At 37.4% G+C, this 132,805-nt stretch overlaps 1 protein-coding gene, 1 non-coding gene and 1 pseudogene across 2 annotated transcripts; 1 reads left to right on the forward strand and 2 right to left on the reverse strand.

Moving 5' to 3' along the window:
* Nucleotides 1-40,731: 40,731 nt before the first annotated feature.
* On the forward strand, nt 40,732-113,612 carry UBE2K (ubiquitin conjugating enzyme E2 K). Its single transcript, XM_061191332.1, has 7 exons — nt 40,732-41,011; nt 77,056-77,149; nt 81,323-81,381; nt 90,535-90,617; nt 108,797-108,896; nt 111,865-111,993; nt 112,324-113,612. The coding sequence occupies exons 1-7, from the start codon at nt 40,949-40,951 to the stop codon at nt 112,396-112,398; spliced, it is 603 nt and encodes a 200-aa protein (XP_061047315.1). The 5' UTR covers nt 40,732-40,948; the 3' UTR covers nt 112,399-113,612.
* On the reverse strand, nt 50,838-52,125 carry LOC133092102 (polyglutamylase complex subunit TTLL1-like; annotated as a pseudogene).
* On the reverse strand, nt 84,463-84,588 carry LOC133092832 (U6atac minor spliceosomal RNA). Its single transcript, XR_009701185.1, has one exon. It is a non-coding gene; the product is annotated as a U6atac minor spliceosomal RNA (small nuclear RNA).
* Nucleotides 113,613-132,805: the final 19,193 nt, after the last annotated feature.

A 132,805-nucleotide genomic window follows, 5' to 3' on the forward strand; every position in this document is an offset into this window, starting at 1 on the left:
TAGTCTGTTTGCGCTGCTATAACAAAGTGCCATAGACTGGATGCTTTATGAACAACAGTTCTGGAGGCTGGCAGTTGGAGATCACAGTGCTGGCATGGTCAGATTCTGGTGAGGACCCTCCTCCAGGTTGCAAACTGCACCTGCTTATATCCTTTCAAGGCAGAGAGCAGAGAGCAGCAAGCTCCCTTGTGACTCTTGTAAGGGCACTAATTCCATTCATGAGAACTCTGCCCTCATAACCTCATTTAATCCTAATTACCTCCCCAAGACTTCACCTCCTAATACCATCACATTGGAAGTAGGGTTTAACATATTAATTTGGGGGGTTACACAAAATTCATTCCATAACAAATGCCAAATTCGTAGTCTCTAGACTAGGTGTGTAATTAAGGGCTCCAGAGGCTGATAATGTAAAACAACACACTGTTCCTATTAATTTGAACCTAATGCAAGAATTCCAAAGAGATTGGTGGGATAGATTATCCCTTCCCCCACTTTGCCACATTGGGGCTAACTGTACCAATGTTTTGTTGCTGGTGGACAGGATAGCTCCATTTTCTCTACTTACCCAATCTGACCCCCTACAATTAGGTATGGACTGAAAGGGAAATCCAGCCATGTCTCATCTTGCTACAAGTCAAATGGACTAGCCCAGTGGTTGAACCACAGGGATCTATTTCAGGGAGGAAAGGTTTGGATTTAAATTAATGATTAATGAAAGAGAGGTGAAATTATTGCTGAGAGGAAAGGAGCCAATAAATGTGTTTTACAAAAGGGAAAATCCAGCAATTCTGATGAGGCTTAAAACAAAAGAATAATATTCTGTCTTAGCTTGGACTTCAATGCCTGTTGGGGAGAAAGACCCTGAAGAAACCTTTTCCCTTTAGAAGAGCCAAGAAGTGAGCTGAATGAAAAACAAACATCCAGAAGTAGTCTACATTCTCAAAATGAATGAAAAAAGGAGATCTCTAACTATGACTACATAGAAAAATACTAATGTGGCTATGTCTTTTGATTTTTGTTTCATAGGACATTATTCTTTTGGAGAAGAATTAGCCTAAGGAAGATGTTAACTTAATTAATGGTAGATTGATCATGGTTCTTAATCATTCAGCAGATGTATACCTTAAAGTTCAGATAGCTATAGATCAGGGAGGCAAAAGAATTATAAAATCATTATAAAAGTATGAGAAAAGTTATGCTGTTCTTACTGAGTGGTTTAGTTTCTGTTTAAATCTGTACCAACTCCTCACTGATTATTGCAAATGTTTAGAATCTGTGTGTGCATTCTGATTGTAAGGCAAGTTAATTTCTGTCAAACTAAGGATAATTGTTTTGTCGTACAAAGGTCTTGACCACAGCTTAGGGTGGTGAACCTTACTGTGACAGTTAATTCCAACAGGTCAGGAATCAGCCTGAACTGTTTTGCTAAAGTTCCTGCATGGCACTGACCCTGGTCAAGGCATGAAACATATTCATTAACAGTGTTGTTTTGTAACCATTGGTCAGAGGAGTTTCGGGGTAGTTGCGGTCAACATTGATTATTAATATCAGTGAGATCAGTGTTTTACACCTGGTCTCAGCTCTGCTGTTGAGACTGGTTATTTGGCAGGAATTTGTCTATGTGACCAGCAAACACAAAAAACTCCACCTAAGACTCCATTTGGGGCTTTCTGCTTTCAAGGTATTCTGTGTTCACATCAGTGGTTCCCAACCGCTGCATCTGACCTCAACTCTTACAGAGGGTGAACAAAGCAGCCCGACCTGGCCTCTCTGGACCCCTTACAGTGAGTCAGCCTTTGCAGGGACGCAATCCTTACTTTAATGCCATTGATATATTCTTTTCCTGTAATAAACTGTAAATTTATTATTTTATCTTTTAAAAAATATCTATTTATTTATTTATTTGGGTGTGCCCGGTCTTCATTGCGGCATGCAGGATCTTTGTTGTGGCATGTGGATCTAGTTCCCTCACCAGGGATCAAACCCGGGCTCCCTGCATTGGGAGCACGGAATCTTAACCACTGGACCGACCAGGGAAGTCCTTAAACTGTAAATTTACAAGCATTGTCATTTTGAGTCCTTTGAATCTTCTTTAGCAATAAAACTCTATTTAACTACTACTGTTAGTGCACGTGTAGATATTACACATTAAATAAAGTATTCTAAGACAATAAGCCCATACAGGTTAGGTTATTATCAGGGGCTCTGTTTAAAAGATAAGAAAGGATAACAAAAGGATATAATATTACCTAATTAGGAGAAAAAATAATAGGCAGAATATTTGAACTCTAGACCCGCAACTACTTAAGAAGTCAACACTGGCTGCTCCAATTCCAGTCAGAACCGTCTTCAACACATAGAAGTTTATTTGAAATTAAAATACTTGGCTAAACTTTCAACTGCTATGATATCACAGTGTGGCTGGCCAAGAGTATGGTCAGATTCCAACAAATGATTTTATGATATTTAAAACATATAATCCTACAGTCTCCCCTAACTCCGAGCTAAGGGCACCATGGTTTATGTCTAAAATGAGACTCTGATTGGAATTCCCTGGCGGTCCAGTGGTTAGGACTCTGTGCTTTCACTGCTGAGGGCCCAGGTTCAATCCCTGGTCAGGGAACTAAGATCCCACAAGCTGCACGGTGTGGCCAAAAATAAATAAATAAATAAATAAATAAACAAATTAATTAATTTAATTAAATGAGACTCTGGGGAAGTTTAAGGAGAGGTATTCATGAATAAATTGGTATGTCTGATGAAATACTTTGTAGCATCCAACATGAATTGAAATGGGAAGAAGTTGGAAATAGATACCTCCCACAGAACTTTCAGTTCTTGAATGTAAGTTATCTAGGGCTAGGGCAAAAGTTTTGAGACAGCATAAGATCAGTTAGATCCAAATGACAAGAATGAAAAAGAGATTATATTGGCAATAGTTTGAAAGTACAGGATAAGAACAAAGAAGTCTTACTCTAAAACTATAAAAACCAAGATATTTGTATTTGAACCAGGAACAAAATCTAGGATGCAGTTTTCTGAGCAGACGATCTATATGGGTGGAGGCCTGCTTTCTCTACTGGAAGACTGACCTGACTTACAAACATAATTTGGGTCCAGATATCATTTTCAACAATTAAATCATAGATACTGAGTAATATAGGGCCAAAGACAAGACACTGTGGTTACTTAATGACTGAATAAACATGACACAGAAACAGAACACAGAGTCCTTGGCTTTGATAAATAGTTCTCCACCCAAATACTGGAAATCACATAAGCAGCAACTGCCATTAAATTATGGATGACTATGTCCATGAATTACTTGCAAACAGAGTAGATAGATCATCAGGGACAGTCTAAAATAAAACCTAACAGTCACTAGCCAGCAATAGCTGAGCATTTTTGATGTCCGGCTTTCATGCTGTGTGTAATTCTCACAATAATGCAATAGATAACATTATTACCTTTTTACAGATGAGGAAATTGAGAAATTTAAAACTGGAATTTAAAACTTCCACTCCAACTTTCTGACTTCAGAACCAGAGCTTTTAATCTCTGTTCTCTAAAACTCTTGTCTCTACATTGTTTCAGGCCATTGTTTCATGACCTGTGCTGAGTGGCTAGGGGCAACAATGGAGAAAGAACTTCTGAAAATAAAGCAGCTTACTAGACTTTAGTTACCCAAAAGTGATTACTTCAAATGCAGAATTCATCATAAAGAATTTATTCTACCTCTTTTTTTATATAAGTTGTGCATAATTTATATGTCACAGCACCAATTAAATTTCCACTTTTATAAAATAGTTTCTTCATCGTCATCATCATCATCATGCAGTGTTAATTGTAAACTGTGCATGGCATAGATGCTAGAATCTTAAAGAATCGATCAGTCAATAAATCAAAAGTTTCATTAATTCCCAGTGTGACTCCTGATGCTTCCTAGTGTGCTGGGGATTTTATCAGGTGCCCATTCCCTTCAATAAAGCAAAACAATCCCTGCCTACACAAATTTTGAGAAGGCATTGCATGATAAAATTAGATAATGCAAAATAAAAGTTTTTAAAACAGAGGCTGAACTGTCTGATAAAGAGGTGCTTCTTTGCCCTTATCTTACTTATATGCAAAATGTACACATTTAAACTCATATTCTGAGAGGAGAAAAGCAACAAAAGAACCACTAAATTCACATTACATAAGGGAGACTTTTTTCCAAATGCAAACTTTTACATTTTAAACAATTTTGTCATATTTTTAGTAAATGTTTCAAACAATGTTTCTGAAGACAACAGTATACTCAGGAGATGCTTCCTAGTGGTTTTACTAGCACAAAAGTAACTTTTAGTTTCAAAGAAATTTTTTTAAATATGTCACCAATGTTTGAGTTTAATTAAGATCCAGAGTTCTTCAAATGTTCCTCCTTTTGGTTACACTTTTCCCTATACATTCATAAAATGTGCTTTCTTAGCCAGATTTCCCACCATGAAAAAAAAAATCAATCAACAGATAATTACTGAGCATTCGCCATATATATGAGACTTTGAAGGACATTGTGAGAGAGAAAAGGAAATAAATGACATGGCATTTGCCTATGAAGAACTACTGAGTTGGAGAGGTAAGAAAAAACAAATGAAAAATAAACTCTTTTGCCTCTCTCATGGCTACAGAGAAGCTGTTACTACCCTGGTTCTACAAATACCTGCCTCTCTGGCCACGCCTCACTTTTTTTTGCTGGCTGCCATCACTAAGCATTGACCCTTTAATGTAACTGCTCCCCAACGTTCTCTTGTTCTTCTTACCGTACAGTGTCACCCTACATGATCTCAAATTCTGTCAAGTCTTCAAATTAACATCGGTGCAAATGATTCCCAAATCTACAACTCTTTGTGCTCTGGAATCACATTGCCAATTGCCTGCTGGACTCATTCCAATGGACTTTATCTCCTCTATATCCATTACACCCTAGTTCCAGAGGCAGGTTTCATTGGTTTAAGAATGATTCTGTGGTCTAAGAATCCTATCCAACCACCTTGCCAGTAATTGGTTTACATGAGCACAAAGCATTCTTCTGGCCTCAGGGACTGATTAATGCTGGGCATGAGATTCAATCTTGGCTTTGACAAATGAGGGAAGACCAATTCAGGGGGAGAGATGGCCCTTTTTTCTCCAGTATAGTCATGTGCAGGTGTGAGGCCAGAATAGTTCTTAAAAACCAGCCTAAGGAAGAAGCTGACATAGGGAAGAGAGCAGAGCCCAGAGAATCACTGGGAAATGGAACTGGAGACACTTTAGGTCAACCCTAAAGCCAATCCCACCTCTGGATTTCCAATTTGTGAGCCAAATACTGTCTTTATCATTTCAGCCATTTTGAATAGGGGTTTTTGTTGTTTGTGGCCCAAAATGTGTTAATTGATGTATTCATGTAAATTGGCTCCTTACTGTAAATAGGCTTACTTACACAAAATTTCAAGATATCTAGAACTGAGTTCATCAAAGATTCTCCCAGACCTGATCCTCATTCTGTATTTCCAATGTTAGTTAATGGACTTACCATGGTCCTAATCACTTAAGCCAGAAATCCAAGTCATTTTGGATGCCTCCCTCTTTCACAATCACATTGTTCTGTTGTTTCTGCCTCCACAATATATCTCACCTTGATTCCTCTTTTCCTCCCCAATTCCCATTCCCCACTTCCATCACCTCTCATCTACAACACTGCAAAACCTCCTAACTGGAATCTCTCTAATCTTTCCTCTTCCTTAGATTCATTCAGCATGTTTCTGCCAGCAATCTTCCAAAACATAGATTCATGACACAATCTTGTAGAAACTCCAATGGATTTCCATTACCTATAAAAGCATTTCCTAAAATGTGTTCCATAGAACAATAGCCCCAGGAAATTATTATTTTCAAAAAAGGTGTTATGATCAAATAAATTTAGGAATTTCATCTGCGGTAGCCAAATTCCAGGCTAGTCCCCAATGATCCTTGTCTCTTGGTATTTACTCCCTTCTGTAGTGCTTTCCCACAATGCATCAGGGTTGGTCTATGTGACCATGGCAGAAGTGATGGTATGTCACTTCAAGGTTAGGTCATAAAGGCTCACTTCTGTGTTGGTCTTTCTTGGATCACTCATACCATGAGAAGAGGTCCACTTGGCAAAGATTTGAGGTCTCTAGTCAACAGCCACAGTCCACCTGCTGGGCTTATACCCTATCTCTACTGGAGTGCTTAAAAAGAATATGGTAGAAGAGCCCATTCCTCCTCACTACCCTGTCCCTTCAGCCTCCACATATAAATACAACACACTCTGCTGGGATAGGAATTAATTATTTATATAGAAAATCATACTATAGAAGAGGCAAGAGTTAACATATCAACTAACTTCAACTTTCCCTTGTATTCCAAAAGGGAAAGCACCCAAAGATTTCATTAAGAGGGAGTCCTCTTTGGGCCCTCCCCTCCATTCCTAACAGGAAATTCCAGGCTCTGCCCCTTCCCCTACCCCAAGTACCCCCTCTTTAAGACACTCAGTCCTACAAACCCCACCCTATTCCTGGGGGGGGGGGAACCTGCTCTTGTTCCTTCCATAGGAAGAGATTCATCCCCTGGACCCTTCTCCCTTAATCTTCCCTAGTCTAGCCCTATGGTCTCAAAGAGGGACTACAAGAGCAGAAGAAAGGCAGCACAAATCACTATAAGAAGGCTGACTATATTGTACATCAATACTAATTTGCTCTTGCTGGACAAGAACTTTCTGAACTTCAACTAGGTGGGCATCAACACTGCCAGTCCCTTGGTCATATATGAGGTGAGAATATCTCCCAAGGACTTGCATTAATGAGTTTTCTTGAAGGCATCAAAGTCTAAATTCATACTGAAGAAAGAGTGTGTCCTCTGTCATCAAGACCCCCAGTTGAGCTAATAACTTCCCAATTTTTTTTTCCTACTCCTCCAAGGAACTTGAGGGCACCACAAATTTACTTACTGGCTATTAAAGTCTCCTCTCTCCCTCTAACTCAGAGATTGGCACAGTCTCAATTATGTTCTTTGGACTCAGACACTCTTCCTGATAAGAGGTGAGAAAGAGATTGTTAATTAATACGTTCCAATATAAGAGCATGGTTCAATGAAAGCAAGAACAAAAAAGATCAGAGGAAAACCAAACAAAACAAAACAAAACAGTTGATAGCCTGAATGCCTAACTCCAGGAGAATGTTTTCATGTTCATTCATTCAACTACCATTTATTGAGTGCCTGATATATACTAGGCTTTGTGGGTACAAAGACAAGTTGAGGTGTATAAGATGTAAGACATGATTCTCTGAGAGCTCATAGTTTAATAGAGTATTTATTGCTAAGAGATTGTTTGGCCAGGTGTTTTAACCTCCAATCTAAATGTGTTAAATGAGGCACTTCGATTTCCTTGTTCTCAAAGCACAGTTAGTAAAATTTCCTGAGTCTCAAACATGATCGCCTTGGCCCTTAAATGTACAATATTTGATTTGACAAATGTGACTTTCAGTTCCTGTTTACTTTTCTAAGTTGATTTCAAAGATAGATTAGTGGAAGCCAACCTCAAGATCACTCTTTAAAACTAGGTCAGATCCTCAGCAGCCAGGCAGCTCTGTGCTGCCTCCTCCTGGATTCCTTTAATTGTCAAGAATTAAAAGGTGGGGATTTCCCTGGTGGTCCAGTGGGTAAGACTGCGATCCCAATGCAGGGAGCCGGGTTGGGGAACTAGATCCCGCATGCATGCTGCAACTAAGAAGTCTGCATGCCACAACTAAGGATCCCGCATGCCGCAACGAAGACCCAGTGCAGCCAAAATAAATAAATAAATATTTTTAAAAAAACAATTAAAAGGTGAAGAAGGCATCTTTTCAGAGGAAGAAAGAAAAATAAAACCACCACCACCACCACCAACAAATGAACCTCAAGCTATTGTGAAGCCTTAAGTCCCAAGAGTTAAATTTTTTAAAAAGCCTCTAACCAAATAGTCCAGTTCTCCATTATTCACAATCCCCTCAATTTTTTTGTAAGTCTCAACCAAGTGTGCAGACACAATTTTTTTAGGGAGGGATAAGTAGGACATTTGTCTACTTTCCTTCCTACGAACCAGTACTATCAAAACAGCACTTGCATTTCCACGGTTAATTCCAAACCCCTCAGTCACTCTTGTCTTCATTATAGATTCTGATGCATTCCCAGTATCCTCCCTGCAAGGTGCAGTTGAGAGAAATAGGATGGGTGAGAAGATTGGAAAGGGAAGCCAGCGCAGACCTAGAGAGCCACTGATTAATTATAAATTAGGGTTTTTAAATATAACATGACAAAGAGTTATGACATGGAAAACAGTTCCCATATATTATATTGTATAAAAGAAACTTGCTTTGACCTCATTTTCTTCTCATTATCCATCTTCCCCTTTATCATCTTTTGCAGCTTTTTTGTTTCTGTCTTCTTTTTATTGGATTTACATTTTTTCTTTGTGTCCTTTATATCACTAGTCCTCCTTTTCCCTTTTCTTTACACTGCTTAGTACATTGTAGAAATGTATATTTTAAAGTTTCTCATACTGCACTTTTTGTTCTTGAAAAGGAACTGGGCAAGAGGAGGAGTTCAGGACACAAGAAATTTGTGGTAGAACATTTTCTGCCTCAGTAGAGAAATAGTGCCTTCTAGTGTTTGCAATATTTTGTGTTTGCACCATTTCAACACATCTGAAAAGTAAAAGTATTAACTTATAATACTTTATAATGCTTTTACTTTTTATAATTTTCCTACCATATTTAAAAATATATAGATGGCATTATTATCCCTATTTCAGCGATTTAAAAGCCAGAATCATAAAACATTTATTTAATGTTGAATTGATGATAGCACTTACACCAAACATATGAAAGGATTAGAAAAATGTATTCTATTTAATGGATTCCCCATCCAGCTGCCACCAGTCACCAACCAGTGACGAGACAGATCATGAAAATATGATTCATGATATTGCCAATTCCACTAAACAGAATGCCATAGATAGAGCATTGCAAAAGCTGGGTGCTTGAGGGCACCACGAATAGGAAAGGTTACAAAAGAGGTGCTCAAACTTTCTATCCCTCAAGGTAACCCTCTTAGGAATGAGTTGATTGACATGTATTCTTCGGTTCTGCTGCTCCTAAGTCACCTCTACTTCTCCTGGAACTAGCCATGTTCTTCTGGAGAAGAGCAGTGCTCTCAGAGAGGCAGATATATTCTTAAGAGGTTTATCAGATGTGAGACGTTAACTGTTGCCCAGTATTTCCCAACTTCTTGTGGATTTGCATAAGCATTCCTTGAAATGGATACTTACTTGTTGACTGTTATGAAAACATGAGGAGTAGGTATGTGCACGTGTATACCTCTGGTATGGTATTAGTGTTCTGCTGAGAAACAGAACCGTTAGGATGTGTGTGTGTGTATGATTATTTATAATTATAAAGAGACTTATTACAAGGCATTGGCTCATGTAATCATGGGAGCTGACAAGTCCCAAGATCCGGAGGGTGGGTGAGCAGTTAAACTGGAAGTCCAGGGGAGCTGGTGTACTTCAAGTCCACGTCCAAAGGCCTGAGAACCGGGAGAGTCAATGTTTCAGTTCCAGTCCAAAGGCTGGCAGGCTAGAGACCCAGGAAGAGTTGATGTTTCAGTTTGAGTCTGTAGACAGGAAAAATTCTCACTTACTTGAGGGAAGGTCACTCTTTTTGCTCTATTCAGGCCTTCAACTGATTAAATAAGGCCCACTCTCTAAATTAGGGGGAAATCTGCTTTATTTAGTCTACTGATTCGTATGTTAATCTCATCCAGAAACACCCTCACATACCCAACTAGAATAATGTTTGACCTAATATCTGGGCACCCCGTGGCCCAGTCAAATAGATACATAAAATTAACCATCATAGGTATTATCAATATATATAAATTAAAATATGGGGACTTCCCTGGTGGTCCAGTGGGTGGGACTCCACGGTCCCAATGAGGGGGGCCCGGGTTCGATCCCTGGTGGGGGAACTGGATCCCACATGCATGCCGCAACTAGAAGTTCACATGCCGCAACTGAGAAGCCCGCATGCTGCGGCTGAGGGATCCCGCAGGTTGCAACGAAAATCCCGCATGCTGCAGTGAAGACCCAGAGCAGCCTAAATAAATAAATAAATATTTTAAAAATAAGAATAATTAAAAAAAAATTTTTTTAATATGTTTAATTCTTTGTCCTGCATACTCTTTAAAATGTTTCCAGCACCACTGTTTTATAACAAGTGTGTCATTTCAATATTTGAGTCTTACAAATTTCTTTATTCAAAGCAGTATACTGTACAATCTCTACGAGTTATAGACAGTGACCTTGCTTTGCAAATAACTAGAAGGAATTTGAAGATAAAATTTATTGAACACCAACTGTCTATTTAGGATTAGCTATGTACTTATACATTTAATTCTCACAATAATCAATTGCAATAGGTAAGATTACTATCATTTTGAAAATGAAGAAACTGAGACTCTGAGAAGTTAAATAACTTGACCCAAAATTTGCACAATTAGGGAGTGGTGGAGCCAGTATATGACTCTAGAAGCCCATGCTCTTTCTACTCCAACTTGTTATAATTAATAAGCTATACGACTGGAGGCAAACTAACTTTTCCAGGCCTCAGTTTTCTCATTTGCAAAATGAGTATGAACTAGATAATTTCTTAGGTCTCAATTGCTAGGCAGAGATTTCAAATTATCTACCCAATGTCAATTAACCTATTCTTTCTTACCAATAGAATGGGGATAAACTCATTTGGCATTCATACTTCCTTTTGCTTTTCACCTTTACCCTTATTCCTATCTAGAATGCATGCATGATGTTAGAGAGAAGCATTATGTCCCAATTCCATGGTGCAGTGTTTGTTTTCTACTGTTCTCCTAGTTAATGACCTTTTCAACTCAATCCCAGAATGCAATGTTGACCTTCAAAATAGAGTGTGTCCACCCCGGGGTAGAAGCAAGACAATTATAAGTGTAAAAAAGAAATATACATATATTTAAAGCTGTAGATTTTTCCTGAATATAGGGAAAACTTTTTCATTGAAGTAAATTGAAAAAAACTGAAAAGTAAAAAAATAAAAAATAAGAAGCTTGTCATTCCATAACTAAGAGAAAGAGAAAATCATTTTTGAAATGTTGCTGTATTTGACTTCCCCTTCTGGTCATAGTGAAGAATATCACATAGTGCAATGAAGATCCCGAGTGCTGCAACTAAGACCAGGCGCAGCCAAATAAATAACTAAATAAAATATTTTTTTAAAAGTTAACATACATAAAGCACTTAGAATAGTTATTGTTACACAGTAAGCACTATAAATGTGCTACCATTATTTTTTTTAATTAATTAATTTATTTATTTATTTTTGGCCGTGCCACACAGCTTGTGGGATCTTTGTTCCCCGACCAGGGATGGAACCCAGGCCCTCGGCAGTGAGAGCTTGGAGTCCTGACCACTGGACTGCCAGGGAATTCCCTATGCTAGCATTATTAAGCAACATCTACAAACACATTATTAGTCAAGCATCTTTAGGCCACACCACTAAAAACTACATTGGCCATTGCCATTTCTTTAGTTCTACTACTTAACTTTAGGCAAGTTTCTTAAACCACTCTGAATTTCAGTTTCTATAAAAGTAAGGATTAAAGGAGATAGCATACTTGAAATAGATTAGCACAGAACCTGACGCATAGTAGACATTCAACAAAGCTCAGTTCCTGTTGCCTCTCCCTTTTTCCCTAAATTATCACTCCAGGCTGACTTTCCCATCTACATCAGCTAACCAGTTTCAAACCTTACTTCCCTCAGAACCAAATTCTCTTTGTGTGGACATCAGTGTTCCTGAAGTCCAGCTTCTCTGTTATTCTCATGATTTCATGAACCATTCTTCACATTCGGAGAGCCTATATACTTCCATTTTACCTAAAATAATTTGAGTTGGGTTTATATCACTTATAACCACTAATATATCCCTCATATCTAAAGTGGCAGTTAGTTAATCTCCTAAGGTAAATTAGTTTAAATTACTTAAACTAGTTGAATTAAATAATTGAAATTGAACTTCATGGCCAGAGTTCTTTCAGAAATAATTTAGTCCAGGGGCTTCCCTGGTGGCACAGTGGTTAAGAATCTACCTGCCAATGCAGGGGACACGGGTTCAAGTCCTGGTCCGGGAAGATCCCACATGCTGCGGAGCAACTAAGCCCGTGCGCCACAACTACTGAGCCTGCGCTCTAGAGCCCGTGAGCCATGACTACGGAGCCTGCGTGCCACAACTACTGAAGCCCGCATACCTAGAGCCTGTGCTCTGCAACAAGAGAAGCCACCACAATAAGAAGCTCGCTCAAGGAAGAGTAGCCCACGCTTGCCGCAGCTAGAGAAAGCCCACGCACAGCAACGAAGACCCAACGCAGCCATAAATAAATAAATAAATACATTTATTTAAAAAAAAAGAAGAAGAAATAATTTAGTCCAAACTTTCCTCCCTATTTCTCTTGAATTTCAAGATTAAGGAGCTCCCAGAAAGGTTCACCAACTTGCCAAAGTCACACAGGTAATGATTGCTCGGAGCCAAGACTAGAAGCTGGAATCTTGAGGCTATGACACCACTACCCTATGCCACAGGAAGTGGGAACGTAACTCAAAACCAGACACCTCTCTTTGCATTCTATTTGTAGGTCTGTAGTTGCTGTTTAACTTTCATACAATACTGAATGCTCATTTTGATCTTGTAGTCAAGAAGACTTTCCTGGGTTTTTTTGTTTTTTTGTTTTTTCACTTGATATACAAGTAAATCCAAGCCTCACCATTCTGTTTTTAAGCAGCAGGGTTTTTTTTAAACACACAACTCAGTTTTACATTAACCCGTATTAAATTACCTTTTGGATCAGCCTTTTTAGATCTTCTGGATTCTTCATTCTGTCATTTAGCTTATCACCTATTAAACACCTCCCATTTTGTACTATCTGAAAACTTGATAATGAGCTTCCAGTATGCTCATTCATATTAAGTGATTCATGAAGATGTTTAACAGGATGGGGCTATGGAGGGCTTTGACAAACTGCTGGAAACTTCTATTTCACCCTTGTAGAAATCATTTGAACTTCCAACAAACTGTGCCATCATCCAGCCCTCTTTATTTGTGAAGATTTGTCAAATGCCTCAAAAAACAAGGTTCACACCATTTTCTTGATCTACCACAGTGGTGAGAGTAGTGATGAAAAATAATAGTGATGAATACTTACTGAGTGACCAGTCTAAGCCTTTTTCATATATTATTTTAAATATAGTCCTCTCAAAAACTCTGTGAAGTAGGCATTATTATTTTAATGTTTGCTATGGCAGAATAATTCAGGCTCCCTAGGGCATACATGGATGTAGTTTGGTTTTGGCTAACCACATATCTTTCTAAGTATCGTTGTTTTACTGACTGGTGGGAAAGCAGAAGTGTAAGTGGAGAAGCTGTGGAGTATCTTTGTTGTTGTTGTTCTTTTGAGGGAGTTAGAAGTGAAGGAGATGATATAGATTCCCTAGGGGAGGAACTTTAGGGAAAGGGTCAGGTTAGATAAGGGGATTTTTATGAAGTTTTTAATGTGTCATATATAATATAATCCCCATTATTTATCAATGCCTTCAAAGTTTGGATTGTTGTTGTTGTTTTGTGGTAAGACCATGTGTGTGAGATGGGTCTCCAAGAAGGCCCTGGATGAGAGCAGAGTTAGCCCAAAGAAGCTCCATTACATTTGGGTTACATGACAGGCTCAGAGAAGTTGTGTCCAAGCCTCACTTTTGGTAAGTGGTGGAGCTGGGTTTGGAAATTCAGCCTCATTCCACTCCAAGGCCCACTTTCTTCCCTTGTACGACCATGCAGGGGTCAGACCAGGGAGAGTAGGAAACCTATCAGCAACATCCACCTATTTCTTAGTGAATTCAAGCTGGGCCTTGTTTTTACCACTTTTCTAAAGAGTCACAAACCGTTTGCTTAATTATCCGTTCCAGAATTTTGCCAAGGAAAAAATGTGTTCACAGGCTTACAGTTTCTTTTTTTAAAAAATGAGGTGAATTCCCTGGCGGTCCAGTGGTTAGGACTCTGCATTCTCACTGTAGAGGGCCCAGGTTCAATCCCTGGTCGGGGAACTAAGATCCCACAAGCTGCATGGCGCAGCCAAAAAAAAAAAATTCCCTCTTTCCCACGTAGGTCCTACCCTTTCTAATTTGAGGATAGTTCTCAGTGATGGAAAATGAAAGCAAAGTAGGAGCTGATGAATTCTGCTTTTTCCTCTGTCATCTGTTAACATTACAACTTCTGTTCCTTGTTCTTCTTGCTCAGAACATCAGTTTTCCTAACACTGCCTTTATGTATTACTGCTGTTAAACACTATTATTACAAGTTAGTATTTTGGGATTAATTTATTAAAATACATCATAGGCAGCTTAGTACAAAACCTTGTTTTTAAAAATATTTTACCTATTCCAAAGCATTTTTATAGCTGTTCTTTTATGAAATAATAACTACAAAGTATTCTATTGATAACATTTCCTCTAAAATGTAGAGTATCAGACAGTAATTCAACAACTTTATTGTTAAAATGGAGGCCTTTTTTTCCCAGCTTTATTGAGATATAATTGACCTAGAACACTGTATAAGTTTAAGGTGTACAAGCCTGATGATTTGATACATTTATATATTGCAAAATGATAACCGCCATAGTGTTAGCTACCACCTCCATCCTGTGCCATAATTACCATTTCTTTTTTCTGGTGAGAACACTTAAGATCAACTCTCTTAGCAACTTTCAAGTACATAATATGGTATTATTAGCTATAATCACCATGCTGTATATTAGATCCCCAGAACTTGTTAATCTTACAACTGGAAGTCTGTACCCTTTGACCAATATCTCCCCATTTCCCATATCCCTCCATCCCTGGTAACCACCACTCTTCTCTCTGTTTCTCTGCATTCGGCTTTTTTAGATTTAAATGGAAGCCCGTTTAAATGGTAGAAATAGAAATTGAGTTCCATCTCTCAGAAAGTAAAAAATGATAATGCAGGAAAAATAAGAAATACTATTGTATATTAATAATAGAAATTTTGTTTAGACCATTTTCCCTCCTTGCAAGTTATTCATTCTCTCTGGAGAGGTAAGCTAGCCTTGCAATTTAATACTTGATTTGAATATCCACAGGTTTTCTATTTAAAAAAAGATATTTACATAATTTTGTATTTCCCCAAATAGCTAGCAAGAAACCCTCTTCAAAGTAAGTGGTTAGAGTCTACGTTCAGTTGCTTCATTTATGTGATTTTGAAACTCAAAAGAGGTGACTCAGAGCTGACTCTTTGGGTGGGCATCTTAGGATTCGGCCACTGCAAAGTTTATGTTCAGCATTTTATGTCTTCTCTGCTCTTCCTAAATTCTCTTAATGTGACAGGATTTTCAGTTCACTTCAATGAACTGTTCTAGAACAGCTGCCACACATATTGCCTGTCCTTTGCATCGGATTATAACTGTGAGTCAGTCTCTGTCTTTAAGGCACTCAAAGCCTCGTTGGGAAGATAGCCTTGTCAATACAAAATACAACAGTGTGTGATGTGTGAAACAAGTGAAGCATGTGCAAGGAAGTGAAATAGTGCAAAAGAGGATATTCTCATTGTGAGGTTCAGGAAAGTGTCACAGAACACCAGTGAATGTTGCAGTCACAGATGTGAAAGAGTGAATACGTATGCAGCAGGAAGTCAAGGTGGAAAGGACGTTCCAGACAGCAGACAGGCCATGTAAAGAACATGATGTGTGTAGAAACAAAGATGACCAATGTTCTAGTGCAATGTGTAAATGGAGTGTGAGGTCCAGATTGTGATGCCATATATGCCACGTACACGAATTTGAACCTTGCCCTGGATGAGAGGGTTTTGAGTTGGGAAATGACTGGTCAGAGAAAGATCTCTGAAAATCATCTTGGCAGCAAGATGAAGGATGACTTGCAGAGAGCTTGACTCAAGGCAGGATCACCATTTAGGAGATTATTAGTCTAGGTCCTGACCGAAGTATTGGTACTAGATTTCTGGTTTGTGATTTGGATAGCTGTTTGAGACTTCCAAACTAATACCCCTGCTTCAACTCTTCCCACTCTACTGTCTCACATAGCAGTCTGAGTAATTTTTCCCTCTATTTTCTAAATTTCAGTTGAAAGACTAGTACCATTTATACTGACATAGCTTTCCTCTGGATGCACCATGTGCTAACTTTTTGCCACATTTGTGTCTCTCCTCCCCCTCCTCCTCCTCTCTCCCTCTGGCCCTCTGCATTGGATTTGTGTTGTCAATTTAGCTAAGCTGGAACTACATTTCCCAGAATTCACCTCTGTGCATAGTGTTACGAACTGTAGAGTCTCAGATTTTGCCCACTTAAAAGTTTGCCACATTTCATGGATCTAGCAGAAGACATGAGACTCCCAGGTTACAGATAGAGGATTTTATTACTCACAGCATAGCAGGCTGCATAAGCTCCTTGTTCATACAGCTCATTTTGTCCCCGCCCCCCACCAAAACAGAAAATAAAAAACAAAAACCCTCCCAATCTTTTATAATGGGCTGCAAGCAAATCTGCCCAACCTTTGCCTTGGTGAGTGACAGTATCATATTATTGTCTGATTATACTGCAGAGGAAACAAATCTGCCCTCTGCCCCAGAGGAAGACACTATCTCTTTCTTCCAAGGCTGTTCACTATACAAATATCTTTTAAAAGATGTTCTTCCCATTGTATGCAGGATCTAGTTCCCCGACCAGGGATCAAACCCGGGCCCCCTGCACTGGGAGTGTGGAGTCTTAACCGCTGGACCACCAGGGAAGTCCCTGTATGTTAACTTTTTAATAGCTTTTAATTCTGAAATAATTGTAGATTCACAGGAAGTTGCATTACAGAGAAGTCCCACATACGCTTCATCCAGTTTTTCCCAATGGTTACCTCATATAATTATTGAACAACAACAACAAAACCAGGAATTTGCCATCAGTACAATGTGTGTGTATAGTTATATGTCATCTTCTCACACATGGAGAAAATGTATTGGTGTTGACATTTTACCTTACCTCCCTTTATGTACCTTTATTCTCCCCCGTTTATAATATAATTGCCTTAATGATTCTTCTACATACATTGAGAATGACATTAGACAGTGTTATAATTTTTGCTTCAACTGCCCAACATAACTTTGAAAACCCAAGACAAGGAAAGTCTACTGTATTTACCTATATTTTTGCTCTTTCAGTGTTCTTTTTTCCTTCTTTTTTAAAAATAAATTTATTTACTTTATTTATTTATTTTTGGCTGCGTTGGGTCTTCGTTGCTGCGCATAGGCTTTCTCTAGTTGCGGCGAGTGGGGGCTACTCTTCGTTGTGACGCGCAGACTTCTCATTGCAGTGGCTTCTCCTGTTGCAGAGCACCGGCTCTAGGGCGCGAGGGCTTCAGCAGTTGTGGCGCGCGGACTCAGTAGTTGTGGCTTGCGGGCACTAGAGTGCAGGCTCAGTAGCTGTGGCACACGGGCTTAGTTGCTCTGTGGCTTGTGGGATCTTCCCGGACCAGGGCTCGAACCCGTGTCCCCTGCATTGGCAGGTGGATTCTTAACAACTGCGCCACCAGGGAAGCCCTTTTTTCCTTCTTGATGTTCCAAGATTTTTTCTTTTATCATTTTCTTTCTGTTTAGAAGAGAACTTCCCTTGACCATTGTCTTAGGGTAGGTCTAATTTGGTGTATTTGGTGTCATATTCTATTGGTTTTCCTTCATCTGAGGTTGTCTCAATTGATCCTTCATTTCTGAAGGATATTGTCTCTGGATACAGAATTCTGGGTTGACAGTTCTTCTCTTTCAGCACTTCAAAAGTTTTGTGAGCCTTCTTTTTGGCCTCTGTGGTTTCTGATGAGAAATCTGCTATTATTCCAATTGTTCTCCTCTATAGGTAATGTTTCATTTCCCTCTGACTGCTTTCAAGATTTTTCTTTGTCTTCAGTTTTCAGAAGATTGATTATGATGTGCCTTGATATAATTTCTTCAAGTATCCTGTTTGGAGTTCAGTCATATAGTCATAAACTGCATGTTTATGTTTTTTTGCCAGATTTGAAAGATTTTCAGCCATTATTTCTTCAAATGCTTTTTTAGCCCTATTCTCTTCCTCCTCTCCTTCAGGGCTCTGATGGTATGAATGTTAGATTTTTTTCTAATAGTCTCACAGGTCCTCAAGATTCTGTTAATTTTTTTAAAAATCCATTTTCTCTGTTGTTCAGGCTAGGTAATTTCTATTCTTTCTAATTTCCATTCTTCTGTTGAGCCCATCCATCAAGATTTTTATTTGGGTTATTGTACTTTTTAGTTCTAAATTTCCATTTGGGTCTCCTTTATATCCTATTTCTTTTCTAAGACTTTCTATTTCTTTGCTGAAACTTTCTATTTTTTCATTTTTTTCAAGTATGCTTATAATTGCAATTGATGGCCGCTTTAAAATCCTTGTTAAATAATTCTAACATCTGTGTCACCTTGGTGTTGGCATTTGTTAATTGTCTTTTTCTCATTCGCTTTGAGATTTTCTTGGTTTTTGGTATGATGAGTGATTTTTTTATTGAAACCTAGGCATTTGGGATGTTCTAATAAGACTCTAGATCTTATTTAGAGCTTGTGTTTTAGCAAGCCTCCTCTGACACTGCTCTGGTGGGTAAAGGGGCCAGGAGTTGCTACCTCATCACTGCCAGGTGTGAGAAGAAGTCTTGGCTCTCCTCTGTGATACCCTCGGTGGAGGAAGGGGCATTTCATGACTGCTGAGTGGGGGTGGGAGTTCTGGCTCCCTCTGTGGCCTCTGCCAACTCCGTGGAGGTGCATATGGCATTGTTACCACTGAGAGGTGGTGAAAGTCCTGGCTCTCTACTAGGCTTACTCTGACATCACTGGGCAAGGAGGAGGAGGGGTGCCTTGGGTGCAGATGAAAGTCCAGGCTCCCCATATAGTCTCCACTGACAGCTGGGGTGGGGAGGATCTGGTGCTCTTTACCACCAAGCAGAGATGAAAGTCATGGCTCTCCATTTGGCTTTCTCTGTTACTACCCTGGCAGGGAGTTTGGGATGACTCATTACAGCCTGGAAAGCCTGGAAGTCTTGGCTCCCCACTGGGTCTTTATGGGAGATTGTGTGGGTGGAGTCTCAGTTCTTTTCTGTGATGTTTGCCTAAGTAAAGCAGTTATTGTTTAAAGGTTTTCTGTCTTGCTAGACTGTCCCTTTCCTGGTCCTTTGGCTGGAGAGAGCAGGTTTCTCTTGGGGCTTTTTTTTTTTTTTTCTGTCTGCAACCATTGGTGTTTCCAGGCTGCTGGCTTCTCCAGTATCCAGACTGGAATATATTTGGTGAAAAGAAAACCCTAGGAACTCACCACTATATTCTTCCTTGGGTCCTGACATCTTTAGCTGGTCTGCTTTCCCTCTACATTTCTTAGAGTCTCCTTATATTTTGTTTTATATAGAATATCCAGGGATTTTAGTTGCATTTAGTGGAAGGAATAGGGAAAAGTACATCTGCTCCATTTCTCCCAGGAAGGAGAAGTCTGTACTAGATTTTAAATCTTCATAACAATCCTATAAGGTAACAATTATAGCCATTTCAGATGAGGGAGCTGAAATACAGAAAGGTTAAGTCATTTTGTCCAAGATCACACAGCTAGTAAGTGGGGAGATGAGATTCAAACTGAGGTAATTTTGTTTCAGAGCCAATGACCACGTGGGCTTATGACAGCCATTCATTTATTCATCACTTCATTCACAGAGGATATTTTAGGCCAGTGAAACTATTCTGTATGATACTGTAATGGTGGCTTCAGTTCAGTGTGAAAACATATAGACCATGACTACAAATATATTTATATCCATGAGAAGGAGGAAGTTGTATGAAATCCATTTGCCAGAACTTGAATGGTCCATTGGGCAGTTTAAAATGTCTGGGAGCAGTACAAACAGACTTTACTGGGTTGTACTTCGGATAAATGGGACAAGTGAGTCAGGCACTTTTTGTGGCCCTGTTAGTGTTTTCCCATCAATGGTGATTCAAGAAGCCTGTCATTTTGTCAGTAGACCAATGGTTTAATTCATGTACAGTGGTGAGGAGTGGAAATTTTAGAGTCTCTGATAGGACTGGGTTGTTATTTAGTCCAAACCAGAGCTTTTTCTTTTTTATCCAACCAACAATTGTTGAATTTCCAATCTTGTTTTTCCTTTTCTGAGGCCAATTGCTGGCCTTTTCTAGCCAGTTTTTCGAAGTTATCATTTGGGGTAATATCCCTATGGACAATGTCAGAGGTTTGGCTGCTGTTGGTCCCTTTAAAGGCAGCATTCCTTGTGGAAATATCAGCAAGGTGATTTCCCTTAGCTTCCAAAGAGTCAAGTTTAGAATTCCCTGAAATGTTAGTAATTAATAGCTAAAGGGGCAAGTAAATGTATTGCATCTAATAATTTCTGAACTTAGGGGCCATTTTTATTTTTGTAAGGAAGGAAGCCACATTGCTTCCACAGCATTCCAAAATCATGAGTTACTCTGAAAACATATCTACTATAAGTATACATACAGGCAGTTTTATCCTTGGCTAAAATACAAGCCCATGTAAGAGCATATAATTCAGCATGTTGGGCTGAAGTAGCCTTAGGTAAAAATGCTGCCTCAGCAACATCAATGGAGTTGGCAATAGTATACCCAGCACAACATTTGCCATCATTTGACCTTTTAAATAAGAACCATCAGTGAACTATGAAAAGTCAGCATTACCTACAAGAGTTTCTTGTAGATCATTATGAGGAGTCAGGAGGTGATCCATCAGCATTAAGCAGTTGTGAAGGACTTCATCAGTGACAAAGGGGAAAATAGTAGCAGGGTTAAGGTCACTACATTGTAAAAGAGCTTTGTGAGGAGCAGTTAACAAAAGGACCTCATAGGAGGTAATGTGGTTGATGAGAAATGTTGAGTGTGATAAGAATTCAGGAGAATTTCTATTTCATAAGGTATAAAAATGGTTAAAAGGGATCCCACAATGATTTTCTTGGTCTTAATCAAAAGGGCGGTGGCTGTAATTGTTCTAAGGCAATGCGGGAGGTATCCATGTGTTCCCTATGGCTGGCTATAATACTCTACGGGTTGATGGTGGTCCCTGTATTTTTGGGTGAGTACCCCAAGGGCATTACTTTCTTTTTCTTTTTTTTTTTTTATAAAGTAATTTAATATTTTATTTATTTATTTATTTATTTTTGGCTGGGTTGGGTCTTTGTTGCTGCACACAGGCTTTCTCTAGTTGTGGCGAGCAGGACTACTATTCATTGCAATGCGTGGGCTTCTCATTACAGTGGCTTCTCTTGTTGTGGAGCATGGGCTCTAGGAGTGCAGGCTTCAGTAGTTGCAGCATGCAGGCTCAGTAGTTGTGGCTCACGGGCTTAGTTGCTCCCAGGCATGTGGGATCTTCCCGGTCCAGAGCTCGAACCTGTGTCCCCTGCATTGGCAGGCGGATTCTTAACCACTGTGCCACCAGGGAAGTCCCTACTTTTCATATACAAAAAGGAAAAGGGAAATCTGATCATTGGGATGCCCAGGGCAGGTGGGTTCATCAAAGTCTCCTTTAAGGCCTGTGGTCCCATTCTTCCCATAAAATTGGATCAAGGTTGTTATTGTTTAGTAAAATAGAGGTTTTGCCATAAGAGAAAAATTTGGAATCCAATTTCAGCAATAACCAAATAGCTCAAGAAAACCTTGCAGCTGGCATTTAGTTTTGGGTTTGGGGACACTTAGAACACCATGAAATCTATCTGGATCTAGGTGGAGCCCTTGTTTTGATTTCAGATGCCCTCAGTATCAAACCTGGGTTTGGGCAAACTGTAATTTTTCTTTGGCTATCTTATGTCCCTTTAAAGCTAAAAATTTTTTGTTTTTTTTAAGGCTAAAAATTTTAGTAAATGAATGCTGCCTTCCTGTGAGGAGGCTTGAGAAGGAGAGCAAATTATCCACATACTGCAATAAAGTAGGGCCTCTAGGGAACTTTATATCATCCAAATTAGCCTTCATGATTTTTGAGACATAAGTATTCTCAGTAAAACCCTGAGTCATCACTGTCCAAGTGAATTATTTTTCTTCCCAAGCAAAGGCAAAAAGATATTGGCTAGCTTCATCAACTGAAATACTAAAGTCTGGAGGAGCCAGACCAAAGGCTTTTTAAAGCCAGTTTCCAGCTGAAAAACCTGGCACAGTTTCCATGAAGCAGCCCCTGTTTCCAAAGGAATGGGCTGAAGGCATTGTCAGCCACCTTTGATTCAAACAGTCTGATCTAAAAATCAGAATGAAGTGCCAAACAAGTACTCAAATACAGAACCAGGAGTTAACCTGGAAGAAAAAACCTTAAAAACCTGGAGATCTTCAAAATGCAAAAACGGTGTGAGCTTGGATCCAGGAGAAAGATGTACCTCCAAGCTTCAGGGTCGGTGAGAAAAGCAGTGAGTGACAATGGGCTCAATTTGTAGGAACTGCACCTGTTTGCTCACCAGCCCCAGAGTCTTCTGGGGTCTTCTCTGGTCCCTATATGGGCCACCAAAATGTTGACCTAAAACAAGTATTCTGCCAGATATCTCTTCAGCAAAGATGGGTTTATTTGGGATCAGCAGAGGATTGCAATTTGGGATCTGCAACCATATGCAGTCCCCCTCATGGCAAGGGAAGGAGAACACTTTTATAGGGTGCAGAAGGATTTGGGAGGGTTGTAGTAAACAGAGAGTCCATAGCTTTTCACTGGCTGAGTCCTTGCCAGGAAAAAAAAGGAGTCTTTCTCCTTCCTGTTGGGTTCTGTTATCATTGCAGGGCATGAGAGTTCCCTATTCTGATCTCCCAGTTCTATTTAGTTGAGATTTACACTAATTAATTTTTTACATGTACTGAATTCAATATTTCTAAAAAATTTTCAGTTGATATTTTTTCTTTCTTTTGTAAACAGTCAGAGCATCTACAAATAATTATAATCTTGTCCCTTGTTTTCTGATCACTGTAATTTGAGCATTGAAGTTAAGGGTGTAGGCTCTGGAGTCAAAGACCTATGGGAATCCTGTCTTTTTCATTTCCTAGTATTTAACTTTGTGTTGGGCAAGTTACTTAATTTGCCATGTTTCAGTTTCCTCAACTGCAAAATGAGGTTATTGTAAGATTAAAAGTTAATTTACATTTTAATAACATAATCACATGTGTAAAGTACCTGAAGCATGCCTAACACTAACTAAGCACTCAAAATATTCCTTTTATTCCTTGGAATTTTAAACTGTTTAGAACTTCCAGATCACTATTAAATAGTACCCTCACAGTCATGAGTTCCAGCTCAGTGTTATAACCCAGAGACAGGGAAAAAGGAATGACCCTGCTTTAAGTCCTTTTGAAGAAAACTCCTTCTCGTATCTCAGATCCCCCACAGATTTCCCCTCATTGCTCACTGGCCAGAATTATGGCACATGCTCATGCCTAATCTAATTAAGATGACCATGACTATTAGGTCAATCAAGGGTCGCCTTTTAGGTCTTAGGAGGGACCTAGACTCCCTTGAGCACATGGCTGCGTGGAGGATGAACACTTGAATAAAAAGGGACTTGGCTAAGAAGGAGGATGGGGCAGGTGAGGGAAACAAATTTGGATAGGCAATTAACAGTGTCCGCTTTATAAATCAGCTCAGAATGTAAACATTTGAACTCCTTGTCTTCTTCCTATACCTGCAACTCTTCCTCTCCCTGCACCTCTTCCTCTCCTCCTTATTTCTGTTAATGATACCAAAGGAAATCTGTGAATTTTCTTTGCTTCCTTCCTTCCTCTTGCCTTTATTTTCAAATAGTTGGCTGGAAATATATTACCTACACATCATAAGCTTTTCTTCATTCACATTATTACCACTTTCTTTCAGATACCCATTACTTTTCTCCTAGAGCAGAAATATTCTCAGTATTTTCCTGCATCAGAATCACCAGGAGGATTTATTAAAACACAGATTGCTGGACCCTAACCTAGAGTTTCTGATTCTAGCTCGGAGGTGGGAACCAAGAATTTGCATTTCTAACAAGTTCCTAGGTGATACTGACACTGTTGGACAGAATTTGGAAACTACTGTTCTAGAATATTTTAACAGCTACCCAAGCAGGCTTCCCTCTTCCAGTCCCTCTCCATTCCAGTCCAGCCTACTGAGAGCTGCCAGTATCAATCTTCCTAAAACACAGTTTTAGTATATCATTACCTTAATCAAAAACTTTCAATAATTACTCACTGCCTCAGATATTAAAAATTCACACTCTTTTGCATTGTTTCTGATAGGATTCTATAAACCTAAAAGAAACAGGTCATCTGGCCCAGACTATAGTTATTTCTGGATTACAGATTGCTATCTTTTCTTTCTTTTTTATTAACTGCTTTATTGAGATGTATATGATCTCATATGATAAAATTCGTATTTTTTCCTAGAGAGACGGGGTTGGTGAGGCTTTTTATTTGTGTTTATTTTTAAAATAACATCTTTATTGGGATACAATTTGCATACCACACGATTCAACCATTTACAGCGTTGTACAATCACCATCATAATCAGTTTCAGAATATTCTCATCACCCCCAAAACAAACGCCATGCCCATTAGCAGTCATTTTCCATTCCTCCCTTCTGTTCCTCCACTACCCTCCAGACCTAGGTAACCAGTAATTTACTTTCTGTTTGTATGGATTTCCCTATTCTTGACATTTCATAAAAATGGAATAACACAATATGTGGTCCACTGTGACTGGTTTCTTCCACTTAGCGTAATGTTATTAAGGTTTATCCATGTTACACCATGTGTCAGTACTTTCTTTCTTTTAATTGCTGAATACTATTTCATTGTGTGTATATATATATCCGCATATTGTTTATCCATCAGCTGATGGACATTTGCATTGTTTCTATTTTTATTGGTTGATACGAAAAATGCTGCTATGAACATTTGTGTACATACTGGTAACTTCATATTTAAAATCCATTCCTAAAACCACAACCTCTGAACTCTCAAGATATGTAATTTCTGTGCCACTTATTTTAAAATTAGCATGTGCTATCCTGTGTTTGTAGTTGTCTTTTAATGAGATATTCTATCTTCCCCAACAAATTGATAGTTTCAGGATCAGAGTCCATATCTTATTTCTCTATGTACCCCTTGCGTCACAGTTACTTGAGCATCCATAAATACTGATAATTATAGTGGCATTTCTTCAAATATATGGCTTTGCCTGGGAAGAAAGATAAGAATAACCTTCTGTGGTTAAAAGCTTGAGATGATTTTTGACAAGTCCAAGATCCTTCAACAGGGAAAGGACAGTCTCTTCAACAAATGATACAGGGAAAACTGGATATCCACATGCAAAAGAATGTAGTGGGACCCTTACCTTACACCATATGCAAAAATTAACTCAAAATGGATCAAAGACAGTTTAACAGCTAAAACTATAAAACAGCTAATACTATAAAAGCCTTGGAAGGAAACATAGGGGAAAATCTTATGACAATGCATTTGACAATGATTTTTTAGACATGACACCAAAAGCATGGGTGACAAAAAAAAAATTGGACTTCATCAAAATGTAAAACTTTTTGCATCAAAGGACACTATAAGTTAGTGAAAAGTTGACCCACAAAATAGGAGAAAATATTTGCAAATCATATATCTGAATAAGGGATTAATATCCAGAATACATATATATATATAAAAACCTCCAAAAACTCAACAACAACAAAACAAACAATCTGATTCAAAAATAAACAATGGACATACATAGATACTTCTCCAAAGAAGATATACAAATGTCAATAAGCACATGAAAAGATGCTTAACATCACTAATCACTAGGGAAATGCATATCAAAACCACAATGTGATACCACCTCACACCCATTAGGATAGCTATTATCAAAAAAACAGAAAGTAGTGAGTGTTGACAAAGATGTAGAAAAATCCAAACCCCTGTGAACTGCTGGTGGGAATGTGAAATGGCGCAGCCACTGTGGATAATGGTATGGTGGTTCCTCAAAAAATTAAATAGAATTACCAAACAATCCACCAATTTTACTTCCGGGTATATATTCAAAAGATCTGAAGCAGGGTCTCAAAGAGAGAATTGGCACACCCATGTTCATAGCAGCATTATTCACAGTAGCTAAAAGATGAAAAAAACCCAGTTGTCCTTTGATGGATGATGAACGAATAAACAAAATGTGGCATATATGTACAACGGAATCTTAAATTTTTCAGTCTTAAAAAGGAAGGAAAGCCTTATACATGCTACAGAGTGGATGAACTTTGAAAACATTGTTAAGTGAAATAAGACAGACACAAAAGGACAAATATTGTCTGATTCTACTTACATGAGATACCTAGAATAGTCAAGTTCATAGATACAGAAAGTAGGATAACGGTTACCTGGGGCTGAAAGAAGGGAGGAATGGAGAGTTATTTTTCAATGGATGTACAGTTTCAATTTGGGATGATGAAAAAGTTCCAGAGATGTATGGTGGTGATGGTTACACAACGTGAATGTATTTAATGCCACTGAACAGTACACTTAAAAATGGGTAAGAGTAGGCCTTCCCTGGTGGTGCAGTGGTTAGGAATCCGCTTGCCAATGCAGGGGACATGGGTTTGATCCCTGGCACAGGAAGATCCCACATGCCGTGGAGCAACTAAGCCCGTGCACCACAACTACTGAGCCTGTGCTCTAGAGCCCACGAGCCACAACTACTGAGCCCGCGTGCCACAACTACTGAAACCCGCATGCCTAGAGCCTGTGCTCTGCAACAAGAGAAGCCATGGCAATGAGAAGCCTGTGCACCACAACGAAGAGTAGCCCCCTGCTTGCCACAACTAGAGAAAGCCCGCGCACAGCAATGAAGACCCAACATAGCCAAAAATAAAAACAAATAAATATTTTTAAAAACTGGGTAAAAGTAAATTTTATGTTTGTATATTTTACCAAAATTTCAAAAAATAAAAAAGCCTGAATGAGGGGTTGCAAGGAAGCCTAGTGAGAAGCTGTATAGAAATCCTTGGTACTTAATTTTATAAAATGACAGAAATCTGGGACTTCCCTGGTGGCGCAGTGGTTAAGAATCCATCTGCCAATGCAGGGGACACGGGTTCGAGCCCTGGTCTGGGAAGATCCCACATGCCGCGGAGCAACTAAGCCCGTGTGCCACAACTACTGAGCCTGCGCTCTAGAGCCTGCAAGCCACAACTACTGAAGCCTGTGTGCCTAGAGCCTATGCTCCACAACAAGAGAAGCCACTGCAATGAGAAAACCGTGCACTGCAATGAAGAGTAGCCCCCGCTCGCTGCAACTAGAGAAAGCCCACGTGCAGGAACGAAGACCCAATGCAGCCAAAAATAAATAAATAAATAAATTTATTAAAAAAATAAAATAAAATGACAAAAATCTAAAAATCTAATTATCCAGTGTGAAGAATAAGGCTTTGTGTTTTTAAAAAATAATTCTATTTAGCAGTAAGTGTGCTCAGTCTACATACTAGTCTACACATATTTGAAGCTCTAATTGTTGTAGTAGCTAAGTGCTTTCCTGTACTTTTCATTTGGGAAATATAAGAATGTAGCTTCCTTAATCAAGTATACAAAACTGTGGCATACTGGGACTTCCCTGGTGGTCCAGTGGTAAAGAATCCACCTTCCAATGCAGGGTACGTGGGTTTGATCCCTGGTTGGGGAACTAAGATCCCACATGCCGCAGGGCAACTAAGCCCACAAGCCACAACTACTGAGCTCGCGTGCCTCAACAAGAGAGCCCACATGCCGCAAACTACAGAGCCCATGCGCTCTGGAGCCCACGAGCCACAACTAGAGAAGAGAAAACCCGCACACCACAACTAGAGAAGAGAAAACCTGCACACCACAACTAGAGAGAAGCCTGGCGCCGCAACGAAGAGCCCGTTCGCTGCAAGGAAAGATCCCACGTGCCTCAACGAAGACCCGATGCAGCCAAAAAATAAAAATAAAAAAATAAATATTAAAAAATGTAAAAACTTATTAAAACAAATGAACAAAAAAGAAACAAAACTGTGGAATACTAAGTTACCAAATGCTACTTTAAACTATCTTTTCTTTAACCTCCTTCCTAATGTTAACTTGATAAAATTTTATGCTAATATGTTAGAGAAGTATAAGAACTCATACTATTGTTAACACATCAAAATCATTTTTTAAAATTAATTAATCATATTAAGACTTTACTTATTTTTATTTTTTGGCTGTGCCGTGTAGCATGCATGATCTTAGTACCCCAACCAGGGGTCCAACCTACACCCCCTGCAGTGGATGCGCAGAGTCTTAACCACTGGACTGCCAGGGAAGTCCCCATCAAAATCACTTTAAAAAGAATAAAATGTAGTTGCATCAAATTCTGAGCATAGAATCCTGCAGCCTGTAGAACAAAAACCACATTCACAGAAAGATAGACAAGACGAAAAGGCAGAGAGCTATGTACTAGATGAAGGAACAAGATAAAGCCCCAGAAAAACAACTAAATGAAGTGGAGATAGGCAACCTTCCAGAAAAAGAATTCAGAATAATGATAGTGAAGATCATCCAGGACCTCGGAAGAAGAATGGAGGCAAAGATTGAGAAGATGCAAGAAATGTTTAACAAAGACCTAGAAGAATTAAAGAACAAACAAACAGAGATGAACAATACAAAAACTGAAATGAAAACTACACTAGAAGGAATCAATAGCAGAATAACTGAGGCAGAAGAACGGATAAGTGACCTGGAAGACAGAATGGTGGAATTCACTGCTGTGGAACAGACTAAAGAAAAAAGAATGAAAAGAAATGAAGACAGCCTAAGAGACTTCTGGGACAACATTAAATGCAACAACATTCGCATTATAGGGGTCCCAGAAGGAGAAGAGAGAGAAAAAGGACCAGATAAAATATTTGGAAAGATTATAGTCGAAAACTTCCCTAACATGGGAAAGGAAATAGTCACCCAAGTCCAGGAAGCGCAGAGAGTCCCATACAGGATAAACCCAAGGAGAAACACGCCAAGAAACATAGTAATCAAACTGGCAAAAATTAATGGCAAAGAAAAATTACTGAAAGCAGCAAGGGAAAAACAACAAATAACATACAAGGGAACTCCCATAAGGTTAACAGCTGATTTCTCAGCAGAAACTCTACAAGCCAGAAGGGATTGGCATGATATACTTAAAGTAATGAAAGGGAAGAACCTACAACCAAGATTACTCTACCCGGCAAGATTCTCATTCATATTCAACAGAGAAATCAAAAGCTTTACAGACAAGCAAAAGCTAAGAGAATTCAGCACCACCAAACCAGCTCTACAACAAATGCTAAAGGAAACTCTCTGAGTGGGAAACACAAGAGAAAAGGACCTACAAAACAAACCCAAAACAATTAAGAAAATGGTCATAGGAACATACATATCGATAATTACCTTAAACGTGAATGGATTAAATGCGCCAACCAAAAGACACAGGCTTGCTGAATGGATACAAAAACAACCCATATATATGCTGTCTACAAGAGACCCACTTCAGACCTAGGGACACATAGAGACTGAAAGTGAGGGGATGGAAAAAGATATTCCATGCCAATGGAAATCAAAAGAAAGCTGGAGTAGCAATACTCATATTAGATGAAATAGACTTTAAAATAAAGAATGTTACAAGAGACAAGGAAGGACACTACATAATGATCAAGGGATCAATCCAAGAAGAAGATATAACAATTGTAAATATATATGCACCCAACATAGGAGCACCTCAATACAAGGCAACTGCTAACAGCTATAAAAGAGGAAATTGACAGTAACACAATAATAGTGGGGGACTTTAACACCTCACTTACACCAATGGACAGATCATCCAAAATGAAAATAAATAAGGAAACAGAAGCTTTAAATGACACAATAGACCAGATAGATTTAATTGATATTTATAGGACATTCCATCCAAAAACAGCAGATTACACTTTCTTCTCAAGTGCACACGGAACATTCTCCAGGATAGATCACATCTTGGGTCACAAATCAAGCCTCAGTAAATTTAAGAAAATTGAAATCATATCCAGCATCTTTTCCAACCACAACGCTATGAGATTAGAAATGAATTACAGGGAAAAAAACGTAAAAAAACACAAACACATGGAGGCTAAACAATACGTTACTAAATAACCAAGAGATCACTGAAGAAATCAGAGGAAATCAGAAAATACCTAGAGATAAATGACAGTGAAAACACGACGATCCAAAACCTATGGGATGCAGCAAAAGCAGTTCTAAGAGGGAAGTTTATAGCTATACAAGCCTACCTCAAGAAACAAGAAAAATCTCAAATAAACAATCTAACCTTACACCTAAAGGAACTAGAGGAAGAGGAACAAACAAAACCCAAAGTTAGTAGAAGGAAAGAAATCATAAAGATCAGAGCAGAAATAAATGAAATAGAAACAAAGAAAACATTAGCAAAGATCAATAAAACTAAAAGCTGGTTCTTTAAGAAGATAAACAAAATTGCTAAACCTTTAGCCAGACTCATCAAGAAAAAGAGGGAGAGGACACAAATCAATAAAATTAGAAATGACAAAGGAGAAGTTACAACAGACACAGCAGAAATACAAAGCATCCTAAGAGACTACTACAAGCAACTCTTTGCCAATAAAATGACAACCTGGAAGAAATGGACAAATTCTTAGAAAGGTATCATCTTCCAAGACTGAACCAGGAAGAAATAGAAAATATGAACAGACCAATCACAAGTAATGAAATTGAAATTGTGATTAAAAATCTTCCAACAAACAAAAGTCCAGGACCAGATGGCTTCACAGGTGAATTCTATCAAACATTTAGAGAAAAGCCAACACCCATCCTTCTCAAAGTCTTCCCAAAAATTGTGGAGGAAGGAACACTCCCAAACTCATTCTATGAGGCCACCATCACCCTGACACCAAAACCAGGCAAAGATACTACAAAAAAAGAAAATTACAGACCAATATTACTGATGAATATAGATGCAAAAATCCTCAACAAAATACTAGCAAACAGAATCCAACAACCCATTAAAAGGATCATACACCATGATCAAGTGGGATTTATCCCAGGGATGCAAGGATTCTTCAATACACGCAAATCAATCAATGTGATACACCATGTTAACAAACTGAAGAATAAAAACCATATGATCATCTCAATAGATGCAGAAAAAGCTTTTGACAAAATTCAACACCCATTTATGATAAAAACTCTCCAGAAAGTGGGCATAGAGGGAACCTACCTCAACATAATAAAGGCCATATATGACAGACCGACAGCAAACATCATTCTCAATGGTGAAAAACTGAAAGCATTTCCTCTAAGATCAGGAACGAGACAAGGATGTTCACTCTCACCACTATTATTCAACATAGTTTTGGAAGTCCTAGCCACGGCAATCAGAGAAGAAAAAGAACTAAAAGGAATACAAATTGGAAAAGAAGAAGTAAAACTGTCACTGTTTGCAGATGACATGATACTATACATAGAGAATCCTAAAGATGCCACCTGAAAACTACTAGAGCTAATCAATGAATTTGGTAAAGTTGCAGGATACAAAATTAATGCACAGAAATCTCTTGCATTCTTATACACTAATGATGAAAAATCTGAAAGAGAAATTAAGGAGACACTCCCATTTACCACTGCAACAAAAAGAATAAAATACCTAGGAATAAACCTACCTAGGGAAACAAAAGACCTGTATGCAGAAAACTATGACACTGATGAAAGAAATTAAAGATGATACCAACAGATGGAGAGATATACCATGTTCTTGGATTGGAAGAATCAACATTGTGAAAATGCCTATACTACCCAAAGCGATCTATAGATTCAATGCAATCCCTATCAAATTACCAATGGCATTTTGTACAGAACTACAACAAAAAATCTTAAAATTTGTATGGTGATACAAAAGACCCCGAATAGCCCAAGGAGTCTTGAGGGAAAAAAATGGAGTGGGAGGAATCAGACTCCGTGACTTCAGACTATACTACAAAGCTACAGTAATCAAGACAATATGGTACTGGCACAAAAACAGAAACATAGATCAATGGAACAAGATAGAAAGCCCAGAGATAAACCCAGGCACCTATGGTCAACTAATCTATGACAAAGGAGGCCAGGATATACAATGGAGAAAAGACAGTCTCTTCAATAAGTGGTGCTGGGAAAACTGGACAGCTACATGTAAAAGAATGAAATTAGAACACTCCATAACACCATACACAAAAATAAACTCAAAATGGATTCGAGACCTAAATGTAAGACTGGACACTATAAAACTCTTAGAGGAAAACATAGGAAGAACACTCTATGACATAAATCACAGCAAGATCTTTTCTGATCCACCTCCTAGAGTAATGGAAATAAAAACAAAAATAAACAAATGGGACCTAATGAAACTTCAAAGCTTTTGCACAGCAAAGGAAACCATAAACAAGACGAAAAGACAACCCTCAGAATGGGAGAAAATATCTGCAAACGAATCAACGGACAAAGGATTAATCTCCAAAATATATAAACAGCTCATGCAGCTCAATATTAAAGAAACAAACAACCCAATCCAAAAATGGGCAGAAGACCTAAATAGACATTTCTCCAAAGAAGACCTACCGATGGCCAAGAAGCACATGAAAAGATGCTCAACATCACTAATTATTAGAGAAATGCAAATCAAAACTACAATGAGGTATCACCTCACACCAGTTAGAATGGGCATCATCAGAAAATCTACAAACAACAAATGCTGGAGAGGGTGTGGAGAAAAGGGAACCCTCTTGCACTGTTGGTGGGAATGTAAATTGATACAGCCACTGTGGAGAACAGTATGGAGGTTCCTTAAAAAACTAAAAATAGGATTACCATATGATCCAGCAATCCCACTACTGGGCATATACACTAAGACAACCATAATTCAAAAAGACGCATGCACCCCAATGTTCATTGCAGCACTATTTACAATAGCCAGGTCATGGAAGCAATCTAAATGCCCATCGACAGACGAATGGATAAAGAAGACATGGTACATACAAACAATGGAATATTACTCAGCCATAAAAAGGAACAAAATTGGGTCATTTGTTGAGACGTGGACGGATCTAGAGACTGTCATACAGAGTGAAGTAAGTCAGAAAGAGAAAAACAAATATCGTATATTAATGCATGTACGTGGAACCTAGAAAAATGGTACAGATGAACCAGTTTGCAGGGCAGAAGTTGAGACACAGATGTAGAGAACAAACGTATGGACACCAAGGGGGGAAAGCCGCTGGGGGGTGGGGATGGTGGTGTGATGAATTGGGCGATTGGGATTGACATGTATACACTGATGTGTATAAAATTGATGACTAATAAGAACCTGCTGTATAAAAAAAAATAAAATAAAATTTAAAAATTAAAAAAAAATTCTGAGCACAGTGCTTTTGCTGAGATATTTATATGATAAATATGTCTCCTGCTGCTTTCAATTATGATTTCCATTATGTTTCTGTAGGGTCTCCTGAGAGTGTCTAAGTCATGGTGCTTGCTAACTTCAGAGGATATGGGGGAATTCTTTTGCATATGCTTCCCTAAGCCTCTAGGGAAAGGGATAAAGCTGGATTGTTCACCCTGGAAAGGAGTCACTCCCTAGGATCGTACAGCTGAAATGTCCAGCTATAAAGAGGTGGAAGTCGGTGTGAATCTCCACTACAGGGAGCACCAATAAAGGGAAAGATATTTATCTATTGTTCTTAGGGCAAAACCTCAGTTGGCCCTTCAGAGTTTCACCTTAGTGGGGAAAGCTATAACTTTGAGCTCCTCTAAGTAATCCTGATGTAGAGGCTGTAGAGCAGGAGAGATCAATAGGCAATTTTTCTCAATAATAACAACATCCAGGAGAGTAAGAAATTATGGTTTTACCTTGGTGTATCAGACAGGATCCCCGCTGGAAGCCGGTGGATATTGAGAAGAGTTTGTTAAGAGACTGTTTACAGAAGTTAAAGGAAGCTGGCAAAGGCTAACAAGAGCAGGGAGCTCTTGGCACCTCCAGGCTTGAAAGGATAGGGGAGCATGATTACTGGAATCTTGAAAGAGCTATAGCAGTAGCTATAGCTGCAGTTGAAGGAAAGAGCTATCAGAAATGCGGGTTTGGTAGGGAAAGGTAGCATTGTTAACCCTTGGCTTCATCTCCTGCCAGAGCCTTCCATTGGCCATGCTCAAGTGGAATCCAGACGGTAAGAAAGCTTTCTACATGTAACAACTACTTAGTAGCCCATACTTCCAGCATCTAGGCGCACAAAGTAGAAAACATTGGAGAGTGGATTTGGAGGAGCAAACAAAGAATATCTGGCCAATTGAATGTGGCTTATATGATTTGTGAAAATCTGTATTCTAAATGAAAGATAAATGATTGACATAAGTGGGACTTCTCTGGTGGTCCAGTGGTTAAGACTCCATGCTCTCAATGCAGGGGGCCCGGGTTTGATCCCTGGTCAGGGAACTAGATCCCGCATGTGGCAACGAAGAACCAGAGTGCCGCAACTAAGACCTAGCGCAACCAAATAAATAAATATTTTAAAAAAATAATTGACATAATTGAGGGGCTGAGTAGGTAGAAGCTAGTTGTGGATTTTAATTAGCAGGAAGTCCCATGTTGACTAGTTCATGGCCTTTGAGACAACCAGAAGAAGAGGATTTTGAAGAGTAGCTTCTGGAGGATTGGGAGCTTTGCATTGGGGCTCCAGTGATTCTAGGCTCTAAAAGAGAGCGCTCTGGTTTAGAGGACAGAAAGGAATTCATGAACTCAAGCAAAAACAAATGGGATGATCAGCAGAGGGCAGTCTACCAGAAAGGTGGCTGGTGTATTGACTGTGGAGTGTGAAGGTCCTATAGCCATGTCCCAGTTGTAGCTGCATATTCCTTGGACAGAGTGGAATTATGAGGTCCTTTCCTAAAAAATCTCCCACCTAAAGAACCTCTGTGCCTGACAGGAACAATAAGTAACTTAAGGCAAGGAAGCATATTCTGTGCTACTGAAACAAGCTTTCTACTCCATGCGGCAGATATTCTGAAAGCCACAATGGTGGTGTTTCTGATCTATTCTCTATATTTGGGATAATACAGTGTGCATTACAATCAATATGCAGTTCGACTGCGGATCTAAATGCTGCTTTCTACTCTTGCTGCTAGAGCTCCTCACCCCAGCTGGGGTGGGTAACAAGGAGAGGAGCTAACAAGATGGGAAGCGTAAGGACTCAGTGAAAGAGGAGAAAAAATGCAAAATGACCTTAGAGTTATGACTGAGTGTTTCAAAAAGACAGTTAAATGACAGACTTGGATAGAATAGGCATTGGTAAGAGACGGAGGAAAAAAGTCTCAAAAATCTGGCAAAACACAAGGTCAGGAAAGGGCTGTAGGAAAAAAAAAATATTGCTCTGCATTTAGAACAGGAAATTTGAATTTGTAGAGCAGTAATAGTAACTTGCAGGAGCTACAAAAAGGAAGACTTGCACAGTTCCAGTGTAGGCGAGTATTATCAGGAGTCAGCAAAGCACAATTATCCCTTGTCACGTTTCTTTTTATGCGCTTCAACACATCAAAACACATCGTTCTGTTAGAGACATCAGAAGAGTTACCAGATGAACTTTCCTCCATCCATCTAAAGCCAATTTCACAACGTTCACATAAATAATGTTTACATATATTATATATTCTGAAATTGGGAAACTTTTTAATTTATTTATTTTTTTATTTATTTATGGCTGTGTTGGGTCTTCGTCTCTGCGCGAGGGCCCTCTCCAGTTGTGGCAAGCGGGGGCCACTCTTCATCGCGGTGCGCGGGCCTCTCACTGTCGCGGCCTCTCTTGTTGCGGAGCACAGGCTCCAGACGCGCAGGCTCAGTAATTGTGGCTCACGGGCCCAGCCGCTCCGCGGCATGTGGGATCTTCCCAGACCAGGGCTCGAACCCGTGTCCCCTGCATTGGCAGGCAGACTCTCAACCACTGCGTCACCAGGGAAGCCCCGGGAAACTTTTTAGATCTAAATCTCATGCTTAAGCAGCACAGTATACTCAGATGTTCTCCTTTACACTCTTCAAAAATATTGAGGATTCCAAAAAGCATTGTTTACGTGGGTTAAACAACATTGTGTTCGAAATTAAAACTGAGAAGTTATTGAAACATTTATTAATAACTATAATAAACTATAATAAAATCCATACATGCTTATATAAATAGTATAACTTCAGTGAAAAATAACTATATTTCCCAAACAAAATCTCTTTAATGCCTGGCTTAATAGAACACAGCTGGATTTTCATCTATGTCTTTGCATTCAATATGTTGCACATGTTGTTTTGGTTGAAGTACATGAAGAAAATCCAGCCTCACGCAGATACGTAGTTGGAAAGGGAAAGAATATTTTAATAACTTTTTTCATATAACTAAATCTAGACAAATGGTAGTTTCTCAAAGGTTAGGTGCAATATGGAATCTGAAATGTTATGAATTTTTTGTATTCTGTTACATTAAAATCCATTGGTCTGTCTTGATCCTTGAATGGATGTTTTACCCATGCATGATTTTGTGACATCATGCATTGGTCATTTGGAAACTATTGCCTCACTAATTTATGCAGATCTTCCAAATGTTGACATACTTCATTGCATAATTTCTAGCAATCACATTTGTTAATATCACCCAATTTAATCAGAAAGGTCTTTAAGCATATTGGGAAGCCGTCAAGTCACAGTGGCAGATATGTTTTCTGAAACTCTAATTTTCTAATGCCTTAAGAGTTAGGAAAAGAAAATATTAGAACCTATTTGCCTTTGTATCATTTAAAAAATATCTGTGTGGTTTATAATGTACATATATTATATGTGTAGAACTTCCTGTATATAATTTGTTAAAAAATAAGATGCATATTAAAAAGTTTTCTTATGGGTTAAAAAAAAAACCCTCTAATTTTCAGTTGAAAGCTTGAATTTTATCATTTCAACAAATTCTGCCACTTGTTTTCCTTGACATGATAGGCTTACCTTGTTCATTTTTGATAAAATGCCTGCCAAATACCCAACTCTTAATAAACATAGTTTGTCTCAATCATTATTTTAAGTAAAAATGGTGTTCCATGAAAAAAGCGGCTAAGTTCAGCTTGCAACGCAACCATTTGCGCAAGTGCTTTACCATGAACTTTGGTATGCAGAAGTCCTTTATGTACCTTTCCCATGTATCATACAGAATATTAAGACATGTACTTTAAAGTTGAAGTTTAATAAAAATTAATAATTTCTAGGGCATCCCTGGTGGTGTAGTGGTTAAGAATCCGCCTGCCAATGCAGGGGACACGGGTTCGAGCCCTGGACTGGGAAGATCCCACATGCCGCGGAGCAACTATGCCGGTGCGCCAAGACTACTGAGCCTGTGCTCTAGAGCCTGAGCCTATGCGCCACAACTAATGAAGGCTGGGTGCCTAGAGCCCGTGCTCCGAGAAGCCACTGCAGTGAGAAGCCCACGCACCGCAATGAAGGGTAGCCCCCGCTCGCCACAACTAGAGAAAGCCCGCGCGCAGCAATGAAGACCCAAAGCAGCCAAAAATAAATAAAAATAAAATAAATAAATTTTAAAAAATTCTATTGCTTCACTGAAGACATTCTAAAGTGAAACTGGCATTTTCAAATAGTGAGTGTATGGCATTAGTAAAATTATTACTAGTACAGTAATTTTTTGCATACTACTGCTTCTACATCATCAGTGCATATGTCCACACAGTAAAAAGGCAAATAATATCTTAGTTTTATTATGATAATAGTTTGGGCATTGCACATTGACTCCTGAAGACATCTCAGGGGCCCCCCAGGTGCCTTCAGACTATACTTTGAGATGAATTTTTCCTTATCCTTGCTAGAATGCAAATCCTTTTACGATTCGAGGGGTTTTTTGGTCTTGTTCACTAGTATGCCTCCAGGGCTTAGATTATGCCTGGCACATAGTAGGCATTCAATAATTATGTTTAATTAATTATGTAATGAAGTAAGCAATCAGAACTAGATCATAATAGTGAAGAGCTTATAATCTGCATTACTGGAAACTCATTTTTAAAAAATTAGTTTTGAACAGGTAAAATTTACAATAGGATACATGATGAAAAGTCTCCCACTTTGCCTTCCCCAAGGAACTTAAGTTGCTTTCTCAGAGATAACCACTGCTGTCAGTTTCTTTTTTTTTCTTTTTAATGTTCTGTACATTTTTATTTTATTTATTTATTTATTTTCATTGGGGTACAGTTGTTTTACAATGATGCTGTCAGTTTCTGATGTATTTTTCCAGTGATATTTTATGGATTCACAAGCATATACACAAGCATATTCCTTTCTTCTATCACATACTTTGTGGTATACTACACACAATCTGGATTGAATAGTGATTTTTTTTTAAATAAAATTTTTCTTTTGGAATAATTTTGTATTTACAGAAAAGTTTTAGAGAATCTTGTATACTCTACTCACTTCTACTACTGTTAGCATCTTACATAATCATAGTACCATGTCAAAACTAGGAAATTAACATCTCTACAATACTACTAACTAAATTACAGAATTTATTCAGATTTCACTAATTATGTCCGTTTGGTTCTAGGGTCCAATCTAGGATACCACATTGCTTTTAGCATAATGCTCTTTTCCCCTTAGAATGTATTTTGAGGATCGTCTCAGGTCAGTTTATATGCAGTTGCCTCATTCTCTGGAAGGACTGTAAAAATGGACTGAAAGTGGAATTTCAGGACCAATGATTACGTGCATTTAAAAATTACCAAACCTCTCTTCCCCAAAGAAATTAGCATACCCTTCTAATTAGTCTCCCTGTGATTTGAGTGTTGTAAATTTCTTTGAAGTTCCAAGATTAATATTGGGGACTGGATGAAGGTGATAAATGTAAAGTATTCAGAAAAATTTTGCACACTTCGAAATAACTATTTTTAATGTACTGGCACAAATTCACATAGCATTGCATGATTTATACATTATACCAATAATTTATTGGGCCATGACCCACATGTATAGTCGGTTCCTGTTAGGACCACTAGGGGGCTCTGCTGGAACGGTTTTATAGTTACGTTAGCCCATTTAGGAGAATGTTTCGAGATGATGTTTTAGATTTCTGAACTCTTAAAACTTGAAAGAGATCATCTCATCCAGCTTCCTTATTTTGCAGAAGAGGAAACCAAGTTTGGCCGAGAGAGCTGGTATGGAGGAGAGCTGGAATTTAAAATCCCCTCTTGGTTCCCGCGGCAGGAGTTCAATAAATTCTTTTTTGCCATGTGCCTCCACTGAATGATTCACCCCCAGTGGCTATTTTCTTTTTTACTGCCACAATTTTAGTAATTTTTGCTAAGACGGTGTATTTATGATATTCTTCTAATAGGACACTCTACTGATTGGTTAGGTGAAAGAAATGCAAGAAATATAAACTTCTAAATAAACGTTATTACTTATTACAAAATGTTTTCTATTCAAAGCATCTCTCAGCATCAAAACCATATTAGTTACTGGAAGCCCTAGCAACCACTTTCAAATTTACTTTCCACTTAAAACATTTTACTCTTATCTTTACTCATTTATTCATTCAATATTTATTGACTGCCTACTAGCTCCAGACACTGTTGTAGACCCTAGGCTTACAGAAGCTGCCCTTCGTCCCCAAGAAGCATCTATTTCTCCATTGTTCACTTTATAAACTATTTTTACAGGCCTTAGTTCAGTGGTTCTCATAGTGTGGTCCCTGAACCAGCAGCAGGAGCAGAAGCACCTGGGAACTTGTTAAAAATGCAAATTAGGCCCACACTCCACTCCAGCAATCTTTTTTGTTGTTGTTGTTTTTAAACAAGCTCTCCAGGGATTCCGATGTACATTCAAGTTTAAAAACTATGGTTTTAGTTCCACGGCTTGGCATCAGTTATCTAAGTAGGTCAAAGATCAACATCCGGCTTCTGAACTCTCAGGCATCTCCGTGGAGTAGCGGTCTCAGATACAACTGAGACCCAACAATGACGATACTTAATTTAATGATTTGTTGTACCTGGAAAGATCCTGGGATGATTGTAGTAACAGTATTATAATGGCTTAAGAACAAAAACGAACCGCAGTGGATTTTCTTTACCAATAGAATATGGACCGGACTGAGTTCCGGGACAATGTTTTCAGACACTAGACACAGCCGGTTGCATTAATCCCGTGGGTTCTGGGTCTGGCTGAGTCAGGGCGGCGCTCTGAGCCGAGTGGGGCCGCGTGAACCGGTCAGGTTGGATTCGAACCTTCGGTTAGAGGCTAAATTCTGGAAGCCTCGACCATATCACATTGGTTCGTACAGAAGAGGAGGCGCCGGAGAGCACCGGGGAGGCCCCGATAGCGCCAGCCGGCCGGCGCAGAAGCCACACCCTCCTGGCCCCAAACGCCGGCAGGGCGGAGCCACGCGGCCGCAGCTCGGGCAGAGACGCGAGGCGCGGCGCAGCGCGGCGCGGGTTCGCGACTGAGGCGTAAGGGGCTACGACGGCAGCGGCTGCGCCGCCCGGCCGGGTCAGCGTTGTACGCATGCGCGGACCCGGCGCCATTTTGGTGGCCGGGCGCGGAGGTGATTCCACAGAGCGCGGCGGCCGGGGTGGCATTGGCAGCGTTCGTGTGCTCGGGTGTGAATCGCAGAGGGAGGAGGCGGTGGAGGAAGAGGTGGCGGCGGTGGCGGTGGTCGTAGCGGTGGCGGAGGAGGCGGGTACGAATCAGCTGCGGGCGGAGACATGGCCAACATCGCGGTGCAGCGAATCAAGCGGGAGTTCAAGGAGGTGCTGAAGAGCGAGGAGGTCAGAAATGAACTACCGGACGTCCCCCACCTCAGCCCAGGGCGGGAGGGCCCTTCCAGTGGCGACCCCAATATCCCTGGTAACCCCCGGGTGGCCTTCTTTGCTGCCACCGTTCTGCTTGTGGGGAAGCAGCAGTCTCCCCCTCCTTCCGCCGTTTTCCCCTCCCCTCCCAGGGCCCTGGGATGGATGGTCTCGCGGGCGGGTGGTCTGGGGAGGAATACGGTTTGGGGGGCGGATGGAGGAGGGGCGCTTATCGGCGTGGTGTGAGCTCTAGAGAGAGCCCCAAGGCAGTGGCAACAGCTGGAAGTGTGGCTGTAGGGTGGGGAGGGAGCAGGCCGAGCCTGAGAAAACCCGGGAAGTGGGTTGGGGGAAGGGGAAAGGTGGTAACTGGATCCGGAGAGCCGCGCTGTCCAAAGGCCCACTCTTTTTAAGGGTATTCTGGGTTATAACCGGTCTGGCCGCCACGGTCCTTTTCTTAGGGAAGGAGCGATGCGAGTCCTTAGGTATTGATGAAAGAAGGACGTTCAGAGTTACTCCCTCTCAGTTCGGTATTGGGAGAGAAGAGAAGGCATAATGGGGTACTATCTTCTTTGAGTGGGGGGGAGGGATAAGGGAATTTTCACCTGAGATAGGAAATTAATTCTATATTAGACCGTTATCTCATTTCTACTTACCCCGACAACATCTAGGCCTCTTTTCGATTGACATCTAAAGCTTTTTGACTGGGTAAAGGCAAGCTGTTTGGTGTATTAAAGACATTTAAATATTTTTAGCTAGGATTAGGAAAAAATAATGGAGTGTACGAGAAGCTTATTTCAAAATACTGTCTACAAGTTACAGAGTGTCCCAAGACAGTGCCTCTGTGACACTGTTGTGTTGTGCCATGAAACTTCACTATGATGTCCTTCATAGTTAACTTCATTATGATGTCCCTCATAGTTAACTTGATTCTTACTTTTGAAGAACATCCCTATTAAAAAACATGAGGTTTCAGCAGATTAATACATTATTATATCTCCTTATTAAGTAAGTAGGTTTATCCCAACATATTTATATCTGAAATGATTAAAAAATTTTTTGTCTTAATCTGCTCTTGAGTCCTTTGGAAATTTTACATACTCTAGTATTAGCCACACTTATTAATGTAAGATATTTAAAGTGTTTTAGTAATTTGACTCAAAATTATGAACGTATCAGTACAGTTTTTTTTTTCATACCCAAATCAAGAAGAATGCTAGGTTGTTTTCCTCCTTGGATTCAACAAAGAAAGATTAAAAATACTGACTGTTTATTTTCAAGATGTCACATATCATTATTGGATGTATTATTGCTATTTGTATTTTATTCTTACATTGGTACTTTAATGATCGCAATGATTTGTGAAATTCAGCATTCTAAGTATGTGATGAGTTACTAACAAGTCTGATAGCAGTTGAACTTTGAGTCTAAAGTGATTATGTATTTTTCCAGCTAGACATGGAGAAAATTCTTTAAGATTATTTAAAAATGCCAAATCCTAGCAGATTTATTGAAGGTAATAGTATATAAGTAATGATTGGTTTTACAGAGCATGTGTATGTACTCTGACCTCTGTATTTGTTCAAGTGCCAAAACTCTGAATGGAAGGATGACTTTGTATTTTTGTGGTACAGTGCAGAAAAAGAGTCGTAAATGCCTGTACTGATATACAATGAAACAGTGATTCTAAGTTTTTCTCTAAGAAAATATATTCCAGGACAGTTGACATATATCTTCCTAATGAAAGTTTGCAGCTAATATTGTTGCCAGTAGCCTAAAACATTTCTTCTATAATACGGTTGTACAAGCCTGAAACTTAATATAAGGCTTTAATGCGTTATTTTCTATTAATTAAAAGTGGTAAGTTACTGCTCTCATAATTCATATAGTCTCTGCATTATGTGAGGTGACTTTTCACCATGATATTCTTAGTACTTAAATTGATGCTTAAAAGAAATCTTGTATTGCTATAGTAATGCATATTGTTAAAATAATACAGTTCTATATTAAGTAAGGGATGATGAAGCCTTGCTTCAAGTGACATAGTGTTTCAGAGGAAGAAAACAGAAAATACAAACAGGCAAATTATTTTTTTAAGAACAGTACCTTTATAAATCTGGAGTGAAACTTCTTCCAGAAAGTAAGTTAAAAGAACATTTAGGAAAGGGTCAGATATTGGAATATATAACCAGTAAATAGCTTTATTTTCACCAATATTTTATTTAATTGATATTTTACTAGGTCCAGTTCTATAAATGGATTATGTTGATTATTTTCAACTCATTGAAGAACTTGTAGTACAGTCCACGTGTTTCCTTTTTATGTATGTAAATGCAGTATTTGAGTGGCTGGTCAAGTAATCAAGTATTTCCTCATGTAACTCTCCATTTTAGCAAAGTTTATTTCATATGTTTGTGTTTACTAAGACTCCTGATTGATTTTAAGGATTTTTTTTCCCCCTTTTAAGTGCCTTAGTAAAGATAGCTGACATTTGCTGAATTCTGGCCATAAGAAGTAGTAAGTGGCCACTGCTGGAGTGTGTTGTTAATTAAAATATAGCCTCCAAGATAAATTAAATGTGAAAAGCACAGTGCAGAATAGTGGGAGGAGGCCACCATTTGTGTCAGAAGTGGGAGAATAGGTGTATTTGTCTGTATAGGTGAAAGGATTAATGAGAAATTGGTAACATTGATTGCTTCTCTGTCAGAGAATTGGGTGTCTGGGGCAACAGGCATCAAAAGATCCCTTTTGAATTTTGAGTCATGCTAATATGGTATTTACTCAAAATAAATAAACCATGTAGGCCTTTTTTCCTGAGACTGTGTTTGGAAGTCTGTCCTTTATGTGTCAGGTTTATTTAAATCTGAGTGTGAATTTTAAGTAATGTTTCAAAGTTGCTAGGCATGGAAAATTGATTTAAAGTACATTTTATAGTTATTTTTGAGTTGAATTACATAAGTGAGTTGTTGCTTACGAGGATAGAATAAAACTATAATCTGTATTCATAGGTTGTATTATTATTTACTATCAATTATTATTGGTATGAACAATTAACCACCATTTGTAGAGGAGCTCTCAGTTCCATTTGTTTATATACATTATTGCTAATTCTCAAGAACAGGTCTTTGAATTAGATTTTTTATTTCTTAGATGAGAAAATTGAGATTCAGAGAAGTTAAATTATTTGTCCACAAATGTATAGCTTTGAGATGTAGATCTAAGTCTGCTTGTGTCTATATTGTACCATGCTGTCATGACTTGCCAAAGGTAGGCATACTTTTAATTATTTAAAAATAATTGAACCTGGTTTGTATTACTGATTAAAGGATTTAAACGCAACCTAATTTAATTGTTAGTTTAAACATTAAGTGTTACCTGTAATTAAATGTTTACTTGCATTTCAATATGGAAAATATTTTTAAATTTGATGTTCAGTGAAGTAAAATGCCCTTAAATCAGTGCACATACTCTTGCTTGTTCTTGAGCTGTATGGTACCTGTAGTTTTTTTCATATTGTAGCTGCACTTTGCTAACTAGGATTTTCTAGGATTCTCATAGGGAATATTTAAATCTATGGCATTAACAAATTGGTTTCAGGAAAACTATTATTGTATACATTTTCCTTAAGTATTTAAATGGATTTTTGTATCTTTTATTTTAAATTTTATATATTTGATTATTCTGTGTAGAACTAGTTGCAAATCTTTAGAAGAAAGTCTCTTGATTTCTGTAGACCATGCAACCTTGGCACTATGTGGGGCATGTGGGGCAGATAATGAATTCTTTGTTGTGGGTGGTTCGCCTGTGCATTGTAGGATGTTTAGCACTATCCCTGACTAATAGCACTAGATGCCAATAGCACAGGCAATCCTCCCTCCACCTCCCTACCCTCTCCCTGCCAATCATATCAACTAAAAATGTCTCCAGATTTTGCCAAATGCTGAGAACCACTGCTGTAGACAAAACTCTTTAGAAGAACATTTAAGACTGTTAACTAGGTAGGATGTGTAGTATAATTTCTCTAAAAGATGAATGAATGGAAGTAAAGGTACAAAAAATTATATAGCATGGCTACTACTAGGTTTGAATGTTCTGTTTTTGTTTTAAGACTTTGCCCCTTATCAATTAATTGTCATCATTTTCTTTTAAACTTTTTCCTTTTTGATTTTAGGAAAAAGGTGAAATTTCCTGCTATAAACTAATGTTACCAGAATTTGAACAATTTTTTACGAATAGAAAAGTGGTGTGTTTTTACAGCTATGTAAATTATAGTTCAATGTAACTTATTTAGATAGTGTGCCTTAAGAGGTTCTGGGTGTAGGTTGAGCAAGGAAAGTGTTATAGATTGAGTTAAAAAAAAAACAACAACTTAAAAGCCTGTCCAAGTAATACTCTTTGGGGTGCATTTCTCTTCTTCTCTCTTTTTTTTTTTAGTTATTATAAAGGCTTTGATCTCTGTCCCTCAGGCACAGAGTTAGATGCATTTGGGATCCCTTTGCAGGTCACCCCTTTGTAAAGAATATATATTCTTATTTCTCAGTAAATATGTTATCAGCAGTTATTGAGCATATTGACAACAGCCCTAAAAGACTTACCTGGTTGGAGGTAGATAAAAATGTTAGATGCAAAGAATCAGTGCTATGGGAGTTCTGAGGGTATGTGTATGTAGGGAGGTTCTTGAGCTAGGTTCCAAAGGAAAGTTAAGACTGACTTGGAATTTCAGGAGACAGTCATAAAGGAATTACAGGAATACTGTCATTTACAAGTAAATGATCTCTTCTGTAGATGCCTGAACTGGAACTAGGGAGCAGGGTTATGGACAAAATTAGGCAAGAAACACATTTTTATATATATGTGTGTGTATATATATATATGTATATATTTGTATATTTATTTTAACATCTTTATTGGGGTATAATTGCTTTACAGTGGTGTGTTAGGTTCTGCTTTATAACAAAGTGAATCAGCTATACATATACATACATCCCCATATCTCCTCCCTCTTGCGTCTCCCTCCCACCCTCCCTATCCCACCCCTCTAGGTGGTCACAAAGCACCGCATTTATATATTTATAAAAAAAAGGTTGCACAGCTCTGATATACACAAACATAGTTGTGGAGTTAGAACACATAAGTTTTCTTTGGAGAAAAAAAACACCTTTTTCATATCAAAATAATAAATGGTAATATACAAAGTACATACAATAAAGTGTGACCAGCACCCAAAACAATATTACCAGCACCATCAGAATCCCCACACCCCACCCCTTTCCAGTCATTTTCCTGGTTTTTAATAGCACAGACTAGCTTTGAGTATGTTTTTTTGTTTTTTGCTTTGAGTATGTTTGAGTAAAAGGATAGACATAAGAGCATATACTATATGATTTCATTTTAAAGGTTTTCAAAAGATGACTTTCAAAATATTTGTTCAAAACATGCATTAACAGTGTCTTAGAAAATGTGTTGAATGTTAAAGTTGAAAGAGACCTTAGATCTAGGCCAAAAACTTCATCTATAGGATCAGGAAACTGAGGCCTAGAGAGATTGATTGTTGCTCAGTGACTCAAATCTGATTAATGGTGAACTTCACCCAAGCTTTTGGCATACCAGTTTACTCCAACCATTATATATGGTTGCTTTATGGGACTATACTTTTCATAAACAATACCATAAAAGCTGAATGCTAATAAAACTAAGTACAACAGTGGGTGACAGTTCAATATTGAGTATTGTATTTAAATATATTTTGCTTTTCTCTCTTGGTGTGAGAAAAGTTTGCCAGGAGGCAGATATACTTACTTCCCCAAGCATAATGTAGTGAGTTTAGCTTAGTGATTAAGAGTGTGGGCTTTGGAATTAGATTTGCGTTCAGTCCTGGCTTTTCTGCTTAATACCTACAGCACTGACTGTTTCAGCTTTCTTATCTGTAAATAGGGAGATCAAGAGAGGCTTTACAGTGCTTAGAGCGATGCTTGGAACATTCAGTAAATGGATAGCTGCTAACATGTCAAAATTAACTGTACTTTCATACTCTGCTTATTGTTGTCCTTGGACCATAAAGGTTTCCTTCAATGGTTTAGTGAAAGCTCTACACGAATTTGCCTCCAGAAAAGGCTTAACATGATGAGGGACTTTAGTACTTCTGATATTGTTTCTTTGTGTGCAAATAACCTATGGGGGCTGGTGGCCAAGGGGAATACAAAAGAATATATGTGGGCTTTGTTCTGAAGATGTTAGTTAGTCTTTCTTTAGGAGACAGTTATAAATTGGAGAGAAGTTTGTGTTAAAATGACCTTTCTGAGTGAAAAAGAAGTAAATTATTTGGGAGCCTTTCATATAACATGGAGTAATGGGATTATTTTGGATTTCTTGACATGGCTCTGGTCTCCTTTAACTGGACCATGGAATCCATATGCTAATCCTCTGGTGTGTAATCTTGAATCCCTTTGTAAAATCCCTATTTTAAAGTTGGGTCTTGGAAACTAGAAAGTCGTGGTCACATCCATCTGACATCCGTCATATGTTCTGTTATGTAATTCTGAAAAGGTGAGACAAGTTCATTTCATTCAAAACCCTTGTCCTTTCCCTCCCTTTAGTTCTTTGCTTTTACTGCAAATTTAACATTTATTTATTTATTTTGGCTGCTCTGGGTCTTAGTTGTGGCACGTCATCTTTAGTTGCGGCATGTGGACTACTTAGTTGTGGCATGCATGCGGGATCTAGTTCCCCGGCCAGGGATTGAACCTGGGCCCCCTGCACTGGGAGCATGGAGTCTTACCCACTGGACCACCAGGGAAGTGCCTTTACTGCAAATTTAAAACAGTAACTACCTGTAGTTGAATGTCTACTGTCCGATATTTTATATATATGACAGCCTTATGAGATGGGTGTTATTCTTGTTTTATGGATTAGAAAGTTGCAGCTCTGAAGAAATTAAGTAACTTTCCTCAGTGTCGAGTAACTTGGTGGAACGGGTTTAAAACCAGGTCTCTGACTCTGTTTACTGGTTATGGTGGAAAGAATAGAGTATAATCATATCTGCTGCTTGCTTCCTATCCATTATCTTTAAAGATGTTTTAAAAAATTATATTTTAGACTTAGAAGTTAAGAAATAATATATGAACATCTTTATATCCACGGTCCAGATTTAATAGATCTTAACTCATACTGGGTTTAGCTCCTCCTCCACCTTCCCAAGAAATAAAACATACAGACAAAGCTCATTCTGTTCTCTTTCCTTCTTGTAAGTAACCACTATGCTGGGGTTGAGTACATCCTCCCATTCATATTTTTGTTTTTACTATTGATAAACACAGTATTTTTGAGTGTAAAATCACTTTTTAGTATTTTAAACTTTAAAAAAAATTTTTTTCATAGATGGTTATAATATTCTACATCTCCTGCAACTTTTCGTCTCAACGTTGTTTTTTGAGATTTATCTGTGACAATGCATATTGCTCTAGTTCTTCAATTTTAAACTACAGTTGACCCTTGACCAACATGGGTTTGAACTGCATGAATCTATTTATATGCGGATTTTTTTTCCATAGTAAATACTGCAGTACTACACAATCCACTGTTGATTGAATGTGTAGATGTGGAGGAACTGGGTATATGGAGGGCCAACTATAAGTTATACTTCAATTTTTGTCTGGGCAGGGAGTCGGTATCCCTAACCCCCCTCGTTGTTCAAGGGTCCACTATGTAGAGTATTTCGTGTCACAGTTTTTAAAATTCATTCTCTTATTGATGGCATGTAGTTCCAACTTTTAGAAATTATAAAAAAGGATGCATTGAACATTATTATAGTTGTTTTCTTGGGCACATAAGCGTTTTATAGGAAGCAGACTTTCAGGATATGAGTGTATTTGCATCTTCTGCATGACTCGATATTGCATCATTGTTCTCCCAATGATTGTATCAATTTACACTTGCTGTAGAAGTAAATAAGAATTCTAGGGACCTGACATTTGGAAGGTTTAGATTTTTGTCAGTCTGATGGATATGAAATGGTAGCTTATTTTAATTTTCATTTCCCTTGTCAATAGAGATATTAAGCATGTTTTTGTGTTTATTGGCCGTAAGGCTTTCTTTTGTAAAATTAGTGTTTGCATTCCTTACCCATTTTTAAGAATTTGTGTGGTTTGTATTTTTCTTATTGATTTGTAAGAATTCTTTATCTGTATAGTTTTCTCTATTTCTGTTATGTGGCTTAATTTCTAACTGTCTGATCTTTTTTTATGCTCTTTTTAAAAAAATTGTGGTAAATAACATCATAAAACTTTTCATTGTATTTTTAAAAAACATTTATTTATTTTGCTGCATTGGGGTCTTAGTTGTGGCATGCGGCGTCTTCGTTGCCGCATGCGGGATCTTTTAGTTGCAGCATGCAGGCTCTAGTTCCCTGACCAGGGATCAAACCTGGGCCCCCTGCATTGGGAGCGAGGAGTCTTAACTGCGGGATCACCAGGGAAGTCCCTCATCCTGTATATATTTAAGTGCACAATTTCAGTGGCATTAAGTACATTCACATTGTTGTACAACCAATACCACCATCCATCTCCAAGACTTTGTTTTTTGTAAAACTGAAACTCTGTACCCATTAAACACTAACTCCTTACTTCTCAATGCTCAACCCCTGGCAGTTACCATTCTATTGAATATTTTCTGTCTCTATGAATTTGATTATTATACATTATTTGTTCTGCTGGCTTATTTCACTTAACTTTATTGTATCTTTGATCTAACTGCGTTTACTTTTAAAGTAGTCAAATTTGTCTGTCTTTTCCTATGTGGTGTGGTTTTCTGTTTTTTTTTTTTTTAATAAATTTTATTTATTTATTTATTTATTTATTTATTTATGGCTATGTTGGGTCTTCGTTTCTGTGTGAGGGCTTCCACTAGTTGTGGGAAGTGGGGGCCACTCTTCATCGCGGTGCGCGGGCCTCTCACTATCGCGGCCTCTCTTGTTGCAGAGCACAGGCTCCAGACGCGCAGGCTCAGTAATTGTGGCTCACGGGCCCAGCTGCTCCACGGCATGCGGGATCTTCCCAGACCGGGGCTCGGACCCGTGTCCCCTGCATTGGCAGGCAGATTCTCAACCACTGTGCCACCAGGGAAGCCCTATGGTGTGGTTTTTGTATTTTGTTTAAGGAATCTTTTCCTACTCTGGTTGTCATAAAGATATTCTTCTGTATTTGGTTCTTAAAAGTTAATTCATTCCTTAACTTCTGTACTCAGGTTTCTTCTGTCTCTATCATATCATATTGAAACTACTTTTTCAGGCATTACCAATATCTTCTAAATTGTGAAACGAAAAGTAACTTTTCAGCAGTTGTCCATTTTGTACATCTTTCTTCCACGTTTCCAATTCCATCTTAGAGCTTTCCCCTTTCGGTTATTCTGATACGAGTTTTCTGGTTTTTCTTCAACTTCTCTTACTACCCTTTGTAAGTTACTGATTTCGTCCTCCATCCCCCATTTATCTCCTGAATCTTTGTTTCCGCTTTTGCGTTTTTTGTTAATCATCTTAGGTCAGGTTTTCATTTCTCATATGGACTATTTATATTAAAATAGTTTGCTTATTTACATTTAGTTCTCTGCCTTTGGTCTGTCCCAACTTCTAATTCAACTGGCGCCATGCCACTGGATTTAATTTTTTTTTTTTTTTTAACTTTCCAAAGAAGTGCCTTTATTACAGGGTTTAGGAAAAGAAAAAAGCTCTAGAAAAAGGAAATTTCCAAAATAGGTCTTCAGCAAGGGTGGGTGCAGTGACAAGTCCAGGCTGGAGTCTTGCTCTCACTAGAGGTCACTTCCGGGTTGTGAGGACGGTCCTCCTGGAGTCTCTCGATCGGCCCCCTCTGGGCCCCAGCGACTGGCCCGGCGGACTTCTCAGCCCTTGGTCAGCCTTGTTGCCCTGTGCCAGCTCCTCATCATACAGAATTTCATAATTGCCAAGGACTTCCTTTGGGGGTGACTTGTTTCATTTACAGTCTGGAATTTCAACGTTAGGGACCGCGATGTTGAGGGTGTCATTAATCAGGTTATACTTAAGGATTTGGTCATTGGCAATGTGGAGGTGAGGGATGGGGACGCGTTCACCTCAATCAGCGAGGGCTTCAGCTTGTCGTCGATGATGATGTCGTAGCTGTAGCACTCAAAGCAGTGTTTGTCGTTGTTCATCATGGGTGCCACGGCCTTCAGGGACTGCATGAAGATCCAGTGGATCTCGTTGAACAGCTTGCTGGTCACCTCCTTGCCTCAGGTGCTCTCCAGGTAGAGCCGCAGGTTGTTCACGGTCCACGTGCCCCCGTGCCCCCGTGGATGTGGTTGTAGTCCTCCCCATGTTTCTGAATGGCAATGTTGGTGAGATGAACAAACATGTTATCCAGCTCACTGGTACTCGGGGTGTATTTTACTGTGCAAAAGCAGCAAAATCCAAGTTTATGCATGTAGTAGCGCAGTGGCGGTACGTAGACACCAGAACATACAAGCGCAGGTCAAACTTCCTGCCGCCGATTAGTAACGGGTTGTTAATGTACAGAGAGATCACGTAGGCTTCCTTGGTAGACTGAGTCATGAACAAAGATGTTTTGCTGTCCCAGGACCACTTTTGATTTGTGAGAGCTTGTTGATCAGAAAGATGCCCTTTCCCTGAGCTTTGCCACAAGGTTTCATGATCCAGGTGCTGGAGGGGCTTTTCCTGAACTCCACGAACAGGTTGTAGTCGGCGGGCAGCATGTAGGTGACGGGGACGAAGTCCAGCTAGAGGTGTTTCCCACTTTCGTCCTTCTCTGCTAAAGGACTCCCTTCTTTTCCAGCTCTTTCCTGTATCTTTTGATGTTTTTCATCATCAGATCCTTCTGCATCAGTTCATAGTGGTTCAGGAAATGGTTGACTATTTGATCATCTGAGAGCCGGTAGCCAGTTTCGACACTAAAAACGTTGTGGATGGTTTGCTTGCTCTTCCAGTAAAAATTCCAGTCCTCGTTTTCTGTCACTTGGACCCATCCTCTCTTTTCAAAGTTATTTATCAGCACCGACTTCTCGATATCAGTGACCTATTTCACTTTTCCTGCCATAATCCATAGGTACTTATGGAGCCAACGGGAACGTCCAATTTCTCTTCAGTTTCACCCAGTTTTGACTTGGATTCTCACCTGATGTCAGATTGTTTTCCTGTGACTTCCTCCTGTGGGGCGCACAGCACGGAGGAGCGCCCAGGAGCGCGGAGGACGGTGGCCCCGCACCGCGGCCCGGCCCCGCCTCCCTGGATTTAATTTTTAAAACGTTATTTTGTCATTTTCCTTTGCATTGTCTACTCCCTATTGCATGAAGTCAAAACCTTTTTACTGTTGTTCTAGCCTACCTTTCCTGACTTATTTCCTGTCAAGTCTCAACTTAGTTGTATGCCTGAACATACCTCAGACCCTCACTCTCCCTCCAGCCTTTAGCTATACTGAGTTGTTCTGTCTGCTTGGAATAAGTCCTTAACCTCCTTTCTTTGCCTTTTGAAAAACTTCTCCTAAAATGCCATTCCTGATAAGCTTTTCTTTTTTCTTTTTTTTTCTTTTTTAAAATTTATTTGTTTATTTGTTTTTGGCTGCACTGGGTCTTCATTGCTGTGCACGGGCTTTCTCCAGTTGCGGCGAGCAGGGGCTGCTCTTCATTGCGGTGCGCGGGCTTCTCATTGCGGTGGCTTCTCTTGTTGCGGAGCACAGGCTCTAGGTGCGAGGGCTTCAGTAGTTGTGGCTCATGGGCTCTAGAGCGCAGGCTCAGTAGTTGTGGTGCATGGGCTTAGTTGCTCCGCAGCGTGTGGAGTCTTCCCGGACCAGGGCTCGAACCCGTGTTCCCTGCATTAGCACTGCACCATCAGGGAAGTCCCTGATAAGCTTTTCTTGAACCCACAGTTTACCTTCCCCCCCCCCCACAGTTTACCTTTTTTCTCCAGTATCACTTTGTTGGGATTTTTTTAGAGCGGTTATTATATTTTTGGTAATTGTATATATGTCTTTGCTCCTGCTAGATCGCTGGGCTCCTTGAGGATTCTTATTCATCTTTTTCTCTTCAGCATCCAGTATGGTGCCTGAAATGTAGTAGGCTTAGTAACATTTAAAGTATGCCACCACCACCCCCACCCCCCCACCGCCCAAATTTTTGATAGGTGTCTAATCTTTTGGAGCTATTCCTGAAAGTGCTCTTTGCCTAGGTTTAGGACAGGTCTGTGTTACTCTGTTCATTATTTTTAGTCTTTGTGTGATTATGGATTTTTCTAGTGATTACAAATGCAGGGCTAGCTACCATATGTAGCCTTTTCTCTCAAGTGACTGTGGGATGCTTTACTTCTAGGTTTCTTTGATTCATGTGAACCATCCTATTTGGGATTGGTGTACTTAATTGTGGGTTGTCTGATACTGTTGCTTTTCAGCAGTGATATAAAACACTTTGTGCTTCATTTTTCTTAAGTCATTCTGTAGTAGTTCCTTTATTTTTAAAATATATGTATAGAATATACTGCAGTTTATGCATCTGTGCATTGGATATTTGGTTATTTCCAGTTTCTTGCTGGTACAAATGTGCAAGAATTTAGTGTGTATTGCTAGATTAGATTTTAGAGGGTTATATATGTCAGACTTTTTTTAACGTCTTTTGGCTTGGTCATACTTTGATTATATCCTTAGGTGTTTACTTACGTGCTTTATCTCCACCTGTCTGATGGAACTGTGAATGTGTGTCATTGAGGACATAGACCTGTCTTACTGATTTTTCCATCCTCCATTGCTTAGCACATTGCCTGGTGAGCAGGAGGCATTTGTTTTCCTGAATGAGTTTCAGTATTTCTTAAGCTCCAGGGAGCTAATCTCCAAGCACTATGAAAGTAATACCTTTCATCCTGCTTCTGGTACTAGGAAGAATCGAATATGTTGATAAAGGTGGCCGCCAGTGAAGTTGGGTTTCTGTTGATAATGTAGTCAGGTCCTGAATTGGGATGGTATACTGTCCAAGCCCAAAACTGGGGAAATAAGATGGTGGGAAGAGAATCTTTTTTGCTTTATTTTGTAGTTTTCCCCTTTGAAGATCTCAGGGGGCATCTATTTATTAGTATATATGACATCATCTGTATCCTGTGGTTTAAACTCTTTAGTTAACTCTACATTTTTCTTCATTTATTCAACAAATATTTATTGAATGTCATCTGTGTTTGTTAATAAGCTAGACATGGTCCATGCTGTTATGGAGTAAATTATGGTCCAGTAAGATGGTGAGACATTGAACAGCTAGTTATGTTTGTTGAGTTTAAGTAAGGAGAACTGTGAGGGTGAGGTAACCTGAACTCAGGGAAAGAGTTCCTTGGGAATAACCCTTAAACTAATACTTGGGAGGATAAATTGGAATTAACTTAGTCATATATTAGGATGATCAACTCTTACATGCACATAGAAAGCTAATAATTATATAGTCAAGAATGTAAACCATTTAATTGCTTTTCTCTTTTAAATAGTCAAAATTCTGTGAATATAAAAGTAACAAACTTATTAAACTTTGAAAAATACAGGGAACTATATCATAAAGTAAAAATTATCGGTAATCTCACTCCCAGAGATAATTCTTTTCTTTAAAAAATGTTTGTCTATGAAATATTTCACATATACAGAGATACATCTTAATTTTGGTATTCCTTTCATTTTATCTATGTATGTACATATATATACATATTTAGAATTTTTGGGGGTGGGGGAGCTTTGAATACAATTCCCATGGGACTTCAAACCGAAATATGTAATTTTTAATCATTTGAAGTTGTTTTTCCCTATTAGACTCCAAGCTTCTCAAGGGTAGGCATCATGGCTCATCCATCTTTGTATTATCAGTACCAAGAGCTCTTTAACAGGTATTTGAGGGCTCCCTCTATGGTAGGCACCATGATATGTGTTGGGGATATAGTAATGAGTGGGATAAGGGAAGACAGACAAATAAGTAATAAATGCAGTGCAGAGCTGTATAATAATATTGTCCAGATGAAATTAATTGGTTGTTTTTGATTGGGTGTTCAGAAAAGGCTTATCCTAGAATTGTAAACTTAAATTGAGATCTGAATGTTAAAAGCACGTCACTAGGGGAAGAACAGTCCAGATCAGAGGAAACTGTTAGTGTAAAAGCTCTAAAGTGGGAATGAATTTGCTATGTGTAAGCAACCAAAAGGAGGTTGTTGTGGCTGGAGTATTGTGGGTAAGGGAGGAGAATGGTGCAAGATGAAGTTGGAGATGTAGGTGGGAGCCAGATCACACACAAGCCATTTGAGGATTTAAAGCAAACGACAGAATTGGTGTTTTTGAAAGATCACTTTGGCTGCTGTGGAGAATGAATTGACCCTGAAGATACGAGGAAATGTTTACTACTTAAAGGTTGAGTTTTGCTGGATATAACAAAAGAAACAGTAGTAGTGATTGAAATAAATAGGAAAAGTCTGGAGGGAAAGTATCCCAAAGTTGCTTGGTTAGGGGCTTTATAGTGTTAATAGTCTACTTCTAACTTTCAGGTTACTATTCTTAGGAGTTTGACCCTTGTCCCTAAACTCTCAGAATGGCTATCAGAGGACCAGGCAGCCTATCTGAATTTCAAAAAGGGAAAGGCACCAGGCACTGCCAGCTGAGTTCACTCTCTTTAAAGAGATATCTGAGGTTCCATTCAGTGACCTCTCTTTTTGTTTTTTTATTCACCACAGTGTCATAATCACTTCTTGGTTTAAGGTAGGCTAGGAAATGTTTATTAGCTGAGCACATTGCTCCCCAATTAAAATGAGGGTTTTGTTAGTAAGGAAGGAGAAGGAAATTTGTTAGGCACTTCCCATGTGGGGTTGGGGATAGGAGGCAGGAATGAACTCAGGAAGATCATTTGGGAAGCCTTTCTAGGTAGCCTAGGCAAGAGATGATTGTAGCTTGGGGTTAGGGTAGAATAGAGGGGGCTTAAGAGAAGTGTTTGGGTTATGTTTTAAGAGTGGAGTCACCAGAGCTTGCTGATGGTGTAGAGAAATAATGAAGAAACTGGAAAAACACCTAGATTTTTGTCTTTTGCAACTAGATAGATGGTGGTGCTAATTTCTGAGTTGAAGAGTGGGAAGAGCACACTGGAGGTGGGGAGGATAAGAATTTAAGCAGTTCATTATGTGAGTCTGGAGGTTAGAGCTGAAGAGAGATTTGGCATCATAGATACATAGATGGTATAATTTGAAGCTTAGACTGGGTAACTTAACTCTAGGAGAATTTGGTTAGAAAAGGAGGGGTCTAGGACAAAATCTGGTTTTTGTCCTGGTTCCATAGAACATGTTGAAGTTGAATTGATGGGAACCAACAAAGGAGAGCGTGGTGTCATTGAAGCCAAGAGAAGACAGAGTTCCAAGAAGAGGGTGGTCAACTTTGTCATGCTGCTTAAATGGGAAAAATGACTGTTGAATTTGCAGTGTGATCATTGGTGACCTTGACTGGAATATTTTCATTGGAATGGTGTGCATGTGTTATTGGGGTGAATTGTTAAGAGGAATGAGATGAGGAACTGGCAACTATGGTCAACTTTTTAAAGGAGTTTTGCTTTTACAGGGAAGGAGAGAAGCGGGGGAGCTGGAGAAGACCATGGCTTCAGAGATCTTTAAAAAAAAATTTTTTTTCTAGTAGATATTAGAGTATGTTTGTATGTTGATGGATGGGAGAAATTGATTATGCTAGAGAGAGGAGTAACTGAAGGAGTAAAGTCCTTGAGAAGAACAGGGGGTGGTGTTCCTAACATAAGTGGAAGGATTAATCTTTAATAGGAGCAGAGACACTTAGGGCAATGTTAAGTTTCTATTTGGGATTTGTGGTTTTCACTTGAACATCAGACCGCTTAATGGTGGTTGTTTCCTGCTCCCTCCCCCAGCAGTGCTGCTTGGGGCAGACACAGGAAGTTTTTTTTTTTTTTTTTTTTTTTTTTTTAGTTAATTGGGGAATGAGTTTAATTAGCATTAGGGCTTTGCCATATGAGTACACTGCAGGAAGAAAGGTATCAAGGTTGTCAAGAGTATTTGCAAGGGAGTGATTATGATGAATGCCCAAGGAATCTAAACTGGCTAAGGAGGAAGTGAGGACCTTAAAGGTGACTGATAATGAGGGAGAGTCAGGGAGAGTGGTTCTGTTTTGATGAAGCCAGCTAATAGCTGGGTTTGGGGTACCAGAGTGAATTTATTTAATCCACGGAGGTTGGGAATCTGAGAAACTTGAAGTGGATTTCGGAGAAGGTGCAGGTTTAGGTGACAACAAAATCGAGAGTATGATTATGGGGATATGAGCTTACAGTCTGTTAATATTTGTCGGGAACACAGGCAGTCTTAATCCTGTCTCCTTGCTCATCTATGAGAATTGAAAAGAAATGTACAAAGATGACAAATTAGGCAACAGTCTCATCAACCACAGATAGCTGTTGATATAAACATCCTTATAGTCAAATCAGGATCTTTGTATGTATACTGTTTTATATCTTTTTCCTGTTAATATATCATGTGTTTTCTTCAGGGCATTAAATATTCTTTTAAAATATTTAGTGTTTAACTTGAGTATTAGAATTAAATAGTATTTACATATTAATGTTTAGTACTACCTGACTAAACCATTCTTTTGTCGAACATTTATAAGTTGTTTCTATTTTTTCTTGTTATAGCCTTTCCTGCTGAAAGGCATATCTTTACATAATACTTTTTTTTTAAATAAATTTATTTATTTTTGGCTGCACTGGGTCTTTGTTGCTGTGCGCGGCTTTCTCTAGTTGCGGCGAGTGGGGGCTACTCTTCATTGCGGTGCGCGGGCTTCTCATTGCGGTGCGCGGGCTTCTCATTGCGGTGGCTTCTCTTGTTGCGGAGCACCGGCTCTAGGCACACGGGCTTCAGTAGTTGTGGTTCGCGGGCTCTAGAGCGCAGGCCCAGTAGTTGTGGCGCACAGGCTTAGTTGCTCCGCAGCATGTGGGATCTTCCCAGACCAGGGATTGAACCTGTGTCCCCCGCATTGGCAGGCGGATTCTTAACCCGCTGCACCACCGGGGACGTCCCATAATACTTTTTATCTGAGTTTATTTCCATAAGATAGATTACTGGAAGAAAATTACTAGGTCATAGTATCTGAACTTATGACCAAGGTGTTTTCTAGGAAGTTTGTTGTAAATTGCTCTAGCACTGGCACTGTATGAGGCAGCCCATTTCATCATATTCTCACCATTAATAAAACCTTTTTTTTTTTTAAGTCAGATAGAAAAATTAACTGTCCCATTTTATCTGTTTATTTAACTTTTTTTTTTTTTGAAAAACATTGAGTTTATTTAGATAAACATTTGACCAAGCCCTAGTTTATCCAGTGAACTTGAGTAAGTTCTATGAACTAGACATTTTATGGGCAAGTAAGTGGCAGAAAAAAGTAAAAAAAATAATTCATTTAACTTTTTATTAAGAAAATGTTCAAGTGGAAGCGTTGAAAGAACAGTATGCTTCTGTCATCACTGCCTAGATTCAACAATTGTTAATGCTGCTGTTATGAAGATAATTCACTACCAAAAGCTGAGCATGCATCTCCTCTAAATAGCATTCTTTTACATAACCACAGTATCATTATTCTACCTAAGAAAATTGTTAATTCCTTAGTATCTAATATTCATATTTTCCCATATCTCCCTAGTTACTTAAAAAAATGTCTTTTATAGTTTTTTGGATTTTTGTTTCGAAGAATCCGCTTAAGGTTTACACATTGCATATGAATGTAGTATTTTTGCTTGTTTGTTTGGGGTTTTTTTTTTGGCTTGCGGGATCTTGGTTCCTGGACCAGGGATTGAACCCTGGTAATGGCAGTGAAAACGCTGAGTCCTCGCCAGGGGATTCCCTTAATGTAGTTTTTAGTCTTTTAAAATTTATGATGGTTCTCCTGCACACACCTCTATTTTTAATCCTGGAGATTTCCTCATGGTGATGCTTTAACTTGTATTTCTTATAAACTGGGAGTTTAGGTATAAAGGTTTGACTGGATTATCAGGTTAAACATTTTTGGCAAGACTCCAAGTGTAATGTCGGTACTTCATATTGAATCATGTTAATATATGTGTAATATCAGGTTTTCTCACTGTTCGTCATGTCAGGTCACTTGTGTAATCACTTGATTAAGGTGGGAGCCACAAGATCTCTTCGTGAAGGTATATTTTATTCCTTTTGCAGTTCGCAAGTAAACTGAAGTTAATGCTTTGGTCCTTTGCAAATATCTTACTCTTTAGTATCCTTTCACCTGATAAGGATCATCATCCATTGATTTTCCTAATTGTCAACTTTATATTTACCTAGCTAGAATTGTTCGAGAAAGAAGAGCTTTCCATCATTAACTGGGATGAAAATTACTTATTATCAGAGTATAGATTTGGTGTAATAGTCACCTCCTATGGCAACAAATGATTTTCCTCTTTCTCTCTTTTTTTTAATATTTTAATTTATTATTTTTGGCTGCATTGGGTCTTCGTTGCTGCATGTGGGCTTTCCCTCGTTGTGGCGAACGGCGCTTCTCATTGCGGTGGCTTCTCGTGTTGCGGAGCACGGGATCTAGGCGTGCGGGCTTCAGTAGTTGCAGCACGAGGGCTTCAGTAGTTGTGGGCTCTAGAGCGCAGGCTCAGTAGTTGTGGTGCACGGGCGTAATTGCTCCGTGGCATGTGGGATCTTCCCGGACCAGGGATTGAACCCGTGTTCCCTGCACTGGCAGGCGGATTCTTAACCACTTCGCCACCAGAGAAGTCCCCTTTTCTCTTTTTTAAATCAGTGTGTGGATGTCTTAGCCCATGCTGCCACAGCAAAATACCATAGACTGGGTGGCATAAACAACAGAAATTCATTTTCTCACAGTTCTGGAGGCAGGGGACTTCAAGTCATAGCTGTGAAAGTAATTTGAGATTGGTCTCTGTTTGAAATTCTTGTGGTTAAAATACGTTTATGCAAAATAAATTTGTCTATGTTTGATTTTATAGAAGAGTTTGTGTTTAGGTGGAAGGATTACTGTAAGTAGTAGCAGTGATGGCAAATATTCTTACCCCTTTTTTTAAGGAAAACATAGTTTTGCCTCAATTTTAGATATATATCCTTTGTCACTTTAACATCTGTATTTGTCAAATTAAGGCATTTCCAAATACCTTTTTGATAAAAATTTTCATGGAATTGTATTCTTGAATTTTTGGAATAAACCCCTCTTGGTCATAGTGAATAGTACTTAAATTTGTTATGGTATGTTAACCAAGATTTTGTTGAGAATTGTGTAACTTTTTAGTGAGACTAGCCTGTGTTTGTTCAGAATTGTGCTGGCTGAGTTTGGGGGATCAAAGCCATTGTTTGTCCTATAAAATGTGTTTGTAACCATTCTGTCCCTTTCATTGTTTTGAAACAGTGTGGGATCATTTTTTGTAAAGTGGAATGTATGTTTGAGAACCAGGTGGCTTTTTAGTGAGTGGTTGCTAAATTTTTGTCAGTTTAGGTATTTAAAAAAAAATCTCTTGGGACTTCCCTGGCGGTCCAGTGGTTAAGACTTCGCATTCCAATGCAGGGGGGTGCGGGTTCAATCCCTGGTCGGGGGAGGTAAGATCCCACATGCCTTGTGGCCAAAAAACTGAAACGTAAAACAGAAGCAGTATTATAACAAATTCAATAAAAATGGTCCACATCAAAAAAAAAACTCTTATTTAAGATATTACATTTCACTTATGATCTGTTTTTAATGTATAGTAAACACAGGATATGGTTTATCTATTTTTTTTTGGTTTATCTCATTTTTTAAAGGTTTTTTAAAAAATTATTTATTTATTTATTTCTACTTTTTTTTTTTTTTTTTTTTTGGGGGCTGCATCCCGTCTTTGTTGTGGCATTCGTTACGGCACTTGGGCTTCTCTCTAGTTGTGGCGCACAGGCTCCAGGGCGTGCGGGCGCAGTAGTTGTGGTACATGGGCTTAGTTTCTCCACGGCACGTGGGATCTTAGTTCCCCAACCAGGGATCAAACCCATGTCCCCTGCATTGGAAGGTGGATTCTTTACCACTGGACTACAAGGGAAGTGTCGGTTTATCTCGTTTTTTAGTTTCCTTTCTCTTTCTTCCCTTTAGTTTACTTATTCTGTATTTTATCAGTTGAGCCCATGACTTTTTGGTTTTATTTATTTTATTTCATTGAGTCACTAGTTCCATTGTTTTTCTTCCTTTTTGTTTGGTTCAGTTCTTTAGTTTTTGTTTTTGTTTTGTTTGTTTTTTTTTTCCTTTTTGCTGTCAGTACTTTGAACCCTTTAAAATTCCTTCTTAAATTTTCTTAGGTGACATAGGAGTTTGGAAGGTTAAAAGAAAAGTTGTTTTAAATTACTTAAGAGTACAGAGTCTCATTGTTAAAATTTTTCAATTACAGAAATATACAGAGTAAAAGTTTTCATTACCCATCCACCCTTTCCTTCCTTCCCTCAATCCTAATCCTCTCTTTCAGAAGGAAACTTTAACAACTTTTTCTATGCATCTACATATTCAGAAAACATAGGAACTTGTAGTTTGTTGACTGAAAAAAAAATACACAACCTAGAAGTTGAGAATTATGTTTTATTTGGCGGGTTTTCCAAGGACTTAAGCATGGAAGATAGCCTCTCAGATTGCCCTGAGGAACTGGTCCAAAGAGATAAGGGAGGAGCCAGGACTTATAGGAGTTTTGCAACAAAAACCAGGTAGTGGGAACATCAAAAGATTACCGTTAATTAATGAAAACCAGACATCTCAAGGTAGTGAATTTAACACTTTTCTATGTATGGGAAGATGCGAGAGTTCGGGCTCATTGAAATCGTTCCTTTGATATGCACCTTAACTATTTAGGGCCTGTATGTATCCTGCTTTTTTCCGTCCTGAATCCCCTCAGGGTACACCGTCAGGACTGGGTGCAGTGGCTGAATGCTAGATGGCTGCAACATCCTTTGTTTACGGATACTGCAAGCAGTATTTTTTGTTTACAAGTTTATGAACTTTCATAAATACAAACAAGAGTACAGACACACTAAAAGTTATTTTAGCTCTGTGTGATGATAGATGTTGTAAAGGAAAGCTTGTGCAGTATCACAAGACTTTTGAACAAAGAGATCTAAGAACAGCCTTCTGACACCTGATTAGTTGGTAAGAGAGTTTTATAGTCCTTTAGATTTTGACAAGAGAATGCCATTAACTGATTAATAAAAATTTAAAATAAATTTTTATTTTTGATTTTGTAGTATTTTATTATGATATTTCTGAACAAATTACTTGAGTATTTTTAAATGACTGTGTCCTGACTTAGCTTTAAAAAAAAAAATTACCCTGTGGTATGGACATGTTGAATACATTGCCAGTTTTATTTACCAATTTGTGTTCCCCTAGGAGATGCTCAGTTATTTTGTGAAAATGTGTATATTTGATGAAGTTTCTTTTTCTTCCCCACTTTTAAAATTATCTTAGTGTACCTGCAAGGAAATGTTGAGGTCTATAATTAAAATTATATTTATTTACTTTTTGTATTTCTGCTTGTTTTTTTGATGTTAGTTAAACAAATATTATAGTATTTTTGATGTGCTTTTTGTTTCTCAATGCTTTTTAGAAGATAGATCAGTTCTTGCTGTTCTCCTCAGACTTGTTGAGTCTTTGTCCATTTTTGTCTTTTAGACTTAAGTATTTATTCCTTCTTGTAGGGAATGATTACTGGATTTTGATTTTAATATATATGGTGACACATTTGAAGAGTTCAACAACGTGTAAATTTATTGTTGGAATTGGTAACTTTGTGCTTCCATTTTATGTTTATCTTCATTTTTATTTGCATAAACTATTTAACAAACAACTTTCAACTTTAACAGAAAGCCTGTCATTTCCATGAACTAATTAAATTTCTAGTTATTTAGATATATTAATATTTAACAGTTAATATTCTAATATTTTTGTCTCTCAGACTTTTTATTTTAAGCCTCTGTTGTGTCTGTGGATATGGTAATTGATTGACAAATAATTTTGGATCCTCCAGATCTAGGAAATACTTTAGTGGCCCAAGGATAATTTTCTTCTTGCCTTTTCTTTATTCGGGAATTTTAAAGCATATCTAGGTTATCTTGTCTCTATAGCTTCACATATAAATGTCTTTCATATTCTCAGCATGTATTAATATCTTTAAAAATATTTTCTTACACAGAAGTACCATTTTTACATCTAACAGATTAACCGAAACATCTCGATATCATGTAATAAAGTCCATATTCAGATTTCTCCAGTTGTCTCAGAAACATGCAAAGGCTGTTTTTCATTTTTACAATCTTGTTAGTTTTTATTCTGCAAATTTGTGTAGTTGGTAATCGTAGAATAAATATTTTCTGTTCTATTTTTTTCTTTACATATCATGAACACTTTTGAATGTTTAGTACTCATTTTTTTAACTTGAAGACTTAAAAAAAAAAATAGCTGTCAGGTTCACAGCAAAATTGAGAGGAATGTACAGAGATTTCCCGTATACCTCCTGCCCCCACACATGCATAGCCTCCCCCATTATCAACATCCCCCACCAACATATATATCTTTTACAGTGGTTGAATCTACATTGATACATCATAATCACCCAAAGTCCATAGTTTACCTTAGGGTTCACTCTTGGTGTTATTTATTCTGTGAGTTTGGACAAATGTATAATGACGTGTATTTATCATTATAGTATTGTACAGAGTATTTTCACTGCCCTAAAAATCCTCTGTGCTCTGCCTGTTCATCCTTCCCTCTCTCAGAACACTGACAACCACTGATTTGTTAACTGTCTCCATAGTTTTGCTTTTCCAGAATGTTATAGAGTTGGGATTGTGTAATATATAGCCTTTTCAGATTTGCTTGTTTCACTTAATATGTATTTAAGTTTTCTCCATATCTCTTCATGGCTTGATAACTATTTTTATTGCTGTATAATATTTCATTGGATGTAACAGCTTGTTTATCCATTCTCCTGTTAAAGGACATCTTGTTGGCTTCCACGTTTTGGCATCATGAATAAAGCTGCTATAAACATCTGTGTGCAGGTTTTTGTGGGGACATAAGTTTTCACATCCCTTTGGTAATTACCAAGGAGTGTGATTGCTGGATCATATGGTAAGAGTATGTTTAGTTTTTTAAGAAACTGCCAAACTGTCTTCCACAGTGGCTGTATAATTTTGTATTCCCACTAGTAATGAATGAGAGTGCCTGTTGCTCCACAACCTTGTCAGCATTTGCTCTTGTCAGTGTGCTGGATTTGTGCCATTCTAATAGGTGTGTAGCGGTATCTCACTTTAATTTGCATTTCCCCATGACTTGACTGGAGTGTCTTTTCATATGCTTATTTGTCATCTGTGTGTCTTCTTTGGTGAGGTGTCTGTTTAGGTCTTTGGCCTTTTTAAAAAAAAAAATTATTTATTTATTTTGGCTGTGTTGGGTCTTTGTTGCTGCGCACAGGCTTTTCTCTAGTTGCGGCGAGCAGGGGCTACTTTTTGTTCAGGTGCGCGGGCTTCTCATTGTGGTGGCTTCTCTTGTTGTGGAGCATGGGCTCTAGGTGTGTGGGTTTCAGTAGTTGTGGCTTGAGGGCTCTAGAGCGCAGGCTCAGTAGTTGTGGCGCACGGGCATAGTTGCTCCGTGGCATGTGGGATCTTCCCGGACCAGGGCTCGAACCCGTGTCCCCTGCATTGGCAGGCGGATTCTTAACCACTGCACCACCAGGGAAATCCCCACTACAACTCTCTTTGGATTAGTATATTTTTCTCCATCCCTTTACTTTTTTTTCAAAATTGTGATGTTGTAAAATACGCATAAAAGTCACCATCTTAACCATTCATGTTGCCGTGAATCCACCATCTTGCAAAACTGAAAGTCTATACCCAGTGAACAATAACTCCCTTTTCCCTCTACCCCCACCTCCTGGTAACTACCGTTTTACTTTCTGACTCTGTAAGTAGAATCATAAAGTATCTTTTTGTGACTGACTTATTTCACTTAACATGATGTCCTCAAGGTGCATCCATGTTGTAACGTGTCAGATTTCCTTCCTTTTTAAGGCTGAATAATCCATTGTATGTATACACCACATTTTGTTTATTTATTCATCTGCCAATAGGCACTTGGGTTCTTCCACCTTTTGGCTTTTTTGAATAATGCCATGATGAACATGAGTGTGCAGATTATCTTATTAGAGACCCTGCTGCAGTTCTTTTGAGTATGTACCCAGAAGTGGAATTGCTGGATCACATGGTAATTCTATTTTCAATTTTTTTATGAACCATACTGTTTTCCATTGTGGCCACACCATTTTATATTCCCACCAGTGGTGCACAGAGTTCCAGTTTCTTCACATCCTTGCCAACACTTGTTATTTCCAGATTTTTTGATAGTGGCCATCTCAATGGATGCGAGGTGGTATCTCATTGTGGTTTTGATTTGCATTTTCCTAGTGATAGTTACATAGTGATTGAGCATCTTTTTATGCACTTGATGGCCATTTGTATATCTTGTAGAGAAATGTCTATTCAAGTACTTTGCCATTAAAAATTTTTTTAATGGTTTCTCTATTATTTATTTTTTAAAATATTCATTCATTCATTATTTATTTATTTATTGGCTGCATCGGGTCTTAGTTGGGGTGCACGGGCTCTTCGTTGCGGTCTTAGTTGCAGCTTTTCTCTAGTTGTGGCGCATGGGCTCCAGTGCGCATAGGCTCTGTAGTTGTGACATGCAGGCTGTCTAGTTGTGGCATGCAGGCTTAGTTGCCCCGCAGCATGTGGGGTCTTAGTTCCTTGACCAGGGATCGAACTGGCGTCCCCTGAATTGCAAGACAGATTCTTAACCAGTGGACCACCAGGGAAGTCCCACTTTGCCATTTTTAAATTAGGTTGTTTGTTTTTTGTTGTTGAGTTTAAGAGCTCTATATATTTTGGATATTAACCACTTGTCATTTATATGATTTGCAGATATTTTCTCCTATTCCATAGGTTGCCTTTTCACTCTGTTGATTGTATGCTTTGATACACAGAAGTTTTTCATTTTGATGTAGTCCGTTTTATTTTTACTTTTGTTGCCTGTGTTTTTGGTGTTGTATTTAAAGTGGGATTTTTATAGACAACATAAAGTTGAATCTTTTTTTTATCTACTTCAGCAGTATATTTTAATTATTTAGACCATTGACATGTAAGATCATAATTGATAGTTGGATTAATGCCTACCATATTTTTAAAATGGTTTTCTATTTATTGCCCTTGTTCTTTTTTTTGTCTTCCACTGTTTTCTGCCTTATCTTGTTTTTAATTGATCATTTTATATGATTCTAGTTTTTTCTTCTCTTAGCGTAGCAGTTGTGCTTTAAAAAAAAACAAAACACTTTACCCTTGAATTGCCATACACACTTACTTAAAAGTGCTCTTCCAGGAATTCCCTGGTGGTCCAGTGGTTAGGACTCTGCACTTCCACTGACGGGGGGCCTGGGTTCGATCCCTGGTTGGGGAACTAAGATCTTGCAAGCTGTGTAGCCCAGCCAAAAAAAAAAAAAAAGCTCTTCCAGATAACACTACATTACTTCATGGGTAGTGCATATTTTATTTCATCTTCATTTATTCCTTCCCTAATGCTGTTCCTTTCTTTAAATACATTCAAAGTATCTGATCGATATCATTATCCTTCTTTCTAAAGAATTTCTTTTAACATTTCTTGCAAGGCACGTCTGCTGGCAACAGATTCCCTTAATTTTTGTTTACCTGAAAAGTCTTTATTGTTGATTTCTGAGGGATAATTCCATTGGATATAGAAATCTAGGTTGGTGGGGCTTTTTCTTTTAACATTTTAAATGTATCACTCTATTCTCTTCTAGCTTCCATGAATCCGAAGAGAAGTCTAATGTAACTCTTATCATTGCTCCTGTATAGGCAAGGTGTTTTTTTTCCTCTGGCTTCTTTCAAGATGTTTTCTTTGTTCTGATTTTCTTCAGTTTGAATATGGTATACTTAGGTATAGATTTTGGTTTGAACTCTGAGCTTCCTGGATCTGTGATTTGGTATCTATCATTAATTTAGGGAAATTCTTATTTATTGCTTCAAATATTACTTGTTTTCTTCTCCTTCTGGTATTCCCATTACGCATGTGTTACACCTTTTGGATATTCTGTTGTCTTTTTCATGTGTTTTTCCTTTGCATTTCAGTTTTGGAAGTTTCTATTGACATTTCTTCTAGCTCACTGATTCTTTCTCCACATTTATATACTAATGAGTCCATCAAAAGCATTTTTTTTTCTGTTACAATCTTTTTGATTTCTAGCATTTCCTTCTGATTCTTTCTTAGAGATTCCATCTCTCTGCTTACATTACCCATGTGTTTTGGATGTTGTCAACGCTTTCTGTTACAGCACTTAGCATATTAGTCATAGTTTTAAATTTCCAGTCTAATTCCAACATTTCTGCCATATCTGAGTCTGGTTCTGATGCTTACTCTGCCTCTTTAAACTGTGTTTTTTGTCTTTTAGTATGCCTTGTAATTTTTTTCTTGAAAGCCAGGCATGATGTACTAGAAAAGGAACTATATAAGTAGGTCTTTAGTGTTAGCTTTTATGGTTATCTGGCTAGGGTTTAGGCTGTGTTTACTATTTGCAGTAGCTATAGGTGTCAGGCTAGAGGGGGCTGGAGGGTATTGCCTCTCTCTCAGGTTGGTTAGATCTGTTAAAACCCCAGTTGATGTTATGCTCTGGTGAAATAGTTTCGCTTGTGGGCAGGCCTTGTTAAAAAGAATCAAATACTCTGGGCTTATTTCTAAATAAGAGAAATGGCTACTTTCTCCCTTCCCTTGCCAGAAGCATGAGGGGATTTTTCTCTGATCTTCACTGTGAAAACGTTGTAGGAATCCTGGAGGTAAAAATTCACAAAAGCGGTAGGGCCCCCTGGGAGTTTTTCACTCTCAAATTTATCCCAACTGTGCCTCCAGCAATGTCAATTACAATTTAGGTTTTCATACTCTGGTAGTGGTTCAAGCAGAGATGCTTGTGAGCTTTTGTTCTGGTTTGATTCTCTTTTTCTGCCCGTTTGTCTCTCCAGTTTTGGGGGCTGTGGTTGACCCTGTGACTTCAAGTCTGATGGATCTAAGAAGAATAGTTGATTATCAGTTTGGACAGTCATTTATTCTTCTCATTTTGGATTTCACCCATTCTACCACATTCCATCTTCTTCATTACATTATCTGCTATCCTTGTTTTTAACGTCTAACTCTACCATAGCTGTGTCATGAGCATTTAAACATACTTTTTAATGGCTATGTTATAAAGAAAACCCACCTTCTGCCCTCTTTCTTCATCCAAACTACTGCTTTGTTTCTCACTTCCCCCTTTATAGCCAACATTTGGAGGAGTTCTCTCTAATCATGCTCTCCATTTCCTCACCTTTCATGACTATCCAGTTAATAGTGGGTCCTTTTATCTTTTCACTTTGCAAAGACCTCCCTGCTGCTCAGCCTTTTTAAAGTGTTTCAGAACAAAAGTTATATGTGTATGTGTTTAAAATAATTTTCAAACAGCACCATGGTGTCCCATTTACCTCAGATCCGTAGTTTTTCGTTTTCCTACCCTCAGGGATCCACCATTGCCAGTTTCTTGTGTGTGTTTTCGGAAGTTTGTGTATGTGCACATTCAGGGCTTTCGCTGTGAAGAAGATAATTTTTGCTTATTTTTTATTTGTGCAGTCTTAATAGTAATATATGTAAAGTGTAAAGTCTCTTTGAGTTAAGTGTAAAATAAAAATTCTAAATGGTAAATATTGTGTCATAGTGTAAATGGTGGTGTGTATTTCTTACTGGGCAGACACTGGGGCATCCTATAATTGATGGTATCTTAAGAGTCGGTGAAATAGAATGTATATGCCTTGGCTCCTGCATCATCTTTGGAACCAGGCTTTGCTGATTATTAGCTGTGTGTGATCTCTTTGTGTCTTAGTTTCCTTATTGGTAAACACATAAAATTGTTGTGAGGGTTAAATGAATTATTACATGTAAGTCAGTTAGGATACAGCTTATATGGTGTATTAGTTATTATTATTAATTAATCTCTCTGCAACATTAACTACTCTTCTTTTTTTTTATGAATTTATTTATTTACTTTTGGCTGCGTTGGGTCTTCGTTGCTGCGTGTGGGCTTTCTCAAGTTGTGGCGAGCAGGGGCTGCTCTTCGTTGCGATGCGCGGGCTTCTCATTGCGGTGGCTTCTCTTGTTGCGGAGCACGGGCTCTAGGCGCGCGGGCTTAGTTGCTCTGTGGCATGTGGGATCTTCCCGGATCAGGGCTCGAACCCGTGTCCCCTGCACTGGCAGGCGGATTCTTAACCACTGCACCACCAGGGAAACCCTAACTACTCTTCTTTTTGAAACATTTTTCTTTCTTTGGTGCCAGTGATAACAGACTATCCTGGATTTTCCTCTTGCTCACCATATCTTCAGCCCAGCTCACTCCTGAACTCTAGACCTGAGTTTTCAACTGTCTACTTGGCCTTTTGGATTTTCATAAATATCTTTTTTCAACATGTCCAAAGCTGAATTTTTGATTTTCCCTTTCCCCAAACTCTGACCCCTCAATTTCCCGTTTCCTTATCTTAGTTATTGTTTTACCATTGACCCAGTGGAAAATCAAAACCATTAGAGTGATCCTTGTTCCCTCCTTAAGATCGTACAGTTTTAGTATGTAATAACTAAATCCTATAAATTTTATCTCCTACCTGTCTTAATTCATCTGCTTCTCTTCATCTCATTGTACTTTCTAATCACTCTCACTGGATTCCTAACTTTCTTCTCTGTATCTGCTTTAATCTCCCTCCAGGCATTTCCCTCCCACTGCAGCCAGGATGTTTTAAAAGACCCAAATCTGTTTGTCTTGTCACAACTTTTTTTCTTATTGTTCTTCATGACCCTGCATAATCTGGCTCCTGCCTACTTTCCCTCCCTCATTTCTGCTCTTTTATTCTGTGTATTCTAGTCACATTGGTGGCTTTTCAATTTCTAAACATGCCAAGTCCTTCCTTGCCTCTACTTTGCACAGGATGAACTTTCTGCCTGAAATGCTGTCATTGCCTAAGTTAAATCTTTTAAAGGTGATTTCCTGAGGGAATCCTCTTCTTATCATGACTCATGGTATCCTATCCTTCATTTTAAAATTATATAATTTGTTGTTTAATACCTTAGAATGAAAATTCTATTTATGGGGATAAGGTAGGTTAGAGAACATTTCTGGTTGATGATTTTACCACCAGTACCTATTTGCCTTGCAAATGGTGGGTACTTAATAAATATTCATGGAATTAGTAGGTTCAGAACTGTAATTATTCTGTACTCTAGATTGTGTGAAGTGTGATGACAAAAGTCCAGAAAGTAAAATTTTAATGGCACACTGTTGCTGTAATTGGAGAGGCTATTATTTCCTGGTTCTTTGGAGCTACACTGTCCAGTACTGTACCCACTAGCTATGTGTGATGTTTTTTTTTCCTTCAAGTTTTAAAAAAATTACTCTTTTTAAAAGTGTATAAGTCAGTGGTTATTAGTATATTCACAAGGTTGTGCAGTTATTACAAGTATCTAATTCCAGAACATTCTCATCACCCCCAAAAGAATCCCTGTACCTATTAACAGATCCTTCCTATTTTCCCCTCCTCCCTGAGAAACCGATATTTTACTTTCTGTTTCTGTGGATCTGCCTATCACATGTGGCTTTAGAACACTTGAAGTGTGGCCATTCCAAATTGAAAGGTGCTGTAATTGTAAGTTAGACACTGGATCTCGAAGACTTAGTATTATAAAATGTGAAGTATCTCAGAAATTTTCATTTTGATTACATGTTAAAATGATAATTTTTAATATATTGGAGATAAATATTAAAATTTCTTCTGTTTCCTTTTACTCTTTTTAATGTGAATACTAGAAAAATTTAAAAATACATTTGTAGAACACTCCCTCACACCATACACAGAAGTGAACTCAAAATGGCTTAAAGACTTAAAATATAAGACATAACACCATAAAACTCCTAGAAGAAAACATAGGCAAAACGTTCTCTGGCATAAATTGTACCAGTGTTTTCCTAGGTCAGTCTCCCAAGGCAATAGAATTAAAAGCAAAAATAAACAAATGGGACCTAACCAAACTTAAAAGCTTTTGCATAGCAAAGGAAACCATGAACAAAATGAAAAGACAACCTATGGGCTGGGAGAAGATATTTGCAAATGTTGTGACCAACAAGGGCTTAATTTCCAAAATATACAAACGGCTCATACAGCTCAATAACAAAAAAACCAAACAACCCAATCAAAAAATGGACAGAAAACCTAAATAGACATTTCTCTAAAGAAAACATACAGATGACCAGTGGGCACATGAAACAATGCTCAATGTCATTAATTATTAGAGAAGTGCAAATCAAAGCTACAATGAAGTTATCACCTCACACCAGTCAGAATGGCCATCATTAAAAAAATCTACAAATTTTAAATGCTGGAGAGGGTGTGGAGAAAAGGGAACCCTCCCATGTTATTGGTGGGACTGTAAATTGGTGCAGCTACTATGGAAGACAGTATGGAGGTTCCTTAAAAAACTAGAGCTGCCATATGATCCAGCAATCCCACTTCTGGGCATATATCCAGATAAAACTATAATACAGAAAGATACATGCACCCCAGTGTTCATAGCAGCACTATTTACAATAGCCAATACATGGGAGCAACCTTAATGTTCATCAACAGTTGAATGGATAAAAAAGATGTGGTGTATATACATATACATATACATATACACACACGATGGAATACTAGTCCGCCATATAAAGAATGAAATAATTCTATTTGCAGCAACATGGATGGACCTAGAGATTATACTAAATGAAGTAAGTCAGAGAAAGACAAATATCATATCACTTATATGTGGAACCTAAAGAAATGATACAAATGGGGAATTTCCTGGAGGTCCAGTGGTTAGGACTCAGTGCCTTCACTGAGGTGGCCCGGGTTCAAGCCCTGGTTGGGGAACTAAGATCCCACAAGTTGCATGCCCCCTCCCAAAAAAAAGATGCAAATGAACTTATTTATAAAATAGAAACAGACTTACATAGAAAACAAACTTATGGTTACTAAAGGGGAAGGGGGTGTGGAAGGGATAAATTGGGAGTTTGGGATTAGCAGATACAAACTGCTATATGTAAAATAGATAGATAACAAGGTCCTACTGTTTAGCACAGGGAACTATATTAAATATCCTATAATAAACCATAATGGAACAGAATATGAAAAAGAATATATCTGGGGGCTTCTGTGGTGGTCCAGTGGCTAAGACTCTGCACTCCCAATGCAGGGGCCCTGGGTTTGATCCCTGGTCAGGGAGCTAGATCACACATGCTGAACTAAAGATCTGGAGTGCTGCAACTAAGACCCGACGCAGCCAAATAACTAAATAAATATTTTTTTAAAAAAGCATATATATGTATAACTGAATCATTTTGCTGTATACCAGAAGCTAACACAACATTGTAAATCAACTATATTTCAATTAAAAAAAATACAATCACTTATGAATAACTGGAAAAAAATAAAGTACATTTGTGGCTTATGTTATATTTCTATTGGATAGCACTGGTCTAGAATTTGTTTTTTAGTAAGGACCACAAATGTGTCCCCATGGCCTCAGTTTCCCATTTTTCTTCTGGTCTCTTAGTTTCCATGTCAGCCCTGCTTTGGAAATGTGAATGTCCCAAGTTTCAGGTTTTTAACTGCTTAGGAGGTGGAAATGTTTTTTCTTGAGCCCTAGAATAGTAGGGGAAACATAAGTCATTTATGTTAAATTATGAGAAAGTAATGGCAAGTGTTAAACAAGCCTCATTTCCAACAAATGAGGAAGAATTGAATTTCACATTTATTTACATGATAATAATGAGCAATGTTCCTGAATTTTGGTAGCAGTGATTTGACTAGGAAACAAATTAATCGTTTTTTTAATAGCATATGAGAATTATCTATAATTTTAGGGGTCATTTAGAATTATATTTGCTTATCTGAAATTTGGATTTAAATTATATTTTAGAAAACTTTTTCCAGAATAAATAGAAGAGAGGCTAAAGTGATAAATTATTCCTTTAAAGTAGAATATTTGCTTTATGTAGAACTTTTCTGCTCCAACATCATTATCAAAAGTCAACATATTGAGGTGTTAAAATGGCTACTATACATTCAGCATTTACTATTTGGTAGGCATTAATACTGTATTCATTAAATTCCCCCATGAACCGTATGTGGTAGGTACTATTATAATTCCCAATTGACTGAGGATGAAACTGAGGTATGGAGTGGTTAGTTAACTTGCTCAAGGTCACATAGGTAGTACGTTTTAAACAGGTTAAACAACAGTAGCTTATACTTAGTGCTTTCTCAATAAAATCTATCAATTGTTAGTTTTTCCCAGGAGAATGTAAGCTCCAAGTGGGCAGGGACTTAGTTTTGTCACTTAGTTGTTTCACTGACAGTTGAGATTGCTTTCTGGCATGTGGTAGATCCCAGGAATTATTTGAAAGAATTTTGTGATGATGATGATGTCAGTTCATCAAGAGACTTGGCCTTGAGAATCTACTAGAATTGCTTTAAATTTTGCACTGTTGCTTATTAGCAGTAATGTTCGTTTATTTACCACTTCAAAATTAACTTCAGCGTTATGTACTGTTTGGCATACTTTATGCATGTTATATCTTAATAAAATATTTAATGAAAAATTGTTTACTAGGAGCTGTAGCTTTTGTTCATCTCTTTTCCTTTTATGTGTTGGAAATGCATTGGAGCCACAAGGAAACGTAAGAAAAATCAAGACTACCAGAGGTCGCACTGTGTGTTTAGATAAGTTGGGAGAAGAAAGTATAGTAAAGCAACTTTCCAACTGTCCTCAGAAAGAATAGTATAGTGATAAAACAATTCAAGGTTTCATCCAAAAGCCTCAGCCTCCCTGGTTGTTGCAGTCATTAAAATCGAAAACACATTATTTTATTTATTTTTGGAAATTACAATTTCCGTTCTTAGTTTGGAAACAGACCTGTGAAATAAATTTTATAAAATAAGGCTTTGAAATCAAAGGTTTTTGTAATTAATATTGTTAGGAGAATGGTAACTATGCTACTTCTATCCAGGAAATTTTCATTTAATTCTGAGGTGTATTCTCATTTTACAATAATAAAATTGAGAGTTAGATGGTGACTTACCTGAATTAATATCACAAATAAGTGGCAGAACTGGGAATCACCTCACATCTGTCTGACTCCCAAGGCCATGATTTTTTAAAATACTGTCTGTCATTTTGCTGTTTTCCATTTTTTCCCCTTACGGTTCTTGAGTCTTAAAGTGGGATTTTAAGTTATTTTGTGTGGGCAATGAGGTTGGAGTTTTGGATTGTGGAAATACTGGATGTTTGAATTAAAGTATGGATGTAATAAATGATAATAGTTGTGTGATGGAAAAATTAAGCTGTGAAAAATCTGTCTTTAACTTTCCATTTTCTTTTTATCTTTGGTTATCTGTGGATAAAAACCCTACTCTTGAACACAGAATACTTCTTTATAATGGGATTCATCATGGTGATTGTATTTTCTTGAGTTTTTTAGTAAATTTTTCATACACGAATAGTGTTCTTTCCCTAGAGTGAAAAAAAGACTCACTTTTCTCTGAATTACAATTTTGGGGGAATGAGGACAGAGGTAATATTTGTTTATTAATATTTGTTTACTTAACATTTTACTAATCAAACAGTTGGGGGCAATCTAGAAGGCAGCTTTTCTAATTTGTTACTTCTTTCTACCCTTCCCCAAACTTCAGTGTAGTAAGTGTCCTTTAGTATCCTGCCATTTTAGGATTATTTACTTCTTTTGGGGAACGGGATATTGTGGGAACCTTACAGAGAACTTTGAAAGCATTTACGATTTGCAAGATTCGGTTACTCTTGTTTCCCTTAGAAATCGTAGGGGAGAAAAATAGATGTCTGTAAGTTACACTTTTGGCTTCTTAAATTGGTCAGTGAACGAACGTCTGGTGCCTGTGATTTTCATTTTAACATTATTCATTCCTGTGCTTACTGGAAAAAGTATTTTAGCATTACTAAAATTGTACATTTCATCCTCTTCTGCAAATACCAAGGATGATAATGATTTTTTTAGGGCACAGGAAGACGTTCCCCATTATGCATATTTATAATTAAATTTAATTTGGGGGTAAAATTATCTTCAGAAAAATATGAAATACTTTAATCCCAAATGTAGAAAAAGGTTATGAAATAAACCAGTACTAGTTAAAATGCATAAAGTAAGTTTTTTAATCCTATGTTCTTATTAAAAGATAAGATAAATTAGGAGTCATGAAATCTTTAAAATTTGGGTTTTAAATTATGTATTTTTTCTGTACTTAACATTCGGTACTAAACTATTTAGTACAGAGAAAGTGAAAATGATGGTATCTTCTCCTGGGGGTGAGGGGAGGAAGTCAAGGACCTTAAAACAATAATTCTTACACTGTTCCATCCAGTAAGCAAGTTTAAGAAGGTGGGTTCAAAAGCAAAAATTTACTTTTGAAATCTTGTGGGGCTTTCTTTCATAAGAGTACATGTGTCACTTAGGTATGAAGTGTAAAGTACAAAATAAGTAGATGTAGATAAATATAAAAATCCTAACCAAAAAATGAAAGGAAAGCTTTGTATATTAAGGATTTATGTTTTAAAAAATTGAGAAAAGGGGAGGATCATTGTGTTAGGTGAATAGACCAGTAAGATACTGGGGTAGGTTACATAATATAAGCGGAGAGCCCATTTGCAGGCAGGTACTTGTGAGCGTTAAAGTGAATCCCACTGGAGGGTTTCCTGAATCATGATCACTGTTTACTATGAGAATGGATTGTTAAAGATTATTGAGAGATTGAAGTGATAATATTGATATGACAGTACTTTGAGAAGTGTAAAGTACAAAATAAGTAGATGTAGATAAATATAAAAATCTGTTTTGAGAAGTAAGTAATTGCCATTGAAGTAAACTAAGCAGAAAAACAGTTTGAGGAAGGCATTAGAAGATTCTATTGAGGCATTTAGGCTTTAGGAATTATTGTGGAAAGCGATATTAATTAGAGCTTAGAGCTTTCATCATCCTGGCTGATGGTGTAGTATTTCAGTTAACCTAAACATGCAGAAATTTAAGTGAGCTTATAGCCTAAATAGTTTTTAATGATCTTGAATTTTCTGTTTGGGCTAGAACCCATGTAGCCCGGGGGTATCGAATTGCAGAGTTCATCTACAGATGAATAGAATTATCACTTTGGACCTAACACACATGAACTCAGCAAATATAAAATAAAGGTGTCTGCTGGTTTTCTCTAAACATTCCTGTAAAGTCAACAAGACATTGTACTGTTGTTCAAAGTGGTGTTATGTCATTAAAAACATTGCAGTTAAAATTTGTTAGTATTTTTTTTTTTTAATAGTATTGACAGCAGCTTTTTATTTATTTATTTATTTTTATATTTATGGCTGTGTTGGGTCTTCGTTTCTGTGCGAGGGCTTTCTCCAGTTGTGGCAAGTGGGGGCCACTCTTCATCGCGGTGCGCAGGCCTCTCACTATCGTGGCCTCTCTTGTTGCGGAGCACAGGCTCCAGATGCGCAGGCTCAGTAGTTGTGGCTCACGGGCCTAGTTGCTCCGCGGCACGTGGGATCTTCCCAGACCAGGGCTCGAACCCGTGTCCCCTGCATTGGCAGGCAGATTCTCAACCACTGCGCCACCAGGGAAGCCCTGTTAGTATTTTTGTTTTAAATATTCAAATTGGCTAATACGTTCTAGAAAAGCAGACTATTATTTTTACTAGAGCAGATAAGCTTATGAAAGAGCGTGTTTCAAAATTTTTTATAGGTAATACTTTAATAAAAATAGGCTTTTTTCTTGCTGATATAACTAACATTTATTTTCTGTTTATTTTTAAGACGAGCAAAAATCAAATTAAAGTAGATCTTGTAGATGAGAATTTTACAGAATTAAGAGGAGAAATAGCAGGACCTCCAGACACACCATATGAAGGCAAGTACTTTTTTCTGTATCAAAATATTGTGCGTGTTAGAACTTGTCTGAAACATTAAATCAGAATAATCTCAAGCATTTATAAACTACGTGAAAGGTAACTTCATTTGGCTTAAGGATATATACAGCAGTTTTTAAATAATAAATTTAGATACTTATCTAGACTGATTTTTCTTACTGAATTTTAGCTAATTTTTTTCTTTTCCCAAAGAGCCAAGTTACAGGTATATTATGTTAGAATCTAACAGTATAAAACATCTAGCATGTTAAGCCTTTAACTTACATGTACTCTCAGTTACCCTTCATATGGTATCTGTAAACAAACCTTGCCTTACATTTCTGACTTATGTTAATTTTTAAAGAAAAGCTTCTCTCCTCTGTTTGTCATTTAGCATGTAATTTACTCATATGTCTTCATACAGGCTGTATTCCAAATATTTAATTTTCTTTATTCAAGAAAGCTTTGAGTGATCATTTCAAGACATATAGAAAGGAGGCAGTTTTGCTGAACTCTGTGTTTACAAACTAAGTCTATAGCTACTTTAGACCATGGAATTGGGTGGTAAGATACAGAAAGAAGCTTTATAGCTTTTTATTCCCTCATTAGGCAGATCTTCAGTAGTGAGTGTTACTGTAAATTTGGATTATATAGCATAACCAAGATTCTTGCATATAATAAGCATTCAAATATTTGTTTAATGGAAATCATGTCACGGAATTTGTAGTAGTAGCACTTATTGAGTTCTTACTTGTTAGAGGTTTACGTGTATTTTCTCATGCAATCCTTATAACAAATCTTATGAGGTAAGTATGGTTATCAGTGTTTCATAGATGAAGAAACTTAAGCTCAGGAAAGTTAAGTAACTTGGCTAAGACATCTAAGCGGCACAGCTGGGATTTGAGTCCTAATAGCCTTTGACTCCAAAACCTGTGTTTCTAATCACTTTCTGCTCTTGAATAAATCAGGATTGATTGAGTATTGGAAGTGGTGGTTATGTCTCCTTTGAATGTAGTGGTTCTACAATTCTGTAATGAACAGTTACCCAAAATTTTTCAGAAAAATTCAATGTTCTAGACTTTCTCTTTTCATTCAAAGTTTTAAACACTCTAGAATGTCTTTAGCACATTCTATCAAATCTTAAATGACAAAATTTTATTTTCTGTTTTATAGTTCATATGAGCCATTTCTAGACTTATTTAATTTTGTATATTGTTTTGTGAGTGCCTCCTGTATGCCAGGTCTCATCTGGATGCTTTCATGGATGCTATTCATTTAGTCCTTTTGACAGTTGTTAGATGGAGAAGAGATCTTTAGTTATCATATAAAAATCAAGTTCGTCCTTAATAGCAGATATTGTTTGTAATGATATACAAGCTTCTTCTTGAAGGCATACATTATAAATATTCTTGAATTACTTTTTAGGTTGTTTAGATGTATTTTTGAAAGATAGTAGGGCAGTAGCATTATCACCATGGAGCTCTTCCAATAAATTGATATTTATAAACAAGAGATCTCCTGAACTAGGCAGAATGTTTATTATCTTCTTAGCAACCCTTAATAAAGGTACATGAATTTTTAAAAAATTGGACAATACACACTTATTTGTAGGATGATTAAATTATAACTATACCACATTCATTAGTTAGAAACAAGTTTGGTCATTTTTAAGTGCTTATGTCTGCTGCTGCCACTAAATGAGACATTAATGTTTGATAAGATTAGTTTTAATATGCTTCTTGGGTATATATTTGAAGTAGATTAAATTGTATTCTTTTTATCATAAAACTATTGAAGTTGTTCATTTTGTTTAAGAAAAGCACATTCGAGGGCATAAACTTAGGTACTTTTTTTTGAAATACGAACAGGGGTAAAATATTTTGCTAATATTTATCTCAGGACTCTTGCTAAATTTTGAGGGATTATTTTTGAGGATTTTTGTTGTTGTTGTTGTTTTATCTCAATAGCCAGGGCAAAAGTTTACATGTGGAATGTTAAATTGTTAATAACCATCATTAAGAAATCAGGTAGCTATTTTATGTAGTGTTAAAAGTAATCAGATTGAGTTAAAATGACCATATTGTACTTGTTTTCTTCTTTTGCCTTAATGGCTCAGTGGCAAAGGAACAATTTAGTTCTTGAGGCTTTGTACCTAAGAGTTGTTTTAAATTTATGGAATCATTCTTGGTATTTTTTGAAAAATCTCATCCCTTCCCCATTTAAAGATTATAAATGTTTAGTAGTAAAAGCTGTTCTTCAAGAAGTAAATGTTTTATAGTGAAAGCTGTTATGATAATAATAATGTAGTTATCATAAAGCTCCCTTAGTTGTGTTACTCTGATATATATCAAATAATGCTGTGGTTAATGCTGTATTGATTATATATTGAAGTTGTTAAATAATGCAAGACAGAGCATACTAATAGCATATGGAGTAGAAATAGGATTTGGGGGACTCTAGGGTCCAGCATTATTTATATAGTATTTCAGGGCTCTCACACTGCTCCTAAGAGATTGTTTTGGACACTCAAGAAGGAAAAACTTTATATGAAAGGTTATAGAGACAGTAATTTGGAATTTAATGAAAAAAGTAAGATTCATAGGTAGGAAAAAGAAGAATGTACACATTACTCAGGCTAAATTTATTATACCTATATTTGAAGCTAGCATTTATAACTGAATATAAACAGTTATCTCTGTATACACAAAAATTTCTTGAGGTACTCTTCTCTTACCTGTCTTTTTTTGTTTCTTTTTTTTTGACTTCTTTCCTTTATATTTCACTGCTGCTGTATTCTATGTGCTTCAGGCATCTAGTTCAACTTGTGCATCAGTCAGTATGGGATTCTTTTAAAAAGAATAAGGAAGAAAAGAAGAATTGGCACCAAAAGGGCTTGAAGAAAGTGGTACCAAGTGAATTGCTCTTTTGTTTTTTTCTTAGATCCGCATTCATCTGTTCCTAACAATGGAGGAAGTGGCAGGATATACTGAGAATTGAGTGTACGGAATTTTGAAGTCAGTAGTGTTCCTAGTGCACAATTACTGTTTTTGTTTTATTACTTTTTATTATGGAAAATTTCCGATATATACAGAAGGCAGAAACCTCCAGGCACTCATCAGCCAGCTTTAATAACTATCACTTCATGGCCAGTCTTTGATGTAATTCATCCCTTGATTATTTTGAAGCAAATCCCAGGCATAGTTTCATATATAAATATTTCACTAGCACAGTTTTATTTGCTGTATTTTGGAATGATAAATATTCTTTGGTAATGGATCATAAAATCTTAGAATTGGAAGGTTCCATAGAGTTAGGATTCAAATCCAGTCTGCTATCCAGTGCAAGATTCCCCCTTCAGAGTTTCCTGAGGGGCAGTTATCCTCCCCCTTTAATATCCTAGTTATGGGAAGCTAGATAAACTTGAAAAAAAAAATACTTATTTAGCTGCTAGTTGCTCAAGATAACTTCAGACCAAAATGGAATGTTGCCTGCTGTTTTTATGTTACTGGTTAGAACAGTCTCTTTGTATACCCATTTACAGGAAGAGACTAGGTTTTTGTCTTTATTCCTGCCTCTTGTCTTACTGTTGAATTTTGTTTTTTAAATTTTAACAAGAAGTGTTGTCATTTAATTTAATGTCCCAGATTAAAACTTTGGGACATTTTTGCATTTGAGAGAACCAGCTAGAAGTAGATTTTTCAGTTTTTGGCGTAATCTGTGTATCCTTTTTCTCTGTACCATCTATGCCTTTATACTTCCCTACCTTCTTTTTTTCTTCTTTTCCTTTTTTCTTTCCATTTTTTCCTGTTATTTAGCAACTCTTATCAGTGTGGACTAAAGGAAACAAAAGGAGATGGAACCTGTGCTACGTAATTGTTCCAGTGAAGTCTTTGGCATTGGATCGTCTGTGGATTTAATGTATTCATCCATCTCTCCAGTTATTCACTGATAAACTAATATCAGTTGTTTAAAATGGGTATTCTGTATGCTTTAAATAACCTTTAAATTAAAAACTAGTGCTTTTGTTTATTTCCTTTTTGGGTTTTAGCTTTAAAATGAATCTGTTGTAATTGACTATAAAATAGTATATGTTTTAAAAAGTTCTATCACTATATTTGGCTTTACATATTTGAGGTGAGCAGCATTGTTAACTTTCTGTTTTCCCCATTTTTTAGGAGGAAGATATCAACTAGAGATTAAAATACCAGAAACATATCCATTTAATCCCCCTAAGGTATTGTAAGCCTGTTTTTGTGCATGAACTATATTTCATGGCTTGTTTAATTAATATGTACTTTAGTGTTTATTAAAATTACAAATTTTTTTAGTTGTTTACTGTGTAAATTTAGCATGGGCAAGATGTCAGGTAATGACAGATGGTTTGCTTCTGGAATTAGAATGAAAAGTAAGCTTACTCAGAGGCAGCTAGTAATAGCTTTAGACAGGAATAGGATGTGTATCTGACAATCGCTTAAATTCTAGGTCTGGAAAAACTTGTAGTGTTCCCAAATTTAGAGAATCCTTATACAAGTTCTTATTTGCCTCAGAGAAGTATATTTTTTAGGGAAGAGAGTACTCTGAATTTATTCAACAATTATTTGAGTACTTTGTGCCAATATAGCAATAAGTAAGACTTACACTGCTGTCCTTGCTTTCATGGAGCTCATGTTCTAGTAGGGGGAAAAAAATGAACAAATCATTGCAACTGTGATGAATGTTAAAAGAGGAAACAGAATAATCTAGGATTGTGTATAACAAGGGGAACTAACCTAAACTTATTTTTTGACTGAATTGCTTCCTTTATGTCTTTACTTTTGCTATCATCACCATTTTAGTTTAGGCATTCAGCTTTATTACTTCGCCTGTTTTGCCTATTATTTAATCACCCTTTCATCTTTGCCATACTATTCATTCTTTGCACTGCTGTTCTATGAATCTTCCTGAAGTGCAGTTTTGATCATGTTTCTTTTCTTTCCTTGTTAATAGTCTGAACTCATTAGCTGGGCATTTAAAAGCTCCTGTAACCTGACCTTAGTCTTCTTTTCCATCCTAATCTTATGCTGCCCTCACCCACAATATGGGTCTCTTTTTCCAGCCTAGATTATTTGCTGTTTGTAGGTTAATGCTTATTCTTTCACACTTTCCTGTCATTTTCACTTGAACCATTGTCCCTATCGTTTAAAATTCTACTTTTCTTTTGAGGTCTAGGTAAAGTATCACTTTCTCCATTACGCTGTGCCTGTCAAAATGTTTCTCCCTCTACTCCCAATAGCATTTTATATAATTTATATAGTACCACCACAGTTACAGTACCAATTAATGTATTGTATTATTTGGGGATATGTATCTTTCACTAGCTTTTGTGCTCCTGAGGTCAAAGACCATGGCTTAATACACCTTTGTATTTTCTATGGCTCCTGAAAGTATAGCGTCCCTTGAGCGTATGATAGTAGTCACTCAGAAAATGTTCCAGAATTCATTCATTCAGCCTACTGGTTGTCCCCCATTTAAGAATAGACACAGCAGTGGAAGTTCCAGGGTGAAGTTGAGTCATCTACCAGTTTGAGGTGCCTGTTATTCTGTTGTTTATGTGTATCTATTTTCTGATAAGCCTGGTTGATGTTTTTAAATTGTGGTAAAGTATACATAACATAAAATTTACTATTTTAACCATTTTTAAGTCTGCAGTCTAGTGGCACTAAGCACATTCACATTGTTTTGCATGTATCACCACCATCCATTTCCAGAACATTTTCATCTTCCCTACTAAACAATAACTCCCTGGTATTCCACGCTGGTAACCACTGTTATACTTTTTCTCTATGAATTTTTCCTACCCTAGGTACCTCATTTAAGTGGAATCATACGATTTTTGTCCTTCTGTACCTGGCTTATTTCACTTAGCATAATATCTTTAAGGTTCGTCCATATTATAAGTTGTGTCAGAATGTCATTCCTTTTTAAGGCTTAATAGTATTCCGTTGTACATACCCGCCACATTTTGTTTATCCCTTTAACCATCAATGGACATTTTGGTTGTTTCTGCCTTTTAAGCCTGGTTGATTTTTTTTTTTTTGCCTTTTATAAAAGTAGTTGGTGTTTGTTGTAGAAATTTGAATAGTGAAGAATTAAAAAAAAAAAACATTTTTTTTTTTTCAGTATGACCACTTAGAGATGACCACTATTAAGCTTTCATCTTACATTTGTGACTTAATTTTCATCCTTACCCTAGTTACCCTCCACTAGGTAATCTTGGTTGTCAGTGTTATCATTAGAATGAGTAGTAGTCACTTGAGGTTACTTTAATTGTAGAATACTGTAAATTTAAGAAAAGAGGATTTTAAAATGTTTCGAGATAAGGATGACCTCAAAGCCTACAAAAATTTTAATGGAAATAAGGAGGGAAGAAAGAAAAGATCTCAAGAGAGACTGCTTTCAACCACTGTATTTTTACTGTTAAATAATGATAGTAGCAGTTGTCACTTGTTTTGTGTTAGGAATTTTATATGCCTTTCCTGAAAGTCTTCATAACAAGTCTTAATAAATGAGGGACTGAGGCTTAGAGATTAAATAGAAACTAGATCCTGTAAGGCCCACTGTGCTCTACTTCTTGATTCTAATGAGGAAGGAGTAAGGGCAGAATCTCTGAAATGGTGAATATGACTCTACCAAGAACAAAAATAATCAACCACAGTTCAAATCTTACTTCTGGCATTTAACTGGCTTCTTGATTTTAGGCAAGCTATCTAACCACTGTGTGTTTCCTCATTTGTAAAATCCTTTGAAAGGATTATGAAGATTAAAGGAGTAGTCCATTTAAAAAACAATATTTCAATAATTCTACGAAATATTTTTTCATATTTTTAACATCTCTGAAATCAGGATATATCTTTCAGTGGATGAGATGTTATAACTTAATTGGCAGAGTTTTTTTCTTTCTCAAGGTACATAAAATAACGGTGTATTGAATAATTGATGGTACCTGAGATTCAGTGAAATACAATACTTAGAACAGTGCCTGCGCAGACTAAGCATGCTGTAAATATTAGCTAGCATTAACCAATGACTACCACCCTAAGAGGCCCTTCTTGAAGTAGTCTGTTGGCTTCCCTCTGCAACGTTGTAAAATACAGTAGCATTGATGCTTAAATTTCCTCTTTAATTTGAAATTCTCATACATTACTGGTAGGAATGTAAAGTGTTGGAGCTGCTTTGGAAAATATTTTGGTCAAAATGGTAAACATAGAGTTACCTTATGACCTAGCAGTTCTACTTCTACAACACTTATTTCTTTTTTTTATTTATTTTTTATTGAAAAAAAAAATGGTTAGATGCCACAAAATAGGTGGCAGTGCCTTAACCATATGCATGTTGTCAGGCCCGAGAGCTTCTTCCATCCTTGTCAAGGGCAGTGCTAACCTTCTCTCCTTTCATACAACACATAGCAGTTCTACTTCTAGATATCTACTCAATAGAAACGAAAACGTGTCCACACAACTTGCACACAAATGTTCATACCAGCACTATTCATAACTGCCAAAAAATGGAAGTGCTCTACATGTCCATCAACTGAATGGAAAAATTAAATGTGGTATATCTATACCACATTTGGTTATAAAAGTGATAAAAGTGCTGATATGTGCTACAAAATAGATGAACTTTCAAAACATCATGCTAAATGAAAAAGCCAGGCACAAAAAGCCACACATTGTATGATTTCATTTATATGAACGTTAGAAGAGGCAAATTACAGTGAAAAAAAGTAGACTGGTGGTTGCCTAGGGCTGGAGGAGTGTGGAGGAATGGGGAGTGACTGCTGTTGGTTATGTAGTTTTTTTTTTTTTTTAATTCATTTTCAAATTGTTTATTTACAGTTTATAGAAATACAATTAGTTTATTTTTATGTTTTATTTTATTTTATTTTTAAATTTATTTTATTTATTCATTTTTCACTGTGTTGGATCTTCGTTGCTGTGAGCAGGCTTTCTGTAGTTGGCAGTGAGCGGGGGCTACTCTTCGTTGTGGTGCGCGGGCTTCTCATTGCGGTGGCTTCTCTTGTTGTGGAGCACGGTCTCTAGGTGCGTGGGCTTCAGTAGTTGTAGCGCACGGGCTCAGTAGTTGTGGTTCGCAGGCTCAGTAGCTGTGGCGCACAGACTTAGTTGCTCCACGACATGTGGGATCTTCCCGGACCAGGGCTCAAACCCGTGTCCCCTGCATTGGCAGGTGGATTCTTAACCACTGTGCCACCAGGGAAGCCCAGTTTTTTTTTTTTTTTTTTAAATAAATAAATAAATAAATAAAAAATATTCTTGCTGCACCGGGTCTTAGTTGCGGCCTGCAGGATCTGGTTCCCTGACCGGGGGTCAAACCTGGGCTCCCTGCATTGGGAGTGTGGAGTCTTAACTACTGGACCCCCAGGGAAGTCCCTGTAGTTTCTTTTTGAGGTGTTGAAATGGTCATAAGTTAGATTTTGGTGATGGTTGCACAACTGTGAATATACTAACCACCATGAAGTTGTGCACTTTAAATGGGGGCAAATTATTGTCTCAATAAAAGTGTTTATTTCCCTCTGTAGTCTCTAAATGTAAATCCAAAGTGATTGCATAGTTCTGGTTCTGTTTTAGGTACTTGATACATTATTTCATTTAATCTTTGAAAACACTATTTTATTAACACTTCCTCCTCCCACCTTTTTCAGAAAAGCAAGAAAAATGGGCTAAAAACATAAGAACTGAGGTCTGTCTTATTTTTTTCCTACTAGTTCATGTTGCTCTTCAGGCCACTACTGTCTTTAATTCCAGCCATACCGTGTTGAGGTAACGTCAAGATTTAGAAAGGTCTTCCTTCAGTCAACCCACATTTGTCTCCCTCTGGCTTCTACCAGTTAGTTATACTTGGAATTTAGTATTCTTTTAAATATGGTACTCCTCCCATTTATGGTAGTAAGCTTTGGAGTAGATGCTAGTTAATGTTGATAAACATGTTCTAGATATTTACTATATTAGATTTGAATTTTTACTGGTTGGTAGATAATGATGGAAAGAGTGGGGAATATTTGTGTAAATTTCTTGCATAATTATGTTCACATATGTTTAATATGTAGCCTCAGGTTTAATTTTAAGCCTTCTGAGGTAAAAGTATTGAAGTTAACTGTCATATTCTCACTACTGTGCAGCTAAAATTGCACCCGATTGAAAACCTACATTGTTTTATCTTAACATGGTTACAGAGTATTTTTTATTACTCTGCAGTAAACTATTGACCTGAAGAGCAGAAGGTTTACTTCTGAACAGAGAAGATGTATCTTTGAATCAGCTGAGTATAGCATAGAAGAAGTTTGATTCAATGCATACTTTATTTATTTATTTATTTTTAAAATTTATTTTATTTTATTTGTTTATTTTTGGCTACATTGAGTCTTCGTTGCTGCACGCGGGCTTTCTCTAGTTGTGGCGAGTGGGGGCTACTCTTTGTTGTGGTGCACGGGCTTCTCATTGTGGTGGCTTCTCTTGTTGCAGAGCATGGACTCCAGGCACGTGGGCTCAGTAGTTGTGGCTCGCGGGCTCTAGAGTGCAGGCTCAGTAGTTGTGGCACACAGGCTTAGTTGCTCCGCGGCATGTGGGATCTTCCCGGACCAGGGCTCGAACCCGTGTCCCCTGCATTGGCAGGCAGATTCTTAACCACTGCGCCACCAGGGAAGCCCGCATACTTTATTTTTAAAGTAAGTTGTAATAATATTCTATTAATGAAAAACCCATTAAATTAGGAAAACTCTAGCTCAGTGATTTGTCAAACTTATTATTGGAGATTAGGTTGTGAATTTTCTTCTTTTTCCTTTGTGTTGTGTTATAAGTACTTTCATATATGAAATTGAGTATAAATACCAATGCTAATAGCCTTCTATGAGTCTGCCCTTCTACACATGCATATTTAAAATAAAATAGCATTTTCTTTTGTACAATAAGTTAGTTAAAGCAGGTTTAATATTGTAACTTCCTTGAGTTCCAAGCTTGAAACTGGAAATTCCTGATGGAAATAGAGCTCACATCTACCATGAGGTGGAAGGTAAAATATTTGTTGAACTAAAGAGTGCATAAATACAGGCTGCATCCTGTGGGAGGAGATAAGATTACTGATGATGGTGTACCAATATAAATAACTAAGAATAGTCCCCTTCCTTTGCTTCAGTCTGGTAACACTGTGTACATAGTGTTAAGATTTTTGTTTCTAAATTCTTTGAGTGCTCCTCAAAGCTAATGAGTGTTGTCAAGTTACCCAGACAGTGCTAGTATTAGTTTCATTTGTGAAAATAAGGAAACTTGAATTGTTATTCATATAAGTATTTTAGTACTGTAAACCATCCCATGTTTGTTTTGTAATCAGTCAAGTATGACTCAAGTAGGTCATAATAAATGTCTTTGTATCGTTACTTTTATACTTCAGCCCTTCCAAGTTCTTTGTACATTTTTGTTGCTATAGGTCGGGGATGGTAGTACTCTGGGAGAAAGTGATGAATACAGTGGATATGAATTGAGCGTAGAATGATGGGGTGGGGTATATGTGGTTACCATTGGTAATATTAGGAGTTGAGAAAGAAGTGAAAAATCTAAGAAAGGAGATAGTTGATGATAAAGAATGACAAAGAGAGGAATAGATAAAAGAGTGTAAAACCACACAAAGAACTACTTATAGCACAGTTACTTACATCTGTACTGGTAGATAATGGAGTGGCCTCTTGAAAATTAATTTCTCTGTTAGATTATCTGCAAATTCAAAGTTATTTATTTCTAACTGTAGATTGTAGTACAAAGAAATAGTTTAATAATTTCCTTGGTCCTGCATATAAGCATATTTGTTTTTCACGTAGAGTCTACAGAGAATCATGTATTGAAGATTCTTCTTTAAAAAGCAAGATACAATTCACACATCCTTAGATCATCTGCCTAAATTGTAAACCTTCTGACATCTTCAGTAGTAATTTAAAATTCTGTTTTCCTCGGGACTTCCCTGGTGGTCCAGTGGTTAAGACTCTGCATTTCCAATGCAGGGGGCACGGTTCAGTCCCTGGTCGGGGAACTAAGATGCCACATGCCATGTGGCGTCGCCAAAATATTAAAACAAACAAACCAAAAAAAAAAAAATATATATATATATATATATATAGATATTATTGCACATTCATTCAGTGTGAGGCACTTTAGATGCTTGGAATGCTCTACTAAGCAGGATAGACACCATGCATTTTAGAGAAGATCAGGCAAATAAGAAAGAGATGATAGAAGTGTGATCAAGTACTGTGATATAGGAAAGTACAGGGTGCTATGGGACAGGCCAGGAAGAAGTGATTATGGAAGCTGAAACTTAAATGATATGTAGGAGTTAGCCAGGAGAAGAGGATATCGAGGTTTTTTTTTTTTTTAATAAATTTATTTATTTAATTTATTTATTTTTGGCTGTGTTGGGTCTTCGTTGCTGCACGCGGGCTTTCTCTAGTTGCGGCGAGCGGGGGCTACTCTTCGTTGCGGTGTGCGGGCTTCTCATTGCAGTGGCTTCTCTCGTTGTGGAGCACGGGCTCTAGGTGCGCGGGCTTCAGTAGTTGTGGCACGTGGGCTCAGTAGCTGTGGCTCACGGGCTCTAGAGCACAGGCTCAGTAGTTGTGGCACACGAGCTTAGTTGCTCCGCAGCATGTGGGATCTTCCTGGACCAGGGATTGAACCCGTGTCTCCTGCATTGGCAGGTGGATTCTCAACCACTGTGCCACTGGGGAAGCCTAGGTGTGTTATTGAAAGAAGAAATGTATGAAGGCCCTGAGGCAAAAAAAAAAAAATGTTTTTTTTTTAAAATATGACTTGTTGAGCACTTGTATTGAATGTAAGGTAGATGTGAGATTTGAGAGCGAGGCTAGAATCAGTTTAAGAGTGTGGGCTTACATAAAGGGAGTGAGAAGTCGTTAAAGGGCCTTAAGTAGAATAGTGACATGAATCAGGTTTGTTTTAAAGGGCTCTCTGGTTTCAGTGTGGAGAATGGATTGGAGGGAAGAAAACTGAAGGCAGTAAAATCAGTAAACTGTTCAGTAACCCAGGTAAAGAATGATAGTCTCCTTTAAAGACATGGTGTTCTGTGGATGGAAAGAAGTAGATATCATTGAGAGCAGTAAGGTTATTTTAAGAATTAAAAAGGATCAAGGAGTGGAAAGTCTCCATTAGTTTTAGGTGTTTTGAAGTCATTGGTGACTGGAAGTGCTTTTTCAGATGGCATGTAAGTTAGTGAGTGAATATGTGAGGAATTAAGAACAGATAGTATAGACAAGTCACAAGGAGAGAAGTGGAAGCATGATAAATCTTTTAGCTTCTTTTCATAAATAGCTTACATTTGGAGCATATATTCTTTTTTTGAATTTTATTTTATTTATTTTTTTATATAGTGGGTTCTTATTAGTTATCCATTTTATACATATTAGTGTATAATGTCAATCCCAATCTCCCAATTCATCACAGAGCATATATTGATGAGTTAAGTTTTGCAAGGTACTAGAACATAGCTTGGTTCATAGTAATTAATCTGTTAAATGTTAAAGAATTTTGACTTAGATGACTATCATATATGTGTGTCAGATATAATCCTCCTCCTCCTGTTCCTCCTGTTCCTCCTCCAAAAGCTCATAAGAGCTGATGAACTAGATTTCATTTCAAGGTGATGTGATAGAGTTAGCATTTTCACATTGTTGATTTCTTATTCTTTCATGCTTAAATAAGTACACTCAGAATCTGAAATTAGATTGTGTGAGTTTGTATCTTCTGTTGTGAACTACTTACTTGATATTGGGTAAATTTCTTAAACTCTAAGCCTCAGTGCCTGGCAAGTAATAGTAGGCCTTTAAATATTTGTCAAACATTTTTTTAAAGTATTTAAGAAAAAAAGTGCTACAAAAAAATCAGGAGTAATCTTATAGTCACTTTCTACTTCTGTTTCCGTGTACCGATTTTGCTTACTTTTTCCTTCAAACCTATTCTACACCCTTCACTCTAAAAAAATTGCCATTTACTATCTATATTTTGATTTTCTGTACTACTTTATCTACCTGAATTGATCTTAGTCCATGTTAAATTTCTCATAGCATCTAACACTATGCTAGGTAATTTATAAACACCTAGTTAATTGTTGGGTTTCTTTGAGTATTTATTAAAAGGTTTAAAAAGAATGTACGTCATTGATAGCATTTGGCTCACTGAATGCTTTGTCTCCTACACCCTTCCCTTCACTTAGGCAAAATGATGTAAGTATAAGCATTTTTTTTAGCTCGAGGATTTCATTTTCTTATAGTTCTACTTAAACTATATATGTTTTACTTCTGTACTTTAAAACTCAAATGTGCTTTATATTCTAGGTCCGGTTTATCACTAAAATATGGCATCCTAATATTAGTTCCGTCACAGGGGCTATTTGTTTGGATATCCTGAAAGATCAATGGTAAGAGATTTGAATTCACCTTCGACCCTCTCTCATATGAATTCTAAGACTGTTTAGAGTGTTAAATGTGTACTTGCCTCAAAACATAAGCATATATTATACTTTTATTTGGCAGTAATTTTAAAACTAGATGAAGTCTCCTAAGTACATAAGAGAAAATATGTTACAGTTGAAATTGGAATCTATATTTAAATAGTGATTTATTAGGTAATGTCAGATGCTAGCTTTCCATCTTGAAAAATCTTGGATTTTATTTGTTGTTTTGGTAAATTTGATTTTTTGCTATCTCAGAAAGATATTTGTGAAAGACAAAAATAATTTAAGTATTGTAGTAATCAGCTCTGACTTGGATGGAATGTAGACAACAAAAATGTTAAAAGTTGTATTAATTGAGTGCGATTAAGGTTCTAAGATTCTAAGAAGTGCCTTTGTAGGTGGTATCGTCATTTGTACAGTGCTTTCACATGTTTTGTCTGATTTTATCTTAGCAGTATAGTGTTTAACCACTAGGTTAAAATCGTGGCTCTGCCATTTACTCATTTTTGTGGTCTTGAGTAAATTACCTGGTCTTTTGCCTTCGTTTCCTTATCTGAAAAAATTGGGGGTTAATACCTATTTCATAGGGCTGTTGAGAAGAGTAAATGAGTTGTTTTATGTATTTCTCTTAGATTAGAGCCTGGCATATTCTAACAGTATGGATTGAACAACCAAGACAAGAGATATAAAAAGACATTGGGGTGGAAGAAAACAATAAGTTATGCGTTTGATTTGTTAAGAAAGGGAAAGAAATGAACCTGAATAAACTGAAACAGGATGACAGCATTTAGCATATGGGTCACTTGGTATATTTAGTAATTGAATAAACAGACAAGAGTTGCTGGTTTTGTTTTGTTTTTCCATTCTGATAGCACACCTGAGTAAAGCCTCTCCCTCAGTAGATCATCTCTTGGGATCCAGTTTCTTGATCTGTATTCCATACTGTTAAACATTGAACATTGTGAACTAGACCTAACTTTATCTTCTGTCATTCTTTTGATTTGTGACTTTTCACAATTTATTAAATTTCTATGCCTCCATGTTTTTATCTGTAAAGTCATCTTGAAGACCCCTTATAGCTCTGTTGTTCAGTGATATTAATGAAAATTTGCAATATTAGAGACATTGTCCATTTTTTCACTTGGTTTCTAGGACATCAGTTCTTCTGTTCTCCCCTTCCTTTTCCCACTCCTCGACTTCTCAACTAGTTCCTCCCTCATCTCCTGGAGCTTTGTACATGAGAATACCTCAGGGCTAAGAATGCTTTTTTCCATCTATACTCACTTCCTTGGTGAGCTCATCTGATTTCATAACTTCACTGTTTATATACTAGCAACTCACGTTTTCTGAACTCCAGACTCATGTCCTGCTGCCTGTTTAATATCTATACTTGAATATGTAATGGACATCTCAAAATTAAACGTGTTGGAAACTGAACTATTTCCCCAACCCAAAACTTACTTCTTCCCCATGTAAGTTTCGGCATCTACATCCTTGCAGTTGCTAAGGCCAAAACTTCATCGTGCTGCTTGTTTCTTCTTTCTCTGGTACCTTTATACCAGAGAAATCTGCAAATGTTGTTGAAACCGCCAACATTTTAGCAGCAGTTCATTACTACTACCTTGGTCCAAAGTTGCATTGCCTCTTGCCTGGACGGTTACAGTAGCCTGTCCTTCTGCTTCTGACTTTACTCAGGCTATTCTCAGCAGACGGAATGAAACCTCCGCCCCTTTGAAAACAAAACTCCACACTAAAATTTTCCACTGTCTTCTCTTTTTGCTCAGAGTTAAACCAGCAGTACTACCACTTCTCATTATCTTCCTATATACATAGTTGAAAGATTATGGTGTATATAGAGACAGAGAATTTGAATTTTTGTATCAGAACACTTTTTATCAGCTATGCCTATTTCCTAAGGCAGGTCAAATAGCTGAATTTAGTCTTTTCATATCTATATCATTGAAATAATAAAAGATATCAGAGACATCAGATAAAATAGGTGAGATTGGATATCCATGGGTCTCTCAGCCCCCCCCCTTTTATTGAAGTAAATTGACATTCAGTGGATATGTAAATGTCAATGTTTAGGCTAATTTGGAACAGTTATCTTAGAAAACAGTTTGTTAACCTTGGTCTTTATTAATACATGTGGATGGTGATTTACCTTTAATATTTAACAACTTATGTTAGTATGGGTTATTTCTTAACTTTGTAACTTACCCTGTGTGGAAACCATCTTCTGATGTTTTTCTGCTGACACCTCTTATGACTAAAGGTGTCTGTTTACCTAGGGAAGAAAATGACAACACACAAAAATTGCACTCATTGATACTGCTCTTCCAAAAGACACAAACAGGCATTAAGAGAATATCTGTATGGTTGATAAGCCGCGCTCAGCACCATTAGTCATCAGGGAAATGCAAATTCAAATCACAATTAGATACCACTACACACTTGTAAATGGTTCTCATGCATTGCTGGTAAGAATGTGGTTCAGCCACTCAACCAGCAGTATCTGCCAAAGCTAAATAAGTATATACCTTCACTATGGCACAGCAGTTCTACTCCTAGGTATATATCCAAGAAAAATCCGAGAGAAATGAGTGCATATGTCCACCAAAAGACTTGTACAAGAATATTCATAGCAGATTTATTCAAACTGCAAGTCACCCAAATGTCTATAAACAAGAGAATGGATATATAATGCTATAATCATGCAATGGAGTACTACATAGCAGTAAAAAAAAAAAAAAAAAGGCATGTTGACACAAACAACATGGATGATTCTCATAGACATGTTGAGTGGCAACAGCCAGACACAAAGGAGTACGTACTGTATGATTTCATGAAATTCAACATGAGTCAAAGCTAATTTTGGGTGATAGAAACTAGGACAGTGGTGGGTAGGTAGGGTCGTGAATAACAGGGGCAAGAGTGAGGCTTTCTGAGTGCTGGAAGTACTATGTATTTTGATCTAGATGGTGGTTACCACGGGTGTATACATGTATAAAAATTCATCTAGCTGTCAAGCATTTTACTCTGATTATACCTTAAAAAAATATAACAAAAAAGCTGCCATTATTTTTAAGTAGCATTCAGTGTTTCGAATGAACATAGATTATTTATTAATGGTTTTCTGGAAGATCCTTAACAGACAAGTTAGTCAACAATACACACAATTCAGTGCTTACTCTACATATTAAAGGCCCCACCTAGTCCATATATTAACTGTGCTTATTGATTTTTGAGATCTGAGCAAAATTAATTTACTGAAGATAGATTTATAAAGTACTCACTTATTTGTATCCACTGATTAATTAAAATTAGCTAACACATTTTGAAATTTCAGACTTCTGTTTGCCTGTTAGGATTTGTTTTTAATAGATTTATGCTAATTTTACACATTAAATGCTAAAAATATTAATGTAGTATGAATTTAATCAGTAGTTTGTGAAAAGCAAAATAAATGGAATAGAAAGTTGTATTTTTGTTTGTATATTTTTTCACATTACCAAGTTTAGATTTTAAAATTTATGTAGAGCAGTCAAAAAATGTACACATTTCTTTATACCATCAAAGATGTTATAGTTTCTATAGTATTTAGGGCCAAAAGAATAAGTTTTGTTTTAATGTTAATTTTATTACAGCTAATTATGAAAACATTGTCATTGTTTGCCATTGATCTTGTGTTCAGCTTTTAAAAACTTTTCATTTAGGTTTCTTTTTTCTTAATGGTTTATGAATACCTCACTTGCATTTATTATGAAAGTTTTCACGCATACAGAAGACTTAAAACTTTGCTCATTGAGATTGTTACGAATTGAATCTAAAGTTACAGCTCTAGATTTTTCCTTCAGTTTTGAGAATAAACTGTCCCTTTTCATTCCCACCAACAGTGCACAGGATTCCAGTTACACATCCTCGCCACCGTTATTTTCTGTTTTTTGACAGTAGCTGTCCTAATGGATGTGAGGTGGTATCTCATTGTTTCATTTACATTTTCCTAATGATTAGTGATGTTAAGTATCTTTTCATGTGCTTATCGGCTGTTGGTATATCATCTTTGGAGAAATGCTTGTTTAAGTCCTTTCTTGGTCAGGTTTGTTTTTTGTTGTTGAGTTGAAGGAGTTCTTTATATATTTCAAATATAAACTCCCTTGTAAGATCTATGATTTGTAAATATTTTCTCCCCATTCTGTAACTGTATTCTATTTTTTCCCTCTATTGACTTTCACTCTATTGACTGTATTCTCTGCCTAGGAAGATTTAAAAAAATTTTTTTCTTCTTTGCACAGGAGTTTTTAATTTTGATGTAGTTATAGACCAGTTTCTCTATTTTTTTCTTTTGTTGCCTGGGCTTTTGCCTGTCCTTTGATATCCAAGAAATCATGGCCAACTGCCATGTTGTGGAGCTTTCACCCTATGTTTTCTTCTAAGAGTTTTGTAATAAGTTTAGTCTTGGGAATTCCCTAGAGGTCCAGTGGTTAGAACTCTGCGCTTTCACTGCCGGGGCCCTGGTTGGGGAAATAAGATCCCACAAGCCATGCGGCGCAGCCCCCCTGCAAAAAAATTAGTCTTACGTTTAGGTCTTTGATCCATTTTGAGTTAATTTTTTTTCTGATTTTTTAAAAATTGAAGAATAGTTAATTTACAATGTAGTGTTAGTTTCAAGTGTACAGCAAAGTGATTCAGTTATACATATATATGTATATATTCTTTTTCCGATTTTTTTCCATTAAAAGTTATTACAAGATATTGAGTATAGTTCCCTGTGTTGAGTTAATTTTTATATAAGGTATAAGGCATGGCAAAGGTCCAACTTCACTCTTCTGAGAGCTCATTAAGTTGTTTTTTTTTTTCTATCACAGTAGCTTTATTTATTTATTTATTTTAACATCTTTATTGGAGTATAATTTCTTTACACAATGGTGTGTTAGTTTCTGCTTTATAACAGAGTGAATCAGCTATACATATACATATATCCCCATATCTCCTCCCTCTTGCGTCTCCCTCCCACCCTCCCTATCCCACCCCTCTAGGTGGTCACAAAGCACTTAGCTGATCTCCCTGTGGTATGGGGCTGCTTTGCACTAGCTAGCTATTTTATTTTATTTATTTATTTATTTATTTTTAAATTTATTGGAGTATAGTTGATTTACAGTGTTGTGTTTCAGGTGTACAGCAAAGTGAATCAGTTATAGATACACATGTATCCAACATTTTTGGCAAATTAAAAAAAATGATAATGTTAGGAGAAATTGGGGGCTTCCTCCTTTTTCTTTTTTTATGTTTTTTTACTTTTGAAGAAGAATATTTTCTCTTCTTGTGCCAATGCTCTTTTTTTTTGAATTTTATTTATTTTTCTATACAGCAGGTTCTTATTAGTCATCAATTTTATACACATCAGTGTATACATGTCAATCCCAATCGCCCAATTCATCACACCACCATCCCCACCCCCCCGCGGTTACCCCCCCTTGGTGTCCATACGTTTGTTCTCTACATCTGTGTCTCAACTTCTGCCCTGCAAACCGGTTCATCTGTACCGTTTTTCTAGGTTCCACATACATACGTTAATATACGATATTTGTTTTTCTCTTTCTGACTTACTTCACTCTGTATGACAGTCTCTAGATCCATCCACGTCTCAACAAATGACCCAATTTCGTTCCTTTTTATGGCTGAGTAATATTCCATAGTATATATGTACCACACCTTTATCCATTCGTCTGTCGATGGGCATTTAGGTTGCTTCCATGACCTGGCTATTGTAAATAGTGCTGCAGTGAACATTGGGATGCATGTGTCTTTTTGAATTATGGTTTTCTCTGGGTATGTGCCCAGAAGATGGATTGCTGGATCATACGGTAATCCTATTTTTAGTTTTTTAAGGAACCTCCATACTGTTCTCCATAGTGGCTGTATCAATTTACATTCCCACCAACAGTGCAAGAGGGTTCCCTTTTCTCCACACCCTTTCCAGCATTTGTTTGTAGATTTTCTGATGATGCCCATTCTAACTGGTGTGAGGTGATACCTCATTGTAGTTTTGATTTGCATTTCTCTAATAATTAGTGATGTTGAGCATCTTTTCATGTGCTTCTTGGCCATCGGTAGGTCTTCTTTGGAGAAATGTCTATTTAGGTCTTCTGCCCATTTTTGGATTGGGTTGTTTGTTTCTTTAATATTGAGCTGCATGAGCTGTTTATATATTTTGGAGATTAATCCTTTGTCCGTTGATTCGTTTGCAGATATTTTCTCCCATTCTGAGGGTTGTCTTTTCGTCTTGTTTATGGTTTCCTTTGCTGTGCAAAAGCTTTGAAGTTTCATTAGGTCCCATTTGTTTATTTTTGTTTTTATTTCCATTACTCTAGGAGGTGGATCAGAAAAGATCTTGCTGTGATTTATGTCATAGAGTGTTCTTCCTATGTTTTCCTCTAAGAGTTTTATAGTGTCCAGTCTTACATTTAGGTCTCGAATCCATTTTGAGTTTATTTTTGTGTATGGTGTTATGGAGTGTTCTAATTTCATTCTTTTATATGTAGCTGTCCAGTTTTCCCAGCACCACTTATTGAAGAGACTGTCTTTTCTCCATTGTATATCCTGGCCTCCTTTGTCATAGATTAGTTGACCATAGGTGTGTGGGTTTATCTCTGGGCTTTCTATCTTGTTCCATTGATCTATGTTTCTGTTTTTGTGCCAGTACCATATTGTCTTGATTACTGTAGCTTTGTAGTATAGTCTGAAGTCAGGGAGTCTGATTCCTCCCGCTCCGTTTTTTCCCCTCAAGACTGCTTTGGCTATTCGGGGTCTTTTGTGCCTCCATACAAATTTTAAGATTTTTTGTTGTAGTTCTGTACAAAATGCCATTGGTAATTTGATAGGGATTGCATTGAATCTGTAGATTGCTTTGCGTAGTGTAGTCATTTTCACAATATTGATTCTTCCAATCCAAGAACATGGTATATCTCTCCATCTGTTGGTATCATCTTTAATTTCTTTCATCAGTGTCTTATAGTTTTCTGCATACAGGTCTTTTGTCTCCCTAGGTAGGTTTATTCCTAGGTATTTTATTCTTTTTGTTGCAATGGTAAATGGGAGTGTTTCCTTAATTTCTCTTTCAGATTTTTCATCATTAGTGTACAGGAATGCAAGAGATTTCTGTGCATTAATTTTGTATCCTGCAACTTTACCAAATTCATTGATTAGGTCCAGTAGTTTTCTGGTGGCATCTTTAGGATTCTCTATGTATAGTATCATGTCATCTGCAAACAGTGACAGTTTTACTTCTTCTTTTCCAATTTGTATTCCTTTTATTTCTTTTTCTTCTCTGATTGCCGTGGCTAGTACTTCCAAAACTATGTTGAATAATGGTGGTGAGAGTGGACATCCTTGTCTTTTTCCTGATCTTAGAGGAAATGCTTTCAGTTTTTCACCATTGAGAATGATGTTTGCTATGGGTTTGTCGTATATGGCCTTTATTATGTTGAGGTAGGTTCCCTCTGTGCCCACTCTGGAGAGTTTTTATCATACACGGGTGTTGAATTTTATCCAAAGCTTTTTCTGCATCTATTGAGATGATCATATGGTTTTTCTCCTTCAGTTTCTTAATATGGTGTATCACATTGATTGATTTGCGTGTATTGAAGAATCCTTGCATCCCTGGGATAAATCCCACTTGATCATGGTGTATGATCCTTTTAATGGGTTGTTGGATTCTGTTTGCTCGTATTTTGTTGAGGATTTTTGCATCTATATTCATCAGTGATACTGGTCTGTAATTTTCTTTTTTTGTAGTATCTTTGTCTGGTTTTGGTATCAGGTTGATGGTGGCCTCATAGAATGAGTTTGGGAGTGTTCCTTCCTCTGCAGTTTTTTGGGAGAGTTTGAGAAGGATGGGTGTTGGCTCTTCTCTAAATGTTTGATAGAATTCACCTGTGAAGCCATCTTGTCCTGCACTTCTGTTTGTTGAAAGATTTTTAATCACAGTTTCAATTTCATTACTTGTGATTGGTCTGTTCATATTTTCTCTTTCTTCCTGGTTCAGTCTTGGAAGGTTATACCTTTCTAAGAATTGGTCAGTTTCTTCCAGGTTGTCCATTTTATTGACATAGAGTTGCTTGTAGTAGTCTTTTAGGATGCTTTGTATTTCTGCAGTGTCTGTTGTAACTTCTCCTTTTTCATTTCTAATTTTATTGATTTGAGTCCTCTTCCTCTTTTTCTTGGTGAGTCTGGCTAATGGTTTATCAGTTTTGTTTATCTTCTCACAGAACCAGCTTTTAGTTTTATTAATCTTTGCTATTGTTTTCTTTGTTTCTATTTTCTTTATTTCTGCTCTGATCTTTATGATTTCTTTCCTTTTGCAAACTTTGGGTTTTGTTTGTTCTTCTTTCTCTAGTTCCTTTAGGTGTAAGTTTAGATTGTTTATTTGAGATTTTTCTTGTTTCTTGAGGTAGGCTTGTATAGCTATAAACTTCCCTCTTAGAACTGCTTTTGCTGCATCCCATAGGTTTTCGATCGTCGTGTTTTCATTGTCATTTGTCTATAGGTATTTTTTTGATTTCCTCTTTGATTTCTTCAGTGATCTCTTGGTTATTTAGTAGCGTATTGTTTAGCCTCCATGTGTTTGTGTTTTTTTTACATTTTTTTCTGTGTAATTCATTTCTAATCTCATAGCGTTGTGGTCAGAAAAGATGCTTGATATGATTTCAATTTTTTAAATTTACTGAGGTTTGATTTGTGACCCAAGATGTGATCTATCCTGGAAAATGTTCCGTGCGCACTTGAGAAGAAAGTGTAATCTGCTGTTTTTGGATGGAATGTCCTATAAATATAAATTAAATCTATCTGGTCTGTTGCGTCATTTAAAGCTTCTGTTTCCTTATTTATTTTCTGTTTGGATGATCTGTCCATTGGTGTAACTGAGGTGTTAAAGTCCCCCACTATTATTGTGTTACTGTCGATTTCCTCTTTTATAGCTGTTAGCAGTTGCCTTATGTATTGAGGTGCTCCTATGTTGGGTGCATATATATTTACAATTGTTATATCTTCTTCTTGGATTGATCCCTTGATCATTATGTAGTGTCCTTCCTTGTCTCTTGTAACATTCTTTACTTTAAAGTCTATTTTATCGGATATGAGTATTGCTACTCCAGCTTTCTTTTGATTTCCATTGACATGGAATATGTTTTTCCATCCCCTCACTTTCAGTCTGTATGTGTCCCTAGGTCTGAAGTGGGTCTCTTGTAGACAGCATATATATGGGTCTTATTTTTGTATCCATTTAGCAAGCCTGTGTCTTTTGGTTGGAGCATTTAATCCATTCACATTTAAGGTAATTATCGATATGTATGTTCCTATGACCATTTTCTTAATTGCTTTGGGTTTGTTTTTGTAGGTCGTTTTCTTCTCTCGTGTTTCCCCCTTAGAGAAGTTCCTTTAGCATTTGTTGTAGAGCTGGTTTGGTGGTGCTGAATTCTCATAGCTTTTGCTTGTCTGTAAAGCTTTTGATTTCTCCATCGAATCTGAATGAGATCCTTGCCGGGTAGAGTAATCTTGGTTGTTGGTTCTTCCCTTTCATCACTTTAAGTATATCATGCCACTCCCTTCTGGCTTGTATTGTTTCTGCTGAGAAATCAACTGTTAACCTTATGGGAGTTCCCTTGTATGTTAGTTGTCATTTTTCCCTTGCTGCTTTCAATAATTTTTCTTTGTCTTTAATTTTTGCCAGTTTGCTTAACATGTGTCTGGGCGTGTTTCTCCTTTTGTTTATCTTGTATGGGAGTCTCCGTGCTTCCTGGACTTGGGTGGCTGTTTCCTTTCCTATGTTAGGGAAGTTTTCGACTATAACCTCTTCAAGTATTTTCTTGGATCCTTTCTCTCTTCTCCTTCTGGGACCCCTATAATGCGAATGTTGTTGTGTTTAATGTTGTCCTCGAGGTCTGTTAGGCTGTCTTCATTTCTTTTCATTCTTTTTTCTTTATTCTGTTCCACAGCAGTGAATTCCACCATTCTGTCTTCCAGGTCACTTATCCGTTCTTCTGCCTCAGTTATTCTGCTATTGATTCCTTCTAGTGTAGTTTTCATATTAATTATTGTATTGTTAATCTGTTTGTTTGTTCTTTAATTCTTCTAGGTCTTTGTGAAACATTTCTTGTGTCTTCTCGATCTTTGCCTCCATTCTTTGTACGAGGTCCTGGATGATCTTCACTATGATTATTCTGAATTCTTTTTCTGGAAGGTTGCCTATCTCCACTTCATTTAGTTCTTTTTCTGGGGTTTTATCTTGTTCCTTCATCTGGTACATAGCCCTCTGCCTTTTCATCTTGTCTGTCTTTCTGTGAATGTGGTTTTTGTTCCACAGGCTGCAGGATTGTAGTTCTTCTTGCTTCTGCTGTCTGCCCTCTGGTGGATGAGGCTATCTAAGAAGCTTGTGCAAGTTTCCTGATGGGAGGGACTGGTGGTTGGTAGAGCTGACTGTTGCTCTGGTGGGCAGAGCTCAGTAAAAGTTTAATCTGCTTGACTGCTGATGGGTGGGGCTGGGTTCCTTCCCTGTTGGTGTTTGGCCTGAGGCGACCCAACACTTGAGCCTACCAGGGCTCTTTGGTGGGGCTAATGGCGGACTCTGGGAGGGCTCACGCCAGGGAGTGCGTCCCAGAACTTATGCTGCCAGTGTCCTTGTCCCCACGGTGAGCCACAGCCACCTCCCGCGCCCCCCCGCCTCTGTAGGAGATCCTCCAGCACTAGCAGGTAGGTCTGGTTCAGTCTCCCCTGGGGTCACTGCTCCTTCCCCTGGGTCCCGATGCACGCACTACTTTGTGTGTGCCCTCCAAGAGTGAAGTCTCTGTTTCCCCCAGTCCTGTCGAAGTCCTGCAATCAAATCCCACTAGCCTTCAAAGTCTGATTCTCTAGGAATTCCTCCTCCCGTTGCTGGACCCCCAGGTTTGGAAGCCTGATGTGGGGCTCAGAACCTTCACTCCAGTGGGTGGACTTCTGTGGTATAAGTGTTCTCCAGTCTGTGAGTCACCCACCCAGCAGTTATGGGATTTGATTTTACCGTGCTTGCGCCGCTCCTACCATCTCACTGTGGCTTCTCCTTTGTCTTTAGATGTGGGGTATCTTTTTTGGTGAGTTCCAGTGTCTTCCTGTCGATGATTGTCAAGCAGCTAGTTGTGGTTCTGGTGTTCTCACAAGAGGGAGAGCACGTCCTTCTATTCCACCATCTTGGTTCAAGGCCCTAGCTATCTATTTTACATTTGGTAGTTTATATATGTCCATGCCACTCTCTTACTTTGTCCCAGCTTACCCTTCCCCCTCCCCGTGTCCTCAAGTCCATTCTCTATGTCTGCGTCTTTTTTTTTTTTTAGTTTTTTTGTTTGTTTGTTTTTTTATACTGCAGGTTCTTATTAGTTATCACTTTTATATACATCAGTGTATACATGTCAATCCCAGTCGCCCAATTCAGCACACCACCATCCCCACCCCACCGCAGTTTTCCCCCCTTGGTATCCATATGTCTGTTCTCTACATCTGTGTCTCAACTTCTGCCCTGCAAACCGGCTCATCTGTACCATTTTTCTAGGTTCCACATACATGCGTTAATATACGATATTTGTTTTTCTCTTTCTGTATGTCTGCGTCTTTATTCCTGTCCTGCCCCTAGGTTCTTTAGAACCATTTGTTTTTTTTTTTAAGATTCCATATATATGTGTTAGCATACAGTGTTTGTTTTTCTGTTTCTGACTTACTTCACTCTGTATGACAGACTCTAGGTCCATCCACCTCACTACAGATAACTCAATTTCGTTTCTTTTTATGGCTGAGTAATATTCTATTGTATATATGTGCCAAATCTTCTTTATCCATTCATCTTTCAATGGACACTTAGGTTGCTTCCATGTTCTGGCTATCGTAAATAGGAGAGCTCATTAAATTGTAAAGAATAGTGTTTATTGCCTTGTTGAGATGTAAACATATATGTTTTTATTGTAATTTAAAATTATGGAGTTTAATAATTGTTTTAGTATATACAGTTAAATACTCTTTGAGTGAAGAGTTTTCTTCCATATTCAGATACATTTCCTTGAAATAATTTTATTTTATTCTGTTGGCCGTGCCACGCATCATGTGGGATCAATTAAACATTATATAACTTAATATTTTGTTTAAAGTGTTGTTATAGATTTTTAAATTGCGTAACTTCCCTGTGGCCCAGTGGTCCAAATGCAGGGGGCACGGGTTCGATCCCTGGTTGGGGAACTAAGATCCTGCCTGCTGCGTGGTGTGGCCAAAAAAAAAAAGATTTCTAAATCAGGATGCTTAATTCTACTGGGATATTAGAGTAGCCAGCTTTGTATATTCTATTTCTGTGATATTTTGTATTTTTTTGTCCTTTTTTGAGTGGTTTAAGTTAGCTTCAAGGTGATATATCTGGGCAGCTCTTGACATGCATGTGCCTTTAAAAATTCTCTTTACAATTACCCAAATATAAAATGAAGTTAGAGTGAGTAAGTAATTAAGAAGGATTTCATCTTGTTAATAGTGATAATGAATGGTAGAAAAAAATTAACATTTAAGGACTAAATTTGGAATTTTATGCTTTGATTACTGTCTTAAAAGAATATTGTCCATTCTAAAGATGTTAAAACTTTTGGTTGAAATTAAGTTGTGCATGCTCTTAGGAAATTTAGAAATTTAGTCTAGAAAAATAATTTCTATTTTCCCAGCCCTGTTTCAGAATTAGAAATTTCCATTACACAGGACTGCCTTGGTGGTCCAGTGGTTAAGATTCCATGTTTCCAGTACAGGGGGTGCAGGTTTGATCCCTCGTAAGGGAACTAAGATCCCATGTGCTGTGCAGTGTGGCAAAAAAAAAAAAAATTTCCATTTCATACAACTTTGTAGCGGTTTTAAAAGTTTTTAAAATTTTATTCTCTTTTCAATGCTAGTTTAGCATTTCACCTAATTTTAAAACATCATAACCAAAGTTTTTCCTATTTCTGTAGCTTCTCTAAAGGATAAGTTGATCAATAAAATTTTTTATTCTGATAGCTTTTTTTTTTTAAACACAACTTTTAAAAATGCTTTATTGAGGTGTGATTGATCTTAAACTGCACACATTAAAAATGTACAATTTGATAAGTTTGGACATACAGATACATCCATGAAGCTATCACAAATCAAGATAGCGAACATAACCAACATATCCAGAAGTTTCCTAGTGAGTGTCCCTTTGTAATTGCTCCTTCCCACCCTTCCTGCTCCCCCATTCCCCAGCAACCACTAATCTGCGGTCACTATAGATTAGTTTGCATTTTGTGGAATTTAATATAAATGACAATTCCGATAGCATTTTAGATGAAGAACCATTTGTATTGTAATTTTTCTCTAATAGATAAAATATAGACATGTTTGTGATACTGGTTTAATTTTATTGGTTTAGACAACCTTTCTCAATTCGCTTTAAGCTGTAATGCACTAAAGTAGTATTTCTCAAAAATTAGCTTGCATCAGAATCACTTGGAGTATCTGTTAAACCACCCCCGAGTTTCTGATTCAGTAGGTCTGGGACAGAGCTAATAATTTTCATTTCTTAGAAGTTCCCAAGTGATGTTGCTGCTACCGGTTGAAGAAACCACACTGTGTGAGACACATTTCCTTAAGACATTTGTTGTTGATAATAAATTAACTTTTTTCCTAAGCATCCAGGATGGTACTATTTATATACCATCCTTGGGGAAATTGAGAAAATACTTAGTAATTTTCTCTGTTCTGTGGTTAAAATGAGGAACCCAGTTGAAAAAGACTGGTTTAGAATTATCTAATTTGTGTGGTGAAAATGGGCATGTTCTTTAGTAATCTTCAACATTTAGCAGAAGCAAGAAGTACAATTCTGCAGCCTGTGGAAGGAAAACCACATTCACAAAAAGATACACAAAATGAAAAGGCAGAGGACTTTGTACCAGATGAAGGAACAAGATAAAACCCCAGAAAAATAACTAAATGAAGTGGAGATAGACAACCTTGCAGAAAAAGAATTCAGAATAATGATAGTGAAGATCATCCAGGACCTCGGAAAAAGAATGGAGGCAAAGATCCAGAAGATGCAAGAAATGTTTAACAAAGACCTAGAAGAATTAAAGAACAAACACCTAGAATAATTAAAGAACAAACAAACAGAAATGAACAATACAATAACTGAAATGAAAACTACACTAGAAGGAATCAATAGCAGAATAACAGGCAGAAGAACGGATAAGTGACCTGGAAGACAGAATGGTGGAATTCACTGCTGTGGAACAGAATAAAGAAAAAAGAATGAAAAGAAATGAAGACAGCCTAAGAGACCTCGAGGACAACATTAAACACAACGACATTCGCATTATAGGGGTCCCAGAAGGAGAAGAGAGAGAGAAAGGATCCGAGAAAATATTTGAAGAGGTTATAGTCGAAAACTTCCCTAACATGGGAAAGGAAATAGCTACCCAAGTCCAGGCAATGCAGAGAGTCCCATACAGGATAAACCCAAGGAGAAACACACCGAGACACATAAGTAATCAAATTGACAAAAATTAAAGGCAAAGAAAAATTATTAAAAGCAACAAGGGAAAAATGGCAAATAACATACAAGGGAACTCCCATAAGGTTAGCAGCTGATTTCTCAGCAGTAACTCTACAAGCCAGAAGGGAGTGGCATGATATATTTAAAGTGATGAAAGGGAAGAATCTACAACCAAGGTTACTCTACCCGGCAAGGATCTCATTCAGATTCGACAGAAATCAAAAGCTTTACAGACAAGCAAAAGCTAAGAGAATTCAGCACCACTAAACCAGCTCTACAACAAATGCTAAAGGAACTTCTCTGAGTGGGAAACACAAGAGAAAAGGACCTACAAAACAAACCTATAACTATCAACAAAATGGTAATAGGAACATACATATCAATAATTATCTTAAACATGAATGGATTAAATGCTCCAAGCAAAAGACACAGGCCTGCTGAATGGATACAAAACCAAGACCCAAGTATATGCTTGTCTACAAGAGACCCACTTCAGACCTAAGGACACATACAGACTGAAAGTAAGGGGATGGAAAAAGATATTCCATGCAAATGGAAATCAAAAGAAAGCTGGAGTAGCAATACTCATATCCGATAAAATAGACTTTAAAGTAAAGAATGTTACAAGAGACAAGGAAGGACACTACATAATGATCAAGGGATCAATCCAAGAAGAAGATATAACAATTGTAAATATATATGCACCCAACATAGGAGCACCTCAATACATAAGGCAACTGCTAACAGCTATAAAAGAGGAAATCGACAGTAACACAATAATAGTGGGGGACTTTAACACCTCACTTACACCAATGGACAAATCATCGAAACAGAAAATTAATAAGGAAACACAATAGAAGCAGATAGATTTAATTGATATTTATATCAATTAAATGACACAATAGACCAGATAGATTTAATTGATATTTATAGGACATTCCTTCCAAAAGTAGCAGATTGTACTTTCTTCTCAAGTGCACACGGAACATTCTCCAGGATAGATCACATCTTGAGTCACAGATCAAGCCTCAGTAAATTTAAGATAATTGATATCATATCAAGCATCTTTTCTGACGACAATGCTATGAGATTAGAAACCAGTTATAGGGGGAAAAAAGTGTAAAAAACACAAACACATGGAGGCTAAACAATATGTTACTAAATAACCAAGAGATCACTGAAGACATCAAAGAAGAAATTAAAAAATACCTAGAGACAAATTACAATGAAAACACAGCGATCCAAAACCTATGGGATGCAGCAAAAGCAGTTCTAAGAGGGAAGTTTATAGCAATACAAGTGTACCTCAAGAAACAAGAAAAATCTCAATCTAACCTTACATCTAATGGAACTAGAGAAAGAAGAACAAACAAAACCCAAAGTTAGTAGAAGGAAAGAAATCATAAAGATCAGAGCAGAAGTAAATGAAGTAGAAACAAAACATTAGCAAAGATCAATAAAACTAAAAGCTGGTTCTTTGAGATGATAAACAAAATTGCTAAACCTTTAGCCGGACTCATCAAGAAAAAGAGGAAGAGGACTCAAATCAATAAAATTAGAAATGGCAAAGGAGAAGTTACAACAGACACAGCAGAAATACAGAACATCCTAAGAGACTACTACAGGCAACTCTTTGCCAATAAAATGGACAACCTGGAAGAAATGGACAAATTCTTAGAAAGGTATCATCTTCCAAGACTGAACCAGGAAGAAATAGAAAATATGAACAGACCAATCACAAGTAATGAAATTGTGATTAAAAGTCTTCCAGCAGGGCTTCCCTGGTGGCGCAGTGGTTGAGAATCTGCCTGCCAATGCAGGAGACACGGGTTCGAGCCCTGGTATGGGAAGATCCCACATGCCGCGGAGCATCTAGGCCTGTGAGCCACAGCTACTGAGCCTGTGCGTCTGGAGCCTGTGCTCCGCAACGAGAGGCCGCGATAGTGAGAGGCCCGCACACTACGATGAAGAGTGGCCCCCACTTGCCGCAACTAGAGAAAGCCCTCGCACAGAAACGAAGACCCAACACAGCCAAAAAAAAAAAAAAAAAAAAAATCTTCCAACAAACAAAAGCCCAGGACCAGATGGCTTCACAGGTGAATTCTATCAAACATTTAGAGCAGAGCCAACACCCGTCCTTCTCAAACTCTTCCAAAAAATTGCGGAGGAAGGAACACTCCGAAACTCATTCTGTGAGGCCACCATCAACCTGATACCAAAACCAGACGAAGATACTACAAAAAAAGAAAATTACAGACCAATATCGCTGATGAATATAGATGCAAAAATCCTCAACAAAATACTAGCAAACAGAATCCAACAACCTATTAAAAGGATCATACACCATGATCGAGTGAGATTTATCCCAGGGATAGAGGATTCTTCAGTATATGCAAATCAATCAGTGTGATACACCATATTAACAAATTGAAGAATAAAAACCATATGATCATCTAAAAAAAAATCTTCAACATTTAAAATAGTTCACTACTATGGTATTTCACTATTGTATTCAGAAATATTTGTATATTAACTGGTCAAGTAATTTTTTAACAGAAATGCTAAGAGTCCTTTTTGGTTAGGTAGATACCATTTTCTAGATAAATATTTGCTTTATAAACACATTTAGAGGCATGAATATTATGTATATAAAGCAAGAAATTTTCCCTTTTCAGAATGTTATAGAATGATTTTTTAATTTTCTTTCATTTTTTTTTGAAGTGTAGGTGCTGTACAGTATTATATAAGTTACAGGTGTACAATTTTATGTTAATTACAGGTATACAATATTATAAGTTACAGGTGTACAATATAGTGATACACAATTTTTAAAGGTTATACTCCATTTATACTTATAAAATAGTATATATTTATTATTATTAAAGTATTGGCTGTATTCCCCATGTTGTACAGTATATCCTTGTAGCTTATTTTATACTTAATAATTTGTACCTTTTACACTGCATCCTTATATTGCCCCTCCATCCTTCTTTCTCCCCACTGCTCACCACTAGTTTGTTCTCTTTGTCTTTGAGTCTGCTTCTTTTTTGTTATATTCTCTAGTTTGTTTTATTTTTTAGATTTCACATTTAAGTGCTATCATATATAGTATTTGTCTTTCTTTATCTGACATATCACTTAGCATAATGCCCTCCAAGTAATTTTACGCTTTCTTGAAAATAAAGGATATTTGCTTGATGTTATCTTGTTTTTAGAATTGCACAGAAAGGAAGTTTCACATGTTACTTTATCACTTTAAGTTTGTGTCTAGAGAAATGGATAGAAAGTAAGTCAGTAGATAAAGCTGACCAGAAGGATATGTCAACAACACGGGCAAAACGAAAAAAACTAAGCCAATTAAGGGCAATTTGAGTTGTCTTAAGAAATAGAAGGACTCATTTGTTGTAAAAAAAAAAAAAAAAAATGGTAGGCAGATATATAATTATAAATTTCTAAGACTTAATTATATGATTAAGATAAAAAACTAGATTATTTTTAGCTTCAGTTTTATTCAGAAAACCTCTATTTTGGTTTGTCATGCAAAGTGTTCTTAACTGGGATATCTTCCTATTTTGAATTTCAGGGCAGCAGCAATGACTCTCCGCACGGTATTATTGTCATTGCAAGCACTACTGGCAGCTGCAGAACCAGATGATCCACAAGATGCAGTAGTAGCAAATCAGGTAAGGTAGCTGCTTTTGAAAGACTTTCTTTTACTTACCTATGAGTGTTTACTTTAGTGGTTTGCAGTGGTTAGAACAGAGGCATACGTCTATTGAAAGTAAATTTGGAAGTGGTTTCCTTTCTTGCTGTGAGATTATTGTATCAGATGTAATAGTGAAAACCTAATTTTGTGATTTTTTTTTAACACAGTAGTTTAATTGTTTATATGGTAGATGCTTTTTTCCTAACATATTATGAAGTTTTCAAACACACAATGCTGAAAGAATTACACAGTGAATACCCACATATCTACCTACCATCTTGATTCTGTGATTAACATTTTACTTCATGTGGTTTATCATGTGTGTATCCATTTATCTGTCTCTTAATTCAGTGATGATCCTTCCCTGATGATAATGTTAATCAGCTCCAGCTGTGGCACTGAAGTTGCATGGTGAAGGTTATCAAAAACCTTGTAATTGCCAAATGGAATAAATATTTTTCAGTTGTGATCTTTGATTTCCAAGGCAGAGGTTAGCAAATTACAGCCAGGCTGACTGTTTTTGTAGATAATGTTTTATTGGAACATAGCCACCCCCATTTGTTCACAGCTACAAGTGGCAGAGTTGAATAATTATGACAGAGACAGTATTGTCTGAAAGCCTGAATAATTATTATCTGGTCCTTTAATAAAGTTTGCCAACCCATACTCTAAACCAGTGGTTCTCAACCGTTTTGGAACCAGGGACTGGTTTCGTGGAAGACAATTTTTCTACGGACCAGTGGCGGAGGGTGGGGGGTGGAGATGGTTCAGGCAGTGATGCGAGCAATGGGGAGCGGCAGATGAAGCTTTGCTCGCTTGCTGCTCACCTCCTGCTGTGTGGACCGGTTCCTAACAGGCCGAGGATTGGTACTGGTCTGCAGCCTGGGGGTTGGGGACCCCTGCTTTAAGCCATTAGGATTTATTGAGCCTTGTGTTTTTTTGTTTTTTAACCTAGAAGTTTTTTCTTCTCTTGACTTCTGAGATACTACTTTCTTTTCCTATCTTCATAGTTGTGGTTGTTCCCTCCTGCTTCCTACAGTTGTTTCTCTTATTTCTCCACTCTGCCCCCCTCTGCCCCGCCCTCCATTTTTGTTTTTTTTTCTTGTCCACACTGCATGGCTTGTGGGATCTTAGTTCCCCAACCAGGGATTGAACCCGTGCCCCCTGCAATGGAAGTGCAGAGTCCTAATCACTGGACCACCAAGGAATTACCTCTCCTCCCTTTTAAATATACTTTCTCAGTTCTTACATTGTTTCTTTCACTTTCCATGATATACTCTCACTTGGATGATCATATCCACGCTGATGTTACCACCTGTATGTTGATAACAATATTCAGGCTTGACCTCTGTCCTGAGCCCAAGAGCCTGTTTGGAAGTGGATAGCTCTGTATGAATATTCCATGGGTACCTTAGTACAGCATTCCCAAAACTGAATGCAGAATCTTAAACCTGTGAACCTGTTCATCCTTCTGTAATATAATCAGCTTATTTATATATCCCAGTCACAGACTTGGAGTACTTCTCTATGTCTCCATTTCTCTCGTATCCCAGTATCTCTCTGTCGTAATACTTCTCTGATTGCCTTAATTCACATGTTTAAAAATTTCTCATTTGACTGCTCTGATGGAGCTCCCTACCTCAGCCTCTTCTTCCCCTCATATTCTACACTGATAGCAGTTAGCTTTATAAAGTGTAAATCTTATTTCACTTTACTGTTAAAAACCTATTAGTAGCTTTACTATCACCTACTTGGTAAGTCCAAATTGTTTAGTTTGAAGAGTTCCTCCATGATTTGTACTGTCTATAAACCCAGTTTCATCTCCTAAATTCTTACTGTTCTTCAAACTCACGCTGTTCAAGATGGTGTCATTCCTACATGTCATTTCACCCAGTCCGCCATTTTTCCTCTGCCTAAGAAAACATTTCCTTTTAGAAACGTCCTCCTTTCCTTTGAAAAGTTCGTCACTCCTTATGTTGTGCATATCCTGGTTAATGTGTTCTACTATTATTTGCCTTAGAGTGCTTAGAATTATGGTTTAACATGTTATATATGTGCTATTCATTCATTTTTGATAGTCAGAAACATGGCTTGAGTTTCAGCTTTGATTTCCTGTTGAGTTCTGAGCCTCAAAGGTTGAGGTTGGACTCAGTTTTCTTTTAACTCTGTTCAGTAGTTTGACTTATTTCCTTTTAATAATGGTAGAAACTAGATTTATCATTTTAATGTATAGAAATATTTAATGTGTATAAAACATCTTAAGAAATATTAAAGTGGATTTAATATTTTATATTTATACTTGGTTTTATTAATTAATGGTAGTCCCAGAATATTTGAGAATAAATTTACTTCTTTCCAATGCATATGGAAAATCTTACCTTTTAAAAAGTACTCTATGGTGAGTTCATAATCATCTCAAAACATGTGCTGTAAGTTAGGACTTTGCATATGGGGTTTTCTTAAATCACTGTACACTAATACAGCTCTAGCAAAACAGCAAAGTCAGGTTGTATTCTAGCCTGAGCTATGATTAATACAAAAGTTGGTCACATTTATTAATGTCCACATAATTTTAGAAGCTAGTAATTCTGTTTATCTCTGTAATGTTTACCACTGCACAGTGTTTAGAGACAACTCTAATAACTCCATTTAGTATTAGTTTTCTGCTACTTTGTTGAAATTGGAGATTAAAGTTGATAAACGTTATTTTTGTTTTTCTTTCCTCAGTGAAACTTGTGAATCACAGCTTCAGGTTAAACAGTCTTTTCTTGAGTGACATAGTTTGTTTGCAGTGGAAAGTGAATCAGTCACATTTTAAAAATCTAATCTACATTTATTTACATTTTACTTAGAAAAATCAGGTTTTTAGGCAATTAAGAGATGAGTTACTGTATTGAATATTATAACTGCATTGTCATGCCAGTCAATTTTTTTCCCCCATATAGTACAAACAAAATCCCGAAATGTTCAAACAGACAGCTCGACTTTGGGCACATGTGTATGCTGGAGCACCAGTTTCTAGTCCAGAATACACCAAAAAAATAGAAAACCTATGTGCTATGGGCTTTGATAGGGTAAGTACATAAAGGCATGTTGATTTTTACTTATTCATTAAATTATTGCTGCAAATCCTTGGTTGACAAAAGTGGCTCAAAAAATACCCTAAATCTAATTTTGATAAACAAACTTTGTTATTAAAACCAGTGATCTTTCTTTCTTTTTTTTTTTGGCTGATTCCAGTCATTGGTTTTAGAAGCTTCTTTTTATGAAGTGCAAGGTAACTTAAAAATGAAAAAACAAGGTGTGGTTTCTTAATATAAAGACAGTGGGTGATGCAGTATTTTAAAAATATTTCCTTGAGATTTTATTTGTTTATTTATTTTGTCCCCTTTTCTTTTCTACAGAATGCAGTAATAGTGGCCTTGTCTTCAAAATCTTGGGATGTAGAGACTGCAACAGAATTGCTTCTGAGTAACTGAGACATAGAGCTGCTGATATAGTCAAGCTTGCCCCTTCTTGAGGAGCATCAACATCTGTTATTTTTAGGATTCTGCGTAGATTTCTTTTAAACTGGCATTCTTGCCTAATGATGTTATCTAGGCACCATTGGAGACTGAAAAAAATCTCTGCTCTGTAAATAAAGCTAATTAAACGTCTCTGTAAATTTAAAAAGGGGAAATACTTTAATTTTTTTCTTACTTAATAGTGTAAAAATTCTTTGAGCTAAGCTAAAACCATGGAAAAAACATGCTACTTTAGTGTTTAGCAGTGTACCAAGACTAGCAAGAGTTTGCTTCAGGATTTCGTTGAATAATTAAGATAATATTTTGAGTGTGTCAGGGCCATTCAAATTGTTGGTGTTGCATCACAGCTACCTTAACTGTTTTTAACATGGATCCTCTGTGCCTGTGAATTTACTTGCATGCTTGTACTTGACTTCTTAGGATGGGTAGCTGAAAAGACCACCATTTTAAGCATTTGAGAATTCTTAAATAAGAGATTATTCAGAATTGAAGATGGTGACCTATTCAGAGCCTTTTTGTCCTTGTCAACAGACTGGGACACCATATCTGTTTTTCCCCTCTTACCACACACAGCTAATATTCTAATAGTAAATTTCTCTATTTGGTGGGGAAATGTGCTGAGGGACAGTATCCCTTGCTCCATTTTTAGGTTGTCCATTTGGTATGTTTTGTCACAATTCTTCACTCTTAGAACTTTCATATATAAGTAAGTAATAATGTAAAAATGGAGCTGCCAGTTTCGTTTCTCTTGCAAAAACAGTAAAAACTTGATGTTGCAGTATTCCCAGATTTAATGAAAGAACCCAGCTTAATTTTTCAGTGAGTTTAACATCTTTCTATTTTTAAACTGATGAAATTTTTCTTTGACAACTTGCAAGGATGAAATCAACTGTTAGCAGTTTTTTAAGCCTAATTTTGGCTTTATAAGAGATTGCTTTATCAGATCCTTTAAAAGTCACTCTTGCTTGCATTTCCCCCTATTGACACATGAAAGCTGTGTTGGTGTTTTACTGTACATACTTCAAATGCACATAGGAATAGAAGTGTGTTATAAATCTAGCTTTCTTTATGATGTTTCTGATAACATGAGAATTGAAAACTTTACCTTCTCTTGTACATAGTCAGACTTTCTATACGTATTAAACTTACATTTCATTCTAAGTTCAAAAGTTTGAAAATTATTAGTTTTGCAAGCTCAAACACTAATGTGACCATTTTATGAAGGGTGAAATGGATTTGTGTAGGCTGTTCTATATATAGAAACACAGTTCTTATTACATATTCAGGACCAATGCAAAAATAACAAAAATGTAATGGAATCAGAATGAATTAAAGTAAGGCTGTATACTGAAAGTAATATTATAAAAGGTTTGCTTTCTTCAAGTGTTACTTATCCTAAATTATAATGGTTAAGTGTTTGGAAAATAGTTTTGAACCATAAATTCAGCATAATTTCATTTGACTTCTCAATAATCTTAGAAGCAATAAAAGAACCATTATTAAATATATTGTAATGTTAAGATGTGGAGGTTCTTCCAAAAACTTGTAAGGCTTTCCTAATCAATAGTAAACTCTTGTAGTTGATTTTATTGCATACTAAACACAAGTTGCTGTTTTTTTCCCCTATATGTTTGCTTAAGTATAAATTTCTTTACACAGTCACCTCCTTTTGTTGTAGTTTAGTTACTTTCTAAAGATGCCAAAGGAAACAAGATTTTTCTTTATTTATTTTAAATAGCTAAAACCATGTACTTTTCTTTATATTTTTGAAGTAAGGTTGGAATTGTGTGAAAATGTGGACAGTTTTGTTCCATTGTTGGTTAGAATTAATTTTTTTTTTAGTGGCGGGTGGCTTGGTAATATTAGTAATATTTGGATTATTTTAAATATCATACACCTCTACCCAGTTTACTATTTGCCTATTTTATCAGGGTATATTTAATTGTCCTGTGGTTTGACAAATGAGAGAGAAAGAACTGAGAATTTACTAAGGGTCAAGCATTATATACTTTGCTCTTGGAGGCAGCTATACCTTGCCTATGACTTTTATGCACATTAGCCCCTTAGGGTTTACTCATCTAACTACAATTCAACATCCCCAATGCCCAGGAAATTGAAAAGTATAATATTTTGTATGAGAGGTTCTTCATAATGGATTTTTCATTTCTAAAATTTACCTCATTTACATTTAATGTGATAATCTCTTTCTTTTTCTGGTACATTTCCTACTGTCGCCTTCTGTTTTGTTTGTTTTTGTTTTTTTCCTATTTTTCTACAGGTAGATTTATTTCCCAAACATAGAAATAAAGGCAGTTGCTCTTTTCTGTGGTCTTATATATGTTTGGAAAAAGAACATTAAAAGTGAAGGTCTAGGGAAGAGGTACTCTGATGGAAATTATTTTTATAATTCTCAATTATTTGTGATTTGTCAGTTGTGAAGGCCTCAGAAATTATGGTAAAAAATATAAATAGTTTTATCCCATTTAGGGCAGACAGATTTGCTACAAGTCACTGATACTCCTATAGGCTTTTACTGTAATCAGGTCTGTTTCCTGAGTATGTGCCTGACCTTTAAAAGAACAAATAGTTATGTAATATTTCAGTACAGATGACTGAATGAATGAGTAGCAATTTGTGACCCAAATAAGTATACGGTAAGATATATAAATATTTGAGAAACTGGTACTAAATCAGATGCTCTGTGTTGGCTCCCCCAAATGTTTGGAATTGTGACTATGATTTACTTAAACACATAACACGTTCAAGTATATATATGTGTGTTTGTATTCTGACCGTTTTGCTTTTGAGGAGAGTTATCTATGGAATGAAAGACATAATTTTTCTTTTTTTGGAAGTATTTCATGTTTGTGATTGCTGGTGGCGCTTAAAACTATGCAAAATAATTTTAAAGTATAAGAAAGAATTGGCAGATAAAGTGGTTATTGCTTATTTATGCACTACAGAATGCAGCATATCGTGTTACTACTGCTTTATAAGTTTATCAATGTGAAAAGCAGTTCTTGGCTCTAAGTGTATGCCTGATTTGAGCTTTTAAAACTCTACAATAGGGGTATAATAATATTACACGATCCTTGTTAGCACAGGAAACAAAAGCTTTTCTTTATTATTTTTTTTTTTTTTTTTGGTGTTTTAAAGATGGATTTGGGCTTGGAAGAGTTGGAGCCAGGTATACTCTTGTACCTAGATGGAAACAGTGTTTGGATAGGAAAAGGAAGCTGTTTACAGTTAACTTGATTTCATGGAGATGTACAAAATGATGTTGTATTAATCACTTTTTCTAGTTCAAGAAACTTCAATTCCAGGGTACAAACCATTGATTTTAAAAATTTGCATTTCCATTCTTTTAGTACCAGTTAAAAATAAATGCTTAACATCAGCTATTTGCTGTCACTTGGGGAAGAAGGTAACTTGAAGTATTTACTGATAAATAGCCTTTCTTCAAGTGTGACTTTTCTGCCATGTCTACATATTATGTCACATGTTCTGTTTGCACTGTTGCAATATGGATCAAAAAGCTTGTGGCATAAGGGTAGGGGAATGTCAGTATCTCACTTGTCCCATTTGTCCTGTTACTGCTCTATTGGACTGATCTACCCTCATAAACCTGTGCTCATCACCTGAATGTAAGTTGTGAATGTGTCACCTTTTGCTTGGTTATTTCAACCAAGCATTGAATATATACATATATATGTATATATTCAGTGCTGCTGTATATAATCAGGTGTGGCACATTTTATCGGTTTGGTCCTAGGGGGTGAGTGGATTCATATCATTTGCACTGTGCTGTTAAATGATCCTTGTGTGCTTACTGTTACCTACTTTTTACAGGCATCATAATAAAAGCTAGACTATTTCTTTGGGGGGAAAGAGACTTATTTAATGTAATTTAAAGACTTTTCCAATAGAAAATGAAATACTATTGAAAATAATATCTATTTTTTAGCTTTCAGCAATTGATGGTGCTTTGTTGTGGTGTCTGCTGGAAGTCTACTGCCATTATAGGGATTTTCATTAACCTCACTGAGAAAGAATCTTGCTTGTTAGCTTCTCTAGATCTCTATTCTAAACAATCTGTTAGTGATGATAAATTCTATAGGAGGATCTATTCTGAGCCGTTAACTTCCTGTAAGGGGAAAACTGGGTGGGTTACCAGAAAGACTATTGAAGCAGGGTGGGCTGGGGGTGGAGGGTTGGGTATTTGTCTTGAGAATTAAAAACTACGAAACACTTTTGTACACAACTGATTTTTTAAAAAATAAACACATTTTTAAAGATGTTGAATTTTTATTCCCCCTTACTGGGAATTCTTAAAAATAAATGCATGCATGTTTTCCCCTGAAAATGGTTTATATCTTCTTTCTGGGTGCTCATCAATAGACAGGCAGTTAAGCCTCCACATTGCTTTAAACAAGAAAAACAACCAGGTAGATATTTCTACTAGTCAAGTTTTACAATAATGAGTATATGTTGATAAATGCAATAAATTATATTAGTGCTTTGAATTTTAAAATAGGTTGAAATTCTAATTAAAACTATTTGAAAGTATAACACTATTTGGCTAGATTCTAATCCAAAATTTAGAGTAATCCAGAGGTAGTTGATACTGAAAGTAATATTTATTTTCATGTAAGCACACAAATCTTTCTGGAAAGGGTTGCCTGTACAGTGGCAAGGACTCTGAGTTGTTTCAGCAAGTTCTGGGTAATACTATTCTGGATTACTTCTGCCTCTATTGACACTGATAATTAGAAGAGACTATGTTGGTTAGGATTTGTATAATTTCATATGGCAAACTGATTGTTAACTTTGTGTCTCTAGGGCATTTATTACCAGCTTTCAGCAGGCTTATGAGTTACTATAGCTTGGAGATGGAATTGCTTCTCACTGGAATACCAGTATGAAGGGCTCTTTTCATGGAGCAAGCTATATCTTTACATATTAAAAATCAAGGATAACAAATGGAATTCAAGAGAGCTCTCATGCTAATCCTTAGCACAGGATGGTCAAATTGAAATGATAGTAAACACTTGGTACGTGTTTTGTTTCATTCATCAAAGAATTAAAGAACATGAATTCTCTAAAGTTTTTAGGAGTATTTCCTACAGTAATATACTATCTACTCAAGTATTCATGTTGTAATGTTCATTTCTCCTCATTGAATTTCAGTAAAAGTATATTAAAGCACAACTTTATAAATCTACTTAATCTTTTATCATAAATTACTTTTTAATAGGATGTTGACCAAAGTCAAGAAGGGCAATCTGTTTTAAATATTCAGTTTACAATACTTGATACTTGTAGAGCCTTTTTTCAAGATACACAGATAAAACAAGGCAAACACCGTATAAAACAGGGCAAAGTTTCAGAAACTCAGAGTATTTCATACTTAGTTAATATACCTAGTACTTTGTTTCTCCCTTACAGTGTAAAAGCTTAGCTACATGTACAGAATATACCTAATTTTTATTAAAGAGCAACAAATAGTGACTTTTCATCTCCTACACAGCTAACATTCAGCTCTCTAGTTATGTATTCCTCAGCTCTTCATTTTTAGTATGTGAAAAATATATATTCCTTTGCTATATGCATTCATTATTATTTGTATTATATTGATAGATGAATGACCTCCTGTCCTAAGTAATAGGAACAGGATTAATGATGTTCCAGTGGTATCTCCTAACCATATTCATAGAATTAACAGAATTTTAAGGAAAAGGAGAACCTTCCAGTCTCCTTTTTTAAAATAGATCAATTAAAATAAGTTTTATACCTAGAGTCACAGGTTATTTTGGGGGACAATCCCTTAATATTGTTATTTATATGTGCCTACTAAACCTGGTAGCTTTTTGAGACCTAAAATGCTATTCTTGTTTTCCTTAAAAATAGGAAATGTGGAGGGATCCTTTGCAAGCATGAAAAGGAAAACCAGTTCAGGTGAGAGTGAGGTCTTCATTCCAAGGGAAGTATATCCAAACCAGTCCTCATGGTATGAATTGAATAGAATGTTTTGATGAACTAAGTTAATTGTAGGGTTTCATGACTTCTACTGAAGTTGCTTTACATGCACCAGACACACTTTTTTTCTGATATTTGGAAGAATAGAATAAATAGCATTGTTCTTGGTTTATGCAACCCATAGAAAAAGATCTTTTAAACTGCAAAATCTAATTGGCCCTAAAAATCATTGTATTCCATTACAGATACTTTAGTTCTTAATTGCATAATGTCATACTTCTGTGTATATGAGGAGAAGAGGTAGTTCATCTTCGGTTAGTTAACCTTAAGATGTCATGACCTGGAGGTAAAACAAAGGCAAAATTTTAATAAGGAAACAAATTCAGGATAATAGTCTGCTGAGGTGATTATTAGCATGGTTGATTTTCTTCATTAAAAAATTATTTTTCCAAATAATAAATGTGTATTTTTAAAATTTATTTATTTATTTTTGGTTGCATTGGGTCTTCTTTGCTGCGCGTGGGCTTGCTTTAGTTGCGGCCAGTGGGGGTTACTCTTCGTTGCGGTGCATGGGCTTCTCATTGCGGTGGCTTCTCTTGTTGCGGAGCATGGGCTCTAGGCACGCGGGCTTCAGTAGTTGTGGTGCTCTGGCTCTAGAGCGCAGGCTTAGTAATTGTGGTACATGGGCTTAGTTGCCCCGCGGCATGTGGGATCCTCCCGGACCAGGACTCAAACCCGTGTCCCCTGCTTTGGCAGGCGGTTTCTTAACCACTGTGCCACCAGGGAAGTCCCATAAACGTGTATTTTTAAAAATTAGTGGCAAAGAGTCCACATTGGAAAATGTGTGATCCTCTTCCTACCTCTACTACTAATCCATAGAGACAGTAGCTTCTGAATATCTCTGATTTTTGTTTTTGAGTTGTCTCCAGGTCACTAAGCAATATGCTTATTCCTCTTTAAGTAACTCTAGGCTTTGTTTGTAACAGTAAGTTAATTACATTTCTCTTCCATCGATTATACCTAGTATCTCTTCACTCCCTATTTTTATCCCTAACCTTTATCTTCACTTAGTAATGGAATTTAGGTTGAGGGAGGGCTGTTGCATACACAAAAGCATTGAGAAAGTAGTGTGACTTTGGCGGCAGGGCATGTACAGGTAAGGGGCATTTACTCACTGAAACAAATTGCTTTGGAACTGAGGTAGAGGTAAGATTCAAAAGTAAACTGAAAGAAGGAGACTGTGATACCTAGATTGGGGTAGTAATTAAAAGATGAAGAGATAGGGAGAGATTACGAAAGAAAGAAAGAAAGGCAAGATGTAGTAAAAGAAGATCAAGGTTGTGAACCTTGAACACACCCTCCCTCCCTTGGAAGGGGGGGTAGGAGGGGAAAAGAGTGCCTGTGTGGGAAGACATGCATGTAGGGAGTGTAGTCAAAGACCTTGGCCCTAAATGGTAATCCTTTTAATTTGTTCAAGTTGCCAGTCCTATATTCTAGCCCCAACCCTTTCAACTCGATTCAGTAGATTGATATTCTCTTCACTGGGCCTTTGAGTAAGCTTCTTCTCTTCTCAAGGAAACCTCCTTATACTGTTTATTACTTTCTACAGGTCTTAGTTGTGGTTTTTTTTTGGCACTATCTAGCCAATCTTTCCTCCATATCTCTTTTCATTAAACTATTCATGCTTTTATTTCCTTTTCCTACTCCACTTCTTATCACATTTACAAAATGCTGCCTCCTGAATAGTCTGCATCTTTTCTTCGTTTGTTAACTCTCAAAATTTGGGCCTGGCCTTCATCATAATTCTAAATTTGTTCTGAAAATCCTACAGCCCTTCACTTCAAATTACAGATACAAAAAAATGAGGCCCTGACTTACCCAGAGATAACAAGACATTGTCAGACTGAGAACTGGGGTTTTCTATCCACTATATCTCTTTCTTTACTTTTATTTTTAAAAGCAGTTTTAGTGGTAAAAATGTGCTAATTTCAGGAACCTTAGACTCAAAAAACTTTTCATTCTACATCCTAGAGTTAAGTATTTTGGAGTATTCTCTCCTTGCTGTGCTGTTTTTACACAATTAAGTTAATAGTATATAATTGTCAATATTTGACTTTTTAAAACTGATAATCACAGTTCTTTAAAAACTCTTGGGAATTCCCTGGCGGTCCAGTGGTTAGGACTTGGTGCTTTCACTGCTGGGGCCTGAGTTCAGTCCCTGGTCAGGGAACTAAGATCCTGCAAGCCACGCAGCGCAGCCAAAATTAAATAAACAAAAAATTAAAAATTCTTTACATGAATATTTTAAATAGCTATAAATAGGTCTTTGAGTAGGGCTACCATATTTTACATATCAATTACCCTATTAGATGTGTGGATGGTTTCCTGTTTTTCTCTATTACAAATTATGCTGCCTGGACTTTAACGTAATGGGTACCACTAATGCTTTAATATTAGCTGCCTCCTAAAACTCCACTGAAATGACATATTTCTTTTTTTTGTTGTTTTTTTTTTTTTTAAATTAATTAATTTATTTTTTTGGCTGTGTTGGGTCTTCGTTTCTGTGCGAGGGCTTTCTCAAGTTGCGGCAAGCAGGGGCCACTCTTCATCGCGGTGCGCGGGCCTCTCACTATCGCGGCCTCTCTTGCTGTGGAGCACAGGCTCCAGACGCGCAGGCTCAGCAGTTGTGGCTCACGGGCCTAGTTGCTCCGTGGCATGTGGGATCTTCCCAGACCAGAGCTCGAACCCGTGTCCCCTGCATTGGCAGGCAGATTCTCAACCACTGCGCCACCAGGGAAGCCCAAAATGACATATTTTTAAAGGAATAAATCTGTAGTGCCACAGAATGGAAGATGGAAAGCAGACTGAAGAGTAGAAACTGATTTGGTATAGTAGAGGAAGTTCAAACCTAAAAATTTGACTATGGAAGGAATGCTTATTTAGAAGCAAGCTGATTTGCTCCTTAAGACTCAGAATAACCTAGAAATGGGAGAAAAAAGACACTGCTGAATGTAAGGGTGAGATTTTGAGCTGGAAGTAGGGTTGATTGAAAGTCTATTCCTTTCTACCCAGTTAGGTAGGTAGGTAGTTTACTACTGTCCTCTTACCATGGAATGAGAATTGCTGTCTTATGAATTTGAAACAAGTCTTCAGACTGAGAGATACCAGTCATAGATTGAAAATGAAGATAAGTTAAAATTCTGTGTACTTGGATGGCATATTCCTAGAATGGTGACAATTAAGTCTCAAGGAAAAAGGAGGGAGGATCCTTTTCTGTAGAAACTCAGTGGTCCTAGAAAAATACCTCGAAAGGGATTCGGACATTTGAAGATTTTCCAGTGAGAAAGTTGAGTCCCCACCAAGTGAATTTCAAAGTATGAACAAACTCAAAAATCACTAGATTTTTGAAGATTGATCCAGCACTAATAACCGAGACCAAAACAGGATTGATAACAGAAAGAAGAAAACCTGAAAATGAATGTTTTCAAAGGTAAGAAATTGTATCTATGAAGAAGGTACAGAATGCTTTAAAGAATAGATTTTATGAATATAGCTCAAAAATTAGTTAAAACATTGGAAGTTTAAGGAGTGTAAGAAAGAATAAATAATCCAAAAATACGGATTTTTTTTTAAAGAGGTCCACTCCAGATTGTCCAACATCTAACTATTAGGAGTTTCTTAAAGGAAATGGAATAAAGCAAAGGATCAAGAAAATAATCAAGGATACTTGACACTCTTCACTTTGAAAGCACTCAGCACAATGAATGCAATGAATGGGAAAAGACCCATAATAAGGCATATTTTGTTTCAGAACATTAGGAGAAATGAGAAAGTCTAAAAAACGGGATTGGAATATGGAGAGTGGGCCCCTAAAATGAAGTGGGAATAAGAATGGTATCAAGTTTCTCAGTAGTGATATGGGAAGCAATGACTTCTAAGTTTTGAGTGAAAATTATTTCTAACAGAGTTCTATTCCCAGCTGAGGTACCAGTGTAGAATAAAGATACTTTCATATATTCCAAGTGTCAAAGAATTTTTTTGTCTTCCCATTGTCCCTTTCTTGGTAAGTACATGAATGACCTACTCCACCAAAATGGAGGAGTAAGCCATGCAAAAGAAAGATGAGATACAAACCAGAGCTTGTTATTTCTGGGATAAATGAAGAGAAATCCAGAATGCCAGCTGTGCAGCAGCGTTGAGCAGCAATTTCAGTACATAGAGGACTAGAAGGATGAAATAGTTTGGGGTAAGATTAATAAAATGAAAGAAAGGAACTGATAGATGATCTGATGGTAGCCAATAAACAGTAGTCACAGTACTCTTAATCAGTCTTTCAGTGCCTCACCCTTAACCATATGCAAAAAAACTAAGATGAAAAAATTTGAGAAATGCGTTCAACATGAAAGAAACCAAGATGAAAAAAAAAAAAAATGGAGGAAACAATGTAGGGAACAGAAGAGTAGTTAAAAGTCTAGTTATTCTTAATTGACACTGAAGAATTCTTTGCACCCATACAACACTAACAAGAAAAAAGGATCTTTTAAGAAATAAGAACCTTTAAAAATTTAAAATGATCATGAAGTTAAAAAACTGATTCTCGGACTTCCCTGGTGGCGCAGTGGTTAAGAATCTGCCTGCCGACGCAGGACACACTGGTTCGAGCGCTGGTCGGTGAAGATCCCACATGCCGTGGAGCAACTAAGCCTGTGCGCCAGAACTACTGAGCCTGCGCTCTAGAGCCCACAAGCTACAACTACTGAGCTACGTGCCACAACTACTGAAGCCCCCATGCCTGGAGCCCATGCTCTGCAACAAGAGAAGCCACAGCAGTGAGAAGCCCATGCACTGCAACGAAAATTAGCCACTGCTCACTGCAACTAGAGAAAGCCCGTGCACAGCAAGAAAGACCCAACGCAGCCATAAATAAATAAATAAAACTTATTTAAAAAAATTGATTCTTTCAGATTTATTTCTGTCCTGACAGGATTTAAGGGAGACCCAAAGCATTCCTTATAAGACCTCCATGATCTGTCACACACTTTATCACCACAAACTGCCTAAGGAACCCATCCCAAGAAGGAAGCTATAATCATAACAAACTATACAACTTCTAGAGCTTTTTCAAGACTAATCACATCATGCTTTTTATCTGGTTTATCTGATTCATCCAGTTCAAGACTCAAAGGTTATTTGACCTAAAACATAAGAGTTTTAACCCTAAGAAACTAATTCCTAATCTGACTGAGTCTTACTGACCATTTCTCCACCTCCTTCCACCGTGCCCTAATTTTTAGAATTGTCATAAACAAAATTGAAGCTTGCCTACTCCCTGAGCCCAGTGTTTCCCCAGAGTCTCCTCAGTTGGTAGCTATACTTTTTTATGTTGACAATCATGTAATCTGTGAATAGAGGCAGTTTTACTTCATTTTCAACCTGTTTTATTAATTATGTTAGCTATAGGTTTTTTATAGATGTTCTTTATTAAGTTAGGGAAATTTCCTTCTATTTATAAGCTTAATGGATGTTGAATTTTGTCATGCTTTTTCTACATTTATTGAGATAATCATGAGGCTTTTCTTAGTCTGTTTAAATGGTGATTAATTTTCAAATGTTGAACCAGCTTTGCATTCTTGGAATGAACCCCACTTGGTCATGATGTATTATCCTTTTTATATGATGCTGGATTCAGTTTGCTAATATTTTGTTGAGAATTTTTGCACCTACGATCATAAGGGATATTGGTTTTTGGTTTTCTTGTTACCTTTGGTTTTGCTGATGGTGGCCTCATAAAATGAGTTGAGAGGGTTTCCTCCTCTTACATTTTCTTTTTTTGTTTGTTTCTTGGGGTTTTTTTTGGCTGCATTGGATCTTCATTGCTGCGCACGGGCTTTCTCTAGTTGCAGCAAGTGGGGGCTACTCTTTGTTGCGGTGCGCGGGCTTCTCATTGCAGAGCACAGGCTCTAGGTGCGCGGGTTTCAGTAGTTGCAGCTCGTGGGCTCAGTAGTTGTGGTTCGCGGGCTCTAGAGTGCAGGCTCAGTAGTTGGGGCACACGGGCTTAGTTGCTCCTTGGCTTGTGGGATCTTCCCGAACCAGGGTGCCTGTGTCCTCTGCTTTGTCAGGTGGATTCTTAACCACTGCGCCACCAGGGAAGTCCCTGCTCTTTTTTCTTATCGTAGACTCTTAAGTTCCTGATTTTAGAGCTTTCCTTTTTTTCTAATATAAGCACTTAATGCTTACATTAGAAAAAATATAAAACACTGCTTTAGATTCATCTCACAGATTTTACTGTTATATTTTCATTTTTTTCAGATTAAATTATTTTTTAAATTCTCCTGAGACTTCCTCTTTGATCCAAGGGCTACTTAGATGATAGTATATTGTTTAATTCCAGATATTTGGTGGTTTCCCAGATATTTCTGTTATTTATTTCTAATTTAATTTTATTAGGATCCAATAATATATTTTTTCAGATTTTTATTATTTTAAGTTTATTAAGATTTGCTGGGCTTCCCTGGTGGCACAGTGGTTGAGAATCTGCCTGCCAATGCAGGGGACACGGGTTCGAGCCCTGGTCTGGGAAGATCCCACATGCCGCGGAGCAACTAGGCCCGTGAGCCACAACTACTGAGCATGCGCGTCTGGAGCCTGTGCTCCGCAACAAGAGAGGCCGCGATAGTGAGAGCCCCGCGCACCGCGATGAAGAGTGGCCCCCGCTTGCCGCAACTTGAGAAAGCCCTCGCACAGAAACGAAGACCCAACACAGCCAAAAATAAATAAATAAATAAATAAATAAATAAATAAATAAATAAATAATTCTCTTAAAAAAAAAAAAGAAATGGATTCCTTTTAAAAAAGATTTGCTGTATGGCATGGAACATATGGTCTGTTTTGGTGAGTGTTACATGCGTATTTGGAAAGAAGTATAACCTGACATGGTTGAGTGGAATATTCTGAATGTCAATTAAGGTGGTTGAAAGTGTTGCTCAGGTCATCTATGTCCTTATTAATTTCCTGCCTACTTGTACTATCAATTACTGAGAGGAGTTTTGAAGTCTCCAACTATATTGATGGATTTATATATTTTTCTTTTCATATTTATTTTTGCCTTGTGTGTTTTGAAGTTCACTTGTTTTAGATGCATACGCGTTCAGTGTTGTTCTGTCTTGAGGAATTGACATCTATTATTTTCCAGGGTCCCTCTTTGTCTCTGATACAATTCCTAGTTTTGAAGTCTACTTTATCTGAAATTAATATAAACACTCCAGCAGCTAGTGTTTGCATGATACATCTTTCTCCATCCTTTTACTTTTAATATATCTGTGTCTTTAAAGTAGATTTCTTATCACTAGCATATATATAGTTGGATCTTGCTTTTTAATCCACTCTGACAATCTCGTGTCTTTTAACTGGTGTGTTTAGACCATTTCCATCTAAAGTGATAACTTACATAGTTGATTTAAAATCTTCAGTAACTTTTTTTTATTTTTTGGCTGTGCCGTGCACATGTGAGATTCTAGTTCCCCCACCAGGGATTGAACCTGCACCCCCAGCAGTGGAAGCGAGGAGTCTTAACCACTGGATGGCTTGGGAAGTCCGTTCAGTAACTGTCTTTAATCCCACACCCCACATTCCTAAAGGTGAGACAGATACACTCCCTGTTATTCACCTTCTTCTTCACCCAGTTTAGATTCCACGGGCCATCACTATAATCATCCCCTTATCGTTTGCTTCCTGACCTTCCTTGCAATATTTCATCTCTGCCTAGTCAGCTCCTATATATACCTGTATAGCTGTTTTTACCTGGAGAAAAACAGTTGTGCTGTTACTGTGAACTGATAACCACTATTCTGAAGTGGGCCTTTAGCACCTAGCTAAAATCTTATATCTCTCTGATCATTTCAGTCTTCCACTCTCTGAGGTGACTGTTGCACAGCTTACTTGCCTCAAATCTCCAACAGCTTCTAATTCCTCACAACTAATGAACTAATTTTTTATATTGAGAGATAGAAGCAAGGAGCACTAAATCTTTTCATTATCAAATTTATCTTCCTACCTGCATCTGGTGTTATATACTCTGTCTTCCCTCTCATCTATTTAAGGACTTTACTCCCATCTTTCTCCTGCATTGTTAATTTCCCCTTTTTTACTTTAACATACAAACTGGGTATTACAGCAAGTCCCCTACATACAAACCTTCAAGTTGCGAATGTTCAAAGATGTGAACATGCATTCACATGTCCAGTCTTATAAGTTAGTTCACGTGTCTGGCGTACTTCGTCACGTGTGTGCATCCTCTGCAAGTGGTTGTGTTTTTGTGTACTTTACAGTACTGTATAGAGTGCAGTAGTACAGTATCTTTATTTCAAGCCCAGGATGTCTGGAAGCAAGCATAAAAGCAGCAGTGATGTAGCTGGTACTACTGTACTTTTCAAGGTACTGTACTGTAAGATTAAAAATGTTTTCTTAGTTTTTTGTGTTTTTTTTTTATGTACTATTTATGTGGAAAGTATTTTTAAACCTGTTACAGTACAGTACTATATAGCTGATTGTGTTAGTTGGGTACCTAGTCTAACTTTGTTGGACTTTGGAACAAATTGGACTTATCAACGTGCTCTTGGAACAGAACTCGTTCATATGTAGCAGACTTACTGTATGTCTCCATCTTAAAGAGAAAAAGGAAGCCTTTATAGGCTCTTAACCCATCCAGTCTAGGAATTGAACTCATGCATGCAACTCACCTGCATGCTTTTAACCGTTACGTGGGACATTTCAAACTTAGGTTTAAAAACAGAATCCTGGGAATTCCCTGGTGGCCCAGTGGTTAGGACTCCACACTTCCACTGCAGGGGCCTGGGTTCTATCCCTGGTCAGGGAACTTAAGATCCTGCAAGCTGTGCGGTGCGGCCAAAAAAAAACCAAAACAATCCTCTTCCCTCTCCATTACCACCCAAATCTGCTGCTTCCTTCATCTTTCCTTAGGTGGTTGAATGGTACATCATTTATCCAGTTGCTCAAGCAAAGACCTCCCAAATCATCCCTCATTCCTTTCTCTGCCTAATGGCCAATGTTCATTAGCAACTTTTATTAGCTCAACCTTTATATATTCTGGCTCTGATTTCCACTTACTGCTGTCTGCTATTTTCCTAACCAAGCCACTATCACATTTGCTTCGACTATTAAACTTGTAGGTGTCCCTACTTCCACTCTTGAGCTCCTACAGTCCATCTACTACATAGCAGCCAGATTGTTATTTTTTAAAGTAGTACTTACCTGCTCAGAATGGCTTAATTTAGAATAAAATCCATGTTCCTTACCATGTCCATAATATGACTCTATGTGACATTACCACCCCCTCTGGTCCTGACTATTCCTCCAACCTTATCCCTTTCTCTCCCTTGCTCATTCTATACTAGATGTACAGCCTCTTGGTATTTGTCAAACATACCAGGCTTCTTGCAACCTCAGGTCTTTTGTATAGCCTGTTCCCTCTGCTTGGAATGCTTTTCCCCCAGATCCTCACATGTCTTGCTTAATCATTTATGTTGCTGTTCTAATGTCAGTCCTTCCCTGACCATCCTAACTAAAACAGCTTTTACTTCCATTCATGTCTCCTCCTGCCTGCTTAATTTTTCTTTATGGTACTTTATGGCACTTACTATTAACCCACTTTTCAATTTAGTTCAACATGAGGATTGGGATTATCTTACTACTTTATCTCCAGTTACCAGAACATTGCCTGGGACATAGAAGAATATAGTAGTTCAGTCATCAGTGAGCACTTGTTGAATGAATGAATGAATAGAAATGTAATAGAGCAGCGGTCCCCAACCTTTTTGGCACCAGGGACTGGTTTCATTGAAGACAGTTTTTCCACCGGGGGTTGGGGGGTGGTTTCAGGATGATTCAAGCGCATTGCATTTATCGTGTGCTCTATTTCTATTATTATTACATTGTAACATGTAATGAAATAATTATACAACTCACCATAATGCAGAATCAGTGGGAGCCCTGAGCTTGTTTTCCTGCAACTAGATGGTCCCATCTGGGGGTGATGGGAGACAGTGACACCCGACATGTGTTGCTTATGTCCAGTCTACTCCGTAAGATGCAGCTTAATTGTCACTTGCCACTCGCTGATAGGTTTTGATATGAGTCTGCAAGCAACTGATTTATTATGCTCTCTGTGCAGTCAAACCTCTCTGCTAACGATAATCTGCATTTGCAGCTGCTCCTCAGCCCTAGCATCACCGCCTCAGCTCCACCTCAGAGCATCAGGCATTAGATTCTCACAAGGAGCGCACAACCTAGATCCTTCACATGCGCAATTCACAGTAGGGTTCACGCTCCTATGACAATCTAATGCTGCTGCTGATCTGACAGGAGGAGGAGCTCAGGCGGTAATGCAAGTGATGGGGAGTGGCTGTAAATACAGATGAAACTTCCCTCGCTTGCCTGCCACTCACCTCCTGCTGTGCAGCCCGGTTCCTAACGGGCCACAGACTGGTACCGGTCTGTGGCCCGGGGCTTGGGGACCCCTGTAATAGAGGATGTCTCAATCAGAAAAACAAAACCAAAAGGCAGTTAGAAAATAGAAGCAAGAATATGAGGAATGGACCAAACCAGAAGGAAAACAGAATAAACTCCACCAAGAGAGAATGGAGAAATAAGGGGTTCTATTACCAAAGAAATAGTACAAGAAAATGTAGAGCTGAATGACACAAATTTCCAGATTGAAAGACCCACCAGCTCAGTGTAATCAATCAAAAAATGACATATCTTTGTCAAATTTTAGAGCACTGGCAGAAGAAAAGATCCTTAAAAGCCCCTTGAAAGAAAAGATCAATAACATCAGATTTATTTAAAACTACACTGTATTCTAGGAAAGAGTGGAGCAGTTTTTAACTGCTGGTAAAAATTATTTTCCATCTAAATTTTCATTCAGTTGTTAGTCATTTATTAGGATGGAATAAACTTTTTAACATTCAAAGATTCAGAAATTTTACTTATACATACCATCTTAAGAAGTTGCTTGTAGATAGGCTGTAGCAAATTGGAGTATATCAAAAATAAAGATACTTGGGGTCAAAGAAACAGTGGAACTAATCCAGAAGAGTAATACAGGAAAGACCCATGACGACAGCACAAAAAGAAACCCTTTGTTAGAGCAGGACAGAGGGCATTGAGAGGGCTTTTTGACTCTTAGAAAAAAAGACTTGATAAAATATTAGATATAGAGACAGATTGCCTTATTGCATAACCTCATTTATTCTTTCCATGTGAGTGGAGCCCCTGATATTGCACAGTTCATGTCCCACATGGATGAAGCAACTAGAAATGCACAAGAGAAAGACAAGTGTAAACTCGAGTACAAAACCCACAGTAATAGGAATAGCTAACATTTTTTGGCTATATACTAAGTACCAGTAATTGTTCTATGTACTTTTACATGTATTAACTGTATTTAATCTGATTTTATTTTGTTTATTTTTTTAAAGAGGTATTTTTTAAAAAAATTTATTTATTTTATTTATTTATTTTTGGCTGCATTGGGTCTTCGTTGCTGCGCACGGGCTTTCTCTAGTTGCTGCTAGCGGGGGCTACTCTTCATTGTGGTGGCTTCTCTTGTTGTGGAGCACGGGCTCTATGTGCGTGGCTTCAGTAGTTGTGGCTCTCGGGCTCTAGAGTGCAGGCTCAGTAGTTGTAGCGCACGGGCTTAGTTGCTCTGTGGCATGTGGGATCTTCCCAGACAAGGAATTGAACCCGTGTCCCCTGCGTTGGCAGGCTGATTCTTAACCACTGTGCCACCAGGTTAAGTCCCTAATCTGATTTTAAAACAACCTTGTAGATCCTGTGCTCATTTTACACATGAGGAAATGGCAGAAAGATAAAATAACTTCCTCAAAGTTAACACTGCTAAGAACTACCTTATTCAGGGTTTGAACTCCAATATGGGCTGCAATATAGCAATTAAACTACACAACTTGGTACTTCATGAGCAACATTTGCAAGGCAGTAAACACTGATAATCGATTTAACCAAATGTAGTGATAAATCTGAATTGCAAGATGAGGGGGATGGCTCTTAGAATGTCAGATTTTCATCTCAGAGCAGATTGTAGATATATCCAGAATTTCTAAACTAAGAAATAGTATTCAAAGTACATTATTTTAAAATATGATAGCAAATATCCAAAGAAATGGCCGAGAAAGCTTATCTCTAAAGAGTAAGACCAGACACTGAAAAAGGCTGGGCAAAAGACTGTTATTTTCACTATAAGCCTTTTGTTTCTTTAACTACCGTTTATTTATTCTTTTCATAAAAATATGTTTATATTAAAAGAACTTCCATTTTCACCCTATAGTAATGTTTCTCTAAGTACACATTGTACTTTCTGCCTCTGTGCATTTAAAATTACTGTTTCTTCTTTTGGATACGATTCTCTTCCTTTTCTAGAAATTGAAATCTTATCCTTCAAGTCCACCCCTAAATGCCACCTCAGATCTCCCATAGGACTCCATAAGCGTTCTAGTACTTATGTACATCCTACCTTATATCCTTGTTAGTTGTTGACCCAGTTGATTGTAAACTCTTTTCTTTTTTGGCCAAGCTGCATGGGTTGTGGAATCTTATTTCCCCTATCAGGGATTGAACCTAGGGCCACAGCAGTGAAAGCGCTGAGTCCTAACCAAAGGACTGCAAGGGAACTCCCTGTAAACTCCTTTTTTTTTTAATTGTAAACTTAAACACGATCTTGTTACTCTCATGATGTAAAATAGGCACTCAGTGAATGTCAAATGAATTGAATTATGTGTGTACTGAAGAAATAAATATCAAGAGGAGCAGAGGAAACGGAACTAAGGAGGCACCATCAGCAACGTTAAAGGCATCAGAAAGATGGAGCAGATTTGAGCTGGTCATTTCATATGGACAATATTTTCGGCATTTTGTTGTTCTCTTGCAATCTCTGAGCAGTTTTGATCACATGATAGGATTAACAGCTAGTCTAGAAGTTACAGTGGTGAGCTAAAACTTCAGAAGTTTGGCTGTTTAAAATAATTACCAAGAAGAGTCAGGTGAAAGTTTGCTTTCTTTCGAAGATATGATAAACTTGTGCACAGATACTTCTTTGTGACAAAAGGAGAAACGCCAGTAGGGAGAGAGAAATTGAAGATGTTGGGGAGATGGAAAATACTATCTTTTTTGTGGGAAGAGTGGTCTACAGAACATGTGTGGATTCTATAATCAAGAAATACATTAGGGCTTCCCTGGTGGCACAGTGGTTGAGAATCTGCCTGCCAATGCAGGGGACGCGGGTTCGAGCCCTGGTCTGGGAAGATCCCACATGCCGCGGAGCAACTCGGCCCATGAGCCACAACTACTGAGCCTGCGCGTCTGGAGCCTGTGCTCCGCAACAAGAGAGGCTGCGATAGTGAGAGGCCCGCGCACCGCGATGAAGAGTGGCCCCTGCTTGCCGCAACTGGAGAAAGCCCTCGCGCAGAAACGAAGACCCAACACAGCCATACATACATACATACATACATACATACATAAAAAGAATGTAAGCAGACAAGAATAGCATTTAAAAAATAAAAAAAAATTAAAAAAAAATAAAAAGGGCTAAAATTAAAAAAAAAAAAGAAATACATTAGATAGAAAATGCTGTAAAATGTATTATTACTGTTTTGAAGGAATTATTGTCTAGAGTGTAGATTGCTGTAAATATACCCTGTAGGAAGTAGGAAGAGTCATAGTGGTCTTTCAGGCAATCCCTCTCGTTTTTACTGGTGAGAAACTCAAGTTGAGATTCGACTTGCCTAAGGTTCATATATACATTGTTAATAAATCATGTAGCTGGAATTAAGACTACCTCCAAATCCATGTTCTTTGTATCTTCCAACCCAGTCTGAAATATCCTGTCTCCCTGATGATTAAATCCCTTTTTAACTAAATGTCACTTTTCTGAAACTCTCCCTCTTACATCTCTCTGAACTCCCTCTCATTCAGACACAGTAAGTTTTTTCGGAATGCTTATACTTCTTTGTGTAAACTTTTATTATAGCACACATCACACTGTATTAGCACAGTTTGTTTTCATCTCAGTCTTTTCCTCCTTAACGGTTCGAGTCATGTCTTTTTTACCTGTAACCCTAGCACAGAGACTGGCAGAGTACTGGTGCTCAATAATGTCTTCCGATGGGAATTCTTATTATTATGAACCATTTTGATCTGTGAAAATGGTACCAAAGGTGCTATTTATAAGCCATGCCAAAAATATTCAGGGAGTTTGTGTTTGTGGGCAAAATTTTGGAAATAAAAGACATCTAAATAGCCAAACAGAAATGTAAGATGTCTCAACTCAAAAGGCCCACAGGACTTGGGTAATTCT

The sequence above is a fragment of the Eubalaena glacialis genome, chromosome 5 (genome assembly GCF_028564815.1).
Source record: "Eubalaena glacialis isolate mEubGla1 chromosome 5, mEubGla1.1.hap2.+ XY, whole genome shotgun sequence".
NCBI lineage: Eukaryota > Metazoa > Chordata > Mammalia > Artiodactyla > Balaenidae > Eubalaena > Eubalaena glacialis.

Excerpts from the sequence above, each read along its gene's own strand:
- UBE2K (XM_061191332.1), top strand. The coding sequence starts at position 40,949 with ATGGCCAACATCGCGGTGCAGCGAATCAAGCGGGAGTTCAAGGAGGTG. Across the intron at positions 41,012-77,055 it reads AGGTGCTGAAGAGCGAGGAG|ACGAGCAAAAATCAAATTAA; the intron begins GTCAGAAATGAA and ends TTTATTTTTAAG. Across the intron at positions 77,150-81,322 it reads TCCAGACACACCATATGAAG|GAGGAAGATATCAACTAGAG; the intron begins GCAAGTACTTTT and ends CCCATTTTTTAG.